General features: G+C 32.8%; 14 protein-coding genes across 22 annotated transcripts; 2 read left to right on the forward strand and 12 right to left on the reverse strand.

Annotated features, from left to right (window-relative positions):
- Nucleotides 1-1147: 1147 nt before the first annotated feature.
- LOC130979700 (uncharacterized) lies at nt 1148-2871 on the reverse strand. Its single transcript, XM_057903223.1, has 3 exons — nt 2259-2871; nt 1609-2178; nt 1148-1494 (listed from the first exon to the last, which is right to left on the reverse strand). Exons 1-3 carry the CDS (start codon nt 2869-2871, stop codon nt 1148-1150), a joined length of 1530 nt encoding a protein of 509 aa, XP_057759206.1.
- A 21315-nt stretch (nt 2872-24186) lies between these two features.
- LOC130982333 (uncharacterized) lies at nt 24187-27149 on the reverse strand. Its single transcript, XM_057906303.1, has 4 exons — nt 27027-27149; nt 26060-26232; nt 25652-25939; nt 24187-25038 (listed from the first exon to the last, which is right to left on the reverse strand). Exons 2-4 carry the CDS (start codon nt 26204-26206, stop codon nt 24394-24396), a joined length of 1080 nt encoding a protein of 359 aa, XP_057762286.1. The 5' UTR covers nt 26207-26232; nt 27027-27149; the 3' UTR covers nt 24187-24393.
- Nucleotides 27150-28252: 1103 nt separating this feature from the next.
- Nucleotides 28253-31811, reverse strand: LOC130983012 (replication protein A 70 kDa DNA-binding subunit E-like). Its single transcript, XM_057907177.1, has 2 exons — nt 31324-31811; nt 28253-30779 (listed from the first exon to the last, which is right to left on the reverse strand). Exons 1-2 carry the CDS (start codon nt 31599-31601, stop codon nt 28445-28447), a joined length of 2613 nt encoding a protein of 870 aa, XP_057763160.1. The 5' UTR covers nt 31602-31811; the 3' UTR covers nt 28253-28444.
- Nucleotides 31812-33679: 1868 nt separating this feature from the next.
- On the reverse strand, nt 33680-37236 carry LOC130983015 (protein CYCLOPS-like). 2 transcript variants are annotated; one of them, XM_057907180.1, is made up of 5 exons: nt 37069-37236; nt 35610-35969; nt 34622-34816; nt 34398-34523; nt 33680-34015 (listed from the first exon to the last, which is right to left on the reverse strand). In XM_057907180.1, the coding sequence occupies exons 2-5, from the start codon at nt 35876-35878 to the stop codon at nt 33892-33894; spliced, it is 714 nt and encodes a 237-aa protein (XP_057763163.1). In that variant the 5' UTR covers nt 35879-35969; nt 37069-37236; the 3' UTR covers nt 33680-33891. The 2 variants fall into 2 exon arrangements, with proteins under 2 accessions (XP_057763163.1, XP_057763164.1); XM_057907181.1 differs by lacking the exon at nt 34622-34816.
- A 48-nt stretch (nt 37237-37284) lies between these two features.
- On the forward strand, nt 37285-40062 carry LOC130983014 (uncharacterized). Its single transcript, XM_057907179.1, has 5 exons — nt 37285-37520; nt 38261-38391; nt 38631-38756; nt 38906-39033; nt 39410-40062. Exons 1-5 carry the CDS (start codon nt 37313-37315, stop codon nt 39720-39722), a joined length of 906 nt encoding a protein of 301 aa, XP_057763162.1. The 5' UTR covers nt 37285-37312; the 3' UTR covers nt 39723-40062.
- Nucleotides 40063-40442: 380 nt separating this feature from the next.
- On the reverse strand, nt 40443-44774 carry LOC130983013 (protein CYCLOPS-like). 2 transcript variants are annotated; one of them, XM_057907178.1, is made up of 10 exons: nt 44191-44772; nt 43442-43488; nt 43115-43255; nt 42955-43003; nt 42131-42866; nt 41729-41772; nt 41578-41623; nt 41151-41199; nt 40919-41047; nt 40443-40751 (listed from the first exon to the last, which is right to left on the reverse strand). In XM_057907178.1, exons 1-10 carry the CDS (start codon nt 44380-44382, stop codon nt 40628-40630), a joined length of 1557 nt encoding a protein of 518 aa, XP_057763161.1. In that variant the 5' UTR covers nt 44383-44772; the 3' UTR covers nt 40443-40627. The 2 variants fall into 2 exon arrangements, 1 of the variants encoding a protein (XP_057763161.1); XR_009087236.1 differs by lacking the exon at nt 41151-41199 and having other exon boundaries at nt 44191-44774.
- A 5731-nt stretch (nt 44775-50505) lies between these two features.
- Nucleotides 50506-52721, reverse strand: LOC130979702 (uncharacterized). The gene is made up of 3 exons (XM_057903225.1): nt 52697-52721; nt 52084-52391; nt 50506-50804 (listed from the first exon to the last, which is right to left on the reverse strand). Exons 1-3 carry the CDS (start codon nt 52719-52721, stop codon nt 50658-50660), a joined length of 480 nt encoding a protein of 159 aa, XP_057759208.1. The 3' UTR covers nt 50506-50657.
- Nucleotides 52722-57667: 4946 nt separating this feature from the next.
- LOC130979100 (ATP-dependent Clp protease proteolytic subunit 4, chloroplastic) lies at nt 57668-61669 on the reverse strand. The gene is made up of 2 exons (XM_057902456.1): nt 61153-61669; nt 57668-58369 (listed from the first exon to the last, which is right to left on the reverse strand). Exons 1-2 carry the CDS (start codon nt 61599-61601, stop codon nt 57886-57888), a joined length of 933 nt encoding a protein of 310 aa, XP_057758439.1. The 5' UTR covers nt 61602-61669; the 3' UTR covers nt 57668-57885.
- Nucleotides 61670-63844: 2175 nt separating this feature from the next.
- Nucleotides 63845-65464, reverse strand: LOC130979426 (uncharacterized). Its single transcript, XM_057902870.1, has 2 exons — nt 65258-65464; nt 63845-64675 (listed from the first exon to the last, which is right to left on the reverse strand). Exons 1-2 carry the CDS (start codon nt 65398-65400, stop codon nt 64018-64020), a joined length of 801 nt encoding a protein of 266 aa, XP_057758853.1. The 5' UTR covers nt 65401-65464; the 3' UTR covers nt 63845-64017.
- Nucleotides 65465-68555: 3091 nt separating this feature from the next.
- On the reverse strand, nt 68556-70838 carry LOC130979705 (uncharacterized). The gene is made up of 5 exons (XM_057903227.1): nt 70512-70838; nt 70032-70127; nt 69904-69952; nt 69527-69646; nt 68556-68698 (listed from the first exon to the last, which is right to left on the reverse strand). Exons 1-4 carry the CDS (start codon nt 70836-70838, stop codon nt 69558-69560), a joined length of 561 nt encoding a protein of 186 aa, XP_057759210.1. The 3' UTR covers nt 68556-68698; nt 69527-69557.
- A 3720-nt stretch (nt 70839-74558) lies between these two features.
- On the reverse strand, nt 74559-82456 carry LOC130981886 (probable polyamine transporter At1g31830). 4 transcript variants are annotated; one of them, XM_057905630.1, is made up of 3 exons: nt 82212-82456; nt 80788-80945; nt 74559-76279 (listed from the first exon to the last, which is right to left on the reverse strand). In XM_057905630.1, exon 3 carries the CDS (start codon nt 76238-76240, stop codon nt 74822-74824), a length of 1419 nt encoding a protein of 472 aa, XP_057761613.1. In that variant the 5' UTR covers nt 76241-76279; nt 80788-80945; nt 82212-82456; the 3' UTR covers nt 74559-74821. The 4 variants fall into 4 exon arrangements, with proteins under 4 accessions (XP_057761613.1, XP_057761611.1, XP_057761610.1 ...); XM_057905628.1 differs by having other exon boundaries at nt 80788-81034; nt 82212-82450; XM_057905627.1 differs by lacking the exon at nt 82212-82456 and having other exon boundaries at nt 80788-81243.
- A 4077-nt stretch (nt 82457-86533) lies between these two features.
- On the reverse strand, nt 86534-94393 carry LOC130982009 (uncharacterized). Of its 3 annotated transcripts, none has more exons than XM_057905822.1 (7): nt 94122-94393; nt 89907-90000; nt 89697-89785; nt 89428-89598; nt 88118-88228; nt 87248-87314; nt 86534-87158 (listed from the first exon to the last, which is right to left on the reverse strand). In XM_057905822.1, exons 2-7 carry the CDS (start codon nt 89980-89982, stop codon nt 86878-86880), a joined length of 795 nt encoding a protein of 264 aa, XP_057761805.1. In that variant the 5' UTR covers nt 89983-90000; nt 94122-94393; the 3' UTR covers nt 86534-86877. The 3 variants fall into 3 exon arrangements, with proteins under 3 accessions (XP_057761805.1, XP_057761806.1, XP_057761807.1); XM_057905823.1 differs by lacking the exon at nt 94122-94393 and adding an exon at nt 92008-92389; XM_057905824.1 differs by lacking the exon at nt 94122-94393 and adding an exon at nt 91112-91183.
- Nucleotides 94394-102099: 7706 nt separating this feature from the next.
- LOC130982257 (RINT1-like protein MAG2) lies at nt 102100-106859 on the reverse strand. Its single transcript, XM_057906193.1, is given in 6 exon segments — nt 102100-102907; nt 102910-104305; nt 104391-104491; nt 104733-104834; nt 104936-105265; nt 105938-106859. Coding segments are annotated over 5 exon segments (2355 nt in total). The 5' UTR covers nt 105198-105265; nt 105938-106859; the 3' UTR covers nt 102100-102413.
- Nucleotides 106860-108153: 1294 nt separating this feature from the next.
- Nucleotides 108154-113244, forward strand: LOC130982566 (putative disease resistance protein RGA1). 2 transcript variants are annotated; one of them, XR_009087181.1, is made up of 3 exons: nt 108154-109436; nt 109543-109747; nt 112907-113244. XR_009087181.1 is itself a non-coding variant. In XM_057906603.1 (2 exons), exon 1 carries the CDS (start codon nt 111846-111848, stop codon nt 112374-112376), a length of 531 nt encoding a protein of 176 aa, XP_057762586.1. In that variant the 5' UTR covers nt 111762-111845; the 3' UTR covers nt 112377-112680; nt 112907-113244. The 2 variants fall into 2 exon arrangements, 1 of the variants encoding a protein (XP_057762586.1); XM_057906603.1 differs by lacking the exons at nt 108154-109436; nt 109543-109747 and adding an exon at nt 111762-112680.
- Nucleotides 113245-115214: the final 1970 nt, after the last annotated feature.

Here is a 115214-nt window from a genome sequence, read left to right on the forward strand (position 1 = left end):
TGACCTACGGACGGAGCGAAATCCACCTGATAGGTATACTCCATCGCGGTTCAGTCTGGGCATTATGGGTAAGGGACTGAGGTACTTTGGTGGAAAGAAGTGAGCTTCGGTTTAGGTTATCTAGATTTTATTTTCAGTTAAGTTAATGTAATTCGTGTTTAATGTTTGCTTTGGTAACTTATGTAACCTGTAGTTCCCTTTTTTGTATATTAACTTAAGAAAATCAGTTAATGACAATATTAAGCAGACATTTAGATATCAATGGATAGACTTCATTTGAAAAATACAAATAAAAAAGTACAAACACGAATGATAATAAAAGCACTAACTGACGAAATGCAAATTAAAAAGTACAAACATGAGTAAACTAAACTATGAACCAGCACCACTCGGTCCAGCACGCTGCGGACACCTATTCCGACTATGACCCTGAGCCCCACAGAGACGGCATATCCGAGGACCACGCATGTCACGTGAGTCCATTTCATTCAGGTATCGGGTCAGTTTGGGCCTGCCTTTAGACGTTCGCCTCAGTGCGGGATTAGCGACCAATGTGGGTCCCTCATAAGCAAGCCATGTCTCAGGATCTCCTAAGGGTGTGAACTCAAACCTATAAACCTTACGAACTTCCGTCATCTTGTACACATCATGCACATACAACTGCCAATCAAGACGCTGGTTAGCACAGCAAGCAATAACATGGCGACATGGTATTCGTTCAACCTGAAAGTGCCCACAGTCACGTCCGTCGCGCCAGATCAACAACTAACACCTTTCCAGTAGTCATTTCGCGCACCTCAAACACCTCATTTCTTCTATCAAAGCGGTGCACAACTATGTTCTCAGCCTGTTGCATACTTGCTTCTATCCGCTGTTGCGCAAATGCGGAGTACGTAAATCCAGCACGCTTGCGTTCGTAAGACTCCGCACTCTTCCGCGTAAAGAGTTCATTTAACCTATAATATGTTGCTCGGACCAGCGCCAACACAGGTAGATTACGGGCACCCTTCAACACTGAGTTAATACACTCCACAAGGTTTGTTGTCATATGGCCCCATCGATGTCCCTCGTCGAATGCCAATACCCAATGTCTGAGTCCGATGGCATCGCACCACCTGGCATAGCCTCGCCTCGCTCTTCCAACCTCTTAGTTGATATTGTACTCCTCCACCGTTCTTGAATACCCTATATTGACAACAAGCTTCTGCAAGTGAGGGACTTTGAATGCCCTTAAGAAGTTACTGCCGATGTGTCTTATACAAAACATCCACCATGCTCTTGGAGGTTGCCAGTCACCACCGGAACGATTAACTGCTGCCCGTATTGACTCATGCCGGTCTGAGATCATACCCACACCGTCTTTTCTAACAACATACGTTCGCAGATTCCTGAGGAAGAAGTGCCACGCATCAGCTGTCTCACCTTCCACCAAGGCAAAGGCGATAGGCACAATGTTCTGGTTCCCATCTTGTGCAACAGCGACTAGAAGTGTACCTTTTTATTTTTCGTATAGGTGTGTGCCGTCAACCTGAACCAGGGGCTTGCAATGCCTGAATGCCCTAATGCATGGATTGAAACTCCAAAATACACGATGAAGTATTTTTACACCTTGTGCCTCCTCGTTCCCGTTGTAGAGTGGTCGTGTTTCTATTTGGACAACTGAACCAGGAATCTTCTGCACCATGACCGAGAGCCACCACGGCAATGCTTGGTAAGATTCCTCCCAATCACCGAAAACGATGGCAACTGACTTCTGCTTTGCCAACCAAGCCTTTCGATAACTGATGGTATAGTTGAACCTTGACTGGACTTCCGCAATTATAGATTTCACCTTGATGGACGGGTCCGTCTCGACCAACGGCCTTATAGCCTCAGCAACTGTATCTGAGTCCAACTTGGAATGATCTTGTGAAATCATTCCGATGGTGCACGTGTGCCTACCGTTGTATCTGCGTATCTCCCAACAACCTTTTCTCCGTATCAAGCTGGCTCGGATAAGCCAGTCACATCCACGCCCGTACATCTTGCATTTTGCATAGAACGTCTGTGGCTCAGACTCAAACACATCATAGTCAACTCCTCTAGATATAGTGAAACTTCTAATTGCTGCAACGACCGACTTTCTAGAGCTGTATTCCATTCCAATTCGGAACTCTCCGTCCTCAAGATCAGCAATACCTACAGAAAGCCGAAATCATCGTTTATTGCACACTCCAAGGTATAAAGTAACAAAAACTTCTTATTTAGTCAACACGTACCTCTGTTTGCATATTCCGGAAACTCGGGGGCATGCATGGCGTCGAGATCCAACTCACACATAAAAGGTGGAACGCCCATCGGTTGACTGCTCGAGGGACGAACCACTACATTCTCCACTGCTGCCTCAACTCCCACATCACCATCCTCATCTTCATCGCCGACTTCATAAGTGGCTTCGAAGTCCTCTTCGCTGTCACTATTCATACTTTCGTACACTGCAGCTATATCATCATTTACATCTATATCATTTTGGACCGCTACTGCCTCCTCAGCTTCAAACTCAACGTACAACTCAATCTGTGGGTGTCTCATATAAGTCTGCTGGTGAATTTGAAACATATTCTGCATACTCGCTTCATCCGTGATCGGAATGGTATCAAACTGTATTAGGCCACCAAAAACCACAACCGGATTTCGGTACAGAATTCTGCTCACTCTCATTAACGTACCATTCTCCATGCCTTGACATAGGCCGTTCTGCAGCTCCATTAACGTCATCGTGCATGGAACCACAAACGAAAACGAATTTTGTGACACAAACCTCACTCCCTCATGAGTATTACGTATTATCTCACCATTACGATACACCACCAAATTTGCGGTGTCCTCCATTACACCAACTACAGCATCAAAGAATCCTCACAACACACTCAACTCTCACTCACTCAGTATGGAAAACACTATCGAGCTCTACCTTATATAGAGCGGCGAACTTACCACGCCCCCCACGTGGTTCACACTTGGACCAATCACGTTTCGCCACGTCAGCACGCCACTGGCGTGCTGATGCAGCACGCCCCCCACGTGGTGCAGCAACGGGCCAATCAGATATCGCCACGTCAGCACGCCCCCTGCGTGCTGACTAAGCACGCCCCCTGCGTGCTGCCTAGGTGGCTCAACCACAGCTTGCCACCTAGCTTCCACGCCCCCCACGTGATGTATGCACCACGCCCCCTGCGTGCTGTGCATGTCATCTGCCAACGTCCATCTCTGTGTAATACACACAGTTGCTCCATATTTTCTCAAATCACCAACATGTTTTCCATATTTAAATTAATCAGCCTTAGGTTGTATGATATGGCATTTACTTGAAATTGTTTATCGTTAGTCATTAAAACAACGTTGCAGTTAGATAATAACTATTTGATTGGAATATCATTTTAATGATTATGTATGTGTTAAATAGTCTCAATCAAATGGTTATCATTCGCATAGAATAGATGAAGACTAGGTCATATAAAGTATTTTTCGTCATCTTTTACTGACAATTTTTACAGAAGGACTTAGGAGTCTAATAAAAAAGAAGGATAAAAACCGAATTGTCATTTTTGAATTATGAGTTGTCTAAATTGAAAATAGAAAAGGGGTTTTAGTTATTTTTATTTTAGACAATTTTTTTTATTGGGTGCAATGGAAAAGTATAGGGTACCAACATATTATCCGCCAACTTCTGCCAACTCTTATTTATATTTGTGTTTTATGAAAATGTGTTCGTAGATGTGTCTAATAATTAATATATTTTAAATACATATATAAAGAGACACATCCAGAAAATATATCTATAAAGACACTTTTATTAAACACAGTTATAAAAAAGACATTTTTATTAGACACATCCACGAACACACTTCCATAAAACACAATTATAAATAAGAGTTGGCAGAAGTTGGTAGATATACTGTTGGTAACGTAACGGAACCGCGGTGCAATCTATAAAGTACGTACTTATATAGAAGGAAGCTGATTGAGTAACTTGGTTGGCCGTACCCTGCTTTCAAGACATGCACTTTGGCCAAAAACTCTTATGATTTGTTCATTTCATTTATTTATTTTTATGACTACAAAATTTTCTCTCCTTGGCTAAAAACATTATTGCTTCTTCCATCGTTAGTTACTTTCTTTTATCTTCTCAACATCAATAATGATGTGAATGCGACTCATCAAACTGAAAGGAATGTATTTTACTATTTTTGTGTCTCCCTTTTTTCACTACTCTCTCCGATTTGATATCATATGAGTTTCTTTTACTTCAAGAAAACAATTATAGTGATGTTGATATTTTGCTCCAAATTAAATCAATCACTACTTTTGTAATTAGCAAGGTTAGGACATTATTAACAATAATGTTTAATTATTTGCTCACTTTGGTTCAAATTTCGTTGGATTATTTCATACTTCAAGATATATATACTACTTATTATTATATCAATTAATTATTTTTTAAATTAACAAAATATTTAATAAACATAAATATACAGATTTTTATATTGGATTGTAAGTGTAATTAATATTTAGTATTTTCTTATATTGCAGTTATATAATTATCTAATTATACATCTGTAAGTAGTTAAAATACACTTTTATATACTCACATTTTTTTTCACTGAAAATACGTCTATAAGTTAATATAATAATATAACAATATATATTTATAAGAAAGCTAATTACTCTAATAAACGTATCAAAAAAATTTTCGTTAATTTAACTTTGAAAATGTTTTTTTATAGCAAGTATAATAGCCACTAGATATAGGTTTTCGGCATGTTCATCCTAAATTGGTCAACAACTACATATAGTTAGGTATAATATAGTACTATGTGGTCTAAATTATCTAAATTAAAATCTTATTCTTGAAAGATATAAAACTTGTAATATAAACATATTACATATATACTTTATATATTTAATGTTAATTTCGTAGACCTAATTTCAGTAAATTAATAAACTTAAGGAAACCTAATTCGTACTTCATGCTTGCCATGATGACGACCACTGTAATCTAGTATACATTTTTTATAAATAATTTTTTTTAAATAATTCATTAAAATTGTTTTTATGATATATATAATAATTTTTAAAAATTATAACAGTTACTTTGATAAGTTGAAATAAAAATAATTTTTTATAAATTTAAACTACAACATATAACGTTAGTAAAATAAAATTTTCATACGTTATTTCTTCAATATATACAATGCTTTTGCTGCATATACCTGGTGCTTGAAAATCAAATTAAAATGGGGATTTGAAATTAACCATATATAAATAAATAAATATAATTATACATCAAAAGGAAAAGTTGCATTAGATCTATTCTACGCAAGTAGTGTGCCCACAAAAGTTGACAAAATTGATAAGTCTCAATAATTCAATTCACTGCCGACACAAAATTGAATATTGGATATTGGATGAAATAAACCTAAACTTATATATTTGCTATATAGAGAAATTTCATGATATATAAACTCTATATGCATATGATTTTATTTGAATTTAATTTTCAAGTACTATCAATATAAAGAATTTTAGATATAAATAATTAATTATTATTATTATTACATCATAAATAAAAGTAATTAAATTTTAAATTTATTATTTAAAAATATATAAATATATAAATTTAATTAAATAATTATATAAAATTATTTATACTGTTATTAAGGTAGGTATCAAAATTAAATTATTATTTTATTTTATTTTTCTCTTTACATGTGGCACATAATATATGTATAGAATTGTGTATTTGAATGATATTCAAAAGATATAATTTTGATAATTAATTATTAGTAAAATACTTTTTATTTGTTATAGTATATTATTATTGAAATTAAAATATTTGTGCATTATTAAAAAAAATGTTAATTAAAATATACTTACTTTAAAATGTGTTCACAGTAATTACTAATAAAAGTAAATCACATATAAATGGAAAGTAAAAAAGAATTCGCAAAGATCAATGGTGGGTAGATTCAATATCAGCACTACTAATTAATTAAGTACTAGTAAGTATTAATGAATATGAAAAATTGAGAACCCTAAGCCACGTTCTCATATGAATTTTAATATTCCATGTCCCTGACGGTGCTGCCTCATCATGTCTCCTTTCTCAATTTGATTTATTTTTACTATCAATTAATCATTAATGCACTGAAATTCATGAACATAACTCTATTTTAATAATTATTTCTTCTTGGGATTCTGTGAAACTAGGCAACTCTTTTCATTCTTTTCTTATTTTACTTTTGTGCGCTTTAATTTATTTGTGGGTTTAGTCCCTCAAAACATACTCACATTTTATTTTGTTGTTTTTCAAATTCTATATATATATATATAGGGTGGCGAAAACTCCAGAGTCAATTTTATGTAAAAAAAATATTTGTTTTAGTTAAATTAGTTAAATTATTTAACTTTTTTCATCTATTAACTTTATATAAAATTGACTGCATCTGAATTTTCATCGTCACGATATATCTCTATATACATTATACAGTGAATTAGTGCTAATTAACTGATGTAAAATTTTACATAGTGCTTATTATTATTAGTGTTTGTCATAATATATAATAACTATTAACGCGTGATAGAAAATTTATAAGAAAAGAAAAAAGAAGAAATAGATTGCATGTGATGTGAGGCCATGTTTGTTGTCCAAATTAGGAGGACACATGCTAATTAATTATGTAAAGAAATTAAACGCGTTGAGGAAAGGCTAAACAAAACCCAAGGAAATTATTAGCTCCTTTGTTTGTTATTATCTCTTGGTATAAAGTTTAAAAGTAATTTAGTAAATAATTTTTATTGGAGCATACATAAAGCAAGCATTTTTTAAATAAATAAAAAATATTTTATTTACTGAAATAAATAATTTTTAAAATAATTACAAAAATATATAATATATCTTATTTTATTTACCGTGTAAACGAGATATATCACTTATTTTATTTATATACACGTATTATTTTATCTGTCTTATCTCATTTATAATATAAACGAAATATATATAAACTTATTTCTTTTACGTTATAAATGAGATAAAATATGCTACATATTTTCATAATTTTTTTAAAAATTATTTATTTTAATAAATAAAATATATATATATATATATACTACTCCATGCTATGTTCTCTTTCCCTTGAAAATCCTAATACCGCGTGAAAGATACAGCTACATATAATTAATTAATTAATTAATTAATCCATTGCCAAATGGAAAGCTACTTGACAAGAAATAAAAAACTACTTGCATGATTTCATCTCAATAAGCAGATAAAAAAACCCATAGTCTTAGTAAACTCGATGAACAAAAGTTGTCATATTTTTGTCCATTTTCATAAAAGCTTTATTTAATTTAATAAATATATAACTTGTTCATATCCTGGCCCAATGCAAAGGCCCAGGTCCAACTAAAAGGCCTAATCTAAAGGATTAGAACCTTGCTAAGTACCGACCTTCACATAAGAAGTCGGTGCCAACCACGACTTGGTCTGAAGAGGTCGGATGTGAGATTAGCTGGCAGATAAACACTCATTCAAATGAGTAACCGCCCCTAAAATCTCTCTAACCGCCTCATAAAGCCATATCTTAACCTTCCCAAGATAATAGGGACGGTTACCACCCTAAAGATACGGCACTACACCAACGGTGGTTATTGACTCACCATTATAAATACACTGACACCCCTCAAGTATCTCTAAGTCCAATACTCTCTAAGACCTGCTTACACCCTTGCTAACTTAGGCATCGGAGTGTCCTTGCAGGTACCACCCCCCATTCACACGCGAGCACAAGTCGAACGGAGCCTCCCGAGTTGCGGACCTACCCGGAGTTCTCCTCCTTTGTACACTTGGGCCGCCGAACGCCATCTATTGGATTAACCTCCGGTTACCTACCGTAACATTGGCGCCGTTGCCGGGGACCCGAGAGATCGTCCATCAATGGCGGATAGATACCACGAAGAAGTCCGTGCGGAAACAGATTCCGAAGAAGAGAATCTGAACGCAGGCAATAACAATGAAGACCTGGCCCGGCACCAGGAAGATAATGACCAACACAGAGAGGGTACCTCCGGAGTAAAGAATCCGAAGGTAAATTCCTCAGATGGACGTGAATCAGAAAAAGGCGGACCAGCTCACGTAGATGAGCTAATGGGACTGGTCCATAGCCGCCTGGAACAATTGGAACAAGAGCGGGAGAGACAAAAGGAAACCGAAAGGTACCTCAAAGAGGAGATGGAACGGCGAAAAGAGTTAGAAAGAAAACTCTTGCAGCTAGAATCCTCCCTCAAGAACTCCCGCGATGAAGGAGAAGATCAACTCCCAGGCGGAGAAGATCCTTTCAGCGAGGACATAATGAGGGCAAAAGTTCCAAGGAACTTCAAAAGCCCTGATATGGACCTCTATGATGGAACTACGGATCCAAAGCATCATCTTAGCAACTTCAAAAGTCGGATGTATCTAGCTGATGCCTCCGACGCTACGAGATGCAAGGCTTTTCCGACCACTTTATCGAAAGCAGCGATGAAGTGGTTCGATAGCCTTCCCCCGAGATCCATCACTAGCTTCGAAGACCTCTCAAGGAAGTTTTTGATGAGGTTCTCAATCCAAAAAGACAAGGTAAAACATGCACCGAGCCTCCTGGGAATAAAACAGGAGGTCGGAGAGTCTTTACGAGCCTATATGGAAAGATTCAACAAGGCATGTTTAGAGATCCAAGACCTGCCCACAGAGGCAGTAATAATGGGGTTAGTCAACGGACTTAGAGAAGGCCCCTTCTCATAGTCCATATCCAAAAGACACCCCGTTTCTCTAAGTGATGTACAAGAAAGGGCCGAGAAGTACATCAACATGGAAGAGAATGCAAAGCTAAGAGACCTGAGTTCGCGACCTGGACCCACTTCCTCCTCTAGGGAGAGAGAAAGGGAAGCCAAGAAGAAGGACGAGCTCGGTCTCGAGAGGCCCAGGAAGTACCACTCTTATACTCCTCTAAAGACTTCTATAGTGGACGTATACAGAGAGATTTGCAACACTGAAAGGCTGCCACCCCCAAGACCTATTAAAAATAAAAAAGGGGGAAGTCGCAGCGAGTATTGCGAGTACCATAAAATATATGGTCACTCCACCAACGACTGTTACGACCTCAAAAATGTGATAGAAAAGCTGGCTAGGGAAGGTCGGCTTGATAGATATCTCATGGAAAGGTCGGACACCCATGGAAAGAGAAAGCGAGATGATATGGACAGAAGAGATCCTCCACCACAGACCCCTGAGAGGCACATCCACATGATCTCAGGAGGATTTGCGGGAGGTGGAGTCACCAAATCTTCTCGCAAAAGACATCTGAAAAGAGTCTATCAGGTCGGGGATGAGACACCCGACCTCCCCACTATCTCATTCACGAAAGAAGATGGGCAAGGGATAATCCCCGGGCATGATGATCCCGTGGTGATAACTATGATCCTAGCCAACGCCCATCTCCACAGAACCCTAGTAGACCAAGGAAGCTCGGCGGACATCCTTTTCAAGCCCGCCTTCGACAAGCTAGGGTTAGATGAAAAAGAGTTGAGAGCTTACCCCGACACCCTATACGGGTTAGGGGATACGCCAATAAAGCCACTGGGATTTTTACCCCTTCACACCACCTTTGGAAAAGGGAAAAAATCAAGGACTCTGAGCATAGACTTTATAGTCATCGATGAAGGGTCAGCCTACAATGCCTTAATCGGCAGAACTACCCTTAATCGTCTTGGAGCAGTGGTATCAACTCCCCACCTCTGCATGAAATTCCCAACTCCAGGAGGAATAGCAACGGTGAGGGGAGATCAGAAATTGGCGAGGAAGTGCTATAACGAAAGCCTAAATCTGAGAGGAAAAGGCAAAGAAGTCCACACCATAGAGTTGGGTGGAGCAAGAACCAGAGAAGAGCTACGACCCCAGCCGGGAGGAAAAACCGAGGAGATACAAGTCGGAGAGAGAAAGGAAAAAAACACTTACATAGGAGCCAACCTAGGGGAAACCCTGAAACAAAGGTTGGGTGAACTCCTAAGAGCTAATTCCGACCTCTTCGCCTGGAAGGCGTCCGACATGCCCGGGATCGATCCCGAGCTCATGTCCCATAGGCTCTCGGTTTACCCAGGGTCCCTACCTATACAGCAAAGAAGACATAAGCTCGGCCCAGAACGAGCCTCAATAGTAGAAGAACAAGTACAGGCGCTCCTGGAAGCCGGCTTTATTAGAGAGGTCAAATATCCAACATGGCTAGCCAATGTAGTGCTAGTCAGAAAACAAAATGGTAAATGGAGAATGTGCGTCGACTATACCAACTTGAATAAGGCATGTCCTAAGGACCCTTATCCCCTACCGAGTATAGATACCCTGGTGGACTCCAGCTCAGGGTATCAATACCTATCATTTATGGACGCCTACTCGGGATACAACCAAATCCCGATGCATGAACCCGACCAGGAGAAAACATCGTTCATCACACCAAAAGCCAACTATTGTTACGTGGTCATGCCATTCGGACTAAAGAATGCAGGAGCCACGTATCAAAGGCTGATGAACAAAGTGTTTTCCCCCCATCTAGGGAGCCTAATGGAGGTATACGTCGACGACATGTTAGTAAAAACCAAGCAAGAAGTCGACCTCTTAACCGACCTCTCACAAGTCTTCAACACTATAAGGTTGCACGGGATGAGACTAAATCCCGCAAAATGCGCCTTCGCAGTAGAAGCGGGGAAATTTCTAGGCTTCATGCTAACGCAAAGAGGGATTGAGGCCAATCCCGAGAAATGCAGAGCCATCCTAGAAATGAAAAGCCCGACTTGTTTAAGAGAGGTTCAACAGCTTAATGGCCGGCTTGCAGCCCTCTCCAGGTTTTTGGCAGGATCGGCACTAAAGTCCCTTCCATTATTTTCCCTATTAAGGAAGGGATGCCAGTTTGAATGGACTTCGGAATGTGAGGAGGCGTTCCAAGAGTTCAAAAACTTCTTAAGCCAACCTCCCATATTAACCCGACCAATACCGGGAAAAGACCTCGTCATATACCTATCCGTCGCAAACAGGGCTGTCTCATCAGCCCTGATAAGAGAAGACGAGGTCAGGCAACACCCGATCTATTTCACCAATAAGGTTCTACAAGGTCCTGAGCTAAGGTACCACAAACTAGAGAAGTTTGCTTACTCCTTAGTGATAGCCTCACGAAGGCTACGACCTTACTTCCAGGCTCACACAATAAGAGTCCGTACGAACCAACCCATGAAGCAAATCCTCCAAAAAACGGATGTTGCAGGGAGAATGGTTCAATGGACGATAGAGCTCTCCGAGTTCGACTTGAGATATGAAACTCGGACAGCAATTAAGGCCCAATGCCTCGCCGACTTCATTGCGGAATATGCAGGTGAACAAGAGGAAAAACCGACTACATGGGAACTCTATGTAGACGGATCCTCCAACGAGACAGGAAGCGGCGCAGGCATAATATTGGTAGATGGAAAAGGAACCCAGATAGAGGTCTCCTTAAAATTTGAATTTCCGGCTTCAAACAATCAGGCAGAATATGAGGCTTTGATTGCCGGATTAAAGTTAGCAGAAGAAGTTGGCGCTACAAAGGTGATGATCTACAGCGACTCACAAGTGGTAACCTCCCAAATAAGTGGAGAATATCAGGCGAAGGACCCCAATATGAAGAAATACTTGGAAAAAACCTTGGAACACCTTGGGCACTTTGCGGAAACCGAGGTTAAGCACATAACTCGGGATTTAAATAGCAGAGCTGACGCCCTGTCCAAGTTAGCAAGTACCAAACCCGGAGGGAACAACAGAAGCCTGATTCAAGAAACCCTCCAAGAGCCCTCGGTATCAAAAACAGAAGAGGAACAAGAGGTACTTGAGGTAGCCGGCCTAGACCTCGGATGGATGAGCCCCTTAGTCGAATACCTGAAATTCGACATCCTCCCCAAAGAGGAGAAAGAAGCTAAAAAGATCCGAAGGGAAGCACAACATTATACTTTGGTGAGAAATGTCCTTTACAGAAGAGGGATATCAACACCATTGCTAAAGTGCGTGCCAACCTCAAGAACCACCGAGGTATTGGAAGAGGTACATAGTGGAATCTGCGGAAATCATCTCGGAGCAAGGTCATTAGCCAGGAAAGTAATCCGAGCCGGATTCTACTGGCCAACCTTGCAGAAAGATGCCACAGAATTTGTGAAGAAATGCCAACCATGTCAGATGCACGCAAATTTCCACGTAGCTCCACCTGAAGAGCTCATTAGTATCACTTCTCCCTGGCCTTTTGCAAAATGGGGAATGGGATTTGTTAGGTCCTTTTTCCCAAGCACCAGGACAAGTCAAATACTTGATCGTGGGAATAGATTACTTCACAAAGTGGATAGAAGCAGAACCATTAGCCACTATCACCGCTCAAAGAAGTCGCAGGTTCCTCTACAAAAACATTATCACAAGGTATGGAATACCTTATTCCATCACCACAGACAATGGAACCCAATTCACCGACGCCACTTTCAGAAACCTAGTAGCCAGTCTGAAAATCAAGCACCAGTTCACCTCGGTAGAACACCCACAAGCCAACGGGCAAGCCGAGGCAGCTAACAAAGTCATACTGGCCGGATTAAAGAAAAGACTACAGGAAGCAAAGGGAGCATGGGTTGAAGAGCTCCCTCAGGTATTATGGGCTTATAGGACAACCCCCCAATCCGCCACAGGAGAAACACCCTTCCGACTAGTTTACGGCGTAGAAGCCATGATTCCCATAGAAATCAGTGAGCAAAGCCCAAGGGTAATTCTTCATGATGAGGTCGGAAATGTACAAGGGCACAAAGAGGAGCTCGACTTGCTCCCCGAAGTCCGAGAAAATGCCCAGATAAGAGAAGCGGCACTAAAGCAAAGGATGACTACCAGATACAACAAGAAAGTCATTCGAAGAACATTTGCCTTAGATGACTTGGTCCTAATCAGAAACGACATTGGAGTCAACAAATCAGGTGATGGAAAGCTCGCCGCAAATTGGAAAGGGCCATACAAAATCAAGGAAGTGTTAGGGAAAGGTTATTATAAAATAACCGACTTGGATGGCACTGAGCTACCAAGGTCGTGGCATGCTTGTAATATGAAAAGGTACTACAGTTAGAAGCGAACTCTACTCCCTGATGTACTCTTTTCCCAACTTCATGATTTTTTCCCAAAAAGGGTTTTTCTGGAGAAGGGTTTTTAACGAGGCATCATAGTGGAGGCTAAGGGAAAACACGCTGTCAAAGACCCTTAGTAGCAAAAAGGTACCTTCCCAATTAATAAAGATCTTTTTCATTACTATGTCTCTATTAAATATCCTCCTTTATTTTTATAAGTTTTTCTACGAAACGCGCCGACTTAAGCTCGACAAAACGTGAAAATCCCATGAACCGACCTAACATGGTCGTCAGGATGAAACGACGAGGTACAAGTCGGTGTAAAGAGGTTATATGAGTTGATCGTACTAAACTCGGGAACAGTCCGACTCATAAGTCAGAGACAAGAACCCGAGTAGAAAAGCTCGGATATATTCCGAGTAAACGAAAAACGCATCGCAAAAATAACCTAAGTCATAAAAACTCACTAAAGCAAAAGTTGAGTATAAAGGATAACAAAAGAGATATCAAAACCTGGAAAAAGTTCAAAGGTTGCATACAAACCTTTGAACGAAAAGGGCTTGGGAAAACAATACAAGCTAACAAAAGGTTTTTTCAGAAAAGATCAAACATATCCAAAACAGAAAAGCATGTTCACGCACAAGGTAACTTAAACCCTTATCCAAAAAAGGGCATTTATTTTTAAAAAACCCTTATCCAAAAAAGGGTACGGATTTTTGTTTACGGCCTTAAAAGGCCAGAAAGAGAAATTGTCCACAAGCACCAACAGATAAATAAAGTTTAAAAAAGGGGGGACCCACAGGCCGGGCCCCCATATAGCCACAAAATAAAAGTCATTTTTTCATCGGAGTAGAGGAGTCACCACCACCAGGAGAAGCACCACCAGGACCGGGAGGAGGAGCCAACGAGGAAGTCGGGGTAAGGATCGAAGAACTCGGAGCATCTTGGGGACGAAGAGGAGACTCAATAATCCTCTGTCCCCGAGTCTTTAGGTCTGACTCGAAAACGACCTCGGGAACAGGAGGATCAACAATGGCGCCATCAATAACTACCTTGTCGGGATGTAAAGGAGAAAGGTCCAAGTCGGGAGCGATAACTCTGACTTGTTCCAAGAAAATTCTCCAAGACTCCTCGGCACCGTCGGCAATAGAGTCCTCCAACTCGGCATACGCATTCCGAGAGTTCAGCAAGTCCTTCCTCACGGCAACAATATCTTGAAATAAGCTATGGTAGCTGTCTTGTGCCGTCTTCCTCAAATTGGCTTCTAAAGTGCATTGAGCCCGCAGTTTACCTACCTCCTCCCTAAGGTGATCCTTCTCCTTCCTCAATTTATCTTTCTCCTCCTTCAACTCCTTCTCATGCTTCTCATAAAGAAGAAGCCTCCCCTCCAGCTCCTCAACCTTTGAGGTTGCCCCCAAGGAGCTGAGGGGAGTCTTCTCGAAAATGTCCAAAAGTTTGCCACAAACACCCGCCGTCCTAAAACTCTCCTCGGCCATGGTGGTAAGGTGGTTTCGAACAGAAACATCATCCATATGAATAAAAGGATAGATGTTCTTTCGGACGAATGCGAGAGCATCCGCCTTAACCCCACCATCCAAAGAAGAAGAGCCAGACTCTAAAGCCTTGCGCTTCTTCTTCTCGGACTCGGAGAGAATTTGGGCAGAAGGGGGTGGTCGGGGCAAACTCGAGGAAGAAAGGACAATGGGTTGAGAAGGAGTGCCAATGTTCTTAGGAGGAGGAGGAGGTGGAGGAGGAGGAGAGGTGACCGCCCCGGACCTAGCCCGGGACTTCGCCTTGGCCTCCCGGACCCTTTGATAGGCCTCCTGAGCATTCTTTTTTGCCATATCTACAAAAGAAACAATCAAGTTACAAGTCGGTAAAATGTGAAGTCAGCGGAAACAACTTGGAAAAAGAAATGCATGCACTACCTATGCAAGATTGAACAAAAGTCGGTGTCCCCTGAAGAATTTTTCTGGTATCCAAATATGGGGACCTCCCCCACGCTTCTCGGAAAAACCCTACAATGGCCGCCTCCACCTCATCCAGGTCATCGGGACCATATTTTTCACAACAGGAGGGCGGCGACCAATAAAGGGGGAAGCGGGGGGAGGAATGCTCATCCAGAAAAAAGGGATGGTGACCCTCTACGGCTTGAAGTTTGAAAAAGAAGTTTTTGAAGTCGTGGAAAGATTCGTCAAAAAGGGTGAAAATCCTCCGACCTTGAATAGCTCGGAAGGATACCCATTGCTGTTTATTGTTGAGCCCACTAAAGGGCTTGGTCATATGGAAGAGAAAGAAGAAAATCTTTAGAGAAGTCGGAAAGTCCAGAGCATGGCTTATGAACTGATAAATCTTCAAAAAACCCCAAGAATTGGGGTGAAGTTGAGTAGGGGCAACATTACAATGATGCAAAACAGATGTCTCGAAATCTGAGAAAGGAAGAAAAACACCCAAACGGGTGATCATGCACTCATACATAAAGAAAAAATGAGGGGCCTCCTCATTTTCTCTCCCAAAACAGACCCGGTCTTCAGGACCCGGGATTATTAGTTCATATTTGGGCTCATCCTCCTCCGAAGTACAGAGCCTGTGATGAGTACGAAGATGAGTGATGAACTCAGCGTCAACCAACGGTTCCTCCCCAAGGACTGTAACATCTACCCATTGAGAAAGAACGTCTACGGAAGCCATTTTTTATATAAAGAAAAGTGGCAGAAACCTACAAAAGGGAAAAAAGAAAAGGAAAAATCAAAAAACGCGGCCTCTAAGGAGAAAGATTCGAAACTAGAATATACAGGTCAACCTATCTACTCGCAAAACAAAACATGCAAACATAAGGCATGACATGGAAAAAGCAAAACTAACCTTTATCCGAAAATGAGGGTTGGAGAAGAACAGAAATCTTTTGAACGCAAGATGCAGCACGAACAGGATAAGGAGAAGTTTGAAAGATCGCAGAAACGGAAAATGGAAAGAGAGGGAAAGCATTTATAAATAGGCTAAGGGGCATAATGGTCATTAACGAGGCAGTCATTAATGAGACTGCACCGTTACCAAAGTCCTCAATCCCTAAATGATCCCTCAACGGACACGACGCTTGAATTGACGTAACTGTCAGAAACAAAAGGTCGCGAAAATCACGTCGGTTTCAAAACCCGTGAAAGTCGGCTACGAACCCGAGTTAAATACTTGAACCCAAGCCTTGAAAGGATCTTGGGCTCAAGTAGGGGCACTGTTCATACCCTGGCCCAATGCAAAGACCCAGGTCCAACTAAAAGGCCTAATCTAAAGGATTAGAACCTTGCTAAGTACCGACCTTCACATAAGAAGTCGGTGCCAACCACGACTTGGTCTGAAGAGGTCGGATGTGAGATTAGCTGGCAGATAAACACTCATTCAAATGAGTAACCGCCCCTAAAATCTCTCTAACCGCCTCATAAAGCCATATCTTAACCTTCCCAAGATAATAGGGACGGTTACCACCCTAAAGATACGGCACTACACCAACGGTGGTTATTGGCTCACCATTATAAATACACTGACACCCCTCAGGTATCTCTAAGTCCAATACTCTCTAAGACCTGCTTACACCCTTGCTAACTTAGGCATCGGAGTGTCCTTGCAGGTACCACCCCCCATTCACACGCGAGCACAAGTCGGACGGAGCCTCCCGAGTTGCGGACCTACCCGGAGTTCTCCTCCTTTGTACACTTGGGCCGCCGAACGCCATCTATTGGATTAACCTCCGGTTACCTACCGTAACATAACTATTTATGTACTTAATTATTTTTATTAAATTAATATAATTTTTTACAACAAATAATTTCACGCGACACATTTGTTAATTACTATTTAAGTAAGTACTACTACTAACTTTTTTTCATTTTTAATTAGTCATAATAGATATAGCTTAATTAAGTAAACTTGATTATTTTCTATTTCCTATTACCTGGAAAAGGGGTTCGCCATTTCCCTAACAAAACCAAAAAGGAAAACGTCAAAGTGTAGCAAAAAAAATATTCCACCACACCGACATATTCATATGACTATGGAATTACTTTATTCCTTTTGCTTTGGTTAATGTCATTTTTATTGCCATGAATAAATTAAAATACATGCACTTTTTCTTATTAATAATTCTAGGTTAGTTTTAGAGAGAAGGATAATAAGGTAAAAAGTAGAGCGGAGTGTGAATGCTAGATACTAAAACCAAATGCAAATAAAACTGAGTTGTTTGGAATCTTATGAAATTACTACTATATTCGATACAAAGAACATTTTTAATTTAAAAGAAAATAGGTATTTAATATTATGTTATTACTAATTAGTACAAAGACCAAGGTACACCACAGATTTTTTTTATTATTAACGACAGTTTTAAATTGTCGCAAAATCAAATACCGACGGCTAAAAATAATACCGTGATTATTGGCGCGAAAATTAGATTTTACGGCAGTTTTCAACAATTGCTAGTATAATCGCCGCTAAATCAATATTTTACCACATCTAATTAAAAAATATCCGCTAAATAAGTATTTTCCTTTTCCTTGTAATAGACTAATATATAGGTCAACTATTTATTATAGGGTGGGTCAATAAGCTTTTTCCATGATGGAGCAGTATTTGTGTAGAGATTGCTTTCATTAATTAATCAAAATGGTATATATAATTATATGCTAATTTCTTTTGACTCCCTTAGTTTGACTATGAATCTATGATCATATACCTAATTTGCCACATGATGTTGATTATATATACCACTTGAAAATGAACCACCCCAATTAGCCTAATGGAGAATTGCCTAATAATGTTACATTAATTTCCAGTATAACTTGTTTTTGGTTGATGTCTTAAGAAATAATAATAATAATAATAATTGTCACAATGACAAAAAAAAAAAAGCTATGGGTACTCACTTTTTATTTTTATTATTGAGATTGTGGTAGTATTTTTAAATAATGTGGAGAGTTGATATGTTTTTTTTATATGGATGATCACAAATTTAACCCTCTGATTTGTGGTTTTATTTTTTTTTAAAATTTACAAATTTAACCTTCAGATTTGTACTTTAACGTTAAAATTTTTTTAAAACATATAAATTAGACCCTCCGATTTGAATTTTTTTTTTTGTTTTTTTACTCAAAACTTACTCTCGATTTTCTATTCCTACCCAAAACTGAGCCTTAATTTTTTACTCTACCCAAAATCTAACTCTCATTTTTCTACTCCTACCCAAATTTGAGCTTCCGATTTATAGTTTCTAATTAAAAAAAAAATAATTATCTCCATATCCATAAAAAATGCACCAACTCTTCATAACTATGCATAACACACTTCTCCAATTCATTACAAAAAAAATTAGCCACGGGTACTAGTATAGTGTAACTATCACAAAAGCAATTATAAAATATAATTAATTAGAAGTGACTAACGAGTGGAAATGAGCTGGAATTTTGTGGAAATATCATTATAACTTATTATAAGGTGGGGTACCTTTAATTAATTTGTTAGTATACCATTACCAAGGACCCTAATGCATATGCTATATGGTTTGATATTTTTTTGTTGATTTATTTATAGATCTAAAATTGGGTCTCCTAATAAAATCTTGAATAATAATCCGCGTTTAAATTTGACTATATGACACTTCACCAAATTCAAGTCTTCCCATGAAAATAACAAATTCTAAGATCAAGTGCATAACGAACAAACTTTCATTGGTTTGCCACTTTCTTCTCTACGTTTTTCTACATAATAGTGCCATGAAGTGATAAATTGGGTGTTTCAAAATTCAACATTATCTTTCGGATGAACAACAATTTGTTCATTTTTCAAACTCATTGAATTTATTAGGTCTTATTAGAGGCTAAACTATATATATATATGTAACTCCACCAATTATGTATTTATTGATATTTAAACTTTAAGCTAATAATGGTAGGAAAATACTTTTCTTCATTATTAGAATAGCAAAATTAATAGAGTATACAAATAATATGTCGGAATATATATATAGTCCTCAATCTATTGCTGCATGATTAGGACCTGAGCTAGAAAGATATTTTGATTACACATTCAATTCATAACTGCTTGGATGGATAAGTTCATTATCTGGCCTATATATATATGTGTGTGTGTTTCTTATTTTTTTTTAATTATTCTATTAGTTTTTATAATTTTATTAAATTTTTAATTAAATTTTTATTTTTTTAATTTTATAATTAATTTATTTTTATGTTAAAAATATTAAATTAAATTTAATATTTTTTTCAAAATATATGAGGTAAAAAATTTAACTAAAATTTTAATTACGAATATCTTTAATTTATAAAAAAATATTTTGTTAATTCTAATATTTTTTATACTAAAAATAATCTAATTATAAAATTAAAAATAGTATATATAGAGACCTAATTAAAATAAAAAATATAAAGAATTAATTACAAATTTAATAAAACTATAGAGAGAAACAGAATAATTTATATATATTGATAGCTAAATCTTTGTTTATTTGTAGGTCTCTTATGGTGCAAACACAAGAAACACTCTAGCTGTAGTGTATCTTGTTTTGTGCATTATTGGTTCCACTTCTTCTCAAAGTTTTGATTGATTTTGAAGGAAGAAAAAGGAAAAAGAAAGAAATTGAATATAAATAAATGGTGTCACATGGGTGGGGAGGAGAGACCATGAAACAAATTAAGATCTAAATGCAATGACGGTGGAGAAGCACCAAAAATGGCACTATTTCATCTTTAATTATTAAAACAGATAATAGTGTGTTTTTTTTTTGTGAGTAGAGAGTGTGATGAAAAAAAGTAACATGGCATAAAACGTAACATGAGGAACGTGTATAAGGTTTAATTAGAGATAGAGATACTGTTTCTTAAATAATGACATAGCAACTAACTACTTCTCTTTGGGTTTTCTTCATTTCATTCCAAATTGGAGTATTGCATTTTCCCTTTGTTTTGCGCAAATAATAGTGCATCCTTATGGGCAATTCGATGTGCATTATTTAACAAATCCATGTGTGAAAATGAAAGTATAGCAAGCGTTGAAAAACAACACCAAACAAATTAATATATATTCTGACCAAAAAAAGTAATAAATGAGAAATAGAGAGGGTTAATGCTATATTTTGTCTTAATTTGATCCTTGAATATCAATTTAAGGTAATTAAGTTGATTTATAGAGTAACGTTTGGTGTAGAGACAGAGATGAAAAGATTGAGACTAAGAGAGAGATTGAAATAAATTTCAGTATTCTGTTTGCGATAAGGTGGGAGACAGAAATTGAAACAAGATTGAAACTATAATTTAATTTGCACAAAATATAAAATTAAAATTAATTAATTGAAATGAGGGTATTTTAGGTACAAAATGTTATTAAAGTTTCAATCTTCATCTTTAAAAATTTTAGTCCCATGTGTTCTCACTTTTTGGAGGTACTGAAATACTAAAATGTTGGCGACAGAAATTTTAGTACCAGTTTCTGAACCAACAAACATGATACTGAGTCTCAGTCTATCAGTCTCTATCTCAATACATCAAAATAAATATTATCTAAGTAACACAGAATAGTATACATAAAGTAGGATTCAAAATCCATCCAATACTTATTTAAACTGATGGGTGATCTAACCACTCGACTAATTTAAATTGGTTAAAGATTGGTTTTATTAGTTTACGTTTTGAGCGCTTTTTTTTTTTACCACATGGATAAATTTATTACTAGATAGCATGCATTTATAAATCTTAATGACTACGTTAATCGTTCATGTTGAAAAGATTTTTTGTAAGTATAACGAATAGAATAATGTTACGATCTATAAATAATCAAACATCTTTTAACAGAAGACGTTGACATTCATTGATATACACTGAAATTAAAGTCTCTTAGCTTGTTCAGGACCAGTTTCCATGGACCCTTCATCACAAATACCACTTTCTTCACGTATAGTCTCAATTTTTAACTCATTATTTTGGATCTGATACATTCAACTATATGTTCGTATATATTAATATAATAGATCCGGATATACATAAATAATAACATATGGTCATAAAGAAGTAAGATATATATATATATATATTATTTTATTTCTTAAAAAATAATAATAATAGTAAAGATATTATAGTGATGAGTACTTTGATTCTTTAATTAGTAGTCTTGATATTTTGAATTCTTACTAAAAGAAACCGAATAGGATGTTCCAATTTGAGATTAAAAAAATGTGTAAGATATTATTGAGGGGCATTGAAATAAATAATGGAAGACATATTAATTAATTGTATACGCAATTCAATGTGAAAAACCCATCCAACTGAATTTGCATCCTCAGAATTTATTCCATGTGTTTGGTACAGTCTAGCTAGTCATGGATGCTAAAATTCTAAGGTGCTATCTAGATAGGACCTAGGAGTAAGAACTATCTCAAAACTATTGAAATCCATACCTATTTATTTACTACGTTGATAAATGTCGGTGCTCAAGAAAATCTTCATGTGCTGAAATCAGAGACAATAAACAAATTAGAACAACAGAAACATTATCCAAAGAAGAGTAATGTTAGATAATTATTTTTAGAATAGATAGTTATTTTTAACAATAAAAAAGTGAAGTATTCACAATATTGACTATGATTAATTTAAGAGGAAAGTATTATTTTTGTCCCTAATATTTGGGGTAAATTTTATTTGTATCCCTAACGTTTAAATCGTTCTATTTGTATTCTTAACGTTTGTAAAAGTGATTCAATGTTATCCTGCCGTCAATTACACATCATGAACACTTTAGTTTGAGTTTTAAAAATCTCTTCTTGAAGTTAGAATACAAATGTCTGGGATAGAATTGATAATCTATTCCGAAAAATAGCTCATCCGAAGTTGAAACTAATTCTTACAATATTTACATAATTCATTTTTCTAGAGACATAATTGAATTTAAACACAAATAGTGGGTATAATATTAAAATCGAACACATTTAAGTGAGACCTAATTGAAAATGAATACATCCAAGTGAGAAAAATTGAAAAATATAATCTTATTTATTAGTATAATTGATAGTAGGATAACAATGAATTACTTTTATAAACGTTAGGGATACAAATAAGACGATTTAAACGTTAGAGACACAAATATGATTTGCACCAAACGTTGGGAACAAAAACACTACTTTACTCTTAATTTAAACAAATTTTGTAACCATAAAAATTATATTCATTTGATATTTTTAACCAAACTTTAGTCTATAAAAAACACCTAGTAATGTCATTCAAATTTCTTCTTTTTCTTCAAATATTTTCCTTCTTCTCATTTTTTTTATCAAACCAAAACTCCAAGTCACCATCTTTTCTCGCTCCATTCTCATTCTCATCATCACCACTTCTAACACGTCCTTCATTTCTATCACCACTTCCATTGTTATTGGTGTCTTGGAATGAACCAATTCTCAACGAAGTGAAGTAAATCAAAATCTTATCATAATAAAACGTAACTGTTCTGTTGAAGTCGTTGACAAAAACAAAAATCCTAACTTTTAACGGTGAATTTTGACGCACGTGCGTTAAAATAGAGAAAAGAAGAAAATGAGCATGTACTAAAGAAAATGAAATTGAAGATAAAGCGATAGATTTAGATTCCTAAATCGAACAGAAAACTAAAAATTTTAAATTTTAAATTATAAATCTTAAACCCTAAAATTAGTTAGTGTTGGCTAACTAAAAATTACTTTTCTAAACTTTCTGATTCGAAAAATGCAAAATCTATAAATTAATTAATTAGACTTATTTTATATTAATGTAAAGATTAAAATTAGTATAATTAACTAATTTGATATACTTATTTGATCATTTTAAAGTCTCAATTACATTATCTAATTACCATTAGAAATACTATATTGGTATCGTAATATTTTATATCAGCATTGTGTTAATGAAAGTTAAATTAATGATAAATAAAGATTCACAATTTGTAAATTTATAGACAAAGTAATTACTAAAACGAGGAGTGCTAGGGGCCAGCAAGTTGTGTGATTTGTAGCCATCAATTAGTCATCATTGGTGATTTCAATGGTGTGAGATTTTATCCAAGGGTGAAAGATCACTCACTTTACTTTTACTGATTAACTATTAGCCAGATTTCAATAAAACTGCTGGCCCCTTAGACTTTTCTTACTAAAACATGTTTGAAAACTAGTTGAAGAGAACTATGCATTCAATCTTGAATGAACAACTTTTAAAGAGAAGTTAAAAAAATACTAATTTTCTGAGAAAATTTTTGCATTGAATGCAAAATGTAAAATGTGATTTTGTCGAATAGTCATGTGAGAATAATTTCTTTTTCCTTTGCAATATGTAATATCGGTATCATTATTGAATTATTGATTGCAAAAAAATTCACTTTCTAGTACAGAAATAGACTTGTCTTCAATTAAAAAAGTGGCATTCAATAAAAGAGCGAGAATAGTTCCAAGAATGAATTATCTTTAATTTCCTTTCTCAACTTTTAAATATTATATACTAAAAAATGCTACTATTCTTTCTTTCGGTAATTTCAATTTTTTTTTTTTCTATAGGTCCTCCAGTCGGTGAAATTTAAAAAAGGGGATTATCCACTACGAAATTTGCGATTCATGTTGTGATGGATTTGATGCATTGCTGCAAAGTGAAAACAATAGGAATTCAAACCTGTTCCTCTTCTATCATGTTGTAGTGTGAAGTGTGAACACAAAACTCAGCATCATTTGATTTAATTTTTCGGCTTTGGATTCGTTCACCGGTTGCTGCAGAATGCTAGGCCCAAGAAGAATGAGGCAACCAAATCATCTTTTGATTCAAGACCAAAAGATTAAAAGAAAAAATTATCTGCTCACATAGCAAAAGGGTTTATCTTTATTTTTCCCATTTTTCAATCTATGAAACATGTAAATGCAATCGGAACCAAAATGAATGTTGTTACTTCAGTGCCATCTCTGAAAATTTGGATAGTTTCAGGCCAAGATAAAGAACTGAAAGTTCTATTGCTAGGCGAGATAGTAGTATTTCTGCATGCATAGTAATTGCATGGCTGAATTCAAGTTCATATAATACATATACAGATCAATAATCTTTTATTTATAGTAATTCATCTTGTTAACATTTGGTTCATCAAGATAGTTCAAATCAAACTTGAATCGATTACTTCCCCTCTTTCTTTTTTTTTTGAGGTTTAATAACACACATTGGCAGTTGAAGTTGAACCAGTGTCCTTACCGGGAAGTGTCTTCAGGACCATCCCCTCCGGACCACAGCAACCAACCCTAATATCACCAATCTGCATGGGATTATAGTTGGCCACGCTGCTTGCCGTCTCTGCTGCCACTTTTCCGGTCTCAGCTACTGCTGCTGCTTTCAGCCGGATACGCTCAGCTCTTGAGCCAATGACCTGGCCGAGGATAGAAGCTGCAATGGTCAATGCCATTGCTGATTTAGGCATCACTACCGACTTCCGAAGCATGGCTATAAAGGGAACAGCAGCATGCACGGCTGCAAACCAAGACAGCGAGAATTTCTTGGTGTGTTCCTTCCACATGCCCAGGGGCACATTAAGTGCCATGCCCATTGCTGCAATACAAAGCATTTTCGCAGGAAGGGGCTGCGGGCGCAGGTTTTTCACAAATGCTGTACGAGCAAGAGCAGCTCTTGCAGCAACAACAGCAGGTGGGCATCTAATCTTTATTCCAGGTGGTGGCCGAAAAGCCGTAGCAACAAGTGGGAGAACATTGCTTACAGCTCTATAAGACTTGGCTATAGGGCAATTTCCATTTGCTAGCCATTCATTTCCAAGTGCTTCATGCTTTGATGCATCTCCTTCCTAAAATGTTTGGCAGGAGAAAGAAAAAGCAACATAAGTCAAGTTTCTTAAACAGTTAGCAACTTCAACAACAACAACAATAACAACAACAAAAGCCTTATCCTACAAGGTGGAGTAGGTTATGTGAATCACACAACACCATTGTTGCATCCTATCATGAACCATTCTTATAAACAAGCCACCAAGTTTAATTCCTTCATAATGGTTTGATCCATGTTCCTTCTTAAGCTACCTTCCACTTTCACAAGTCTTCTCCCACATGATCAAACCACTCAGGAATCTTAAATCTATTCTACAACAAGCGCTACCCTAACTTCAATACATTCATTCTTAACTCCATTCTGTCTAGTGTTATTTCCACTCATCCATCACACCAACCTCATCTATACAACACAGCTTCTTCTATTGTTGGATTTTACTGCCCAACATGTAGTCCTATACAATAATATAGGTATCATTAACCATAGCTGTAAATCATATTATCATGAGGCTGTAAATCAAAATGGTAGTTGTTTCGTCCCATACATCATGTCACAATGGAAGTTCCGTTTAGTAAACATACTTGTAAGAGGGTAAAGAAATGGTAAAAGGAAACACAAATGAAAAATTTTACCAGCGACGAGTGTTCCTTTTTCTTTGATGATTCCGACTTCTGCTTCTTCCATTTATCAGAAAGATTCCCAAAATTAAATAGGCCACCAGGTCCAAATGCTGACAGACTTATGGTAGCAGCTCTTCCTGCTAACGGGTTAAAAACTGGCATGGAATCGGCTTCCCTACAGCCATTGTTAAAGTCAGATCTCTCAAAGAGGGGAACAACTCCATCTTTCCCATGGAAGAGCTTAAATGCCATGTCAAAACTAGGACCATCTTCAAATATAGGACCTTTTCTTCCATGGACCTGAACATTAAGAACACAATTAGCCAAACTAATAATTAACTATTAATCCCAATTTGAAATTTCATCTTGAGACAAAATGCCAGAGGAAACGTTACAACAATCATTAGATGAACAACTTACAGGAACAGGCATATAAGCTGAAGAGAAGGAGAAGTTTGTAGGTTTGTTGATGTTCCTCAAGAATGGGCACCTTTGCATGTCCATTGCATCAAAGGGGCACTCAGATTCATCACCAATCCCATTCATTCCGTTTAGAAAAAAGTCCATTGCTTCTTTTGTTGAAAAAACTTCCTCTAGAAACAAGGAAAAAAAATACATTTCATATCAGAAGAAACCAATCATATAACATAAATAGAAAATTCTATTGCAAGGAACTAGGCTTATGCAAACTAGTAACCCATAAAGTATATGACCAGTCCAATAGAAATTAAGAAACTAAGCTGCAAAGCATCAAAGGAATGCTGTGAGAAATGAAAGAAACAATGAAGCTATTACAAAAGTTATAAAAACTCCAAAGGAAGAAAGCCCAATTAACTAGTATCCACATCACAATCACTGTCTTCTCAATCACCTGGTCTGATAATCAAAATAAAGCACTCCCCCCCAACCCCCAAATACCCATATTCAGACAAATCACAAAATAAGCACAACAAATTAAACATACAATTCATCTCATGAAAGAAGAAGGGGGTAACAGATTGCACAGTGCTGTAGTGAAATCATACTATCACCTTTCACAAATACAGTGTTAGACAATGATTTCAAAATATCAGGAACCAATCAGAAGCTTCTAGAAGACATACACACAACAATTAATAATAACAATTCAACCATAAATCGAAATACAATTAATTCACAGTAAGAAACCAAAAATGCAATTAAGCACAAATTGCAGCAAAATGGAAGTATCAAAGAATCCAGAAACCGAGAAATGAAAAGGGGACCAATATGAAAACCAACAAATTTAAAAAAAAAAATCATGCATTTCTAACACCGAATCGAAGGGGGAAAAAAGGATTGAATTTCAGAGAAACTAAGAATGGAAAAAGCGAAAGCGATTGGCGGAGACAGAGGAGGAAGAAGAAACCTTGTGGAGAGAACTGCGGTGTGTGGTGACCACAAGCAAGGGCGTACGGAGGCCACGGGATTTACAGAGGAGGCAACAGCTAACCTGCTTAGCCGGTAAATGGCACGTGCCTTTACTTCTAAGTACTGTTTCGTTTTTGTGGAGTTCCCTGATCCACCTAACCGGTTCCCACTTTTGGTTTGATACGGTTCAGGTATACTTGATTCTGGTGCTAGATTCTGCCAGAATTAATATTAGAGAAAGTAACGGTACGAGTGATTTCATAACATAGTATTAGAATTTTAGATTTAAAAAGTTAAGAGTTTAATTTTTTGTGAACTCCAAAATCAACTATTTAGATGATTATTCTGAATAATATGAATGATATTCATTTTATTCATAGATTAAAAATTTAGTCTATTATACATATTATAAGTTTAGACTATTGATTTTCTAGTAGTACTCTTAATATTAATATTCACTTGGATGTTTATGTATTCTTTTATAATACTTTCATTCTCTGGATTAACAATGCTTTTCTTATAATATATATTTTAAAAATAATCTAATACATTAGTATGTAATAACGTATTATTTCTCTTTAGTATTAAGGTTTTTTTTTTACCTTTTTCATGTCTTTTTCTGACTATAAAATTACGAACATGTTTTTTTATTTGTTATATCTATGTATTAGACATATTTTAAACATATTTTTTAATATTCGTTTGACATTTATATCTTTCATATTTAATTATATTTTAATAAAAAAAATTTAAACATATTTAAACATACTTAAATATTATTACACATGCCAATTTTATTCATTTAGATACACTTAAATACTATTACATATGCCAATATTATTTTTAACATATATTCTTAAAATAAATTTAAAAATAATATATATTATTAATTAAAAAAAAGTATAAATAAATAACTTCTAATTAACCAACTTTAAACAACTACAATTAATAATCATTAATTTTATATTTTAAAAAAATAAAAATTAAATAATTATTAATTAATAACAATTAATTAATATAAAATATAATTTGAAAATATTTGTTAGCTTGTTATTAATTAATACCTTCTTAGTTACTTAACAAAATTATATTATTAATTATTAAAATAAAAAATTTTAAAATACTTTATATAATTAAAACAATATATAAAATTAAATTGATAACTATATAAAACTTCTTATATTATCAACGTAATAAAATTAAATTAAAAAAGATATGCTTGAAAATAAAATACAATTTTCGCACTTAGCAAAATGACGGCATCGAGAAAAATGACGCATTCAAAAAGCACATAATTAGGTGAACTATATTTACACAGTTCAGATACTGCTCATATTCTAGACCTGACTTAAACCTAAACAAATTATTGCTGTAATAATCATAAGGTAACAAAACACGGCGGGTTTTTCCCAAATTTCAATATCCTCCATATTGTTGCTTTGGGGCAATTCCATATCTACCTTGCATTCCGTTAGCGCTTCCATAAGCTGGTGGTGCTGCACTGTAAGCAGGGCAATCTTTTGCCCAATGGCCAGGTTGATGGCATTTAAAGCATTCGCCGGAGGCTCCTCCTGATCCGGCAGATGCCCTGCTTGTGAATCCACCGCCTCTTGCTGCCAGCTGAGCAGGCATATTCATCATATTATTAGGGCATTGTGCAGAGCTGTGACCAGAGCAACCACATATGCTACATGACATATATGAAGCAGGAGCAGGAGCACCAGTTGAAGTAGCAAAAGAGTTGCTATATTGGTTTCTATAATCAATACCGGCACTACTGTTGCTCATCACAGAATTGTAAACCGGTGGTGGCATAGATTGTCCAGTTCCAGTGCTGACTAGTCCGGCAGTATTAGCTATGGAGCTAGGATTGGTACCTTCTCCATTCTCAGACTTAAGCTTATCAATCATATCCAGAAGAAATTTAGATTCAGATGGAAAGCTTACCTTCTCTGCTTTTACTACCGTCGACTTGACACGCTGCTCATCACTGTACATTTCCTCCTTTACTTTCAACTTGAACATATACTTACCAAAGAGAACCTTACGCATGATTTCTGCAAATTTTTCATCATCCATTTGTTCGAATTTAAGGTTATACAATTCTTTAGCAGACATACCCATGATCTCCTCGCCACTCTCCTGGAAAGCAGTAACCCATGTCAAGCCAGTGTGATCCTGAATCTGGAATTGCAGAATGTACCTATAATCACAAGCATCAACAGTCTGATCACACCTTTCACATCGCCATTTCCCATCTCCATTATTAGTCACTTTTTTGTTGCATTGCCTGTCACCTATCAGGACAGGGCAAGCTGTGTAGCAGAAGTTATCAACCTTCATGTATGAAATACTTGCACAAACAGATATCCAATCAGGCTTCTCAGATGTCCCTAATTTCTCATCTTTAATCTGGGATACGGTCTTCCGCACATCAGACTTGCCAAAATTAGATGCTTCTCTGGAAAGAGAAATAGTAGGAACGTTCCTCCCCTCCTTGTCAAACCATTCCCTCAGCCTACAAGCATCCACAAAATCAGGCTCTACAAATAGCTGGCTGGTGGCTATGGTCCCAACTGACTTCCCGTTGAAATCACTTACTCTGACGGCTTTGGCAGCCAAAACTGGAAATCTTCCAGCATCACAGAGACTTTGTAGCCTTTGTCCTTCTGCATTGCAAAAATTTCCCCACATGGTTAATTCAACACTTCGACCAGACATGTCTTTCAACTGGAGGGTTCTCTTTTGAGTTTCGGTGCCATTTTTCCTCATAATTGAAGCAGTAGGACTAATAGAAGACACCACACCAATCACATCCAAAATAGTATTGTTTTCAATAGTTTCAACTTCAATAATTGGACGGAAGTTAAAAGTCTGCTGTGGAATTGACACATCATCATGGCACGGTTGTATAATGGTGGCTATATCAAGGGTCAGTTCTTGATCATTACGAAGGTGATTGAAGTTCTTTTGTGCTGGCTTTATATGTCCCCTGGAAAGCAGATAGATATTTCCAGCTTCAATTACATTGTAAAACTGATCAGCCACAGCATTAAAGCAAGTTGCCCGGATTTCTCCACCATCAGAATCAAGAAGATCAAAAGAAAACACTTTTCCATCACCTCGGGCACTACTATAGTGCCTGAGTTCTCCCTTAGCTGTTACTCTAGCTTTAATTGTCCAGTTATTCTGGTATGGATTCAATGCGGCTATTGGAATGATCCTTGGGTGAGCTTCATTTCTTGCCGCAGGGCCTCTGTTATTGTACACCGGAGATGGCTGTCGATACATGGGCTGAGGTGGACGAGCATAAGAATTTTGAAAGGGCCTTGATGCCTCAGATTGGGGATTGCGATAACCCACATTCTGATCACCATAAGACCCACCAGACTGTCCTGATCTAGGTAATGTAGCTCCAGGCTCTGGTTTAGGATAAGTAAAAGGAACATTTGTTGAACTATAACCTGCAATGCCAGAACTAGGTCCCATAGCTCTAGGCTCTGCTTTTGGATAAGCAGGAGGGGCATTTGATGCACCGAATCTCCCCATGTCAAAACTAGAAGAGCCAACACTACTAGCAGGTTGATTTACTTTTGGGGGTTCCGGAGAAGGACCAGGCACATTATTCCCAGAGGTAATTCCTGATTGATCAGTTGCAGATTGTGACGGAGCAAATTTTGTTGCACTGACCGGTTTTCCAAGTAGCTCGCATTTGTCCAACAGAATATCTAGTTCAATGATAATAATGATCCTGTTTATAATGAAAATGAAGCCAGATCATCACAAATTATTGGTATTGAGGCCAAAAATACCTAAAGCTGCAATCAATACCAAAACCTACAGACACAGTCACACACACACACAACAGGGCAATAAAGCATTCAACTGTAAAACTGTTCCTGCGCCCTCAGAAATGAATATAAAATTAATTTCCTTTCATTTAATTCTTCAGCTATCACACAATACCCAGTCACCCTCCTTCCAAAGATCCCATTTTCCGGAGCATTAAAATTCATGAGATTTCAAAGACAACACAAACTTGGAAACCCGGAGGACAGAACACAAAACAGATTGAACTTAATCAAAACTTGAAAAAACAAGAATAGATATTTAAGCTGTCAAACACACCAGAAGATAAGAGAACAACACAATAAAGAACCACCTTTAACAAACCACCACCCCCAGAAAATCATCTCAATCCAAAGCAACAACATCCCCTTTCCGCTGACTCCAAAGCTAAAAAGATAAAATTGATAGCTAAGACACAAAGAGAAAAAGGGAGAAACAACACATACGATCGGCCCTGGACAAGGCTGCATGTGTACTGATTGAGAACGATGATAGAACCTCTCTGCAACTTGCCAGAATGGATCAAATCGTTCTTCTGCGTAGCGAGCATGCTTTGCTGGTAATGGGAGCCATCAGAGAGAACCAAACGGAACCTCTCGGTATTGTTCTGTTGCGACTGCACAAGCTTGAAGTCCATTACTTGCAAAATCGGCTTCAGATCCTCAGCTGAACTGGAATTCTCGCACATCTTCGTAATCGCCGATTCGGTGAGTTTCACCTCCATTTTTTGGGAACCCTAGCAAGAAATTGAAACCGCGTTTAGTGATGTAAAACGAAACGCCGAAGTTTGGTTAGAGTGCGTTGAAGCGTTTTGGAGAGAGAGAGAGAGAGAGAGAGAGAGAGAGAGAGAGTGAGTGGTGGTGAGTTGAGAAAAGAAGAGTGAGAAATTTGAAACCCTAGAGGTTGGGGGGGGAAGAATTTAAAGAAGCGCCATAATTAGGGGTACGTTTTGGAATTGGAGGAGGAAGCGCGAAATTGAGTGTGTGGAATTTAATTTGAAAAGGGCAAAAAACAGTGTTGGGGTTTTACTGAAATTACGAACGTGTCCTCCCTACGTTTGAGCATCACGAAATCTAAAAGGCTTCTCGGAGAAGCCATGGAGTTTACACGTGGGGGTGATTGAAGAGAAGTCATAGGTGCTTAGATAATTAGATTTGATGTTCCAGGTTAATGAAAAATGCTTCTTTTTTTTGTTAGATAAAATAAAAAAACAATAGGAGGAAAAGAAAATAATGTAAGAGTCTTTTTTTTTGTGTGGTTTAGTTGGATGAAAAATAAAAAGAAAAAATAAACATGTTAGTATAGTGTAAAGTTCTATAATTAAAGTAAATTATTATAAACGATTTTTTTAAGAGTTTATTGTTTATGAAAAAATACCATGCTCATCAATCATCATGAAGGCAGTTAAGACTTGCAGTTTGTTTTAATATCTATTATTCTATTTTTAATATAAGTTGTCTCATTTTAAGACATTGATTGTGGACTACTCTTTTATCGTTCTATTATACATAGAAGAAAAATGTACCCTATTCATTAATCCAAAGAGAAGACTATGTGGAAGATGAAATTTGATAACATACATTAATCTCGTATAAATTTCTTTGATAACGTCAATTTTCAGTCAAAAAAATGGCTAAGCTATGAGTTTGGAATAACCAGCAGTTGCACGTTGCACGTTGCACTCATAAAATTATGAATAATATTATACATTTTAATTTTTTTCTTAACCAAGTTCAATAAAATTAATCTAAATTAACAAAAATTAATTATGACTTAATATTATTTTAAATTTTATTGTTTAACTCAGTTAGATTTAATTTATTAAAAAATTTAGATGTGTAATATTAATCTAAAATTAAAGAAGAGAAAAAGCTTCAAATTATTTTAGACTTAATCAAACTTTGTAAAAAAAAAAATCAGTAAAAAAGTGACAAGTATACTTATTTTGGACTTCATGAAACTTATTTAATTATTAATCAAAATGTCACTATTTTATAATCGAACTATATTATTTTATTATGAAATAATATTATTGTGAGTTATTTTTATGAATCGCATTATTTGCACTACTTTTTTAGTATATTTTTCATTTTTAAGTATAAAAGTGAATATGATAAAAATAACTAAATAAAAATATTATTTCTAAAAGAAAAGGACACACAACATTTAGGTTGCATTTGTTTTTTAGAATAGGACAAAATAAAATGTTGAAAATAAGACATAAAAAATAGATACACAAAAATTAATATATTTGTATTTTATTTAGCGATAAACTAAAACAAATTAAAAAAGTATAATTTATTCTATTTTTTCATTAAAAAATTTGGAAAGAAACATATAAATAATAGAAGTTATAATTATGAAAAATTAACAAGAATAATAAAAGAAAATATAAAAAATATATTGTGTCTTTTATTCGTGTTTCTGGGTCATAATTAAATACAAAATACACTAATTCATGTCTCTAGACATAATGCCTTTGTCCATGTCTTATATACCAAACACAATTTTGTATCTCAAGTGTTCCTATCTCAGTGTCTCATGTCTATAAACAAATGCAGCCTTAAAGAATTTAGATCTTCTAAAGTGAAGGAGTTAGTGAAGTAATAAACTGAAAGGTTAATCTCCATTGATTTTTGTAACTTCTATGAAATGTATGCCCACTATCTTAATTTAAGAATAATTAACTTTTTACTTTACCACTTTACCAACTTTCTCCCTATAGACGATCTTAAATCTATGAAAATATACCAAAACAATTATATTAAGTAGATATATACCAAACCAACAAATTATAACTCAAATGGCATAGTCTTCCCATACTTAGTTACCTAAAGGTCGCCGGTTCGAATTTTCCTATCTTTGGTTAAAAAAACAAAAAAAGTAGATGTGTACCAAAATTTAATAACTAAATCATCTACCGTAATATAACAAAAAATGCTACAAATATGTCTATTTTTCTCCAACAAATAGATTTCAGATATACTGAGTTTGACATGCAGTAATAGCGAAAATTAGATCCTTCGATTTTCCGACAAAATTCCTTGAATCGCTTGTAGGAGTCGCTCTTTCTCGCCTGCCAACTCTGTATTCTGCTTCCGAAGGTCTTCTATCTGCTTTCTTTGTTCTGAATCCTTCCTGAAAATTCATAACATAAATGATTATTATATCAATCAATTCATGCATACATTGTGATATGGTATTAGGCTGGTAGGAAATAGCATTAATAGTTACTAGATTCATTGCAAGTGCTAGCTCCGTCTTTTATGGTTCTTGTGGACCAGCCATATGAAACATACCATTGTTTGCTTTTTAATCTAAATTCTTTGGCTCATAAGTTCATAAAATCAGAACATCTAAAACTTTAAGGTATCCAAACACAAAATATACTTGGATAAGTTAAAATTTTTTATACATCAACTATTCAATGTCGTCAAATTATAAGTTATTGGCGGTCAAAAGTAATTAGCAAATCAAGTGATTTATGTTAGCAAGAACTAAACTATGATATGTTTGTTACCTGTTGATGAGGGACAAACTATCTTTTAATGATTGAACTTCCTTTTCAACGGTTTCACACCGCTTCCAGACAGCTTGAATATCCAAGCAAACTGATGGTGTGAAATTTTCCTTTGCCTCGGGCATTCTGCAACACAAGCAATCCAATAGTCAATAGAATACTAGATAGGAAGAAACTCTATTGTAGAACGTTTCCTTTTTAGGGATTAATTTCCAGTGACATACTTCATTGGCTGTTGATGCATGGGCTGAGGTTGATGAACATAAGAATTTTGAAAGGGACTTATTGAAGCCTGAGATTCATGATTGCAGAAATCCATGTTTTGATTTGCATAAGATTCAACGAAATTGGCTGACACAGGAGTTCCAATTAGATTACATTTCTTAAGTATCACATGTAGATCAACGATGATGATAACACTGTTTACATTGAAAATCACAGCCAAATCATCAGCCAATCACAAATATTGACATCCAAAAGCACTAAAGAAGCTTCCATCAGGTCCAGTCTAGTGTTCAAGGTAGCTAAAATATGGATTTAAATCTTAAAATCTTTCTAGTGTTGAATAAGTCAGTTTATTCTGAACATTTATAACATTTGGTGATTTTACTGTTTAAATATGTTACAGTTTCACGTTCAAGTATTTAATTAATTCTTCTGATCTTTTGGTAAAAATATTGATTTTCAAACATGTTAGTATGTTACAATTTTGTGTTTCAAATAAGACAACAATTAATCACCTCACTCGTTAGTTTAAGCAATTGTCGAGAATTCGATCTCGCCCTAGCAACCTATTAGCCAAATAGCCTTAAATCATGGATCCACTATGAATTAGTCCTTAGCAAAATAAGGAATACCAAACCATTCACACTGTACTCATACATCAATTGACCATCTCATGTATGTCTTTCCATGTCTTTCCCTATCTCTCGCCACTTGTCTATCTTCTGTTTGATTCAATTTCCGCGAGATTTTCTCACTTATACGTTTCAAATAAGAATGTTAGCTTAAATAAATTGATCATATAAATAATCACATTCATCCGCTCATCCCTTAGTATAACACATACAGCAATCCTAAATTATTCAAATTTGATTAAGCAACACAGCTAAGGTCACCAGCACGTTCAACAAAATCAAAACCCTAAAAACTGAATAAAGAAAAGGAAACAAAAAAGAAGGAAATTAAGCGAGAAGAGCGAAAGATACGTACGTGCTGTTCTGGATAACGGAGGTGGTGAACAAAGTGAGGACGATGATGGAACCAGTCTGCAAGGTGCCGGAAGTGAGCAAGTGGTTCTTCTTGGTGGCGAGTATAGATTGCTGGTAGTGAGAGCCATCGGAGAGCACCAAGCAGTACCTGTCCTGCGACGGGAAAAGCTTCACGTGGATTACTTGCAAAACCGGCTTCAGATTCTCAATCGAACTGAAATGGTTCGAGCAAATTGTGGTTATCGCCGATGGGGTGAGTTGAACAGCCATTCGATCAGAGTCAGAAATCGGAGACAAGAGAGGGTCGAAGCATGAATTTAAAGGGAAGCGCCAAAATGGCAAGGTAGCTGCTAGCTAGGTGCTGTCACCATGAGTCAGTTACAAATAATTTATAATAAAAAAAAAAAGAAAAATATTTTGATGTTAAAAAAAATAAAAAATTTAGAACCTCAAAAGGCTAATTTTTTTTGTTATAGAAATAGAAGTGGTGATATACTTTAACATTATAATTTTTGGCGTTTTTTAAAAACTATGAAAAGTACACAAATCGGAGAATTTGTACTTCAAATTTGTTATTTTTTTTAACGCAAATCGGACGGTCCGATTTGTGTACCTCTCATAAATCAAACGGTCAAATTTCTATATATTTACAAATCGAACGGTCTAATTTATGTACTTTTAGAAATCGGATCGGACGGTCCAATTTCTGCTCCTCCAGTTAAACGATTCCACATTTGAATATAACACTCCAACAATCTACATTTTCAAAAAATACCATTATCACTCTAATATTAAAACTAAAAAATTTCCTCAAAAAGACTTACGGTCGTAATAACCTCGCTGATGATAAGCAACAAAGGGTTCATGAGAAAGTAGACCGAACAATTATGTTAATGATCATTTTTTTGTGATTAAAGACAAAAGAAATACACAGGGAACAAAAATTAAAAAAGGACATATTTTGATTATTTTCTGCTAAAAATCAATCAAATTTTGCTAGAGTAACAATCACTCTGTATAAGAAGTATTATATTACATTTACACGGCAGTTTTTAAGTTTTTGTCATGAAATCTGCCGTCACATTTGCAATTCATTAGATTAAAGTCAAATTTACAGTTGAAAGTCTGTTACATAATTCTTAAATCTTAATAATTATGTTCATGATTAATTTAATTAGCGCTAAAAGTGAGTTACTTTTCTTCAGATTTTATGCTCATTTGCTTAAATTATGCATTTTGTTAAATTGTGAATAAAAGAGTGTTTAGAAATTAAGATATTAAAACATTTCTCATTTTTAATAATTGAATTAAAATCATGAAATAAACTTAAAAAATTATTAATTAATTGAACAAAAAATCAAATAAAATTCATGGTTGACCATAAAAAATATTTTATATTCTATTTTCAATAAATTCTTACAAAATTTAAAAATAAAAATAAAAATAAAAATAAAAAATACCTCTTCTTCGTTGGAGTTTTTGACCATGACCGTAACAGTGGTAACACTCATCCAACGGGGTTTTGTCTTCTCTTACACCTTGACCCCCCAAAAAAAAAATCTTCTCTTTCTTATTCTTCTCACCTTTGCTCCGATGACCAGATAAATGGTTCCGGACTCCGGCTCCGCCGTCATATCCGTCACTTAAGGCCTTAAACCCCTAACACCCCTTCTCTTTTAGATTTCTTTATCATCATAATTATTGATGGATCCTTCGTCTGAGCCGCACGATGAAGTTCCCAATAAAATCCCCGTTTGGCTTTCCGTGCTGCGGTTGGCTCTGGCAATTGCACTCCCCTTGATGGCGCTCTTCTCGATTCCGTTTCTGGTAGGGTTGTTGTTGGTGGTTTTCGACGATTTCTCAATCCCTAGCCCCATTTCTCTCCCATCACAGTGCAAAATTGTCTCCAGAGGTTTGCTTCGTTCTTATTCAATCACTTCCCAAACTCACGTTCATTTGCTCAAATTAGAACAAAAAAAAAATTTCATTGCTTTTTTGGGATTGTAGATTTTAGCTCAGTCAGTAGTGTGGTTAAGGTATTGAAAGGTGGGTGTTGTTCAAGTAAAAGGGAGTTTAGTGAATGCTTAATTTAACAAAATATTGAATTCACTTAGCTGCTCTACTTGTTCATTTTAGTTATTTATTTATCTTTATAAGAAAGTGAAAGTCTGAAATTGTTGTGGGAAATGCTAGTTTTGAATTGTAGACATTTTGATCACAATTGGGTTACTTAGTGGCAAAGGCAAGAACTAAGGCATTTGTTATTGTTGGTGTTGGGTCATGGAAATGTTGAGTCTGTTGACGTTCTAACTTTTGAGGTCTGCATATCAGGGCATAATAGTCCTTATCAGTTTAGGTAGACAATATCACTCATTTATGTGTTCTTCATGGAAAAAATGTGCTCATGTATGTTGTCTCTTTCAGTATATAATAATTTGGTTGCAAAGGAAGTGAATTAAATGCTTTAAACTAGTGTTGCACCTTATAGATATTTTTTTTGTGCTAATCATTGCTTTAGTTTATGTTTTTTCAGTTCTGGTATTATTTTGATTCATAATAGTGATTTAGTTTGAAGCCTTGTGAAGAAATGTCATTTTTATGGCATATTTTAGTTCATCACATTGTGTCTGCTGTTGCCATTTTTTACTACAGGTGTTGATCTTAGGTCATCCAAGATTTGCGAACTTGGATTGTTAAATTATAAAGCAAAAGATGTATTTCATCATTTTGAAAGGAGCAAATATCGCTGTAGATTTGATTACTATTGGGCTTCAGTATTCCAGGTTATTATGAATTGCTGTCAATCGTCCATTCGGTGGTTATTTATTTTCGTCTCAGTGACAAATTATTGTTTTTTGAGATGTAATAATCAGTAATATTTATATCGTGTGTGCACGCGCTCGAGCGCACATGCAGCACATATAGCTTATCCATGGTTTATCATCTGATGATTGTGATTATTAAAGAGCAAGTGATAATTGTTTTGGGGGGTTTTAAATAATTTTTCTTAACACTGTTTCAGGTGGAGTATAAAGATCACTTTTCAGGTCAGATACAAGTTGCATTTGCAGAGGCTCCAAATGAGGCCCTTCCTCTTTATTGCAGGCCTAATTTTGGTGCTGCATGGTTGGCACAATACAAATTTAAGGTTGGAATCCCAACCCGTGGTATTCGATAACATCTTTGATTATGTGAACGTTTCTTAGAAGTGTCATAAATAATAGTTAACAATTATCACGATTTAGGTTAGCTCTATAGTATTACAATATCATTTATATTTTCTCTTCCTCCTCTTAGGTCAACGAAACTTATGATTGTTGGTACACATCTGGTGTATCTAAAGTGCGTTTTGATCAAGATAACCTTTTCAGTTGCCAGGCAGATGGGCAGTCTGCTCTTGAGAAGATTAAACTATATTCTAATATGTGAGTACTTTACATTATTTCTATGCCAAACCAAATATTTTATTGCTTATTTGCTATGATCTAAATTGTTAGACATAATTAAAATGTGTTTGTAGAGGGTGTATAACATTATAGTTGTCATTTTTGTGCCAAAAGGTTTTATGATCACATACATAAATAGGTGTGGCATTGCCTTAGATAGGATTTTTTGACATATAAAATCAGTTCTCATGGTAAAGTCTATAATTCTGAAGATGAAGTTACCGTTCATAGAGAAAATTTTGCATCACCATATGGTTGAGTTAGCAAGCCGTATACACCTGTACTTTTGAAAACTATAATTATAAATATATTTTTATAATGTTGTCATTTGTGTTATGCATGAATCATCTATCAGGGCCACGGAGATGGTGCGCTCGTGGTTTTCCGGTAGGATAAGGAACAAGTATTGGAAATGGGAAACCATAGCCGGTCTTGTGGCTGGGTTCTCAACTTCGTTGATCTCTATAACCTTTTTTAGGTTCCTACAACTACTACTATCTAAAACATATCGATGTTGTACATCATGGATATTGTCTCGACGAGTCAATGCTGTTTTCATCAAGCGGGCATGTTTTCTTTTGGCATACTTATCCTTTGTAGCTTGGTTAGCTGTTGAATATGGGAAGAGGCTTGGTCTAATGGATATTTTCAGCATCCATAGATCATAGCACTTAATTTTGACAAGTGCGATGCCTTTTAATTGTAACATTATAATTGTAGAAGGTGACATTCTTGTCCCATGAAAAGTAAGCGGCTGCTTCATATAGTTATGTATAGTATGAGTGAAAATTAAAGATGTAATAGTTTGATTTGAATGAAAGGTCTTGTTCCGCCATAGTATTCGGAAATAACAAATCTAAGTTCGTGGTTGAATTAGATTACACTCTTGTTCACTCAAGTTTATGGCTTGAATTGATAAAAGTTGTTAGGAATCATTTTTGTATGAAAACTGAATGGACTACCATATTTTAAGAAATGAATCTTCTCAATTTAATTTATGCGACAAAATTAAGTGTGATTTCTCATAAGAGTCTCTTTGTATCACATGTTTTGTGATTGTGTAGTTAAATATCATATTTAACATTTTCAAGTGAAAATTAAATGTGAGGATCAATTTCCCTTGTTTTTCTTAATTATGCTTGGTGTTAGTTGATGAAATACTTAATATTTTATATATACAACATAACACAATTCAATTAAGAATTCGTGTATTTTTTGAGTCTAAAATTGATTCAGGCAAAGAATACTCAAGAAGCAAAAATCAATGCTAGATGGAATCCGAAGGCCAAACAGTTGTTATATAGCCTACTAGCATTTGCACATTTCTTACAACCCTAAATCATGCTAAGCTTTATAAGTACATTAGATCCATGTTCTAGTTCACCAAATTCATTAGCAATATGATATCCTAATCTGCACTTCTCAAATCTCAAATAACAGTTAGATTTTACAAGTTACAAAATCAATATGAGATTTACGGAATATTTTGCAAATAGATTTCAGAGGTTCACTATTTATCAGGGGTAGGCCTAAACTGTCCCCCATAACTTAACTATGATGAGATACATAAGCATTAGATTTTTCCATTTTCTGATAACATTCTTTCAATCTCTTCTAGGAGGCGCTCTTTTTCGTCTGCCAACTCTTCGTTCTGCTTCTGAAGGTCTTCTATCTGTTTTGTCTGTTCAGAATCCTTCCTGAAAATTCGCAGCGTATGATCAATATATCAATTCATGTATATACAATTTGCTTACTAAGTTTAACAGTTAGTAGGAAAATAAAGAATGAAAATTCAAGTGATTCTATAATGTATGTTTCATCTTACTATCTTAGTAGGTGCTAAACTTTGTTTTTCTTTGATTACCTATTCATGAAGGACAGATTAAGTTTTAGCGACCGGACTTCCTTTTCAAGGGTCTCGCACCGCTTCAAGACAGCTTGCATGTCCGAGGGAACTGATGGTGTTAAGTTTCTTTCCTTTGCCTCAGCCATTCTGCATCACAAGAACATGGCTTTACAAATGAAACAGGTATCGAATACAATATGAGATAGGAAGAAACTCCATTATATGTGTTTCTAAGGATTGATCTACATACTTCCTTGAACGTTCCACCCTGCGCTTTTTTGTAGTGTCTACTTTTTCCTCTGCACAACCGTTTAGTTTGAGATATAAGAGAGAGTCAAACAAAAAGCCATAATTTCAACTCAATCATTTTTTCATCATTTTCTCTATAGTTCCCATCATGTGATCCAGACAATCATGTCAAAATGATTAAGCAATTGTGTGAGTTGTGGTTTGGACATAAAATCTCTGTCTTAGCATAAGTTAGAATTTCACATGGTAAATCTTATTTCCAATATTTAATATTCGTTAACATTACCTCGAGCATCTAACTAGTATATTTTGTTATATTAAGAATTTAAGATCCATGGATTTATAATTATCCAAATGCATATGACATTGTAGAAAGTAGAATCTAAAGAAGTAGTCATTAACATGGTAATCTAAAAATAAATGGCTACCTGAGACTGCTGATGATACAGATCCATATCTGTCTAGACTTCTCCTCTGCACAATTTAACAAGATTTAAAGGAAAAATGATATAAATATTAACTCTTGTTGAAACCATAATTCTATCGAAGTAAGTTACGATATGAAAGAGTATGCTATACCTTCCGATCATCTTTGAGATTATCCATTATCTGTTCTCTGAAACCTGCACGTCCACAAAACACAATTGTAGTTTAACGGGGAAAAAGATGGACATTTGTTAAAAAAAAAAACAAATAATGTAAAAAACATTCTATACTGATTGAAAACCAAATAATCAAAAAATATTATATTCCCGAGTTCTGAGCTAAAATAGCATTTGAATGCAAATTATAAATTGGACATAATAATGGTGTGGACTCCTAGTTAGTACATTGTAGTCACTTCTTTTGGTGGATCAGTTTTCAAATAAAAGAGCTTCCGCAATGAACTGATTTAGTTTATTTTTGATATCAAACAACACGAACATGATGAAGGAAGTCGAATGAAAAATTATTTAGGATACTCCTTGTTAAAACTTATACCTTTGACTTTATTTTGAGTATTCTCTGAACTTTTACTCACTCCCACTTGTTTCCATGAGCTTTCGCCAAGAGTTTGATTTGAATTGCTGGGACCTTCACAAGCATCTAAACCAGAGGAGACAACAGGTGCAGCAGCAGAGGATTCACTTTGAGAAGGTTCTTGTGAAGCTGTCCCTATATACATTTGGTTTGTCTGATTAGCAAAGCTATCCATAACAAAGTTCATCGATCCTTCGAGCGTTTGCAGGACTCCGTGATCAACTTGGCCATTGGACATAGCTTGAACATTCACTGGCTTCTGATGACTCCAATTTTCTTGTCCTTCAAGAAAACTAGTTTGGAAAACAGGTTCTTGAGGACAAAAGATTCCATTTAGGCTTTTATCTGCGGCTTCCTTCTCGGCTCTCTTGCGTTGCAGAGTGTCTTTTAGTATGCTGACAGAAGATGAAACTTTATCTGCATCACCGAATTGAAGTGTCTTGAAGGTAGATGAAGATGAGTTGGATGGAGTCATGAATGATCGCTGCTGGTTTGGAAGCTCATACATCGAGTGATAATCAATACCATTTAAATTTGCTGCTTCTTGTTTCATAGTGTCAATACCATCAACATGTTGAGGCATCATGCACATAGATTCGATACTTTGTGCTGCCTGCGCATTTTGCATTTCAGCATACCTCCTCCTCAATTCGGATGACCGGCTCCTAGTCATTCTTTGATCACTAAGAAACCATGCCTGCATTTAACAATGAGACTTCAAATGGCTAAGAATATTAATTGAATAATGACTTCAGCCGTGATTTTGATACATGATGTAAACATACCTTGGCCAGGAACAAGTTACCAGGTTGCAGTTCTCTATCTGCAGGATCTCTGAAGAAAATTGAAATTTCTTAGTCAAACAGATTAATATAAAGGTTACAAGACAAATTGCAGCATAGATTTAATGAGTATAGGTTGTTTGAGGAAAACAGAAGTAATTACCTGACTGGAAAATTAAAGTCACCTGAAACATCATTGGATAAAGGGTTATTAGTTTGTACATATGATTTGTCATTGCTTCTTTCTTCTGAAATTACACTAACATGCTGCTGATTAGACACATTGGCAAGTTCTGTGGACACCCTGCAGTTAAAAGAGAGTCGCAATGTCAAAAACAATATATAAAATGAGGACGTATGCCTCATATAATAAACAAAAGAAAAGAAAAGAAAATATTATGAAGGAAAGTCACAATTATCTGCATACAGAGATTATTGGAAACTAAACCACTTAATACTTTTGTGGAAGTGTATCTTCATATTAGCATACCTCTTTGATAATCGCCTGTTAAGTCCCATGCTTGATGAATTATAAACCTGATAAGAAAAACAAAGGTGTTAAATAATAGAAAATATAAATGCAGCAAAGTGTAGGTATAAGCAATATCCAATTACAAACTCCACACTCAAAAGGATCACTACATGGCATTGATATCATCGCCAACAAAACTAATTACAAGCCTTAATATTGTGTATTTGCAGACCATATTGCAGTAATAATAAGTAAAAAGAGTAAAAAGTGCAGTCAACTCAGAGGAACATATTCTTGAGATACAGGGAACTTTGTTGTTTAATTTTAATTGCTGCTTCTTGGTAATCCAACCTTGACATAACAATGTTCTAGATAGAACCAAATTGTATATCTAAATGTCATTAAGTAATGCAGAAAACTGAGTTCTTGGTAGAAACTCAGGAAATCTAAGCTATGCTGGTGAAATCCAGAAAAGTGTGAAATATGGTATTAGGAGCGGCAGGCACAACTCTCGAGCCAAATTAGTCAGACTCTCGGAACTCGGAAGTAGGAATAATTTGGGTATTGGCGGCAAAGATCAATGAAGTAGTATGTGTGATCATGTGTACTCAAGTAAAAGATATAGAGTTCAGGAATTCATTTTGAAAGATGTGTATGTCAAACAAAACTGCCATTATGGAAATTTTCTGCTCTGCTCTGAGACAAAACAGAACACAGAAGCAACACAAGAAACATGATCAAAATGTGATGATATATAGCAATCTTGCCTCTCCATTAGTTAGCCAGCGTTTGAAGAGCTCCTCGCTGTCGACGCGAAAGCTTTGAGAAACATTCTTGAATCCCAAGGTCTCCATGGTCGGAACTGGCATTCCAATAGGGCTCTCAATCACAGTCTTGAGGAACAACTCATCACTTGTGTTCTTGTACAAGCCAGAGAATCCCCTCCCTTCCATTTCCATGGTGATGTTAGTTTCTTCTTCCTCAAGGTCAACCACTTGAAGTAACTACTTTAATACTTTTTTTTCCAACTCAAAGCTTGTCTAATTAGCACAAAACAAGTTTCAGAAAGAAAGATTCCTATATGAGTTCTGTGTTACCACACTAACACAACTCCAAAAACCAAGTGAAGGAATAGTATGTTTCAAAACTTTGTGACATTACTTCACACACTATAAAATTGAACCCCACAAACTCAATCTTTGAACTTTGTCAAACTAGCAATTTCCCTTTTAAGAAAAAGAAGGGAGAAAAAAGAAAAAGAGCTGATCAGTTTTAGTTCAGGAATTTTTACATACACCCTTCAGGCATAACAACTAACATACAAGTTACAGCACATGAACAGGTCTTAGTGAAACTTCAATCAACTTGGAATACAATAATATATTTTATATAAAAAAAAAACTTCATTAGAACTCGGTATCTAGTATTTACTTTGGTCAATGACAGGCATTACTGTATATAAATATGCTTTCACTAACAATGAAAAAATGACTCCATAAGATTCTGTTTCATTCATTTGTCTCTTCTATGCAATGAAAGCAGAAAATTATAAAAAATAAAAAATATAACAACTTGCGGCGGTTAATGTGAGTGCGTCAACGGTTTAGAAGGCGCGTTGAAAATGGGATTTTAAGGGGCAGGATTAAAAGTGAGAAAAGATTTCAGCTTTTGGGTGAAGCAAAGAGAATAGTTGCATTAGTTTAATGACAATTTGAACAAATTAATTAACAAAAATTAGTGACTAAGGTGGGTGGTATTGGGTGATGGGAGAATGAGAGTGACATTGAAGAACTTCATTGGTTGAAATTTTATAATAAGGAAGCTGTTGAGATGCCGTTTTCATTGTTGGCTTAGGACTGCAAGCAACTTTCCTTAATCTCACCTCCATCAAATCTCTTCTATTCAATATCAAGCTTTTTTCTTCCTTTAATTTCATAATTTTCTTTTAATTTTTTAGTGTATTCTCCACAAATGAAGGACTAATTTGTTAGGCTACATTTATTTATTTATAGGAATAGAAAATTGAAACAGATATTCATTATATTCTGTTTTTTAAATTTTGTTCTCAATTCTTTGTCTTATTTTATTTTCAAAAACAAACGCAATTTTATGAATTGAAATTCTATTAAAAATTATTATTGACTAATGAATTACGGTAAAAACTTAGGTGCAGTCGACTTCATGTGAAGTTGATAGTTGAGAGCTGTTAGATGAAAATTTAGTCAAGTCAGTCAAATCATCTAACGACTCTCAACTATTAACTTCATGTGAAATCGCCTATACCTGTATTTTTATCATAAATTACTATATGCACAACACTTTCTAATTGCATGCTTTGACTAAATCCTCGTTTTGGTCCTTGAGATTCACGCGATTATTCATTTCGATCCCCAAAATTCAAAATTACCTATATTAGTCCTCCAGATTTAAATTTGGACACCAATATGATCTCTTGACTCTTTTCGGTGATGATTAGGCAAATAGAGTGCTGAGATGACCACTTTTCTGTCACGTTGGAAGCTCTAACGGCTAGTTGATATGGCGAGGGTTGTATTTGTATCCAATTTAGTCCCTCCTTGTTAAAACTTTGTCATTATAACTCAGATAAATAATAAGATAATTAGGGTTTCAAGGACTAAATTGGATACAAATACAATTCTCGGCACGTCAGCTAAACGTTGCAGCGTCCAGCGTAGTAGGGAGGGTGTCATCTTAGCACTTCATTTGTCTTATCATCGCCGAAAATAGTCGAGGGACCACATTGGTACCCAAATTTAAATCTGGAGGACCAACATAAGTAATTTTAAATTTTGAGAACTAAAATAAGTAATCGCCTAAATTTTAGAGACCAAAATGAAAATTTAGTCATAGTTTAAATTTCAAGCAATCGTTACGTATAAACACATATTAGACTTTTAATTATAACTTCAAAAAACATCTTTATAAATATTTTTTTTAGAAATACTCCTAACTTTTAAACGCCTTTTAAAGAAAAATGAACTTATACTTTAAAAAAACATAAACACTTGTTAAACATTACTATGTAGTTTCCTTAATTTATAGCGCAAGTGCTGACTACATAACAATAATAAAGTAATGAATGGTGATTTGTTGCCCACAACAACGCATATACGTGCCATGCAAATGCAATTATCATTACTTTGGTGATAGGATTAGATAGAGAGAGAGGGAGAGAGACCTTAGAAAAATTATTTGGGTATCTCAAGATGCATTTTTAGAATAATATTAGAGAAAAAAATAAATTTATTTTATTTAATATTTATTAATTATAATAATTAATAAATACTGAATAAGAGAAATTTAAACTATTTTAACTGATTTTTTTTCTCAAGCATTATTATTATCCAATATTCAATACGAAGACATCGGTGCAGGCTACATTATTATTCTTGAACAAATTACATTCTTTTGTTATTAATTTTGATGAGTTTGGAAAATTTTAAATTATTATTAAAATAATCAATTACAAAATTATTAATATGATTTTCATTAAACATGTGTTAATTAATAATTTTGTGATGCAGGTTTTAATATTGGGCCGAAAAATAAATTTTTGGTGTAAGCCCAATCACATTCAGCCTTTAGTTTTGATAATGTATGATGAATATGGCTGAATTGATTTTTATGTTACTTGGGCCAACTTAATCCAAGTCCAAACTGAAAATGCTTTCCTATTTGTTTTATGCATGATCTAAAAATTCATCAGGAAAGCAAATGTTACTAATTAGGCCAGATTAAATTTTGTTGCTACCAAGCCCAATATTAATTTTGATGAATGTTTCCAAGCTTGGTCCGAAACCAAATTAAAAAGAAAGCAAGTTGGCTCCATGCTTTCAACGGATTCCATTTCTTGTTAAGGGATGGATCATGGATTTCAAAACTTAATTTGCTAGCATTGAAAACATGAGAGAGAATTTAACATTGATTTGATTGAAGGCATCATTGCTTCACACCACTTTAAGAGAAGTAAAAGCAACTTTTATCAATTAATTGGTTTAACTCATTTAATTGTTTTTCTTCCAAGATTGCTTATTCTCTCTCATCTCTTTCCTTCTTCTCCTTCGGTCATTGTCCAGGAAACAATGGAAGTTATGTTCAGCAACCAAAAGAAAGAAGAAGATGCATGCTTTAAGACCATCGAACTAATGATGGGAAGAAAACATAACAAAAGAAAAGTATGCTGTGGCTGAGATTATCACCAAAAGTGGTAAGATTTTGTGAGGTAATCTCGGATCCTTCATACTCAAAAAGAAAGAAGGAGATTCGGCCAGTAAGGAGGAGATTCTTGGAGGCATGGCTTGTCTCTGATTCTGCTCAACCACCACAGGAAGTAGCTAGAGTGGCGAAGTAATGGAAGAGGCAGAGTTTGGAGCAGATGAAGCCATCATCATCATGAAGTATCAAGGGCCAGAAATCCATCTTGGAGAGCAAGCCAAGGATGGAGCGCTCGGATTAACGAAGAGTGATGACTAAGGAAGAACTAGAGGTATTTGCATGTTGGGTTATGCATGAGTTACCTCTTCTCTCTCTGTGGCCAAACCGAATTTGTTTTTGAAGAAAAAGAAGTTTAAGCTTGGTTTTGTTTCAACTGTGAAGGCTTCTCTTCTCTATAAAAGGAGTGAACAGTCACGGTTTGATTCAAGGGAAGAAAGTGAGAGTGCAAGGCACAGAAGTCTCATAACTACCTAAGCTTACAGATTTTCTTCTCTTTCAATGTATTCTATTTTGTAATTTTTCTGTTTAATTTTGTCATGTCTTGAGTCTCATGGAAAAAGGCAAACAGTGAGGTTTGTATGAAAAAGCCATAAAGCGGAAAAAGGCAGAGAGTGCAAAATTAAAAGAAAAAGTCATAGATGTCTTAGAGTTCCTTTATTCATCTATGTTGTGTTTCATGATTTTGTGGGAATCCCCTTGTAAGTTGGGTTAGCACTTTACAATTTGTAATCTAGATGATTATAGTGAAATTCCATCATTGTTGTGAATGAAGATTGGATGTAGGCTGCATTGCACTTAGCAGCTGAACCAGAATATATCTGGGTGTAATCTTCTCTCTCTACTTCTTCATTTCTGTTTCTGCTGCACAAGAGCTAAAATAAAAAATGTCTCGTGCCAAGTGACGAGACAAAAGTAAAAAGTCTCGTGGCTAGGAACGAGACAAAAACAGAAAAATCTCTTCAAAGACCAGAAAGTGTAATAAAAAAAAATAGGGCTAATATTCAACCCTCATTTTCTTAGCCACGGAAACCATCAACTTTTAGTTAAAAAATAAATTTTTTATTTAACTCAAGAGGCATGTATGTTATTATTACGGATCCCGCTAGGGAGACAATGAAATATGCATACAATGTCTACAATGGGCTCTTTATTAGGCCCAAATTAAAATTAAATCTTAAAATTAACCCTAATCCTATTATGGCTGTTTACTTTAACACACCATCAGGTTTTTGCTATTTCCACTTTTTTCCCAAATCTCCAATCCCTTTTGTTACGCTGTTTCTCCTCCCCCCACTCAAACCCTCCCAATTCGTTGCAGAGCCCCTTGACGGCGCTAGAACCTTGAGCCCCGCAATCTGCAACCGAGGAAGGTAACAGGTGAACGCAAGCAACCTGTGCGTTGCCCTCAAGCTTGGCACCGTCGCTGAACATCCGGCCGTCACTGCAACCCAGCCGCCGGGCGAGACGCCGCCGATCAGAACTGTCGCCAAGGTACTGGATGTTTGGTGTTCATGATAGATTTTTGGTGTTCATGATAGATTTTTTTTGCCCCTTTAATTAGATGAAAACTGTAGTAGGTAATCAGATTGTTGGTTTTCACATTCACATGTATCCATGCTTGATTATAGTTTTTATTTTATTTAGATATGTTTATTATATAGTCCTGGAGGATTGAATCGAAATTTTTTTTTTCTTAATTCTTTCATGGTTTGTATTTTTTTTGTAAAATAATACATGTATGATACGAATACTGGCTTTTGATATGAGATATCAAATACTAATTTTAAGTGATATAGGTACTACTTACCAGTTACCATAGACGACATCCAATATTAAACAGTACAAGGTAGTGAGGCCAATATTAATACACTAATCTCCAAAAATGAATAAATATTGCTGAAGGAAGTGCTTAATAGATGGTTACGTGAGCAATATTTTTCTAAGAATTTCAATGTTTGGCTAAGCAAGTTTCTGCCATTTCCAAATTTACTATATAATAACAGGTTTAAGTGTTTAACCGTATGGGGTTAGAAAAACTAGATGGTGATGGATTCAGTTTTAATTCTGGACTCAGCTACTCTTAATCCAGTTATGGTAGTATATATGTCATTATATTTCGGCTTTATTTGAACATGTAAAGCTTCGAGCCCATTTTGTAATTTTAGATTTCAGACCATACTTGCACAAATATAACAATAACCCCACTTAACTCAGTTTGCTACCCTTGGTTACGTCACAACGCAAGCCAAAATCTAAGCCATAAAATACCAAGCCTTTTTGCTGTCCTATATTAGTCGAAGTCTAAACGCCTATAAAGCAACACAACAACAAAATATTGACTGGATTAGCCAAATATTGACTAGATTCTTTAAATGTTACATTGTCGTATTATCTATCTTGTTTATTGGTTATTAATTTGAAAACATATTGCAATGTATTGCAGGTATCAGCAGCGTGACATCAGATTGGTTTTTATTTTTTTCCCTGTCCAATTGGAGGGACGTAACCGTGGATCCTATATAACTATTGTTAAGTTGTTGTGATTGTGTTTTTTTGGATTCTCTTAGACATAATGATTGAAAGTGAAAGTTACCATTTAGAGAGTTACTATTATGACATTTTTTAATTATGAATGTATTCAAGGATATATGTTTTTCATTTTCTTATTTTGAATGAGTTGAATTGGTGAAGCATTTTCCTCATGATATTTGATCCTGGGACAAGTTAATTTTATTCATTTTGAACAGATACAACAGTGAGCTAATGGATGAATGTGAAACCTGACAATCCCTTGGTAATGAACATCCGGTTATATGTGGAAAATGAACATCCAAAATCAAGCAGAAATGAACATCCAAATTGACTGAAAATATCGTAGTATTATTTTTTCCCTATCACGACCAGATACCCACTAAATTAACATGTTAATGAAAAAGCTTTTGCAAACCACGATAGTCAGTTAAGTCATAAATAACATTCATCACATAGAAATAGGGAGTCAATAATAACCATCCGCATTCACAAGTAAATTGAACATCCGATCGCCTACAGAAATGAACATCTCACGTGTCTGATTGAAGATAACCATGTAGCCAAAATTCATCTCTTCACTTCCAACCTCAGTAACATCCAATAGTGGCATGACCTATAATCACGAAATAAACACCCAAATTAAATCATGAAAATTATTTAGATAAACAATTAATAAATGAGATGCAAAAAAATCCTCTCTAAATTCCATAGAGAAAGATACACAAATATAATTGAACCACATCATCCTACTCATATTAACTTGGAAAAAAATGCATCAACATCACCTATTGATAGTAATTAAATTACTTATTTTATTTTACCTATTATATAAACATTTTAACTACCTCTATTCTCTGTGCTACATCACACTGTGTACCACTGATATCAAAAAGCAACACATACAACTACAATGCACTTATTTCATTACTCAGTTGCATTGTTAATGCATAGGCTATCTATCATGTATACGCATACATATATTCCTAATCTAAACATGCATGCTTCTTTTTATTCTATTTAATTTACATTTTCAGCAAAATTCTTAACAATAATAATGCAGTTAGTTCTATTTTATATTATTTAAAAATATACTACACTAATAAGATTCATGCAGGTCTCTAGACATTAAGCATATCATGGGTGATTACTTATCAACTAGCCACTTAGAGCATATATTTCCAATTGTGAAGTGAGTTGTGACCAACAATAAATTAACCACATTAATATAAACACTCACACTGTTATGATTTAGTCCATCAACATCACAACTATGACTAGCTACAAAAAATTGTTATATATAATGATGATTGTAAAGCATAACCAGCATCATAGTGGTTGAAAATTAATTTTAATTCCTCAAAAACTTCAAAGAACGAGTGATGATGTATGTGATCATTTATGTTCAAAACCAACATGAATAAACCATTGCATTCAAATCACTCAATAAAATATGGTATGCACTTCTTAAAAATATACCAAACAATTAATAACATCTGAATTTTTAACCAAATTGGTGTTTTGATAAAAAAATCACAAACAAGTGCATAACAAAATTCAAGCTCAAACATCATTAGAAATCACATAAAACTGCACAATTATAAATTATAATGCCTCATGAGAATAGAATTTAAGTCAAATGCTGGTCATACATAAGAATTAAACAAAAAGATTTCATTTAGACATTTCATCGAACATATGGTGTGCATCATATGTAAACAGAGCATTGAGTTCAATGGAAGCAGCAATCAACCCATAAAATTCAGCCAGAAAACACATTCAATCTAGCAACAGATATTAACTAGTCCTACGCCTAATCTATATGTAGAAACCAGAATTAAAAGCAATGAAATAAATAAAATAGAAAGAACCGGAGACAAGGAAAGGGATGGAACCTGTGTTGATGGAGGAGAGAAAGAAGATCGGGGCAGTGATGGTGTCGCAGCAGCACAGAACTTAGCCGCTGCTGGGTTGCACCGGGGTGTTGCTCGCCGGAGCTGGCAAGCACGAACAGGGGCGTGGGGCAGCGAACACGGCAGGGAGAAATGGGGAACGAGGAAAGAAAGAGAAGAGAGAGAGCGTGGGCACCAGTGGTGGGCGGTGGACTGTGGTGGGCGATGGACTGTGTTGGGTGGTGGACTGTGCGATCCGAGAGAGCGGTGGAAACAGAACAACGGAACGCAATGCTTGCCAGTGACCTGTGCTGTGCGGTTGAAACAGATGCAGACAGCAGTTCGTTGTTAATGAAGGTCACACCGTCTTAGGGTGTGTTTGGCAAACACGTTGGGGAGGAGAGAAGTCCGTTTGAGCTTCTTGAAAGTTTCACTTTGATGTTTGACAATTTTTATCTTTGTGAACGCAGAATTGATTCTGCCTCTGAACCTACGTTTAGGAGAAGCTCAAATTTGTAGCTTCTGCGTTTCACGTTTCACGTTTCATGTTTAGGAGAAGCTAAAATATTTCTTTTTTACCAACCCTACCCTTCATTTTCTTCTATAAGAATGATACTAGTAACTATTATCTTCACAGTCATTCTTTGTAGTTCTTCCTACTTCTTCATAATTTTTTAGTTCCATTTTTTTCATCAAAATCGTTCAGATTTATTTCAATCACTAACAAATTGAAATTTTTTTATTTTTATTTGTTTTTATTCATATGAATTTTATTTACGTTTTATGGTATTTTTTTTGTTCATATGATATATGTTGTTGGTTTTATGAAATTTTTATTATTTCTTATTTGTGTAATTTTTTTCTATTCTTTGATGTACTCTATTTTTATTTTGTATTAACTTTTTTTATTGTTTATTCTGAATTTGTAAAATTTGTAATTGTAATAGTAATTATTATATACTACGTTTATTATCAAAATTTTGAATAATATAAATTATGATCCTATAAAAAAAGGACAAAATAAATAAAAAAATAATTATAAGTAATAATAGAGTCATAAATAATAAAAATTTATAGTCTAAAATAATACTAAATTAAAGAGTACTGACGATATTAAAAAAAATTATAGAATATTTTCTTTTTGTGTGACATTATAAAATTTATAGTACTCTCTTTTATATTTTTATTTTTTATTGTATTTATTTTATTTATATGATAAATATTTTTTATATTATTTTTTATAGTATTCTGATTTTGCAGGTATATAAAATTGATGTCTATTTTAGTAATTTTTCATCTAAAAGTGATTTTGAGTAGTATAATCCAAACAATATTTATTTTACTATAATCAATTTTAATATAAAGATTACCAAACATAAATCACGTTAACCCAAACTAACTTATCATCAAAATCAATTTTACAAAATCAATTTTATGCAAACTCTGATTTACAAACTGTAATCCAAACACATACTTAAAAGAGGGATTCGTAGGTTTGATTCTATAATTGAGAGTAATCCTAATTTAATTCAAATTTTAAATTAGAAAAAATTCAAAATTAAATAATGACTCATAATTTAATTTTAATTACAATTAAACCTCATTGTATACATTGTAGAATAAGACTATTGTCTCCTCGTACTTTTCCTATTATTACTTATTATTACACCCATAATTTGTACATCATTCCTTTTTTCGTAACTATCCAATTTCCCTAAATCAAAATTGGAAAGTGAGAAAACAAGCACTAATATTGTATGTGACTATGTGGATCAAAGTTCCTATTCTATGTTTCTAACAGCATTGGTTTTGCAATAGAAATTAAACGGATTAAGTATATATTACTGAATTGGTTAATGTCGTAACTGCGAGGAATATATAAAAATTTTTTTTTTTGGTGACTGAGGAATATATAAAATTGGTCTTACATTAAAAAAATAAAAAATAAAAAATTTATAAGATAAAAAATCTATTAATTTACTATCTTAAAATTTTGAATTAAATTTATATACATATCCTTATGAAGTGATTTTTTTTTTCATTCTCAATTTTTCATATAATAGAAATATAATTGAATATTAGATACTGACGAGTAGTTAATTAAAACATACATAATACTACTGTCGAAAGATTATTATTAGATTATTATTAAATTATTAAGTCAATGAGTAATATCTCAAATGACATAGTCTCTTCATACTCATTTAAGAGGTTGCGAGTTCGAGTCTCCTATCTTTAGTAAAAAAAAAAAATTATTATTAAAAATATTAATTAAAATATATAGTAGTGTAATGCATCAACACTCGTGGAATCATATTAAAGGTTTAAAACAACTAAACAACTAACTATTTGGTTACATATAATTATAATTAGTTGGAACAAGAAGAAGAAGACATGGTTATGCACATCACATCACCTAATCATGCAATTTTTGCAGGCAAACTAATCAATATACTATTTCAACCTTGATAGCAATTGCAACATTTTCTATCTATATACCCCTTTAGTATATATTTTACCATAAGCAAATCTGATACTGTTAGTTTTTAGCACATTTCTTAGTTAAAAAAAAATAGATCCAGTACATTAATTTAAGAAAAGGAAATCTAACATAAAATAATATTTGGTAGTCTTACAAAATGACACAAAATATAGAGAGATAATAAAAGAAATGAAAATAATACAGAGAAAAAACTTTCTATCTTACTCTCTTATTATTGCTTTTCTTTTGTCGTCTATCATCACCACTCGAGGGAAATATACAAAATGTACAAAATTTGTATAGTAAACACAAGAAAGATATATACAATATAAGAATAAAAAAAATCTCTTTATACACTAAAAATTAGTTATAAATCAATTATTTTATATTCGAATTTATTTTCACATAAAAAATATTATGTGCACATTAATATAGGTTTTCAAAAATATCATCGTATATTTATGTATAAATATATGTGTTATTTAACTTATTTTTAATATATATTTTATATTTTAATATATATTTTATTAAGATGATTAATTTAGTGACTGATTCTTAGTATACACATAATATAATTAATTATACATATTAATTCACGTATTTTTCTAACTATATAATCAGTCACAAGAATAATCAAATATACCATAATAAAATAATCAAATGTACAAGACGGATAATCAAAATTGTTTATAACAAAATATATATTTTTTTAAAATATCAAATATGTTGGACAACATAAGTAAGGAGGATACAAGAGAAAAACTTGGAGTGGCGTTTATTGTTGAAAAAAAAAATAGAATTTCTTTTGAGATGGTTTGAATATGTGATAGCAGATTGATAGAATATCTAGTTAGAAGAGTTAATAAAAGATAGACATATATATATATAGTAAAAGATAGAAGAAAGTCTATAAAAATCATGTATGAAGAACATATATATATATATATATATATATATATATATATATATATATATATATATATATATATATATATATATATATACACGATAGAATTTAATGATATTATTTGATTTATGTAGTTAACTCTATCTAATAAGATAAGATTTTATTATCATTATTGTTATTATTATCAACTATATATTTCTATATGCAATTACCAATTGATAAATATTTTTTTTGTGTGTATACGTTGCATAATTATATTTTGTATATATTTTCAGTTCCAAATACATTTTTGTATCTTAAGACAATATTCAATCTTGTGGATTCCTGTCAAACTTAACCTTTGAAAACTTCGTTATGAGTCAACTGTTTATGAAACTTACTTTGATGACATAAAATAGAGCAAGAAACAAATTGACTTATATTATTTTTTAAAAATGTTGGTTTGAACTTTGAACTTTGAAAATTAAGAGTCAAATTATGAAACGGCATAATTAGAGGGAATATTATGGTACATTCCTCATGGTTGGCCAATTTATTTTCAGCAGCAGAGAAGACAATGTTGCTCTTTTTAGCATTTAAAATTAGAAGCACTGAGAGTCAATAACACGGTTTTAATTATTTAATTATTACTTCACTAATCAAAATTCAATAGTGTCGCTGATTAGTCGGCAGCATATTTTGTTTGATTGGTGACTTATGAAACAGTGTCTATCATTATCATAGAAAGTTCATGCTTCACCATTAGTTTATTTACATTAAAATATTTCTATATTAAGTATAGACATTTGATGTGATATTTTATTTATTTTTGGGTAAGATATGAATTTGTTTTAAATAAAATTCATAATTCATCTAACCATTATGTACTATATGTTAATAGAATATTCTATATTTATAACAAATTTCTTATGATATACCCTTTTATTACAGATATCAGTTTAATACTAATATTTTTTTAATAACCCAATTTGTATTTTCTTTATTTTAAAAAATAATATAAATATACAGTTAATTAATATGGTCATATGACAATTAGTTCATTTTCATTTTATTTAGTGTATAATCTGATACTCTGATATACTCTCTATTAAATTTCTAGCTCCACCAAAATCATTAGAAGCACGTAACTATTTTTAGTGGAATAAGATCTAGTTGTTATGTTGTTTTCTTTTTTTACTTTCTAAATTCTTTTTTCTTTCAGGGTACCCACAACTATTGGCAGACTACTAAATCCCTTGGCACATGAATGTTTATGTAGTGTTTGGATGAGAGATGGAGAGATGTGAGTATCTTATTTGGTTTAAATAGAAATAGAGATTTAAATAAGTAAAATTACTAAAATATTCCAAACCCTTTCCCCTTAGCTTATTAAATTTAATACAATCATGTAAAGTGTATATCAAAATCAATCACTAATATAAAATATACATTGAAAATGAATTAAATAACACATCTATTTATATACAAATATATAATATACACATAATAATTTTGAATTTCATATTAATATTGACAATAAAGAGAGTATGAAGAAGCCAATGAGTTATAACTCAAATGACATAGTCTTTCCATACTTATTTAGAGGTCGCAAGTCTCTTTATCTTTGATAAAAAAAAAAGAAAAAAAAAGAGTACGAAGAAACAAATATGGACCCCAAAAAAGCCTAGATTTATGCAGCAAGACCTTACCAAATAAGACAAAGGGGTAGCCGGTCTTAGCTGATCTCACGTTTTTGCTTAATGCAAATCACCTAAATTATTGGCAGAATCAAATATCCTTTTTCCCCTTTATATAACTTGTATTTGACCAATTTGATTAAACTTAGTTAAGGAAAAAATTTGGATATGTAGTATTATTCTTATTAAATTTACACCAACTTTGAAAATAAGTCTCTCATTTTATTAGTATAGAAATAGGTTCACATTACAAAATTCTTAGTTTTAAACAAACAACAAAACTTCCTAATCATAGTTATGCAATGGTACCAACAAATCCAACCCTCAACATTGAAAGCTCATAACGATTTTCAAATTCCTCTATTTGTTCTTGTTTATCTCTCACTGGTCCTCTTTAGTACATTCTTAAATCAATGTATCTAAATATGATTATACTTAGATATATTGATTCAATGATGCAATAGAAATTGACGGTAACAAATAAATAAGAACCAAGTGAGTAAAAAGTAAATAAAAATAAAATGAGAATCGAACAATAAGAGCTTTATAACAATAAACATGAGTAAACATCAAATAACAAATTTTCCCAATAATTAGATTACAATTCTTAACAACCAAAAAGTGGCAATCATAACAATCCTAATCGTTAAGCCAAAATGTTGTAAACTGCTGTAACCAAAAGAGAAACTTTTTAAGTTTTGAACATGTAATGATGTACCAGTAATTGTAACATGATAAACCTAGTATATCTCATCATCAGGGATGTCTGGGTTCAGGAATTTCTTAGGGTCCTTACTTATTTCTTCATAATTCAGTGTTGATTTCACCCTTTCTGGAACTGGCATCAGAGGAATAATTCTATCTCTATCTATTACACCATCAATGATTCCATACTCAACTGCTTCAATTGGAGACATGTACCTATCCCTATCAATGTCTTTCTGGACTTGTTCGAATGAGCGACCGGTGAAGCTTGAAATAATTCTTGTGACATTGTTCTTGTTGTGCATAACTTCTTTCGCCTGAATCTCTACATCTATAGCTTGTCCGCTAGCACCTCCAAGAGGCTGATGAATCATAATTCGTGTGTTTGGCATGGCAAGGCGCTTGCCTTTGGTGCCGCCACCGAGGATGATGGACGCAGTTGATGCTGCGATTCCAAGTGCAACTGTGGAAACATCGGCCCTCACAAGCTGTACGGCATCATAGATAGCCATTGTAGCACTAAATAAATGATATCATGAAAACCAAATTAGCCGTGGAAAAAGATATCAAACTCAACAAAATATTGCATTGAAAAACAGTTAAACATTGATTCCTCATTTCCTAATTTCCCAACAGCACGCACAACCAATATGTTGACACTACTTGAAACAACATGAGCGAGAACATGTACATCTTGGTTTAATCAGCATCAAACTATACAATACAAAAGGGAAAGTCAAAGAATGACAGCCATGATCTCTGGTAAAAATCATTGTGTTTCCAAAAAGTAAAAGACATGTTAACTAAGACTTGGTTTGATAAAGCTTTTTCAAGAGGTGCTAACAAGCACCTCATTTTGCGTTTGGTAGATTAAAAAGTCCAAATGCTTCTGCCTGCAGCTTTTAAAAGTTAGGAGTGCTTTTGAAAGCACCTAAGCGGGAAGTTTTCAAAGCTGGCTTGTGCTTATCAAATTTTATTTATTTTTCCGCACATATTTCCCTCTATTATATTGCCATTGAAATCCTTATTTCTAACTTCTCATCCTAACCTTCACAAATTCTAACCAGTCTTCATATATTTTTTATTTTTCAACCTAATCTTCATAAATTTCAACACAAATACATCTCTATCACATATTATGGATGAACTTCTATCTATTTATATTATTTTTTGAGCGTTGTTTTTGTATTTTTCAGTAGATCTATGATGTTTGTTTGTTTTTTATCTGTTCTTTGAAATGTGAAGAGGTTGACTTGGTTTATGAAAACCAATCATAAAATTTTATTTGTATGAATATTAATCAAAATTATAATAACATGTATATACATATGTAAATATAGATATATAATCATAAGAGTAGTTTATTTGAGATATGTGTCCCATTTTTTGTGATCTATAAAGGTGAGCCAATATATAAATAATTTTTATTTTAAAATTATTTTATTTTAAAATATTATATAAAATTTTAAAGAATTTGAAAAAAGAAATTATTCTTCGTTAGAATTATAAACATGTTTATTATAATTTATGGTGCTTATACTTATTAAAAGTCATTTTTAATTTGATTTTAGCAAACGCAAGTGCTGCAGCTTTTAAAAACCTATCTTTTAAACGATAGTTTCATAAGCTACTTTCAAAAAGTAAAAGCTTTATCAAACCAAGCCTAAGAAGGGAAGAAAAAGAAACACTTCATCTAAGTAGAGGCCTCCTATCTCTCTGCAACAAAGAATCCAAATCTCTGGTCATAAAATTGACTAAAGCCGAAGTTTGAGATGTTAAAGATATCTTGAAGGGAGAAGTACTTCAGAGGATTTGGCCAATTTTGGACAATAATGGACTCGCATCTCTTACAAAAACACATGGAGAATTCAGGGCTGATTTGATTGTGAGCTAATTCCATTAGAAAGCATGGTGATATGGTCATAATGATTAACTAATATACTACCGCAGGAGCTCAAAGTTACACCTTTACTTCAAGCCACAGGGAGGCAATGCGAAAAATGGATAACAAGTTTTTTCACCAAAACTAACGAGTTTGAAGGCCCTGATGCAAAGTTGTATACTAAGTTACTAAAAATCACAAACTAGATCATAGATATTAATATGATGGAAATGAGAGAAAACTTGGACTAATGAAGGAGTATCAACAAATCACTATTGATTCTTGAAACTAAATTGTTCAAGGCCAAATTTATAGCTAAAGCCTGCTCAATTGTCTAGAATCTCTAACCTTTGTCTCTCTTTATCCATATGGAACACAACTCTTTTCCAATGTCTATGTCAAATCCACATAAGAAAGATACAAACTTCAAGTGGCTGTAGTTGTCTTTCCCTTGTTATTTTCCTCAATTGTTTGGTACAATTTCCATTTGAACCTCCAAATGCACCTATTTAAACAGTTTAAAAATTTTGCAAGCCAAAGGAACATTTGAGGGGAAAAAAACCAAAGCCGTCCATTGATTATCATGTTATTTGTTTATATCTGTGTTTATTTCCAAGTCATAGTTTTAACTTTTAATGCCAGCTACTGTGGAGCACTCAACCCTAAAAAAATGATATAGCAAGATGGGTTGTTACATGCCTAGGGAAAGTGTCATCTGGGTGAGAGGGCTGATAAATGCAAGTAGGGGATGTAATAGAGTTATTCTAAACCCCAAAAAGCTTCAGTCGAACCAGAAGCAAAACTGCAAAAGGCTCTAAACTATTAATGCAAAACAGTAGACAAGGAAAAAAAAAAGGGGGGTGGGGGGTTCTATCTTCAAATTCTAAATTAGCAACATTGCAATTATGCCTCCAATGCTATAATCAGAATAATATGCATACAAATTGTAATTCCTGTAAATGACTTGCACATTGCCATTTCGCAGCATAAATCACGAAAACAAAAACTCTCTGTCCAAGTCTTTTACATACTACAACCCATGAACCTAAATGCAGCTTGACATTACTGAAATAGTAAATACTTAACACAAATTCACTTCAAACAAATTGCAATAACCTAAACCTTCATGAAGTATAATCCTTGATTCAAAATCATCAAACATTGAGCATCAGAACACAGCTAATCTAGTCAATGAAACTATATGACTGTGAATTTCATTGGAACTATAAATCAACCCCAAAGTTGGAACAGCAATACTCTAATGTACATCATAAGAACAATAATTCTAAATTCAAAACCACCATCAAACACTCTTAACTCAACTCAGCTAAATCATATAAACGGTGACCACATGAACTGAAACTCATTGCAAAATTTCTTTATGCAATTTGAAAGTAAGAAACATTTAAAAAAAAATCACCTGAGAGAACCACCAGGGGAATTGATGAAGAGCCTGATATCTTTGGTTGGGTCCTGAGCATCTAACAGCAACAACTGACTCATAACGGCGTCAGCAACGAAGTCATCGATGCTGCTGCCCAAGAACACGATCCTCTCTCTCAACAACAGACCCATCACGTCGCTCTCGGCACCTCTCAAGGCCGTGGCCGGCGTTTGGGGCGACGAGAGCTGAAAAGTGATACCAGGTTTTCGCGTTTGAGACCCAAAGTTTGCAGCTTTGGAGGGTGCAGGGGAAGCGGCAGTGAGGTGGCAACGGAGTGGGGTTACGGTGGTTGAAGATTGGGGAAAATGGGTTTTGGGGTTAAACGAAGAAATGGGTGGCTTTGGAAAGAGGTTACGGAAGGGAGAACGAGAGAGCGGGAGAGAAGAAGTTGATGGGTTAGAAGCTGAAAGTGAGAGCAAATCCATGGTGAAGTGTCTGAGAGAGAGAGAGTGCGAGAAGAAAGTGAAGGGGGAAAGCTTTGAAGCCCTGATATTCAAGGATAATTCTGTCACACACTTTTGTTTTTCTGGATTATTTTTAAATTTTGTTATTTTTTTTTAAGAGAAAATATTGAAAACCAATATTAATTGTGTGAGTGTTATACTTTAACATGATAATTTTTTGTGTTTTTTAAAATTATGAGAGGTACATAAATCGGACGGTTTGAGTACAGAAATCAGACGGTCCAATTTTTGTATTTCTTAAAAATCGGACGGTCTGATTTGTACTCTGTAAATTAAATCATCCCACATTTTATAAAAGAAAAAGTTTAGGGAGCCAATGGCCTAAGCGTACAATGTGTACAATGGAGGTTTAAGAAGTATTAGAGATATGACCATTAGTGTTATATTGTCCTGTCAGGTTACGCTTTTGGGATGAGTGGTTTCAGATATGGTATTAGAGTTCTAAATTCCAAAGGTCAAGAGTTCGATCTTTGGTGAACCCCAAAATCAGTTTAATTTTTTATTGAGATGTTTATTATCCTTGGTATCCGGATGGTTATTCTAACTAGTATGGTGATGTTCATTTTATTCATGGACCAAAAATTTAGCCCATTGTACACATTGTACACTTAAGCCATTGACAGTAGATCACAATTCAGAAAATACCACTGTTAATCCAATATTAAAAATAAAAATATGTAATTGTGCACAATGTGTATAATGAATTAAAAAATAAAATTAAAATTAAAAATTAAATCATTAATTAATTATTTAATTTCAAATTTTAAAATTTGAAAATTAAGATTAGTATTTAAATATTCATAGTTACGGTTATTTCTAATCTCATCGTAACTTCCAATACACGTCCAAAACCCACCGTCATCTTCTCCGATTCTCACCTCGCGTCACTAAATTTCTCGTACATTAATATTATACATAGAAAAGATCAATTAATTATATTCTCTGTTATATGTGTTTATTAAATAATAGAGACTAATTTATCAAAAAAAAATTATCAAAATTTGATGTAAAAACTAAAATTTGTTGAACTACTAAAAATTCCTTGAAATTTATTTGAGATATTACTTATAAAAAAACTTCCATAAATTTTACTTAAAAAACAATTACGTGACAAATAGGAAGGTTTTTTTTATTTTCACCAGCTTTAAATATACTTCTCAAAATATACTAATTAAAAATTAAGACTAAGATTATTATTTAAAAAAATTAATAATTTAATTTGTAATAAAACCTTACTCTCTATCTAAACTTTGTGGAGCAATTTGTCATTTTCAACATCTTCAACGACTAGGGAGTAAATAACTAAATATATTCTATATATGTGTGAATGAATTGGATTTGAATCTACAAATAAAGGAGTTGTCTACCTGTGTGTTGATGAATCATGCATTAGATAATACTATAATAGTGAAGCTGAGTTTGTGAACTTTTATTGACGTGAAAATTGCAATGTTTATACGTGTGTATGTATCAAATTATGCAAATTCTTCGTCATTCGTTAGATTTATCCAGTCATAATAATTAATAAACCAACTTTACATAATAGTAATCTTTTATTTTATTCAGATGAATATGCTCAAGACAAGAAATGGATTTAATTAGTAAGGAAGTATTGAATTGCAATCTTCATTTTCTTGAACTACAGCTGATTAACAAAGAAATGTTAACATGCACCTTTTATTGTTGATTTCTCTGACTTTGTGAGGTCTCATCTTCACTCCAAAGCTGTGCAGAGTGTAGCTACTAGAGAAGGCAGCTTCTAAAATCTCTAAAACATCACTTTCTCATCCTAAATTCTAAAGTTCTTTATCTGAATTCAATGGAGACTCACAAGACACAATTGAAATATGAGGTCTTTCTCCACCTTATAAACTCTGCACAAGCTTATAGAAATATAATCAAGGCGCTTAAGTTCTCAACTTTTGGCCTTAACTCAATTCACCCTTCGTTCTGAACCTCGAGGTTTGAACTCATTATAGGCTCATAATACATCAAGAGCAACAAATTTTTATCCCACTAGATAAAATCAGCTATATTAGAGACTCACGAAATATGTCTAAAATATCTGTTCTTCCGGTATGTGCATTCTATGAATGTTTTCTAAGACTTGTATCTTACAATAGTGTATGCACATGAGATTCCTAGGATACAGACATCCGAAGCATATGGTAAAAACTAAAAAGCAAAAGCTGCAACTCAAAATGTGAAAAAATTCTCAAGATGATTTATAATTGTATTAATAGTATATTAATAAACAGTCAATAGAAGGTCTAAGTCTATCTAATTTAAAAGAAAAAAAAGAAGAGATTCTAAATCAGATATTGTTACAGACATATATAATAAAACTTCCTTTCTACTACACTATGCCTCTGCCAACCTACATTTCTTCTTCTTCTTCTTCTTCTTGGATATCATCTGAACTTTGGAGATGGCTCAACTTAACTTTTGCCCTCTTTGATTGTGATGAGTCTTCTCTTGCGTCCTCTTTGTTAGCCTTCCTCTTCTCTCTATCACTATTTTCGTCATCCTCATTACTCTCTGTCTTCTCTCCGTCACCGTTTTCTTCATCGACAGCCACTGCAGGCTGTTTGGCACTTGAATTATCTTCTGATTCCAACGTGGATGCTTTTGGATCAGACTGTTCAGCTTTATCTTTGTTGCTAGATGCTCTGTTCTTGGCTGATCTTTCGAATTCCACCAGAAACGAGCGGACTTCTTCATTGTTAGCAAGATCCAAAGGGGTCTTTCCCGCCCTTGTCTTGGCAGTAAGACTCGCCCCTTTCTTGGCCAAGTACCTAACAAGCTCCAGATGGGAACCTTGAGCTGCGTAGTGTAATGAATTCATGCCTTTGCGAGTACAAGACTTGATGGATGCACCAGCTGCAACTAGAGCCTTAACAACTTCCAAATGCCCCTTCTGAGCAGCAAAGTGTATTGCGGCCATGTCATCCATAGCAGAAGCACCAACATCAGCCTTATTCTTGCACAGATAACTTACTATCTCAGCATGTCCAGCAAATGCTGCTAAATGAAGTCTATGGTCCAAAGCTAATTGTCAAAGGAACAAAGTGGAAATGCTATAATTTCCAAGACAAACCAAATTCATTTTACCCTATATAAAACTTCCTTACTTATTTCCAATTCTTCCTAGGGTATCTTTAATTAGAGGAAAAAAATTGGGTAAAAGTTTTCTTTGATGAGCTCCATGAGTCCATGTGTAATTTCACCCCATTTTTACTCGCCAATAAAACAACTCTACCTCATAATAACAAGTTCATAGGGCATTACACATTAAGCACATAACAAAGTACCAAATCATTTTCAGATAAAACATGCAGCACAACTCTGTTCTTGCAACAAAAAGATAAAAAGCATAAACAATAAGTCAACAGAGATTCCAATACAATGGTATTAGGGAAGCTAATCCACAATTCGATGCAGATAGGTCAAAAAGGAAAGGGATGAAAATCGCAATGGATTCAATTATCATAAGGAAAGAACAAGTTAAACTTCAAAGCAAACGAATTGAATGGAGAATTTACCGTGGGAACCGAACAGAGTGTTAGGGTTCCGTTAGCAATTATTAGTAGTAGTGATAATAAATGAGAGGAGGATACGGTGTTCTGGAATGCTTGTCTCTGGAATTAACGGCCAAAGGGTTTGAAGTCAAAATCATCTGAACAGCGACGAGATCACCGGACCTTGCCGCCGTATGAAGCTCGTCGCCGGTGCTTCCTCTCTGTGGGTTGCCTTTACCCATCTCCACGCGTTCCTCTCTGCTTCTTCACTTCACACACTGACAATGTTTCGTTTTGGTTTTGTTTTGTATTCTTTTAAATTTGTGTAATTGGTTATATTGTGTAATTAAATTATATAATTTATTTATACGATTATTTAATTAAACAATATAAAATTATATAATTGTTTAATTACACAAATAAAAAATATTTAGTGACAAAGGTATTGTTTAACTAAAAAAAATGTACAACAAAATTTTTATCAGAATCTAAATATGGAAGCAACAAAATTTTTAAAGTCGTATCTACCAAATCTTAAAAGGATGATAACAATGTATACACACATGATGTGTAGAGGGAGAAAATTTTTTACACCTATATATATTTGTTGTCAATAAAAAAAATTACCAAGTGTTTAGAGAGAGAAAATTTAAAAGACAATATCTATTATTATTTTAATAAGTTGTAGAATTTTTTTTTGTTTTTTTACTATTTTTTGAAATACGTGAAAATATTTAGTAACTAAATATAATAAATATTTATTTAATTAGTGACTATAAAAATGATATTGGACTTTTTTTGTAAATTCTATTTATTTTGGGTAATAATTACGGTTTAAAAGATTAAAACATTTTTATAAATAATGATTATAGTAAACAATATAAAATTTACAATATACGTAAATATAATCAAATTCAATACTTGATATAGTCACACAAAAAAAAGAAAATTCAATACTTAATACGTGAAATAATCAAATTCATCTCACAATTAAAAATTAACACATAATAAATTAAAAATAATTAATTATTCATTTATCAACTTAAAAATCAAAATACAATATAAAATACTGTTTAATATTTAAAATAGATAAATTTAAATTTAAATTAATATTCAAATCATATATATTAATTAAAAATTATATTTACGTATATCACAAATTTTATATTATTTACTAGAACTATTATTTATGAAAATTTTTTAACCTTTTAAACCATAATCATATTGTTTTTCTAAATATATATTACTTTCTCAAAATTTTTAATCAAATTATTACTCTTTTTATATTTCTAATAAATTTTGATAGTTATTTTAAATAATTATTTAATTTAATTAGTATTTTAAAATAAATTTTGTTTATTATTATTCCAAAAAATGTATCTAATTACTATAGAATTTTTTTTATGTATTTCTTGTGAACATTTTAGAAGGAGAGTTTTTTTCTCATACATATAAAAAAGACTTTTTTTCTATAAATCTTGTAATTTATAAAATTTAGGTCTGTATTTTTAATATTTATTTATAAATATGGTTTGATCCAAAATAAATAAAATTTTACAAAAACAAAAAAATTCAAATAAAGGTCCAATATTAATTTTGTAATTACTAATTAAATAAATATTTATTATATTTAACTATTAAATTTCTTCACGTACATCAAAAAAAAAATTGAAAACATTTTACAACTTAACAAAATAATGGTAGATATTGTTTTTAAATTTTTTCTCTTTAAACACTTGGTACCTTTTTTTATTGACAACAAATATATATAGGTGTAGAAGATTTTCTCCTTCTACATCATAGAATCTACCTACACACATTTTAATTTAGTCGTATGACTCTTATCTGAAATAATTAACTCTTATTGATGTTAGGTACTAAAATTAATAGGAATAAAATAATGTAATTAAAATTTGTGATTAAAAAATGAATGAAATTGAACGAAAATTTAGATATTAGCAAAAATAATATAATTAAGTGGTAAAATTATAATCTTTTAAAATATATAAAAAAATTATAATATTTTTTATATATTATAAAAGTTTATGCAAATAAATTATACATATAAAAGATTATACTAATTTTTTTTCTAATTTTTACTTATTAATTTTATGCAAAATATGACATACATTAATAAATATCTTAACTATCTATATATAGTTTTCTAAAAGTAATCATATGAGAAACAAATAAATCACCACTTATTCAAGTTATTATAATACCAAGTTGATTAACTTAATTTTGTCAAGCTCTCATCTTATACAACTTTATCAAGTTATATGATATTAACTTAATCTTATCAACATGTATAACTTATTTTTAACACATGATTAAATAACAATTCATTATTTGACTAAGTTAAAGATGACAAGTAAGCTAGTTTATTCAATTTTGACCTTAATCAAAGATTATCAGTAGATATTCTAAACTTTCATATGCTATATATATATATATATATCATTTTTAAGTTGATCAAGTGGTAATTGATAACATTATACTTAGACTTTAGTCAATTTTATAATGTTCTTTAGTTTTTTTCAAACTTTAACTTACTTCGCTTGTATCACTTATAATCTCTAATTATTTTGTTCATTTCAAATAAAAAAGAATAATTTTACTTCTTCTTTTTACAATTGGCACCATCATTATCATTCTAAAACATAATTAAAACATTCTGCTCACTTTAACTAAGTTAAATTATTGTGTTTCTCAACAATTTAAATACATCATTTTAGTCAAGTTAAATGATAATGACTTTCAACGATTTATGTAAACTTTTTGAATTAAGTTAAATAGCTAAAGTCTCTAATGATTTACTAATGTATTTTTCACTAAGATAAATCTTGATGACGTCCCACAATTTAATATAAAAACCTAATTCGTTGTTAACTATCACGATTTATGTAATTTATTTAGAACAAAAATAATTATTTATGTTTTAAAATATTTATGTAATATTGTTATGAATTTGTTTTATTCATGTCATTTACCCAAAACTCTCCTGCATGGCTGCATGCATATATAGGTCCATTATTAACTTGTAAGTGGTATATTAATTCAAATAAAAATTTTAATAAATTGTGGAAGGAAAAAGATTACTCAATCTAGACAATTGGAACCCGAAAGTAGTATTTGCGTGATGTGGATGAATTGTTGTGGAAAACATTATAAATGGAAGTCACTTAATTTTAGTATTAAGATTCCGCTTCAAGCGACTTATTTAGAAATTGCAGCCACTTAGGCACTTACTCACAAAATTCATTCAGACAAAAATATCTCAGTATTATTTACTCATTTTTTGCTTCAACAGAGAATGGAGTATTTTATTTTATTTTTTTTTAAGAGAAAAATATAACACATACATAAGGACTAAGGACTAAGGACTAAGGAGTCATGCCCGTGGAAAAAAAAAAAAAACAGACTAAGCCCAAAGGAGTAAGGAGTAGTGAGCCTGACAAAAAGAAAAGCTAGAAAAATTAAAACCAAGGCGTATCCTTCTAGCCGCCACCATAATCCAGACTGCTGCTTTATGTTCCTCTCCTAAGCATCAAAATTTAGGCAGTTTGATCAAGTTAGATATGAACGGACGGACAGCTATGCAGAAATATCTCCCAGAACAAAGACTTGAAAGAACAGTGGGAACTTTCAATAATCTAAAAATCATGGGAGTGCATCATTTTTGCTCCCAATGAGACATCTCCATTATTATTAGTAGGATAACTTGAAGTAAAATTCTTTAAATAGTTATATACAGTATATTATAACAAAAACACAAAAATGAGACAATTACACATATTTTTATCAGAAAATAACCCATTCACATTGAAAACTCTACTAAGTTTTAACTGTGTTATTGCTGCATTGGATGCATATTGTTTTGTTGCTAATTCTATTGCAACACGCCAGTATCTTTCTCTTACTGCAAGTGCAAAATATAAGTTTGACTGTTTGCGGAATCCTTCCCTTTCCCCTTATTTGCTGTAACCTTGTTGGGTTTTTATTTTTCCTTTTTGCTCTCTAATATAAAAAAGTAACTATATATATTTGTCCTTTTCCTCTTTAGCAGCTTCATCTTTACTTTTTCTTCTATTATCATTACCTTTAAATGCTAATCACTAAAACTCAAAAAAAAAAAAAAAAACAAAAAGCAGATAATAAGATTATCACTATTGATCTTAATTAACTAGGCAAATTATCATGTTAAAAATACTTATGATGCTTGCTAGCCCTCCGAATATATCAATTGAATATGCACACAATTATTCAAGGCAAAATGCAATTATATGTTTCAAATCAAAAGGCAGAATGAAATGGATATATAGCAACCAGGCATAGTCTCAGAAACCATGATCAGAAATTGATACTCACCTTAGAGAACTCAGAATCTATAAAATGACTGTTAATTTGACGAAATCCCATAACGATTTCGAAGAGAGTCAATAGCCTTCTCAAACGACTGCGAAAGCTCAGTGATTGAAGTTTTGCATGCTGCAATTTTCAAATGAGAATTACTATCTGTTAATGTAAGCAGTATATGTATGTGTATGTGTATGTGTGAATAATTTACATCTGAATACGAATATGTTAAACCATAGACAATGAGGCAGGTAAATAACTCCAACTGCAGTTTAAATTCAATTATCAATTGCTCCAAGAAAAAAAATGATGCAGTTGATAAACCAAAGTACAAAAGATTTTCATGAATCGGAATATAAGCACATGCAATTGAATTTTACTACGCATACCACGAGATGCGCTGGCCTGTGCCTCTGCCATGAACTCATCATAAGATGCCTGGACATAGACCTCGTTACGATTCTAACAGTTTTTTCCAAATCACAGATCAAATAACGTTAGTCAAAGAGGTGAAAACCTTCATTGCCTCACGGCTTTCAGTGATCCGTTCGGATAACTTCTTGTACTCCTTTTCTGCTTCATCCATCACTTGGTGGCATGCTTGAGTCTGCATCTAAAATTTCAAAATAAAAACAGCAATGTGATTAATAATTAGCCTAAAGATCTATCACAAACTCACAGAAATTCGTCACAGGTTTACCATTCTTTGATCAAATATGCCAGAGTATCTAACTGTTCTCTCAATTTCTGCTTATACTAGTTCCGAATGTTCTAGCTAGGCACCAATGTAAGCATTCTAATTCCATATTAATCTGTTTAACTTCTAAGAATATGTGAATAACATCACAGATTTTCAATTTCGTTCATATTTCACATGGTCAGGTTCTCGAACAATTTTTAGCTGTTATGTTATAAATTGATCTCATCAACATGATTATACAGTATTAAAGAGAGTGAGATCATTAGAGAAAAGCGCGCGAAATTAAATAAGTAAAACCTTCAAGCGCTTGTGCAGACGCGAATGAGAAGCTTCAAGATCCTTGAGGATCTCGGAGTGAGAACGATCGCTTTGGCGCCGGAGATCGTCCACGCCTGCGGACGCCATGGCCTTGAGGTCGGCGATGCTGCTCAGAGGCCTGTGGCTGAGAGGCGGAGAAGCGCCGGTGAGATCGATGGCAGCTCTCTTAGCTGCGGCCTTGGAAGTAGTAGCTGTTGGCCTGCTGAAAATCGCCGATTTTGGAGAATCGTTCGTCGGAGAAGCCACCGGCGACGGCGTTTTCAGAAAATCGGCCATCCTCAGCTTCGTCTTCTTTCCCTTCTTCATATTTCTCTCACTGAATTTTCGAATTTCAGATTGTGAGGTTTTAACCCTGCTCGCTGTGGGTATCTATATATCTGGCGGGCTTTTCAAATCTTGACGCGAAAATTTGAAATTTTATTTTATTATTGAACCGTTAAAAAATATAAAATAAATAGGAATAATATTTTTTTTTCTTTTTAAATTTGATGTGAACCTGTGAATGAGAAAGATCAAATAGAGGTTCGAGTTTTATTCCTAATTTTAAACAAAAAAAAAAATATTTTTGTTATAGGAAAGAAGTTGTGTTTTGGGAGAATATTGGAGAGTGGGGTGATTTATCGGGCGGTGGAGCTGCCGGTCAACACGCAGAGGCGTGGTGATTTTGCTACGGAGCAACTTGTCCGCACCACGCAGGGGCGTGCTGACGCGGCAAGCATGTAGGTTCTAGCACCACGCAGGGGCGTAGTGGAGCTGACGTCGCGGAGTCCCGATGCACCACGGGGGGCGTGCTGCAGCTGCTGGTATGCAGGGGACAAGTCTCACCCTGGTAAACAGCAAGCGTGGTGCGTTCATTGCTCTATATAATCAGCAAAGCCTCCTCCTCCAACTGCAATGAGAAAGAAAGTATTAATGAGAGGGTAGGGAAAGGGGGTTGCGAACTCATATTAGAGGGGAAGAGTGTTGCTGCTTCACAAGGATAAAGGAGAAAAAATAGGCAGTAAAAAAAATATTATTTTGTGTTTATTTTAAAGAATGGTTCGTAATTATAATGCTCCGGATGAACATATTATAAATTATTTGAATCATTCAATCTATGTAAGTTGGTAAATTATATTTTTATTATATATTTTAATTTCTGTTATTTTTTGTTATTTAATATATTAAAATATAATTTTTTTTGTTAATTTTAAATTAATTTTCTGTTATAAAAATACTAAAATAGAATATATATTATACTATACTATATGACATATTAAAAAATTTAAAAAATATATATATATTTCTCTACGATAAAAATATAAAAATAATACTATAGTAAAATAAAAAATATACATTTTGTAAATAAATATGTATGTTGAACATATTCAAAAGTTTAATGTATAAATGTTAAAGTAATTAATAAATTTTAGAAAAATATATATACGTTGTTATTATTAATAATATTAGAGAAATATATGTTGATGCAAGTTAAAAAATTATTTTAACTATGGTAATGCACTTCTAACAAATAAAATATTAAAATAAATAAATATCTAAATAATATTATTAATTGAAGTGATTACATACATTTTATAAATAGATATGTTAATATTTGTTTATTAATAAATGAATATTTATAAGTAATATAACAAATATAATTTTGTTGATGCAGCCTAATAGAAATTTGTTGGTGCATAAACTGGATCCGCCACAGAGTTAGAATCCGAAGGTCGAAAACTACTTACGCGTCACCGGATTCTACCACGTATCTAGGATTGGGATGATAAGAAGATCTCACCCGTTGTTAGCTGCTCTGGTTGAAAGGTGGAGGCTAGAGACTCACACTTTTGTCTCCCTCGTACACTGCAGCTCTATCATCCTCCACCTCTAAATCATTTTGAATCCCTTCCGCCTCTACGGTTTCAAACTCAATATACAGCTCAATCTGTGGCTGTTGCATCTGAGTCTGCGATGAATTTGAAATATATTATGCATAGTCACTTCGTCAGTGATTGGCATGGTATCAAACTGTATTAGACCACCAAAAATTACAATCGGATTCCGGTACAGAATTATGCTCACTCTCATTAACGTACCGTTCTTCATGCTTTGACAGAGACCATTCTGAAGTTCCATAAACGTCATGGTGCATGGAACCACAAACGAAAACGGATTCTAGCACACAAACCTCACTCCCTCATGAGTATTACGTATTATTTCACCGTCGCGATACACTACCAAGTTTGTGGTACCCTCCATTACACCAGAAACACACTCAAAGAACACTCACACACTTCCTTTTGCCTTGGAAAATAATACAGTTACCTCATGGGGAGTTAGCTGCACCCACAAATGATATAAATACTACTGTTGCATTAGCTTTACTTACATCAGTAGCATATTTCTATGCGGGTCTTTCGAAAAAGGGATTAGTTTATTTTGGTAAATACATCCAACTAACTCCAATCCATCTACCAATTAACATCTTAGAAGATTTCACAAAACCCTGTTGCTTAGTTTTCGACTTTTCGAAAATATATTAGCTGATGAATTAGTAGTTATTGTTATTGTTTCTTTAGTACCCTTAGTAGTTCCTATACCTGTCATGTTCCTTGGATTATTTACAAAAGACTAGTACTGCAGTACAAGAAATTCTCTAAATACGGTAGAAAAAGACTCGAAAGAATCAAAGGTTCGGTCCTTTTTCTTAAATTTTTTATTATACAGAATAGAATTACAGTACAGAATTTATCGACTGAAATTTAGTTCTTTTACCGGCTTAGGCTTAATATGTTCATAAATTCGCGGACCTGTAAATTAGAAATTCATCTCGGACAATTGCACCTTCTCAAATTGTTTCTTTTTAAGAACCAAGAAGATTTGTGCCAAAATAATCGATGCCAAGAAGAACAAAACACCTTGGACACGTAACGGATCTTGAAGTACTATTTCTGCATCCCCCTGACCAAATCCACCCACATTAGGATTACTCGTTAATGGTTGATCAAGTTTGATAGATTCACCCTCCGAAACAAGAAGTTCCGGTCCTGGAGGTATAATATCAATCACTTCACATCCATCCGATGCATCCGCTATAGTTATTTCGTATCCCCCTTTTTCTTTTCGTATGATTTTTTTTACTATCCCCGCTGCTGTAGCATTATACACAGTATTATTACTCTTGCTAAAATGGACTCGAGCACTGCCTTATATAGAGAGTAGCATTCACCACGCCCCCACGTTTTAATTGCCTCGGGCCAATCACGTCCTGCCACGTGTCAGGACACCCCCACGTGCCACGTCATCACACTCCCACGTGATGTCCAGGTGTACCAATCAAGCTCCGCCACGTCACCATCACGCCTCTACGTGTTACATCAGCACGCCCCCACGTGGTGCTTACCTGGCCCAGTCAGGTTCCGCCACGTCATCATCACGCCCCCACATGCTAGGTCAGCACGCCCCCACGTGATGCCACCGTGTCCCACTCAACCTGCGCCACTTCATCTCGCCTGTCACTTGTCGCAGTCAACACACCCTTGCGTGTTGACCATGCATCCACCATTGGGTAAAACACAATATTCCCCATTTCTAACCAAAACACCACTTTCCTTCCCATATTGAAATTCTTGAGCCTTATATCGATTTATTTTGTGAAAGAAAGGTAGCCAATAGATGTTATATTGTTATAAACACTTATTTTTTTAAAATAAAAATATTATTTATATATCAAAATGAATCCCTGTATATTTATGTACAAAATACATGCGTAGTTTAGCTCAATTTAATATATATTCTATTCTGATAGTTCATTTTAGTGTATATATACTTATATAGCATAATTATTTTTAGAAATAGAACAATTTTATACGCATCACAATTTGATGAATAAAATTATCCATAAAAATCACATGTGAATTTTCACCCAAATTTTGCAACCTCCAATCAACCAAACCCTAAAATGACAGGACTGATAAGTTGAATTTTCTGTCTTGCTCATTCACATGTATTACTTAAATTACCTTATTTTGTGTAAAAGAAAATAACTTACAATTTTTCTTTTATCTATTCTAAAAAAATTCTTCCCAAACACTAAGCAAACCCAATCATGCAGTTTGTCTAAACATGACAGGGGGGAACCAAATCAAATTACAAGTTTCTTAGTGGAGTGGCATATTAAACAGCTAAAGAACCAAAAGCATAAGATACAAAGCTGCCCCTTCTATGCAGCTATAATGCATTAACACCTCAAAAAAATAACCTCAACACTGTCAAAAAATAAAAAATCTAGAAACATGATAAGTTAATTAATTCACCAAAGAGTGAGTGCTCTCCTCATGTTCAAGATCTGGGAGATCAGCACTATGGGAGAACTTCAACCACCTCTTTTTCTCTACATATTTGATACAAGGCTGCAAGACAAGCCCAATTGACACAGCAATGAGGCTTACAACCATTACTTTGAGGGTGGAAAAATACAACACGACACAGATCAATGCGGTCGGAGGGATGCACATGAGGATCGCCCCGGTGGCTCCTCCTGGCACCTTGTAAGGCCGAGACGCATTGGGGTGTTTGATCTTCAACAATATGAATGCAATAAACTCCAAAATCATTCCAAAACAGTACAGGAAGTTTTCTGCCGCTACAATCTCTTGAAAGCTCATCCATGACAGTAGAATTACACCAGAGGCAGAGAAAAGTATACCTACAAGAGGGGTTCCATGACGAGATCTCTTGCTGAAGAACTCGGGCAACATTCCTCTCTCGGCCATCCCTAGAAGCTGGAAAGAGTCGCTGCTCATTTCAGCAACAAACATTCCCATATTTGACATCGCAGCAGCAGCCTGAAGCCACCATCTCAACCACGCTCCTCCAAGAATCATAGCAATATCCGAGAAGTAACCATCAGTCCACAGCTCTCGATTAAGGGGAACAGCGCCCGTGCCAATCAGAAGTGGGAAGAAATACCCCAGAACCACTAGGATCAACGCGAAAAACAAAGCTTTTGGAAGAGTTTTCTTCGGATTCTCCACTTCCCCAGAAAGAGTACTTATAGAATCCCAGTAATTGAGATTCCAGAACAAAGTATTCAAATACAAATTCCAATCAACATCTTTAGTGTTTACCACAGTCCATCTCGAAGGTTTCAAGTCCGGAATTGACAAAAACCCCATAACCACAAAAGGGAGGAGCGAGAAAACCCCTAAGAAAACAGCAACATATCCTACAATTGTTAAACCCCTGTAGTTCAAGAAAGTGAGAACAATTGTCAAACCCCAAGTTGCAAGGATTCTAGGTAATCCACCCCCTAATGCAGGGACTCCAGATTTCAGATAATCAAGAAACAGAACAGGATATAAAGCATTGTCTATCACACCACTCAGCCACTTCATCCAACCCTGCTGAAACCCCCAAAAGGGACCCAGCGCAGTCGAGACCCAAACGACATAACCGCTGTTTTCCGGGAACATTGTGCCCATCTCAGCAGTGATCAAAGCTTCAGGGATGCTCCATATGAATGGGAAAACTACAAAACCAAGAAGGGCTAAGAGTGGACCTGCTGCATGAACAGTGTCCTCAACACCAAAGGGACCACCTGAAACCTCATAGAAGATTAGGAATACAAGAGGGAGAATTGAAACTTTCTTCATGGTGTGAGTTCTCCTTGGGGAAGGTAAATCTACAACGGTGACATACTCAACATTGCTGTTGAACTCTCCCATTCTTGAAGCTTGTCTAGTAGTAGCTGCAGCCCTCAATTTCTGCACTCAGAAAAGTCAAGAAGGTTGTTTTTCTCAATTTAAGAAACATCAAAAGCAAAAGCAATTAAACTAAAAAAGAAAAAGAGATAATTTTTATTTTACATCCCACGGTTTCAACTTGTTTCATTAAAAAGAATGCAACTTTGGAAATTTCACCAGCAAAATTTCTCATATTCATTCACAGAAACAACAACCAGATAATAAAATTCAAGGAAGTTCGATCAACCCACAAAAGAAAGGAGATCTCGGACATAGATCTAAGTTGACCACTGGATAATTAGAACAAGCTATTCACTTAAAGCAACAAAACAATCAACGAAGAACAACTTAAAAACTAAGCAGAAACTGTGACTCAAGAAAACAGAGTCACCGATATAACAAAACAAGGACATTGAAAAAGAAGAAAATCGAGAGGCAGAATTGAAAAAAACGAACCATGAATGATTCACATATTGTTTCAGGGTTGAGAAGATAGCAGCATCATCCATTGTGGATTGCGATGAACACTACGGTGTGCGCGGTGTGATTTCAATTAAAAAAAAATGGCTGCTTCTTCACACCGAGCGCAGAACGGAAAGAGAATAAAAGGTGAAGAACAAAACCTGAAGAACACCGTGGCACGTGCACAAAAGCTTCGGTTTTTTAATGCAAACACGTGCAACAAGCAAGGGTTTTTCATCTGTTCCCAATTCCCAAGAAACCAAAATTCCTCATCAGGTTTGGTAACTAAATTATGCTTAGAGATTTTGTTGTCCGCTAAATTATTCATTAACTAAGCCAACCATTATTCTTGTGAGTATTATTTGTGTGATTTGGATTTCTGAACAATGAATGAATGCATGTGCAAGTAGAAGTTTTCTTTTATTTTTTGGTGACATATATAATTTTTTAGTAAAAATTTTATCAACTTCACATGAATAAGGGCATGTTTGAAAAGTTTAAAAATTATTTTTTTGAACTTTTGATTTATAGAAAGCAGTAATATTAATATTTGGTATAATTTTTAAAATTAAATTCTAATTTTTTTAAAAATTATTCAAATACTTATCGAAAAATAAAAAATACTTTTTTTCATAATAAAATTTTTTTTATCATTTTTTTATAAATAAATACTTTTAAAATTAAAAAATTAAACATAAAATAATATATTTATAAATTATTTTTAATATAAGCATTTATTATTCAAACTATTTTTTTTAAAAAAACTAATTAAACTATTTACTCAAACTGAACCTAAATCTTATCATAATTGTAAATACTCATCCTTAAATAAAGAACAAACATTATATTCTTTGTCAATTAAATAAATTATAACTTTTATTTATTATATTTTATATTAATAATTTAAATTTAAAATTTAAGGTATTTTTTTTTCGAAGCCATTAGCATTCACTAATAATAATAAATAGTAAAAATTAAAAGTAGCAATGTATCATTATGTAATTAAATCTAAATTGAATTAAGAAATTAATCCTATTTTAATTAATACTAGTTAATTTTTTAATATTATATTTTTTTAATTTCTAGTTTTACATTTTATATTCTAAATTCTAATTTTAAACTTTTAAAAAGTGACCATTTTAAAAAATAGATTTATAATAAATTACTCATTATTAACTAATTAAAAATTAATTTTCTATAATTATTCTTTTACTTATTATTATTTACGGTATCATTTTTCCAAGAATGGATAAAATTTAAATCTTTTTTTTTCCTTTTGCACTGAAGATGACCTTTATGACTTTATTATTTATCTTTCTATGTCTACCTCTCATTTCTTTTTTTCTATTTGGTCCTCTTAATATTTATTTTTTCATTAATATCACCATCTCAAATATCGGCTGCATCCACAACCACGTCATTTTACCACGTGGTTCATTTTATTAATGACAAATGATACTTACTAGTTACTGTATCTTTCTGTAACAAATTTAAAGTGGGGGTTTTACGGTTTACCCTTTAAATAATAGTAATAATAATTATCATCATCGTCAAAATCAAAATGTCAAATATTTTTCTGCTTTGTCATATCTATAATAACAACTTTGACATAGACACAAGTATCTAATTTGGTATGGAAAAACTAAACTCTGGACCACATACAATTTAGGATTTAGTTAATATAAGCTGTTTAAATATTTTATTTTAATAATATATGATAAATACATTAAAAATATTTTTTATAGATCTTTTAATTAATAAATTTATCTAAATTCTATAATTTAAAAGAATTAATCTCGTGTATATCATTATCCGAATTAGATTATTGTTTTTTTTTAGTTAAATTCTTCTAAAAAGAATATTAATAAAGTATTTAAATTGTTTTTAAATAAAATAGTGAATTTTCCGGGTAATAAAAATTATAATTTTTAAAATAAATCAACTTTTTATTTTAATAGATTTTTTTTCTTCCTTTTGACATGTCCCATGGTTGTACCTTGTCCAATACAAATTAAAGAAAACTTCCATAAACTCTACTAATTCAATCCACAATGAATGTTAAGAAAATAAACAATTATGTGCATTCATATAAAGTTCATATTTTATATTTAGGCATTTTAAAGTATCAAAAAATATCTTTAGACACTTTTATTTAAGAGTAAAATATATTTTTTATTAAAAATTTTAAAATTATTTTTAAATTTTATTTTATTTTAACTTTATCATATAAATTTTTATTTGCATCAAATATACTATTTATAGTTAATTTTTTTTTTAAATTTAAAAATAATTCAATAATAATTTTACAAAAATAATTTTTAACACAAATAAATTAGATATAATTCTCTTGTATTATTGTTGGATTGATCTTAAATTTTTTAAAAATTTAACTCTCAAAAATATATTTAATATAAATAAACAAATTTTAGAATAAAATTAAAATAAAATTTAAAAAATTTTAAAATAAAAATATATTTTATTTTTTGTTTAATTTCTACAAAAAAAAAAGGAAATAACGCTAATTGCCTACATACACCAAATAAAAAAAAAGTATATCTTAATCGTTATGCTAATTATACATTAAAATTAGTTATTAATATAAAATATATATTAAAATATAAATATATATTAAAAATAAAATAAATTTTATATATATTTAAATATAAATATATTAATAATTAATTTTAATGACTGATTTTAATATAAAATTAATATTTTTAATATTAAAATTGGTAGGTCAAATGTACTTTTCTCGTTAAGTGGAGCTGAACAATATATATATAGGGGACGAAGGAGGCTAAAAGCCTAAAATTCATACTAAGAATATTTTCGTGTAAATTAAATATTTTATATACATGAATATATAATATGGGTTGAATTTTGTATCTGTTATTTTTTATTTAATTTTTTTTTATATTTCAGTGTATTCTATAAATCAATATATCTTACAAAAAAAATTTTAAGTGTATCGAAAATACTGATGTTTCAGCTATTTTAACCATTGATTTTAATTAATATATATTTTTTATAATTTAGATTAACGGTTAAAATAATTAAAACATCATGTTTTTAATACACTTGAAATTTTTCCTATCTAACATACTATAATGATTAGATCAATCTGGGTCAAATCAATTACTGAATTAAGTTGAGTGTAATGTAACCCAAAAAAAAAAATATTAAGTGTAAATAATTTTGAAATGGTTAGTTTAGAAATTTAACTTTAATATTGTGAAACTTCCACAATACAATACCTGTTTATTAATTTTATATCATATAAATTATATAGAATATGATCCAAACGTTGTGGACCATCATATCCTATCCCCACTCTCCAAACAAAGCCAGTATACTTGAGAATCTCTTAAATAGTAGCAATAAACTTGACAAACACGCAGTAACTAATTAAACAGAGAAATTCGATAGGAGTTCTTTTTAATAGAAATTAATTAAATTTAAGTGGATTTATTTGCAAGATTATGAGTCGAATCTACTCTGGTAGGACTAGGAGTCTTGCGACTTAAATCTCAAAAAATAAAAATAAAAATATTATTTATAATAATTCAAATGACAAAATTTTTCTGGCTTGATTTAGTAAAGTTTATGAAAGCTATTTTTTTAAAAGATAATTTTTGAAAAGTTGCGACATTTCGTAAAATTAAATTAAAAATGATTTTTAATAAGTAAAAATATCACAATTGTGTTTGATAAAACAACTTTTAATAATTAATAAAGATAATTTTAAATATTTATTATTATATAAAGTAATATTAAATTTTTTTAATTTTAATAACTTTAAAAAGTTTCCTTTTAGATGTTTTTAAAAGTATCCCTAACTTTTAAAAGTTACAAAATACAAGTATTTAGACTTTTTAATTTACTAAACAACAAAATAAAATAACACCTCTTCACAAAATTTTACCAAACCAAACATCTATTTTCACTTAGAAATTTTAAGTCTTATTCCTAATTTTAGAAAAACCAAAAGAATAGTCTAAATCCTCTTCAATATAGCAGCAAAAAAATAAAAAAGCACGAAATGAAGGAGCAAGTTGCAATATCCTAACCTCTTGGTTCTGGGAATCATTATTATCATGTGGCGCCTGATGAGTAGTTTCTTGTGGCTGTGGAGAAGACCTGTCGGCAGCAACAGTAGTGTCTTCCACAGAGTCAACGGTGGTTCTTTCTTGCTTTGCCGCTACTCCCTCATCGTTCTTCACTTTCTCTGATGGTACCATCATCACCATGTGGAGTTTATTATAATAACTTATAAGATATTATTGTGGCAAGGGTTTTAGTTATATAGAGTGAAACCTGAGGAATGGGGAATATTGGGGGAATGAAAATAACATGTGAGGGTGGAGTACAACTACTGCAGCTTTACCTTCAACTTCAATAATTAAAGCTCAGGCAAAATATTACGCGGAATAATATAAGACGATAAAGGGGAACAAAATAAAACGTGATTCTTAGTTTCTTACTTTCTTAAGTGCCTCTACCAAAAAGTTCCAAAAATCTTTTTACCGGATTACAACACTAGCAATTTTTTTTTTAAATAAAAAGGAACTAGCTAGATTCCTGTGCATAAGGGAGGATAAATCTTTACCACCAGATAATCAATCAATATAAGTAAAAAAAAAAAAAAAAACTAAGAAATCAATTATAATATAAGACAATTTAAAAAATTTATTTTATTTTTTATTTTAAAATTCTAAAATTTAAGATAGTAGATTTTTTTATGACGAATTTATTTTTTAATTAGTTGATTTTATTTGATTATATTTTTAATTAGTTTTTTAAAGAAATTCATAAGCGAAATGAAAACAAAGTTTTTTTTTTTTAATTTAAGTAGATCAGCTACAAAATTAGATTCATGTTGAATTAAATCAATTTGTATTATTGAGTGGTAAATTGACTAAATTTATTCGTTTGTTTAAATAAGTATTGGAATTCAAATCCCGTCTTATATATGTAGCAATTCATTAGTCAATGATAATTTCTTAAATAGAACTTAGACTGTGTTTGGCTGGTATCCTTTAGACACAGAGACACAAATATTAATGCACAAGTAGATATTAACACAGATATACACAAAAATTTTTACCATATTTGGTAATAATATACAGGACACAATTCTCTAATTCAAATGTCTATTTTACTTTAAATATAATCACCACTGTCACCATTGTTATCAGTTATTTCCACTACTAATGCTAATTTTTCAACTTCATCCTAAATCAATATCATCAACAGAATTTAATCACTACTTCAACAGTTTAAATTAAAAATTGAAACATAATGAAAACTCCAGCAATTATTTTTTGAAAATCAAATACTGGTCCAAAAAAAAACAAAAATAAAAATGAGAGGGATGTAATGAGGGTTGAAAAAAAGTACAAATTTAACAAAAAAAAAAAAAGCTAAAATAGATCTGAAAAATGATAGTAGTGAAGCTGTGGGACCGTGACGGTGAAGCAGTGAGATCCATTACCGCTATGAGACCCATAACAGTGATGATCTGCGATGGTGGGGCAACGCGATCTGCGATTCTGGACTGCGATAGGTGGGTGACGACGGCATTGCGACTGTTTCAATGGTGGACAACAGATCTTGAGTGACAATAATGATGGTGGCAGAAGAAGAGGTGATTGAGGAAAGAAGATAGATAGAGACAAAAGAAGAGGAAAGAGGGAAGGAGAGGAAGGAAGAAATGTATTAGGTTTAAGGTTAAAATTGAAATTAAAGAAAAAAAAATAGTATCTTATGTCTATGTCTTAATGTCTTAACTTATAGGTGGTACATAAATTTTATGTATTTATGTTTATTCTATATTTTCTTATGTCCATTAAATTTTGTGTCTTGTCAAACTAAATAGAAGACGCGTGTTACTGCGTTTATGTCTTAAAAAAACATAGACAATAACCAAACGCTATCTTAAATCTATAATGAGTTAATTATTGATCTATTGAATTAAAAAATACTATTAACCAAAAAAAATTTCAAGTTAAATTAGTGTGATTGAAATTGTGAAATCTTTTGACTTCAATTTAAAGATTTTACTAAAAATATATATTTTTAACACGACATTGTGGCAACTTCTAATAGGTAATAAAAAAGTAAACATTCAGAGAATCAATCTCATAATGAAATAAACTTATATGATTATATCTAACTTCTCGAACAAGAACCAAATCTTTTCTATTGGCAAAGATCAGAGCTTTGTCCTCAAAACTGTCTTTGAGCACTTCATCGGAACATTCCCACAGCCACCCACCGAAACACTATACACTAGCTGGTACCGAACAAAAAAAAAAAAACAAAATAATATCAATTAAAATTAATAAAAAAGATACATTAAAATTAAAATAAAAAATAGATTAAAATTAAATATAAAAAAATTAATTTATTTTTTATTTAATTTTTTTTATGTAAATAAAAAAAAGACTTCTCAACATAATTTGTTCACATCATAGTTTGAGAATTAGGATCGAAATAATTCTTCAACCTTTTACTTAATTCTCCATGTAATAAGAAATAGACTCATTCAACTTCATTTGTCTATACTATGATTTCATCACGAATTCAAAAAATTAAAACAAAAAAATTTCTAAAACCTACAAACATATAATCTAATCTAATAACTAAATAAACAAGACTAAAAATATATTAAAATAAACTAATAACTTTTATAAATTATTTAATTTCTTGGTATCACAAATATTTAAAACACGTATTAGATATTGAGTTCCACTAACCATATTTTACCTTTTGAGTAATAAAATATCTTAATAACTCCATACACAACACAAAAATATACAAAGACATAAAATTTCTTTGCTAAAACAGAAACAGTAAAAAAGACCGAACACATGACATGATGATGAGTGTTACCGTAAACAGAAAAAACCAAAAAAATCTTCATGTTTACTGTAAAAAAATTCCAATCCACCATGTCACAGGTCTTTTCTAAATTAATTTTGAAAGTCTAACTCTTTTTTTGGATTTTATATTATTCATAAAATATAGCAACTCTTTAACAACTAAAACATCATAGAATGTACTCTTGTCCAGCCTAAATCCTCCTTTAAGATGACCAATAATACTCTAAAAAAGAACACAGTAACAAAATTTACTTTATAGAATTTTAGATGGCCTTATCTTTAATTAACATAATCTTTGGTTAATAGAGTCATATAAGTATACAATTATGTAAATTTCAAAAAGTTTGAATTTACCGACCAAAAATATGGTGTGAATATTAAATACAAACATATATTAAATATTAAATAAGCATTTTTGTAATTTTCTTCCCTTTTATCGATGATACTACCTTTCTCCTTTTTTTCTGAATAAATATATATTCATGTGATTTTGATGCGTAGAAAATAAGGATGATCTGTTTATTTCCCTTAACATATGTAGCTTTTTTGCAGTTGTTGAAAAAGAGGACAAGCACACCATGTGCTTTTTAGTTTTTATCAACACGTTTTTATTTTGGTTTTGGTCTTCATCAACATGATGTCAAAAATTGCCTTCCAAAGGAGTCAGTAAGATAGGGTTTGTTTTGAGGTACTAAGACAGAAATTAGGAGATTAAGACTATTTGTTAGTTCAGAGATTGATACTAAAATTTCTGTCTCTATCTCCAAAATTTCAGTATTTCAGTACTTCTAAAAAATAGGGACACAAGAGACTAAAATTTTTAGAGATTGAGACTGAAACTTTAATAACATTTTATACCTAAAATATATTCATTTCAATTAATTAATTTCAATTTTAGCCTTCGTACAAATTAAATTAGAGTTTTATTTTTGTTTTAATTTCTATCTCCCACTTTGCACTAAACAGAATACTAAAATTTATTTTAATCTGTGTCTCTTAATCTCTATCTCTCAGTCTCTGTCTCTCCACCAAACGTTATCTTAATTGTCACTCTGGTAGTTTGGTGGTATTATTGTGCTATTCATGGGATGTATTGTGCTCGTATTATTAGAAAAAGCTATAAGTTTCCTGTGATTTTTCTCTTTTATTCTTTCTTCGAATTGTTTCTGCCAAGAAAATAATTTTTATATGATATTACTTTGGTTTAGTATGTTATCTGCTGTTCCCTTTTGATTGAAGATATAGAATAGAATATTCAGTAGTCAATAGAAGATTACTGAAGTTGACTGAAGAGCTTCTTATTGTTATATAAAGTAAAACTAAAATCTAGAATGTGTTAAGTAGGAGTTTGCACATTTTTCATTTTTGGAGTTGCTTCTTGAATGGTAAAAACTCAGGTGAAGTTGATATCTGAGAGCCGTTAGATGAAAATTTAGTCAAATCATCTAACGGCTCTCAGGTATCAACTTCACGTGAAGTCAACTTCATCTGAATTTCCACCTTTTTGAATTTTGAAAATTTTGAAATATGAATAGCAAGTTAGACGGACACAGTTCCAATTTAATGAGTATAGTACCATTTGTAGGTCGTTAAAACGAGAGTTGACTATATAGTGATTGAGGCTAAAGACTAAATTGTAAACTATTGTGGATTTAACATTCTAAATTATTTGATGCAAGTTACAAACTTACAACCTATATTGTTGGGCTTTTATGAAGTTGTTGGTGAAGGAATATAACTCTTCTAAATTGGGAATGATTGTAGAGTCAGAAGTGAGAGATTACCACACTTGGATGAATAATTTCCATTATTTGGGGAAGGGAACACTAGAATCCAAGAAATGATCCAAATGGTTGTTACCATAACTTTCTTACTATCAACATGCTCATGATATAGGAGTCAAATCTAGGGCTGGCAATTTATGTTAGATTTCTTTAAAATTTTATTGTTTTTAATTTTAATTTAAACTTAATTTTTTTATTTTTTATTTTATTAATATGTAAGAAATTTAGAATGGTTAAAATTTATGTTTGCTTGAAAATTTTTTATTTTTCTGTGAGTAGGGTTTAGAATTTTAATGTGTGAGTAGAGTTATATTTTATTAATATATATGAAATTTGGAATGGTTAAATTTTATATTTGTTTGAAAATTTTTTATTTTTCTGCGGATAGGATCGGATAGAGTTTAGAACTTTAAGGTGCGGATAGAGTTAGGATTGAGAGATTCTCAACTCGCGGGTAGAGTAAGGTAGAATTTTAAAAAAGTTTTCAATCGACGGATAAAATTAGGGTAGAGTTCAAACCCTATCCATTGCCAGCACTAGTCAAATCCAAGCTTTTGTTATCATGTTGCATTTTTATTATATTTGCTTTGAGTAATGGTCATGAATCATGATAACATAAGCTTTGGTACTCTCAGCGTGTTTTTGCCTTCAAGTTCTCTCTTCTAATATTTTTCACAATTGCGGATGTAGAACATATAGGCAGTTGTCTTTGGGAAAGAAGAGAAGAGGGGTTGAAGATAATGGTGGAGGTAATTTTAGAATTTTATTAAAAAATCAACATAAATTTTGGATTTGGGTACTTTTGTCGTACGGAATCTATCTTTGATGGATACTACGTTAATTTCCTTCTTTAATGAGCACTTTCGTCAGCGTTCGTAAAGTTCATGGATATAAATGGTTGTTTTTCCTAATAATAAAAGAGGAGAATTGTTCAAACACAATTTTATTATTCGAATGAGGTGGCTGTTTCCATAAAAGCATTTTTATGAAAATGATATTATAAACCGTTAAATAATTCAATTAAATATATTAAACTATCTAACAATCTAATAGTTCACAATATCTTCATTGGAGTTCTCAATACAAAATTCCACAAAATTTAAGAGTCTAATAAATTTTTATAGTATAAGATAAAGGTTCTCCACATGTTATTAATTAATATATATTCAATATTAGCTTTGGATTACAAATCGAAGATCAATTAAATTGCAACTCCCATGGACTGACTTGTATTTGTTTTTTATCATTCTTGACATAGATTCTCCTATTTTATTTCTCCAATTCAATTAGATGCCAAATCCGGAAAGAGTGGTTGTGGAAGAATTAGGGGGTAGACAAATTTCTCCATAATATCCTAACATTTGGAGTTACTCTCGATGTGAAACTAGCCAGGATATTTCTTAACAACTATTTCTATCACATGAAGATGGATAACAAGAATATGCCACAACCATTAAACAACTATTTTGAAACTCTGAAATATTCAAGAAGCTCATGCAGCAGTGGCACTCGAGTTTCGATCGCTAGATTTGTTTTTGCGGCCCCAAACAGGATTGGACACAATAAGCTGATGCGGCACAAGCCGTTTCTCACGCTTCGTGAGCTTGCGGAAATTGTGAACCTTCAACCTCGCAATCTTCGCCTCTTCTTCAGCGGTTATTTCTCTTACTACAACTGTTAGCCGGCATTCCGGTTTGACTTTGATGCCGGCTCTTCCTTTGGAATGGTAAGAAACTTTCTTCCGGAATAATCCTTTTCCAACAAACGCTTCGGCTGCAAGAAATATGAAACAGCATCAGCACGGATTTAAACAAAGTGGCTAAACAAATTAAGTTACACAAGTGCAAAATTTGAAGCGTTACCAACAATGAGGCGCTCTGCATCCAATCCATGATTATTTACGGCATTTCCTTGGGCTTGAGTAATACCCTGCAGTGCTTATAACTTTAGAACATAAGTTTCCAATTCTGCATTTCCCAGCACAGATCATGGAAAAGGAGGAACAATCCCATAGAATTAGATAATGGTAATATTAAGGGGAAGAAGTGATGAAATTTTGGGAGCTGAAATATATGTAGGAAACAAACTACAAGTGCAGTGCGTAATAATAATAATAATAATAATATAATAATAATAATAATAATAATAAAGGCAGCTCTGTAGACAAGCATCTCGTGTTAATGCAGGATCCTAGAAAGGCCGCACCAAAAGGGCGTAATGTAGGCAGCCTAACCTGATAATTACATAAGTAGCCAATTCCACGGCTTGAACCCGTGACCTTGAGGCCACACGGAAACAACTCAACAACAACAACAATAAGGCCCTTGAAATTGTGGACCGAAGTGGAGGAGAAAAAATTGAGCAATCCAGAAAGCCAAAAGAATGTAGAAAATGATAGAGAAGGACATAAGGTAGCTAGAGAGAAAGCACAACAACATTGAAAGTATCTTAAGGTAAGAAAGAAGTTGATCTTTATGGTCTATTTTGTGAATGAATGAATCTGTGACTTTAGAGAGTTGCAGATATATTGCTAAGATACAAGGCTTAATGACCGACTACACCAACAGCTGAACTTGTTCTAAGGAAATACGAACTCTTGGTTAGAAACCAATGAGGACAGATAAATCAACAGCCTAGCCTTGATGCTGTATGGTGCTCTAGAGGAAGCAATTGAATACTCTTAGTTTTGTCTACACACAGAAATGAAAATACAGTGTAATACCACTTATTACCTGATATACAGTTCTTGAAGCTCGCTTTACTGTCACTTGCAATTGCAGCAATGCATCTTTAACCAGCATACCACGAACCAAAGCAGCAACCAAGTTGACCTTCTTAGGACTCTGAGAAAGCACGTTGAAAAATAAGGTAATCAGTCATATATGCTAACTGGACCACAGAAAAACAGAAACCCAGAAATTATGATCATGTTTCCATAGCATTCAATCCAAGGGTGGCTTTTCGTTGACCAGAAAATTATGCTGACTGAAGAAACACAGAAAGTTTCTCAAAAAGTAGGCAGAGGCACCATTTGACTTGGTGACCTGGTATTCTCTATGGGCACGTTCAGAGATGCTCAACCAATAGTCTCAGGATGAAACAGATCATGTTATACTTTTCAGTTTTCAAACTATTGCTATGCTGCAGTCTGAACTAGCTAACATTGTATTTTAAGCAGTTACTTCAGAATGACCCATATTAACAGGGGGAAAAAATGATATCCATAAGCAATTCACGATATATTGGCAATTTGACATTGACAAAATCACTGCAGCACCAAATGTTATGCTGTTAAAACTGAATTATCCATAATAATATAACAATAATTGTGAATGGCATGAAAGGCATTTCATAGTTGGTGCAAGCATTTGAGTTGAGTTGAGTTGTGTATCATATCGTCAAGCATGAAATGCCCAATGGTTATAAGGCATTTCAAAAGTTCAGGAATCTTCGAAAATCTTACTTCAAGATAAAATGGAAATAATGATTATAAAGAATATTACATACAAAAACTGATAAATCGAGGTAGAAATGAATACAGTCAGCACAATGGCAGTGACTGAACCTGTTAAGCAGGAACAATTTCCTTGTCTAAATCATAATAGTTTTGTTAAAAGCACCTTTCAGGATGAAAGATTGATGTTTTAATAGGAGTTTCTCTTTCAGACGTTTTTAGACACTAGAAACCTGCGCTTCAATCATATTTATTGTTTTTTTTTTCTCTTGTAAGAAGCATCTCTCAGTCCTCTCATTTTCTGTTAGACTACTTCATAATAGGGTTGTCTTAGTAAAGGGGTTCGTTTGTTGTTGCTTTTGGAAGAAGTACCATTTTCAAAACAGAGTTAGAAGCAGAAGTACAAATCATAGACATGCTTTTTTATTAAAATGAAATGGAATTAAACTATTTGAATGATAAGTACTCTTTAGCATAAATTAAAGAAAACCAATGAAATCAAAAGATTTGTGTCATGTCCATAATGTAAATTGAGCAATTACTTAAGAAATACAAGATAACAGAATTACACAAGGGAAAAAAACAAACCTGCTTTATTTTTGACATTACTGCTTGAACTCTTTCTTTCTTAACAGGTGTCTGCTTCTGGTCTTGAGCTTCTTTGCTACCCAAAAAGGAAGTTAAGGCTAACGGGGAGGAAGTTGGTGTTTGTTCCAGATTTGATGACTTAGAAAGCAAACAGGTAGAACCCGAAATTCCCTAAAACAAAAGAACCGTGTAAGCTCCAACTATCTGTCAATACAGTTTAAGTAGAGAGCTTATAACGTGATATGATCAGTCACAATGTAAATCAAAACCTGGTATTGGAAAGAGTGATAAACAGGGCTACGACTTGAAATTGAGGGCAATAGTATTGTTCTTGCTGTCAATGTCGTCAGACCCTTACCTACAATGTACAGAAATAGGTTTTCTAAAGTATTTAATAAAACCTAAAAAAATAAGAGTAAAGCATTAGCAACTTCACATAGTTTGCAAGAAGGAAATAGTTAAAAACATAAATCACTAACCTTGGGGAGATGAGGTGGTAGCAGAGTGTGCAATTTGACGAAAAACTGGCAAGAAATGCCTTTGCCACTGGACCATGATTACAATGCACTCTTTCTGTAAAGTACAACCACAATATGAATAGGTTGTTTAAGGAAATTAAAAAACGAAGCAAATTTATCAAATGTCATACAAAGTTTAGGATCACAAGAACAATATTCAAATCAACTATTTTTTCTTTAAATACAACTAGCGGCTCAAATGGCACCGTAGAACCTAGTGATGGCAATGGGTCCCATGGGGGCGGGGACATGCTCCGTCCCCGTCTCCATGGCTGTGTTTGTTTCTGAGAACAGGACAAGACACTAATGGACAGAGACACAAAATTTTGTGTTCTTGTATTATATTTGGTGATAAACTAAAACAAATTATGAAAATCCAATTTATTCTCATTTTTTTTCATTCAAAAAATTTGAGATGAAAAATATAATAATAAAAAATATAATTATAAAAAATTAACAAGAATAATGAAAGAAAAAATGAAAAATAAGTTGTGTTCCTTGTTAGTGTCTATGTGTCCTTCCTATCAAGATGGACACAAAATACACTAATTCAGTGTCTCTGGACCAAGGTTCTGAGAACCGGACCAGTCATCAAACCGTTCTAGTCACTGGTTCACTGGTTTACTGGTCCAACCGATCCAACCAGTGGTTCAACCGGAAAAACCGTTTTAAAATAGAATAATAAATTATAAATATGCAAGTATTAAGTTGAGGGTATAGGGTAGTATGAAATTTTTCTAATGAAATACAATTCCTCATTAGTACACAAAATGTTAAAAGAAATATCTGACAAGAACAACAGGAAGAATATCAAATGAAATCATAAATCCAACTGAAAAATAAACATAGTACTTGGATAAATAAATTTGATAACATTATTAATAACAAAGTTGGTAGTGGACTAGTGCTAGAAAGGCTTTCACCAAATGAAGGTGCATACAGGCTTTAAGAGACAATAGACTTGGGTTTGTGCAGCAGCATTTTGGATGAGTTGCTTTGAAGACCATTTGGTGAAACTAAACTTTGAATAAGTACAATACGAGCTTCACCAAATGCTCATAACACACAAAGACAGTTTCTCAAGATACATAAATAAGTGCTCATCTTCTGAAAATAATCATTTGAATTGGTATAACGCAGGAAAAAATGACCATAAGTCTCTTTACCCAAGTCAAAATAAACAACCATATCTGAACTCAACAATCAGCATTCAGCACCAAACATTACAAACATTAACCAATAATCACACTAAACCTGCAACCAGCATTACAAACAGCAACAAACATTAGTACATTATAAAACATTCCAAAACAGTGATGACACTAAACCTGCATAGTAAATAATCTCAAAGACAATGATTACCAATATCCAGCAAATAAACAATAAATACACAACAATTTAGCAAATAAACAAGAACATGACCTAAATAGAAAATCCAACAAATTAAGTCGCAGCAAATTATCAACTTAACAAGTTCAAGAACAGAAAATCACAACAAAAAAAAAAAAATTAAAAGTAACAGAAGAACAGAAGAACAATTAGCAAATTAACAAGTTCACAATAACAATTAAAATCTACCAGAAGAACACTAATGCAAGTGGAATCATCATGCTAATATGTTCTGCAAAGATGTTATTTGTGCAGCTAAAATTTCTTAATTACTATGATCCAATTATTCTAATTTCACATGCAATCAACTTACTAAGTTTCTAAAAGCTAGAAATTCTAAAACCAACCAGAAATATGGTTAAAGCATTTCATCAAACATGTTGAGTGCGTTAAAATTAAAACCAACCAGAAATATGGTTAAAGCATTTCATCAAACATGTTGAGTGCGTTAAAATTAAAACGAAATAAGAGAATTCAAAGCTTAATTTCAATGTGACAGAGAAGAGAACATAACTATTGTAACTTTATTCCGTCTATGAAAAAATCCAAACCACTTCCAAATCAAATAATTACTTATTGTAATAGAAATCAGAAGATGCAGAGTTTGAAGAAGAGTATTGGTGTTGTGTGAGTGTATTGTCTGGTGGGCTGGTGGCGGGTTTAGGGAACTCACGGCGACAAAAGAGAGCAGTTCGACGGCTGGGTGGAGCGCGCGGGTTGGTCGCAGAGTTTGAAGCGGAGCAACGTGGCTTCCAGACGAACGCGAACTCGAACGGTGAACAACGAAGAACGCGAACGAAGACGACAGCTGAACGAAGATGTGAACGTGAACGGCAAACAAACGACGACGGAAGGAAGGCTGAGCAGACAAAGACGACGGACGCCGAGCTCGAGGAAGCAGCCGCAATTGGTGACAGCGAACAGGGGTTGAAGACTAGGAGCACGAGGGAAGATAGATGACGGATGGCGAACTTTGAGTGCGACGGACGGCGGCAGTATTTCACTCCTTGCGGCGGTGGCGTAGGCTTACAGTGCTGGGGTTTGTGTGATTTCTTTCTAAAATGAAAGAAAGAAAGGGAGAAAGGGAGAAAGAAACGAAGGAGCTAATTGTTAATATTACCGGTTCGTGATTAAACCGTTTTTTTCAGGTACTATTTCTTTTTTATAGAATTTTTTATTGGGTTAGATAATTAATTCCTTCTTATCATTCTTACTTCAATATCATTTTAACATTGTATTATATTATTTGATTTGTAATAAAAATAATAACAAAAATAATTAGTTTTCAAATTTTTAAAAGATAAATATTATCAAAGACAAAATTGATCTTTTAAAATACTAAAAAAATAATTTTTTGAAAAGAAAAATCAATTTTTAGAAAAAAATTAGTTTTCTAAATAAAAATAGATTTTTATGTACAAAAATTATTTTTTCATGTAAAAATAGATTTTTTTAAAATTAATTTTTTATTTAAAATTAATTTAGCTTATTAACCTAGACAAAATTTTTTATTAATCAAATTCGGATTTAATAGTAACTATATGTATTCCAACGTATTAATAATAAATTTAAAAATAACATAATTATATTTATAAATTTTATTTTAATATAAGTATTATTATATAATTTTTTATTAAAATTTTTGGCCCCTTCAAATATTTTTTTCAAGTTCTATTCTCATTCTCTGTTAAATTAGTTTGTAGTTGATACAGAAAATTTGAAATTACATGACTATTTTAGTCATTTTATATAATATTTTAGTCATGTCCATGTGTAATTGTGTATCCAAACATAATACTGAACATTACATTAGTGTCTTGTACATCATATCCAAACACAATACACAAAGAATAATTTTTAATGTCTCCGTCTTATTATTTCTGTCTTAATGTCATATTCTATTCTGTCTTTAAAAACAAATGCTACCATAGTTATTACTTCACAACTATTATTCCAACGCTTACACCATCATTTCTTTCGTTAAAATCATTCTTCATTACTCATTTTTAACACAAATCAAATCTTAGTCAATCTCAATGATAAAAATAAATGCTAAATATTTCAAACTATAATTTATATCTTCACATTATCATTCATGAAGGACAAAATAACATAATACTCTTTGCCTATTTTTCTTTTCCTTAGTAATTTTTTTGGGTTACGTACGATTTTAATCTCTAGAATAGGAGTTGAAAATTTATTTCGTCTCCGGCTTTTTTTTTTGCTACAAATAGTCCTAAAAGTGTCACTAAGTTTTAAAACCCATTCTTCCCCAAAATCAACCAGAAACAAAATAGAAGACCAAATTGAACCAAAATCCACCACCACCACCATTATCAACATGGTCATCATCATCATCATCATCATCATCATCATCATCATCATCATCATCATCATCATCATCATCAGAACTTCTTTAAAATCAACCGAAATCAACCAGAAGAAAAACAGAAAGCCCAAGCTGAACCAGAACCCACCACTACCACCACCATTATCATCATGGTCATCATTAGAAGAACAATAGATAATGGAATCATAAAAAGAAATATAAGAAGAACAACAACAATGATAATGGAATCATAAGAAAAACAACAAAACTTAGAACCCACCACCACCACCCCACCCAGAACTCAGAAAATCAGAACAATCAAAACTCATAACTATCAACAAAATTCAAAACTAAAATTCTTCCTCTTTCATTAACAAAATTCATATGCAATTACAACAATAAAAAATATCCAAATTCATCTTCAATTACAAAAACAAAAAATTTATAAATATAATTACCAAAGCAAACGACGAGATGAGGTGCGACGAAGAGGAGGAGGTACGGCAAGACGATGACGTCGGTGAAGGCAAGGAGGAGGAGACGGCTCGCTGTGCTCGACGTCTACCCTCACAGTGAGATCCAGTGGCGAGGACTGAACGACGAGGAACAGGAGTGGCAACGGCGAAGAACAGCGGCGGTGGCCCTTCCCTTCCCTTCCCCTGCCGCTTCCCCTTCCCTTCCCCTTTTTCTCCCTGAACCAAAACCTAACCCTCCTCCAACTGATACCCTCCCCCTTTCCTTTAACCCGTGTTTCTTTTCTTTTTTTTTTCTTTTCTTTTTAGTCAAGAATATTTTCGGAATAAAAATTAAAAATTTAATAAAAAAGACAATTTTAAAATTAAGTTAAACCTATTGCAGCCTAAAAAAAATTTATATACGGTTTTTCAAATCTATACCAATATATAACGGGGATATGGGAGTTTGGTATCCAATTCCTTCTTCCCATTTTACCCTCTTTCTTTTTTTTAAAAGAAGGATTTACACACTTCACTTTTAAAAAAAAAAAATTTGTTACTATGTATTTAATTTTTTATTTTTTTTAAAAAAAATTGTTTTTACCCATGACAAAGTTTAAAACTAATTTATTTTATTTCAAGTAATAACATAATTTATTGATATTCTATAACAAAATTAATTAAATTACAATACACGGTTAAATATTTTCTGATGTCTATTTTTATCTTAAAAAAATTACATATAAATGTGTATTCTTAATTAAATCTATACCAATTAATTAAATTACAATACACGGTTATATATTTTTTTATGTCTATTGTTTATATTTAAAAAAAATTACATACAGAAGAGTACTCCTTAATCAAATCTATACCAATATATAATGGATTATACCAATGTATAATGGGATAGGAAAATTTGATATCTAATTTCTTCTCTCTATTTTACCCCTATTTTTTTATGTTCATTAAACACTGAATTCAATATAATAACTGTTACTACGTCCTCCATTTTTTTATTTTTATCAAAAAAAGAATTTATCCCACGACAGAGTATCAAACTAATTCACTTTCAACCCCACGACATATTTTAAAACTGATTTTCTTCCAATAAAAAAACTGTTACCACTATGTACTCAATTTAAAAACTGACCCACTTTCAATAAAAAACTGATCCACCTTCAGTCGTACTTACTCCCAAGAGAATTAAATTACTCTTTCGCTTTCAATTTTGGTCTCGCAACATTTTTCTTCTCTGCATCTCGCTATCACGAATCAACAATCACGTCAACATCAACTACTTGGACAGAATCTGTTAGGCGAAGAAGACAGAAAATGATAGAAGAACAAGACATCAACACCTAACTAGAAGACGTGTACTTATTGGGAGATAATTCAACAAGAAACAAGTTGTCATATCAACTAATACAACTACATAAGTGGAGTACCACAAACACAGGAGTAGCCAAACACAGGAGAGCAAGTTCTTCAATTCTTTATTCCAATAATTTATCCTTTTATTAATTTTATCCGTTTTCAATTTTTCTTATTTCTCTTTCCAATTCTGAATGTGCTTCTCTGTATGTAACAATTATTTGGATGAGTTTCTGTGATTTTCTGAACTAGATAGTGACTATGCTAAATGTTGATTTTGGATGCCATTTATGAAAGGAGAAAAAAAAATAATTAGGGATGATAAATAATTTTTTATCGATTTTATCGTTTTATTTTGGGTATATTCTTTATGTGAGTACTTTATACCAATAGTTGATCTCATTATTCAATTTTTAGTACTTCTCCTCTCACCATTAGGTGCACTTTTCTGTATTATTACTATTGTCATCATTCTCCTTCCTTTAATATCGTGATTGTATCGCCTCCATTTTTTTCTCGCTTCCATTCACTACAATTGCAAATTTTATACCGTTTTACTGCAGTTATTAATTTCACGCATAACTTTCACCTTGATTTTCCTTTCTCTTCAGTTTACTTATCAAACTATATTAATTCTTATATATTTTTAATCTATCTTTCACATCAAAGTTTTATTTCATCAATTTAATTTTAAAAAAATTATTATTTTTTTATCTGATATTTGTTTTTAAATTTTTTTGACATGTATATACCTATCAATAATGAACCGAAGAACTCTCATAAATTATTTTGTCAATTTTTTTTTATTTTTTAAATGGTTTTGTACAGGATAAAATTATTTTTAAAATTTTTTAAAGTATTAATTATGTAAAATATTTTTTTAAATTTTAAGTGCATTAATATTTACCCTTTAGTTAAATCTCAATTTTTTTAAACTGCTTTGTATTTAATGATGTTATTTTTTTAATTTTTTAAATTATTAATTATATAGAGTATTGGAATTAAAATTTGAGTACATAAATATTTATTTTTAAATTAAATTAAATAAATTATACAGCAAGAAATTTAACTATTTTGTATTTCACAATATTATTTATTGGCATATAGTTCTGATTATTTGATGAGTTTAATTTTGATGGTGATTAGATGCACGTGTAAAACTATTTTACATTAATAGCACATCAAAATTAAATTCTTATTTGATTAGCATAAAAAGACGGAAAAAAATTGCAACTACCAATGATTTGTTAAATATTGATATGTTTATTTCTTAAACTATTAACGATGTAGAGTTCTGACATTTAAGTACATGAAAATTTGTTTATAATTCAATTAAAAAATAATTTATTTTCAAAAAAAATTAATTAATTAAATATTATTTGTTTGGCATATAGTATTGATTATTTGATTGGCATATAAAAAATGCAAAAAAAAATATATATGTATCTATCAATAGTAAGTGAAAAATTCTCATAGATATTTTGCTAATTATTTTTTTAATTTTAATCAGTTTTATGTCGGTTAATATTATTTTTATTAAATATTAGATTGACATATAACATTAAGATTGGTAGGATAATAACACCTATGAATTAGTTTTTTTAAATAACCAGATAACACAACAAATATCTAAATTTTTTGTTATATATTTTTTAACAGTTTCAACCTTTACAATATTATACAAGCTAATTTAGATAGCCAATATAAAGTAAAATAAGTAACAACATGAAGATATAGAATTTCACTTTTTGTTATATAGTACAAAAATAATATAATAATATAATAAATTATAATAAAAATAAAGTAAAATAAGTAACAGCAAGAAGATATAGAATTTTATTTTTTGTTTTGTAGTACAAAGATAATATAATAATCTAATAAATTATAATATTCTAATAAATTATAATAATAGAATTATAATATAGAATTTTATAATATAATAATCTAATAAATTATAATATAGAATTTTATTTTTTGTTTTGAAAGTTGCGATAATAGTACTTGGTGATAATTAATTACGATCGGGTGAAGAGAAGGTGTGAGGAGAAGAAGAAAATGAGAAAGGAGAATAAAGCAATAATAGTGTGCAATAGAAATAATAGTAAGAGAAAATAATAGTGTGTGGTACAATAAGAAGATATAATAAAAGTATACATTAATAATTCAAAAAAAAAATCTTAAAATTAAAGATAATTTAATAAATTGAATATAAAATTTAAAAAATAAAATATTTTTTATCTATTAGAATTATGAATATAAATTAAAAATAAAATATTTTTATTTATTAGAATTTGTAATAAAATAAAAAAATACTTTAAATAAATTTTTATATTTGCTTCAAATTAAATACCGTTAAACAAATAAATAAATAAACTTTATAATATTTATAATAATTACTTTATAAATATTTATCTTAATTTTATTACACATAATAACAACATAATAAATTTTTTAATATCTTATTTAATTTAAATTTATAATTTTTGAACGTCTAAAAGTTAAATAACTTATAAAATTTTTATATTTATTTTAAATATATTTTTTAATTTTTAATTATTTTATCAAATCTATAATTAATTGAATTAATTGAATTTGTCCCTACTATATTAAGGAATCAATTTAATTGAATAATCTTGAAGTGTTTATATAGTTTTTTGTAGTAAATAAATCTGATAGTTGTTCAAGACTCAAAAAGTTATTAATAAGGATATGTATGATGAACTACGAAGATTTTTTTCAAGTACACAATTTTTATATTCTCCTATTTTGTTATTAATTATTCTTATAGTTTGATATTTAAAAATAAAAAAAATAAACATTCTCATTTCTTCTTTTTTTTTTTTCATTACTTACAAGAAAATGAAGACCTCTTCAAATTCATATTTTGGCCTACCACTTAAAAAATATGAACACAACTATAAATATCTGTGATATTTAAGTAAAAATTATCTTTTGTAAATAACTAATATGTATTTTGATTTATATATAATTTTTTTGAATCAGGATAATATTATTATCATTATTTTTTGAACTATATATATATATATATATATACCTTTTTATTGTGTGTTTTTATAATTTAATATTTTAAAATTTTTTTATAATAGTTTTAATAAATTATAATATAGAATTTTATTTTTTGTTTTGAAAGTTGCGATAATAGTACTTGGTGATAATTAATTACGATCGGGTGAAGAGAAGGTGTGAGGAGAAGAAGAAAATGAGAAAGGAGAATAAAGCAATAATAGTGTGCAATAGAAATAATAGTAAGAGAAAATAATAGTGTGTGGTACAATAAGAATATATAATAAAAGTATACATTAATAATTCAAAAAAAAATCTTAAAATTAAAGATAATTTAATAAATTGAATATAAAATTTAAAAAATAAAATATTTTTTATCTATTAGAATTATGAATATAAAATTAAAAAATAAAATATTTTTTATTTATTAGAATTATTAATAAAAATAAAAAAATACTTTAAATATAAATTTTTATATTTGCTTCAAATTAAATACCGTTAAACAAATAAATAAATAAACTTTATAATATTTATAAATAATTACTTTATAAATATTTATCTTAATTTTATTACACATAATAACAACATAATAAATTTTTTTAATATCTTTAATTTAAATTTATAATTTTGAACGTCTAAAAGTTAAATAACTTATAAAATTTTTATATTATTTTTAAATATATTTTTTAATTTTTAAATTATTTTATCAAATCTATAATTAATTGAATTAATTGAATTTGTCCCTACTATATTAAGGAATCAATTTAATTGAATAATCTTGAAGTTTTATAGTTATTTTTGTAGTAATAAATCTGATAGTTGTTCAAGACTCAAAAAGTTATTAATAAGGATATGTATGATGAACTACGAAGATTTTTTTCAAGTACACAATTTTTATATTCTCCTATTTTGTTATTAATTATTCTTATAGTTTGATATTTAAAAATAAAAAAAAAACATTCTCATTTCTTTTTTTTTTTCATTACTTACAAGAAAATGAGACCTCTTCAAATTCATATTTTGGCCTACCACTTAAAAAATATGAACACAATATAAATATCTGTGATATTTAAGTAAAATTATCTTTTGTAAATAACTAATATGTATTTTGATTATATATAATTTTTTTGAATCAGGATAATATTATTATCATATTTTTTGAACTATATATATATATATATATATATATATAATATATACCTTTTTATTGTGTGTTTTATAATTTAATATTTTAAAATTTTTTTATAATAGTTTTAATAAATTATAATATAGAATTTTATTTTTTGTTTTGAAAGTTGCGATAATAGTACTTGGTGATAATTAACTACGATCGGGTGAAGAGAAGGTGTGAGGAGAAGAAGAAAATGAGAAAGGAGAATAAAGCAATAATAGTGTGCAATAGAAATAATAGTAAGAGAAAATAATAGTGTGTGGTACAATAAGAATATATAATAAAAGTATACATTAATAATTCAAAAAAAAATCTTAAAATTAAAGATAATTTAATAAATTGAATAAAATTTAAAAAATAAAATATTTTTTATCTATTAGAATTATGAATATAAAATTAAAAAATAAAATATTTTTTATTTAGAATTATTAATAAAATAAAAAAATACTTTAAATATAAATTTATATTTGCTTAAAATTAAATACCATTAAAAATAAATAAATAAACTTTATAATATTTATAAATAATTACTTTAAATATTTATCTTAATTTTATTACACATAATAACAACATAATAAATTTTTTAATATCTTATTTAATTTAAATTTATAATTTTTGAACGTCTAAAAGTTAAATAACTTATAAAATTTTTATATTTATTTTTAATATTTTTTAATTTTTAAATTATTTTATCAAATCTATAATTAATTGAATTAATTGAATTTGTCCCTACTATTAAGGAATCAATTAATTGAATAATCTTGAAGTGTTTATATAGTTATTTTTGTAGTAAATAAATCTGATAGTTGTTCAAGACTCAAAAAGTTATTAATAAGGATATGTATGATGAACTACGAAGATTTTTTTAAAGTACACATTTTTATATCTCCTATTTTGTTATTAATTATCTTATAGTTTGATATTTAAAATAAAAAATAAACATTCTCATTTCTTCTTTTTTTTTTCATTACTTACAAGAAAATGAAGACCTCTTCAAATTCATATTTTGGCCTGCCACTTAAAATATGAACACAATATAAATATCTGTGATATTTAAGTAAAAATTATCTTTTGTAAATACTAATATGTATTTTGATTTATATATTTTTTTGAATCAGGATAATATTATTATCATTATTTTTTGAACTATATATATATATATATACCTTTTTATTGTGTGTTTATAATTTAATATTAAAATTTTTTATAATAGTTTTAATAAATTATAATATAGAATTTATTTTTTGTTTTGAAAGTTGCGATAATAGTACTTGGTGATTTAATTACGATCGGGTGAAGAGAAGGTGTGAGGAGAAGAAAATGAGAAAGGAGAATAAAGCATAATAGTGTGCAATAGAAATAATAGTAAGAGAAATAATAGTGTGTACAATAAGAATATATAATAAAGTATTAATAATTCAAAAAAAATTAATAATTAAAATTAAATCTTAAAATTAAAGATAATATTTAATTGAATATAAATTTAAAAATAAAATATTTTTATCTATTAGAATTATGAAATAAAATTAAAAAATAAAATATTTTTTATTTATTAGAATTATTAAAAAATAAAAAAAATACTTTAAATATTTTATAAATTTTTCATATTTGCTTAATACCGTTAAACAAATAAATAAATAAACTTTATAATATTTATAAATAATTACTTTATAAATATTTATCTTAATTTTATTACACATAATAACAACATAATAAATTTTTTTAATATCTTATTTAATTTAAATTTATAATTTTTGAACGTCTAAAAGTTAAATAACTTATAAAATTTTTATATTTATTTTTAAATATATTTTTTAATTTTTAAATTATTTTATCAAATCTATAATTAATTGAATTAATTGAATTTGTCCCTACTATATTAAGGAATCAATTTAATTGAATAATCTTGAAGTGTTTATAGTTATTTTTGTAGTAAATAAATCTGATAGTTGTTCAAGACTCAAAAAGTTATTAATAAAGATATGTATGATGAACTACGAAGATTTTTTTAAAGTACACAATTTTTATATTCTCCTATTTTGTTATTAATTATTCTTATAGTTTGATATTTAAAAATAAAAAAAATAAACATTCTCATTTCTTCTTTTTTTTTTTCATTACTTATAAGAAATGAAACCTCTTCAGATTCATATTTGGCCTACCACTTAAAAAATATGAACACAAATATAATATCTGTGATATTTAAGTAAAAATTATCTTTTGTAAATAACTAATATGTATTTTGATTTATATATAATTTTTTTGAATCAGGATAATATATTATCATTATTTTTTGAACTATATATATATATATACCTCTTTATTGTGTGTTTTTATAATTTAATATTTTAAAATTTTTTTATAATAGTTTTAATTTTAATAAAATGTTATATAAATAAAGTCATGTTAATATTAAAATAATAAAAAAATATTTATCTAATAAATTTAAAAAATAAATAATATATTAGCAAAAAATAAATTTTAATTTAAAAAAAAATAATAGAAAAGCGGCTGATCTAGTGCCTGTTGAGCCGCTAGTCATAATAATGTTCTTTTATTTTTTACACCAACAATATCCCAAACCCGCTTTACATTCACGTTATTATAATGTTCATTTGTCTTGCCCGCACATCTAGTCAATAGAAAAAACATTATCTTAACATATAAAAAATATCATAATCTTTTTCCAAAAATTTTAAAACATCATGAAACAAAGCAAAAAAGTTTCAACTTGAGAACACCCTATTCTTCACAACCTTTTCTGCTTCGGTTACAGTCAGATGCCTGATCCCATTTTCCTTCAACCATCTCTTCCCACCAGCAAGACATTCTTGCACTCTGTTTTCATTCAATTTCAACAACTTAAGACCTTCACTTGATTTTGGAAAAAATCCTTCCGGTCTCAAACACCACGCCCCAAATACCCCAAATAAAACACCAATATCGCTGCTGAATCTTTCGACACCACCATTATGAAATTTTACACTACTTATAAGAATACCATTAAAAATCAATTGATCAATTCCAGCAGCCAAACTTCTCCATACCCCAACAAAATCCCTACTATTCAAAGCTTCTTCTACAACTGACATTTTGCTTTGCAAATAATCTAGGGCATCTATCAGTGTCTTCGACACAGTCCACCCTTCTTCAACCTTTTGCCATTGCCTCTTGTTCTTGATGTAATCTCGAGATCGAGCATCAAAACCTCTCAAAATACTAGAGATATCCTTTCAACCCATTCTGTTCTAAAAGCTTCCAACTTCTTGATCTCGTCATCCAAGATGACCCTACCAGAACTCTCTGACAAAACTTCGCCATTTCTATCTGCATTACTTGCCAGCTCTGCTTTATCATCCAGATCCAGATCCATCTCAAGGAAAAAGACATCCTCAGACCATTCCCTTAATGCAGATTCAAAGTAATGGGCAGCATTGTTGGAAACTGCTACTTTAATTACAGCATCATCATCAGCTAAGGCAGTTAGTCCTTCAGCTTCTTGGCAACGGACAAGTATGGAATCAAAAAATTTTCTTATAATAGGCACACCTGCTAATCTGAGAAATTTGGACCTCAAAGTAACACTTGGTAATGATCTACATCGTTCAATAACAGCTGATAGATGGCGAAGAAATGCACTGGAAATTAGGGGAGACTTGAGATTATCAGTACATGATGAGAGAACTGCAGCTTCAACTTTCTTTCTCCAATTATTCTCATCTTCAATGTCAGGTTTAAGCTTATCAAGGGCACCACCTAGCTCTATTTCTGCCCACAGATCAAGCCAGTCTGGTCTATCACAAAATACAGATAGTGAAGAAATCCTCTGCAACATACCATTGTCATCAGAAAATAGCAAAATTCCAGAACGCTCCACCAAAGACTTGATCCTTTTATCAAAAGCTATCATCAGGTCAATCAGATGCAGCCACGATATTCTAGCAGATGATTGAATACCTGTAACACATTCCTCTTCTAGTTGACTAATATAACTAGGGAAAATTTCTTTTGCCAAGTATGTTGATAAGGAAGTAACCATTGCTGAAATCCATTCTTCTCTGCAACTATAGCCAACTACTTTTGCTTCATCAATCAAAGGCTGCAACATTTCATCCATTGAATCAACATAATCGCTTGTGATCTTATTTACAAGCGTAAATATAAATTCTGGTTTATCAATCCATTTTGAGAAATGTCGCTGGGAAGCCAATGACAAGGGATTCGCAAGATCTTCAATTACCCAAAGTGGTTGTCGCAGAGCAACCTCCCTATCATGGCCCTCAAGCTGTCTACATTTTCTTTGCCTTTGCAACTCTTGTAGGTTGCACAAAGCAAGAAAGTTTCCAGAGTACTCGAGTCTAGCATCTGCTTGCATACGCAGTAGAGGATTCAGTCCTTGATTTGCAGAAGCCAAAGAAGAAAGAGGTGGGGGCCATCCAAGGGAAGCAAGAAGTGCTTGATGATCAGCAATTGCCTGGGGTCTTAAGATAGCAAGAGCTCGATCTACTCTATGATCAGCTGCTGATAAAAGACGCTTCCACTGAGGTTGTGTCTTTGTAATTGAGGTCAATAGTCCTTCTGTTGTTTTTAGCATGTTTATAGCAACCAGACGCATTTCCTGCAACATTTAGCCGCCATCAACGATGTAATGATGCAATAGTTCCCAATGGATATTGGGGTCCATGATAAGAAAGATTTCTCACTTCTGAATTCTGACTAGAAGGCTTCCTCAGGTGTTTGTTCATGGTATGTGATACAGCATCTTCAATATCACCAATCAAAGTATTAAGTTTCAGCGCTGTTTCTGTAAGAAGCAGTATCAGAGTATTAATAAAAGTTGCACTAGCCGTATACTGAAATAAGCAGCATTATTCAACAAGTATGACCAGTATGATATCTAAGAAATCAGCCTAAGCAAACCAACATATATTTGAGAACCACAAATCCATTTCACAAAAGTAACCACAACATAAGTATTCCATCCAATTCATGCTCTTCTGACGGTGATAATTGAAAACCAAAAAATAATAATACTGATAACCAACCTGCATAAACACGAACATTCTCCAACCTGGCAACTTCCTTCGCCAAAGCCGCAAGTTCCTCTCTGAAACCCTTGCCATCACCATCTTCGCCTCTTCCTCCATCTCCACCCAACAACAAACCAATTCAATTTCGCAAAATTCAAAACACCACAAAAACCTTACAATTAAACCAAAATAAAAGAGAAAGATCAATGGAACCGAACCTGGCACGGCGTTGGAAGAGCAAGTGGAGGCAAGGGCACTGAGGCGGTTGTTGACGTCGCCCGAGAACGAAGTGTAAGCTGAGAGACCCTCTCCTAGTCGGCGAGTGGACTCGTTCAGAGACCGATCCAACACGGAGCACTGAGTCTGTAGCTCGGCGACGAGGGTCGAAGCTTCGGAGAGGGCGTCTTTGGTGTGGAACTTGCCGTCAAGGAAGGAGAGTGCGGAGGGAGAGAGGTGAGAGGGTGCAGGCAGCGAGTCCATGAACAATGAAATCTCGAAGGCTCTGGATGGAAGTTTCTTGGCGTGCAGTTGTTCTCCGGTGTCAGATTCTGATGAGAGATTGTGTGTAATTATAATCCAATCTAGTTAATTGATTTAATGTAATTAATCTATGTATTTATTAAAAACAAAGATGACAAAATTTAGTTCTTCTCTAACAATAGAAGTTCTGACAAACTTTTAACAAAATTTTCATTATAATTTCAATAAACATTAACAAGGTTTTCAGCTTATCACAATTTTAACAAGATTTCAGTACAATTTTAACAAAGATCAACAATTTTTTTCCAAAAATTAACCCAGAAAAAAAACACAGCAGTGAACTAATCATTTAATGATTCAATCAACACCAAGAATACCCATTTCAGAACAGCACAGGAGCATAACTAACCATTAAATGATTCAAGTTATAGAAAGAAAAGCTCTAAGATGGTTCAATCATCGCTAACAACCAGATATGCTTTCAATCTTACCCGAATCAAGCAACAATTTAGCAATCATCAACCACAATTTCAAATTCAAAATCAACAACAACAAAAATTATATGATTGCAAATTAGTAATTACAATGGAGCAGCAACACAGATTCGGTAACAACAGAACCAACAGCAACAACTAAAAAACTTCATGCCAAAATTCAAAAATCAGAGATGCAGTAGAAGAAGTAATAGAACTGTACATTGAGAGTTTAGATCTAAGAAATTCAATTGAGCAAAACGCGACCTCACACACTGTGGATCTGTTGCGCACGAGAGGAATCAGACACTTTGAGATGGCGGCGGGACGAAGGCCACGGCTACGACGACGAAGCTGCTAGACGAAGACGACGGGTGGCCGTCGAGGCTAGGGTTGCCGTTTGAGCCTTTGAGATGCTTTGTTTGCTTTGAGAGGCGAATCAGGAAGGGGCTCTGGGGAGGACGAAGCTGAGCGAGGGTTTTTTTTTTCTTTTTTTTTTTAAGTCTCGCGAAACGGCGTCGTTTAGTTTGAATTGGCCGGTTCCAGTTCAGATTCGGCCGTCCGATTCCCGTCTGGTTCGGCAGTTTGCTTCCGGTTCACGTCTGAGCGGTTTCTGTATATCTACCGAATCATTTCCCTTACGCTCTGCGATGAGCCGTTAATGAGAACGGCGTCATTGAATGGAGAGTACAGCATCAAATTCATTCATTCAAGATCCAAGGAATGAAGGAGGTTGTGAAGGTAAGAAGAACATTGCGGTGGCCAGGGAGTGATCAAGCTGTCCGCGCAAGGTCTGTCAAACAATGGCGTGCACGGGATGGACCAGGCAAAGATTGAAGCAGCAACAAGGAAGGGTACGAAGCTTGGTTGGAAGATTTAATGGAGTTCCCCGGCGAAAGAAGAACATTGACCGGCGATAGGACTTCACCAGAATCTATCTCGTTAACCTCTGAGGCGGAACATTGACCGCCAGCAGAGAGACCTGATTCGGATCTCATCAACCGATTCGCGACTCGAATCCAGACCCGAGGATCAACTGGAAAGAGGGTTAACCATAGTCATTGCATGGTGGCCATGGAAAGAGCTTCTCGGCGCTAAGGTTCAAAATTCTGAGAGCTGAAAAATCAATTTGGGGTTTGGTTCGGGCGCGTTGGGGTAGTGGGTTCGGGTAGGGTTTTTGGGCTTAGCCCTAGACCAAAAAAAAAAAGAAAGGTGAACTCTAATTCTCCAAATCTTCATCTTTAGATTCTGGTTAGTCAAAGTCAAATTTCTACTTAGAAAAAAATGAAAAATTACTATCAAACGGAACCAAAATGAGTGGCGCGTTTTTACCTGCAGCCACCGTTTAAGTGTTACCATGGATGTCGTTTTCCATTGAAATCTTCAGTGCATAACCAAACCAAACGAAGCCAAATTACCGATCTCTCTCTCTCGTTGCAGTGTAGCTCTCGTATCTGCAAATGGCTGATGCTCTACTTGGAATTAGGGGTGTCAAAAATCTCCAGCAGGTGGGGATCCCCGCAGAGACCGCCTCGATGGTGGGGAATTTTTCTCGTGGGGATGGGGATGGGGAGCAAAATTTCTCCGAGACAGGCGCGGGGACCCGAGCGGGGATCCCCGCCCCATCCCCGATAATTCCCCGAATTGTTAAACTTACTTAAATACTCTTACTTTATTTCTAACATAGGGAGTATTTTAGTAATTTCACCCATTAAAAAACCTTAACCCTATATTCCCTTCTCACCTTTGTTGCTGCGCCCTCTCTAACTCTCTATTCCCATCCAAACCCCAACTCTCTAGACTCAGTCACTCACTCACTCTCCACTTTGTTCAAACTTCAAAACCCTCACAGCTAGCCACCGGCCACTCTTGCGCCGTCACCCTAGCAGCTTCACCGCGTCGTTCTCTCTCCTCAGGCACGGCATCCTTCTCCTCTCCACTTCTGCGTCTGCGTGTTTGCTTCCATTCTCGTCACTGTATGTTAACATATTTGTCTCTATTGTTTTAACAGAGAACATGGAGATGTTTGTTGGAAGTTTTATGCCGACAATGAAAGAATATTTGATGTTAAAGACTTTGTTTTATTACTTTCTTTATAATGGAAGTTGCATTTTAAGATTTTATTTTACGGACTATGATTTGCTATGTTGTATTTCTGGACTTATAATCTTAGATAAGATATGTTTGTGTGTTTGTAATAATATTTTTAGTTTGTTTTTTTGTTTTTTTGATATTTTTACTATAATTTCCATATGAATGTTAAACATAGGAAGATGGGGAATGGGGCCCGCGGGGAACGCGGGGAATGCGGGGAACGGAGATGGGGACAATTATCCCCCCATGACGGGAAATGGGGCGGGAACGGGGATTAATTCTGGAGGCGGGGACGGGGAGTAGGGAAGCATCCCCCGCCCCGCCCCGCCCCCGCCCCGCCCCATTGACATCCCTACTTGGAATTGTCGTTGAAAACTTGCACACTTTTCTGCGGGACCAGCTCGCAACCTTCTATGGTGTTCAATCGCAGATCCAAGAACTATCCAGTAATCTCACTGCAATCCATGCTGTAATTCAAGATGCTGAAGAGAAGCAGATACGAGCCACGCCGTTAAGGATTAGTTGAACAAGCTCTCTGATGCAGCCCACGTGCTCGACGATTTGCTGGATGAGTGTTCAATAAAATTTAACGCTCAGCAAATCCCGCACGGAAATCGTTTTCTTGTTTCAATCCAGAGATGATTTTGTTTCGTTTTGATATTGATAAGAGGATGAAAGTTATTGGAGATAGGTTCTGCCAGATTGATGAAGAAAGAATAAGGTTTGAGTTGCAGCCAGGGGTTGTAGAGAGGCTTCAAGAAGATGAGGAATGGCGCCAGACGAGTTCTCTCATCACGGAGCAGAGAGTTTATGGTAGACACCAGGACATAGAGACTATTGTGGAGGGTGCAGAGGAAAAGGCTTTTAAGTCCTTGAAGAAGCTGACTTTGTTCCGGTTGCCAAATTTGGAGAGGATGCTGAGAGATGAAAGAGCAGACTAGCAGAGATGCTCCCACTTCTTTCTGAATTAATCATCTCATGTGTCCCCAAATTAAAATTGCCTCACCTTTCGATCTGTTTCACATCTTAAAATTCAAGGATTGAAGTCTGTATTTGATTATAATGGTAATTAGGGCATTGCTTCCTTCCCTGAACCGATTTTAAGACCCTAAGAATTGAATATTTCTATGAAAAGGTATTACTAGATGAACTTGAGTCTCTTTCAGAGAATGTGTTGCAAGGTCTGAGTTCTCTTCGAATTTTGAAGATTATGTGCGGTGATAGATTAAATTCCTTGACAGAAGGTATGAGGCACCTAATGCATCTTGAGCGCCTTGAGATTTGGGCTTGTCCAGAGCTGGTAGCTCTGCCAAGTAGCATGAATCAGCTAACTTCCCTTCTTGATGTTACAATATTTGGTGAGGTAACCCTATCATACCAGAAGGGTTACAATACATCCCTTCCCTCCAAATTTTGACTCTATATAATGTAGATTCATTACCAGAGTGGTTGGGACATATGACTTCTCTTCAACAGTAACACATTGGTTTGTGTCCTGAGTTAAGGTCGCTGCCCAGTGGCTTTCAGCACCTGACCAACTTGCATAAGCTATACATTAATGAGTGCCTGAAGCTTGCAAAGCAATGCAAGAGAGAAGCTGGGGAAGACTGGCAAAACATTGCTCACATCCCACATTTATAATTGGTTGCAATGCAGGAAGAGACATTTTGTGGTAAATTCATCTTTGTTTCCTTTCTTCGTTTTCCATTGATTTGTCGCAACTGTCCTTGTAAAATATTATCCGATCTTTTGAACGATATTTCAAATCCTTTTTGCAGATAAAATGAGTACTAAATGGAATCGGAGGAAGTCAACCAGAGATCAGAGTTATTATCTCACTCCAGATTACGAATTTGACAGAATGGTTGATCAGCTCTGAGTGAAAAGCATATAGATGGAACCAATATTTGCACATGTCATTGCCATGTTCTGCAACATAAAGGATTTTACTTGTGGACCAAGTGACCAGCCACTCAAACAATGGTTAGCATTGGCCATTGAGTAACATAACTCTTTCTATTTTTACTTTTTTATTATTATTTTTAATCTTGAAGAAATGTTTAACTATTCCAGTAAATGCCAAATGAGTGACTTAATTACTATGCATTCTTGTTTTAGATAAGTCTAACAATGGTCGAGCTAAATAGATTTACTAAATTGCATGACTCGAATTTCCGTTCCCTGATATTATTTGTGATTGAGTTATAAGTTGATGGATTATGTTATTGTTTGGCTAGGATATCTTAGAATAAATCTTCTTTCTTGTATAGAATGAAAAGAAAGGGAAAAATGAAATACCATCTTACTGATATGACAGATATAGTATGTAGACCATAAGTAAAACCTTTTTCCTCTATCAAGATTCCAACATGACTTTATTGGATCTGGAAGTGCACATATTTGGAGTAGCATTTTGCTGTATAATGCAAAAGCATCGCCTACCTATCATATTCTCCCCCTTAATAAGCAAAGTCGGCTCTTGTGATTGACTTATATCTAATTTAGTTTTCATAGGTTAATATAGATTGATTCTATCATTATGTATAAATTTTTTAGGCTCATCTAGTCGTATACATTTCAGACTGATCAATTATATAGAAGTTTTCTTTGTTTCCCTTTAATAACCATAACCTATCATTTTCTATGATGATTAGCCATGATTCTTAATAACAAGATACCAAGGTTTGCATCTTTATTTGTTGGTCTCATTCTTACTACTATTAAAATAGTCACAATGATTCAAAAGTTGGAATATTGATGAATGTTTCCACCAAACCAATAGAAAGAGTATAACTAAGTTAAACTTAGCTAGCAAACTGAGTTGCATTTCATGTAAGTAGATTTGGCCTACAATACATAAGAATTCAAAGACTTGAGTAGTGTATCAGTATCTCACACTGAAAGTGGATAGACATAAAGTCAAATAATAGAAAAATAAAGCAGTACCAATTATATTGACTACCAAAAACACAGAAACTACTACAAACACTAATCTGACAATGCAAAAATTCATGCGGTTTGAAGAGACAGTAAACAAACACAAAAGAAAATAATCAATTTTTTATTGCACAAGTAATCCTATTAAGGAAAGAGTATTCAATAATATTAGGAATACAAAAAGTTTAAACCTAAAAGATGCATGATTTATAGTTTTATACGTGGAAGTGATTAAGTGAATGGTTAAATCCATAACAAGTTGGGTGTGCATTGCAAGTGAAGAATGGCATTTATAAGAGCTCACCGAGAGGGTTAACACATGATAAAAATCGATCTCAAAACGCAGACATAAGATATGCACCCAAAAAAAAAAAAAATTAATCACTTATGTTCTTTGTTCACATGTCGTAACAATCAAATAAAATATTTTAAGGCTAACATCCAAAAACCTCAATGGAAGAAATTTGTTCATTCCATATGAGCGAGAATGCAATACAAATATTCTTAGCCTCTAACTATAGAAAAGAGAAAGATGACAATGAATTCTTGTATCATAGCTTGGAACTAGAGAAAAGAGAAGAACAGAGTAAAGTTGTATGAGAATGATGAAAGGTTGCTAGGTAATGTTACTCTAAAAATGATTTTTTAATATCAAAACTGGCTAGTTAATATCCTTTGAGTAAGAATCCTTGTGTGTTTCCTCAAAGAGCAAGTAGGAATCCCTCTGCAATGGAACCCACCCCATAATTTTAATCTTTTCTAATGGTTGGTTATCTGAAAAGCAATAATGGATTTGAGTTGAGAATACATCGAGAGTAGTGTCGTCCTCTTTGTGCAAACCTGTGAATTTGCAATCCAAACTACCCTCTCTAAACTCACAAATTCTTGCTTTAATCTCTAAAAATGGCAAGTGATGCTTTGCTTGGAATTGTCATTGGAAACTTGAACACTTTTGTCAAGAATGAGATTGCAGCACTTTCGGGTGTTGACTCAGATCCAAGAGCTGTCTGATAATCTCGAGGCAATCCGTGCATTGTTCCAAGATGCTGCAGAGGAGCAATTTACAAGCCATGCCATGAAGGACTGGCTGAAGAAGCTTTCCGATGCTGCGCATGTGTTGGAAGATATCTTGAAAGAATGTTAAATGGAATCCAACCGTCTTCAAAGTGAAGGGTGGTTAGCCCGCTTCCATCCCAAGACTATTTTGTTTCATCATGCTATCAGCAAGAGGATGGAAGACAGGGTCAAGAGGTTCCAGCGTATTGATGATGATCTGTGGCAAACTAGTTCTGCCATCACTGAGCACCAGATGTATGGAAGAGACCAAGAGAAACAGAAGATTGTAGAGTTTCTTACAAAGCACGCCAGTAGCATTGATGGCCTCTCTGTGTATCCCACTGTTGGCATGGCGGGACTTGGAAAAACAACACTTGCTCGATGGGTCTTCAATGATGAGAGGGTGATCCAGCATTTTGATTTGAGAAATTGGGTTTGTGTTTCCACAAAATTCAATATCATGAGAATTCTACAGTCCATTGTAGAATCCTCCACCGGAGTGAACCCAAACCTCTCAACTTTAGAAGCAATGCAAAACAAAATTCAACAAGTGGTGCTGAGAAAACGGTATTTTCTTGTTCTAGATGATGTGTGGGACAATGTCAAATGGGAGGACTAAAAGTCTGTGTTGCATTGTAGCGGAACCAAAGGTGTCTCAATTTTGGCCGCTACGCGAGATTAAAAAGTTGCATCTGTCATGGGAACATGCTCTACTCATGACTTGCAGCCTTTGTCTAAGGACGACAATTGGTTATTGTTCACACACTATGCATTTGGTGCAGCCAACCAGGAGCATGAAGAGTTGGCGGAGATGGGCAAAAAAATCGTGAAAAAATGTGTAGGTTCTCCTCTGGCAGCTAGAGTTCTTGGAAGTCTTTTGCGCAATGAAAAGGATGAAAAACAGTGGCTCAATGTGTTGAAGAGTAAGTTTTGGGATATTGATGATCTCATGGGTGCTTTGAGAGTAACTTTTGTGTTTCCACTCGCATATAACCCTCTTTAATATGACCAATTATGGCAAAATTGAACTTCAACGTTGTTCATAAAACTTGCATCCATTTGTAGCATGATACTGTTTGGCTTATTCTACAACCTGAAAATTCTATGTTCAGTCATACTGAGACATCTCTTCATTTTTTTTCATTGAAGCTGAGGTTGCAGCGTAGGCATGAGTGCATACAAATCACACTTGAAGAAGAAAGTAGTTTTCCGGTTCTGTCAAGATTCCCAACTTGCTTGACCTTTCATATTCAAGTTCACATATTTGAAGAAGTGTTTTTCTGTTAGTTTTGCATTGAAGTACCACCTTCTCATATTCTGCCCCTCAAGTAAAGTGGCTCTGGTGTGTCTTTTGCATTGACCTTTTGAGACAATATGCTATGTTGGAACTTTATATTTTGAATATGTGGTCCTATTTTTTATTATTTATGATTATTAGTCTAAGTGGTACTTAGATTAGCTTGTAAAGGTTGGTGATGAAATCTGTATTGGACAGTTATTTTGTATCTCTTTCTTTGAAGTACCTGACTTTTTATGACTGAAGTGAAGGTAGGTATGTGGCTGTTATATTTCTGTCTATCATATTTATATGGTTATGAAGTTTTCAACAGAACTGAATTGAAAAAAAGGCAACTTGCAACTAACTATTTTCAATAAAACTGGAAAGGTAATAGATGAACAAGAACCTAAAGAGAAAAAGATTTTGGGGGGGGGGGGGGGGGGGGGGATGAGAAGGTAGATTTTGAATTGTGACAGAATGCATCAAAGTAGCACAAAGTTAAATTTAGTGTGATTTTACAAAAATAGATGCTTATTGGAACTAGTGATAAACCTAATTATAGAGAATCCCACCCACTTCATTAACAACACACAGTTATCAACTGCATCAAGATGGTTAAATTCTTAAAGTTGTCGCATAATTGGAAATAAAATTTAACTTTTAGTTCTAAAATTCAGAATCCATTCGAATTCCGCCTATTAGAGGTGTAAGTGATTGAACCGGATAAAAAATTACCGTAAAATCGAATAGAAAATTACAACAACCGACCTGAAAACTGAAAATCTTTTTTTTTTTACAAAGCTAATCGGTTCGGTTCGTTTTTTTTTTTTTGTTCGATAGAAACCGAACCAAATATATGCATACATTTCAATGTTTTAACCATTTTAACTTTTAACCTAACAACAAAAATCCCCAACCCCCCAAGGCTCAAGTCACTCAGCGTCTCTTAAGCTCGCAGCGCCTCTCCTAACCCTAAGTCTCTAACTCCTCATTTTTCGCTTCTGAATTCTCCATTCTGTGTTTGTTTTATGCTTATTGTTTAGTTGTTCGGATGGATTAAAATGTATTGAATTTGGATGTGATGTATTCTTATTATTTTAGTTTATTGACTATTTTAAACCTCTAGTTATTGTGATTCATATTCTGTTTATTAGGAATTAAAAACCGAAAAATCGATCAAATCAAATTGTTGTTGGTTCAGTTCGATTCGATTGTTGTAAAAACAGCAAATCGAACGGTTGTGTATTTGTATGAATCGAACATATCGATTTGATTGGTTTTTAGTCCAAAATCAAACCAAACCAAACTGATAACACCCCTATTGCCTATTCTCTAAAGCATATATTTTTTAATTTCATAAAAATATATTTTACTAAACCCGGAATGGTCATTATCAAAATTCATAAATATCAAGATTCGAATGAAGTATTAAATCAACATGATAATTAAGAATCTTTTGTTGATCCCTTTGTTGAAAACTTTTGTCCCACAACATTTAACAAGTGAGTATTTTTTGTTCAAAATAATTAATTATTTAATATTTACTTCTTAAAAAACTAATAAGATGCCTGAGATATGGATTCATATAAAAAATATACATAAGAAAGTAGCATATATTTGATAAGATATAATGTAAAAATGAAAGCAATTTAAATCCATAGAGTATATACCAGGGGTGAGAAAATATGATATATAGATTCAATGGTAGAGCAGTTTGTGGTGGTATCCTTAGAGACAGCAATGGTTAGTTATTAACTTGCTATAGTGTGAATTTGGGTGTACGCACTGTGACTGCAGAGCTTTGGGGCATACTCTTCGACCTTGAACTTATCATTAACTTGAGACATTTCCATGTTAAAATTGAGGTTGATTAAGCGGTAGCAGCTATGTTCTCAGGATTTGGGTAACCTACATTCGGTAAAAACTCTTGTATCAGCAATAAAGATCAGGTACAACAGACTTAGCAGCTGGACTCTTCACCATGAATTCAGAGAAGCAAACTCTTGTGCCGATATATTGTTATCTTTTGGTCATAGTTTAAGCTATGGTTGTCATTTCTTTTTTTCATTGCCACCTTGTATTTCTTTGCATTTCTTTACTGATGCTGTAGGAACGGTCACTCCAGAATAGTTTCTGGTTAATTTTCTCCTTTTTGGGCGTTTAGCCCGTTGTTAATAA

This window comes from Arachis stenosperma, chromosome 5 (genome assembly GCF_014773155.1).
Source record: "Arachis stenosperma cultivar V10309 chromosome 5, arast.V10309.gnm1.PFL2, whole genome shotgun sequence".
NCBI lineage: Eukaryota > Viridiplantae > Streptophyta > Magnoliopsida > Fabales > Fabaceae > Arachis > Arachis stenosperma.

Coding starts and splice junctions, on each gene's coding strand:
- LOC130979700 (XM_057903223.1), bottom strand. CDS start 2,871: ATGGAGGACACCGCAAATTTGGTGGTGTATCGTAATGGTGAGATAATA. Junction 2,179..2,258: donor TCCGGAATATGCAAACAGAG/GTACGTGTTGAC, acceptor GGCTTTCTGTAG/GTATTGCTGATCTTGAGGAC. Junction 1,495..1,608: donor CGGGAACGAGGAGGCACAAG/GTGTAAAAATAC, acceptor AAAAATAAAAAG/GTACACTTCTAGTCGCTGTT.
- LOC130982333 (XM_057906303.1), bottom strand. CDS start 26,206: ATGGACTTTTTTCTAAACGGAATGAATGGGATTGGTGATGAATCTGAG. Junction 25,940..26,059: donor CAGCTTATATGCCTGTTCCT/GTAAGTTGTTCA, acceptor CTTAATGTTCAG/GTCCATGGAAGAAAAGGTCC. Junction 25,039..25,651: donor AAAAGGAACACTCGTCGCTG/GTAAAATTTTTC, acceptor CAAACATTTTAG/GAAGGAGATGCATCAAAGCA.
- LOC130983012 (XM_057907177.1), bottom strand. CDS start 31,601: ATGGAGGTGAAACTCACCGAATCGGCGATTACGAAGATGTGCGAGAAT. Junction 30,780..31,323: donor AGCCTTGTCCAGGGCCGATC/GTATGTGTTGTT, acceptor CATTATAAACAG/GATCATTATTATCATTGAAC.
- LOC130983015 (XM_057907180.1), bottom strand. CDS start 35,878: ATGGCTGTTCAACTCACCCCATCGGCGATAACCACAATTTGCTCGAAC. Junction 34,524..34,621: donor ATGCATCAACAGCCAATGAA/GTATGTCACTGG, acceptor CTTGTGTTGCAG/AATGCCCGAGGCAAAGGAAA. Junction 34,016..34,397: donor AGTTTGTCCCTCATCAACAG/GTAACAAACATA, acceptor ATGAATTTTCAG/GAAGGATTCAGAACAAAGAA.
- LOC130983014 (XM_057907179.1), top strand. CDS start 37,313: ATGGATCCTTCGTCTGAGCCGCACGATGAAGTTCCCAATAAAATCCCC. Junction 37,521..38,260: donor GTGCAAAATTGTCTCCAGAG/GTTTGCTTCGTT, acceptor TTTTTACTACAG/GTGTTGATCTTAGGTCATCC. Junction 39,034..39,409: donor ATTAAACTATATTCTAATAT/GTGAGTACTTTA, acceptor ATCATCTATCAG/GGCCACGGAGATGGTGCGCT.
- LOC130983013 (XM_057907178.1), bottom strand. CDS start 44,382: ATGGAAATGGAAGGGAGGGGATTCTCTGGCTTGTACAAGAACACAAGT. Junction 43,004..43,114: donor GACTTTAATTTTCCAGTCAG/GTAATTACTTCT, acceptor AATTTTCTTCAG/AGATCCTGCAGATAGAGAAC. Junction 41,773..42,130: donor TACTCAAAATAAAGTCAAAG/GTATAAGTTTTA, acceptor GTGGACGTGCAG/GTTTCAGAGAACAGATAATG.
- LOC130979702 (XM_057903225.1), bottom strand. CDS start 52,721: ATGACTGTGAAGATAATAGTTACTA. Junction 52,392..52,696: donor TGTGAAGATAATAGTTACTA/GTATCATTCTTA, acceptor TCAACCGCACAG/CACAGGTCACTGGCAAGCAT. Junction 50,805..52,083: donor TCTCTCCTCCATCAACACAG/GTTCCATCCCTT, acceptor TCGTGATTATAG/GTCATGCCACTATTGGATGT.
- LOC130979100 (XM_057902456.1), bottom strand. CDS start 61,601: ATGGATTTGCTCTCACTTTCAGCTTCTAACCCATCAACTTCTTCTCTC. Junction 58,370..61,152: donor TCCCCTGGTGGTTCTCTCAG/GTGATTTTTTTT, acceptor TCATTTATTTAG/TGCTACAATGGCTATCTATG.
- LOC130979426 (XM_057902870.1), bottom strand. CDS start 65,400: ATGGGTAAAGGCAACCCACAGAGAGGAAGCACCGGCGACGAGCTTCAT. Junction 64,676..65,257: donor GACAAGCATTCCAGAACACC/GTATCCTCCTCT, acceptor TTTGGACCATAG/ACTTCATTTAGCAGCATTTG.
- LOC130979705 (XM_057903227.1), bottom strand. CDS start 70,838: ATGAAGAAGGGAAAGAAGACGAAGCTGAGGATGGCCGATTTTCTGAAA. Junction 70,128..70,511: donor GTCTGCACAAGCGCTTGAAG/GTTTTACTTATT, acceptor TTGAAATTTTAG/ATGCAGACTCAAGCATGCCA. Junction 69,647..69,903: donor ACAGGCCAGCGCATCTCGTG/GTATGCGTAGTA, acceptor TGAAAATTGCAG/CATGCAAAACTTCAATCACT.
- LOC130981886 (XM_057905628.1), bottom strand. CDS start 80,967: ATGGTGATGATGGTACCATCAGAGAAAGTGAAGAACGATGAGGGAGTA. Junction 76,280..80,787: donor ATGATTCCCAGAACCAAGAG/GTTAGGATATTG, acceptor TTCTGAGTGCAG/AAATTGAGGGCTGCAGCTAC.
- LOC130982009 (XM_057905822.1), bottom strand. CDS start 89,982: ATGGTCCAGTGGCAAAGGCATTTCTTGCCAGTTTTTCGTCAAATTGCA. Junction 89,786..89,906: donor TACCACCTCATCTCCCCAAG/GTTAGTGATTTA, acceptor TGTACATTGTAG/GTAAGGGTCTGACGACATTG. Junction 89,599..89,696: donor ATCACTCTTTCCAATACCAG/GTTTTGATTTAC, acceptor CTTTTGTTTTAG/GGAATTTCGGGTTCTACCTG.
- LOC130982566 (XM_057906603.1), top strand. CDS start 111,846: ATGGAATCCAACCGTCTTCAAAGTGAAGGGTGGTTAGCCCGCTTCCAT.